This window comes from Polyodon spathula, chromosome 20 (assembly GCF_017654505.1).
Source record: "Polyodon spathula isolate WHYD16114869_AA chromosome 20, ASM1765450v1, whole genome shotgun sequence".
Lineage (NCBI taxonomy): Eukaryota > Metazoa > Chordata > Actinopteri > Acipenseriformes > Polyodontidae > Polyodon > Polyodon spathula.
The window spans coordinates 5,866,744-5,988,639 of record NC_054553.1 but is presented as its reverse complement, the minus strand read 5'-3'; the positions used below and the strand labels follow the sequence as shown (position 1 = coordinate 5,988,639).

The window sequence follows — 121,896 nt, the reverse complement described above, 5'->3', positions numbered from 1 at the left end:
CACATCAGGTTTCATTCCAACCAAGTGTGTTTATAAAAAAACAAAAAAACAGGTGCCTGTCTATGATCATTCATTAGATGCAGCTGCACAACTTCAAGAATTCGATTTCTGTGACATCTAAAGAGTGAGCAGCTTTTTCATTTATTTTTATGAAAGCGTATCGGTTCTTTCATCAGGGTTACATTTAAACCCTAAGACTATACTACATGTACAATAGTTTTTTTTTGTTTGTTTTTTTTTTTAAACAATATTTAATGTAGTTTCATAGGTTTCTTGCTTAAATGTTCAAGGAACCATTTAAAGGCTTTCTGTTACAGCTTTATCACATGAATCAGATGGTTCTGGTCCCAGTCAGGGACAAACCCACTGCTACACACCCCCTCTTGTATACAAGATGGTGGCATGAAACCTGATAACAGGGACATTTTTGGTCATGGTAAGTAAAACAAATTGCTAATGCTTATTTTTGTTCTCACAAGGTCGTTCTTTATTAGAAATAAATTAACACAAAATCACATAACTTTGGAGTGCCTGTTTATTTTTAAGAGGCGATGTCACCGACACAAGACAATAGTGGGAGGTGAAATATAACAGCAAATCCTGTAATTGTCTCACAAGCTAAACCGTGGTGGGAAGCAAGAGTTATGAGGCCATCAGGATTACATGCCTCATAAGTTGAATATTACTTAGCAAGCTATTTTGCATTGCAGAGAAACATTCATGCATTTGAAAAAAAACAGTAGATTTAAAACAAAAAAAAAGGGGAGTACTGTGTATTGTAAATGAACAGTGGCTACAAAAAGGATGCAGCTGAAAGAGCTACAAACCAAAAAATCTGCAGGCTTGTCCAAAAATCACATTTTTAAAAATTCCTGCTAAACACATACCTTACAGCAAGAACATTGGGGTTAATATGAAAAACATTTACATTTCTATGGCATTGGCATTGCATTATGAAGGAATCCTACTGAACTGTGTTGATAAAGCAAGTACTGCCGTTAAACAAGGCGGACAATGCATATTTAAAAAAATGAAATGGTCTGAAGTATCCTACATCACTGTATGATCTCCATACTAACATGTAAAACATCTAAAAGCTATTGTGGTTCAAAAGTTTTGTGTGGCATGTTCAACATTATTTGATGCTTACCTATCTCATGGTTTTCTTAACTGTTTCTTTTTCAGTTGCTAGTTCTGAACTAATGACTTGTTAGAGTGAACTCTTTTATACAGTTTAAAAATAAACCAGTGATCAAACGATACATAGAAAGTCATCATATTGAGGTTTGTTATGGGAATAGATCTGATTTGGAGATTGGGATGGGTTAAAAACAACAACAACTATTTAAAATAGTTGAGAGAAAATGTCAATGAAACTGCAGCAGAAGACAGGCAATATCAAAGGTGCCGTTAATGTGGCTGTGTGCATTTCTGTTCTCATCCTGGAAGGTCCCAAAGAGCCCGTACATGGAAGTTTACAGCAGTATTAGCTTGACAATCAGATAATGAACATCCTCTCCCATAAACAAGACGTACATTTTCTAACCATGTTAAAGAAAGTACACAACACATTCTACAAATGTATCTTAGGGCCAGACAGAATTCATATATTTAACTGAAAGAGGGAGAATCAATTGTGTTGAGTGAACCCAAGAAAACCTACAGTACATAAAATGCCACCATTGAAATATACTTTTTATTATTTATTTATTTATTTATTTATTTTTTTTTTTTAAATCTTGTAAATTAAAATAGGATAGATCCTAAAGCATCAGTTCATGGAGCTTGTTGCTCTGCCACAGAGGATAGCTTCCTCGAGTGTCTGCAGTGTGTCACGTGGGAAGGAGGTCCGGCTTGCACACATAGCGGGCTGTTTTCAGTGCAAGCCTTCATTAACCCACAGAACAAACCACCAACACTGGAAAAAACCTGCTCCAGCAGCCTGAAGAAACAAGGCAAAAAAGGGTAAGGCTACATATAAAGACTCCATCATTGTCATACATAACGTTTAAGCTACAAGACCGCATAGCAAGCCAGGTCAGCTGGTGATGCAAGACCTGCCCAGAAGTAATTTTTACTCAGTTAGAACAATTGAATCTGAAGAGTGTGTAAAAAAGAAAACATTTATAATTTACCTCAAGCTTTAATGGTACCATACTGAAGTGTGCAGTGCAAAACATTTAACATTAAATCAACCATAAGTACAACTACACTCACTGTGGCTATAAATTCAATAAAAAGTAGAGCACATGACCTACATCATCTGCGCATTTTATTTCTATATATACACACACACTAGTAAATGTGGCCAGGAGAGGAGGGCTATACTGGAAAATTTAGAGAGCGAGACAGACTCAAAATAATGGGCAAGGTTGGATAGTAAATATTACTTTATATACTGTAAAGCCATAAATGTGAGCTTTTTATGTGTTTTTTACATATAAAATAAAAAGTAGGCATAGAAGGCACAGGTGTCATTGTAATCAATCAACAGTCCAAAGCATCTTTGACCATTTTCCAATTTCTGTATTCTTGTGCATATTTTAGCCTTGTAGTCTTGTTCCCCTTTGTTAACAGAGGTATTCTTACTGCAACACATCCTAAGTCCTGATTTCAAGAGTGACCTTCGTACTGTTGATTTGTTGGACTATGACACCTGTGGCTTCTGCCAGTTCTGGTGTCAATTCAACGTTTGTCTTCTTTCTATTCCTTAAGGGTTATATCTTCAAGTATTGCTCATCCTTCTTAGACAGCTTGTTGGGTCTTCCAGTCCTGGGTTTGTCAATTATAGATGATGTTTATTTGTATTTGTTGATTATGCTTCAGATACCACACCTTAAAGTGATGCAAGCTATTTCACCCAATATGTTTCCTTCTTTATGCAAGTCAAGGTTGTTATAATAGTAGAAAATACTACTGGAGGCTTTGAGTAAATTGTTGATGCTCACAATTCAGAGTAGAAAAATGCAAGATGCCAAAGACTTTTGCAGAGCTGTGTGTGTGTGTGTATGTGTGTGTATATATGCCAGGATGCCAATTGTCTCAAATTTTTCTGATAATGAATACAGATAAACAAGACGCATCATAACTGGAGATGAGGTTCTCCAGATATACAAGAACTCTCAAGCGTGGCATGCTTTTATATGCATTGAAGTACAGAGTCCTCCACTATATCCCCTATCACAATAGAGGATAACACTGTGCATTAATCAGTAGCGATGTTTAATCAATTAAAAGCTAGTTCTATTAACATTTCAAAAGTAGATTTTTTCTCTTATGTGCAGCCATCAACCAGACTTTATGGCTGGGGGGCAGATGCTAATCCATGCACTTTAACAGTGCTTCAAATTAATTAACTGCCTATCATCATTTATGAAGTTGTCCACATCTAAGCCATGATGGGCAGCCTGACTTAATTACTTACTAATCTGTCTGCTTGATAGGTTCTGCTACGAAGTCGAAAAGGAAGTCCTGTCTATTTGATTCATCTTCAGGTGATTATCAAGGATATGGAAAATCTCTTGAATATTAGGCACATGCCCAGATTGCAACTTCGACCAGATTGGAACATCTTAAATGAAAAGAGAAGAAAACACATTACAAAACAGATATTAAAAAGGTATTAAAGCATTGTCAAGTGACAGGGAATCTGAATAAACTACCCAGCTTGTAAAATCCATATTCAGTTTAAAACAAATGAAAGCCAGAACAGATGTCACAGGGCTCTAGATTCTGCATCTCTACCACCACATAAATTCCACCCCTTGTGCCACCGTGAATTCAATTATTTTTTTATTGACCCATTCATTAACATAACTAGATGCATTAAAATATACTGTAATGTTTCTGGAACAGATCTGGTTTAGGAGTTTCTTGAGAGCTGCATTAAGAGCCACCTTTCTTTACATAATTAAGATATACATACACCAATGACTCCTCTCCTAGTTTCTGACACTTACCTCCAGTCTACAACCTGCCAGTCAAAAACACAGAACAGATTACTGAGACTCAAACGCTCCCCCGTGAACAGTTAGCACCCCAGTGCTGTGGAGCACCAAGACACCTGCTTCCTGCCTGATCCTCATTCTGACTAATTAAGGCTGCAAGACTTTTTGCTCATTGTAGCTGCTTTGCTTTGAGGGTAGTTTCTGCACAGAAAACTGACAGGCTAGGCAGATGGAAAAAATATCCTGAGGCAGAGAGCGAGAGAGTCTGGAGGGAAGCAGCTTCATCCGCAGGCAGGCTGACCTCAGGCTCCCACAGGCACCAATCACTTATCAGGCCAGGAAAGGTTGTGCAGAATGACTGGACGAAAACCCATTTGGTTTAACATTAACATACTATCGTAAAATTGTCCTTCACAGGAATACTTTAGGGGCCCACATTTGGCTCTACTAATCTGAGACCTGCATTTAAATGTAGGTTTTGGAAGTTAGGGCACTTTGGGTTTTGAAAAACTCATGTCTGCTTTCTTTTTGAAAGAATTCACCACACAAAGTCTTCCAGTATTCTGCACCAATGCATGGCTAATAGCTGCAAAGCAAGTGTAAGAACCTCTGCTGGAAGCAACCATTTTTTAAGAGAGTAGAGGGCAGCTCTGATATTTGACATGGTCTCCCTCTAGCAGACCTCATAGAGATCTTACAATTACTCTAACTGCAGACTTCCTTTAGAATAATGACCTTGAAAGCATCTAACCACCACAGCAATTTGAAACAAATGTCCAAACTAATTAAAGGAAGAGAATTGTTATTTCAGTACAATGAAGACTTTTTTAAACAGATATACATACAGCTGTCGTACAGAAATTAGTAGTATTTTCTCACTGCAGGCTCCCAAAACATGCAAGTTGAAAAGATCTTTGTTAATTATCTTACACAGTGTAAACTTACCATTTAAAGTGATTTCAAATGCACCAGATGATAGGCATTGTGTCTCAATCATGTTGCTGAGGAAAAATACCATGAGACAAGAACTAATCTGCAAACAAAAAAAAATATATATATATAAACTTTTGGAGGCACAGCATATGTAAATAATAAATGTATCAAAAACACATAGTGCTAATAATGGATGTCTTCAAGCAATGAAGAAACTGATAAAGACTTCTAGGCCACACGTTTGTCAAAGAATTTACTAAGTGTCTTTTAGTCCTACAGTAAAAACAGTCGATTTTCTAGGCATTTTAGCGTGGCCTTTAAAAGAGGGTGTGTTTAATATGAAACTACTGTACCAGTGCTTCAATGGGATTACTACAGCCACAGATATTATGGGTCACTCAAACTTAACTGTCAACAATCTGATCATTTTTTCAGGATCTATGGCATTCAGGTCATATTGCCAAGTAGAAACACAAAACCACTTTTCTAATTAAACGTTGTAATTTGTTACTTTCAATGCCCTTAGTCATTTAGAATGTTAAACGTAAGCTTTCAAACTCGACTGACCTCTTCTCGACCCAGGCACATGTATGGAGGATAAAAAGTAGTGGTTAAAGTTACCAGTCTTCGGAACATGAGTGCATCAGAGCTATACTGCTTCACTATTCGCACAATAGCTGTCAATCTCTATGACTTTCACAATTTGCACCCTCCTGAGCTATTGATTTGTCAGCATTCAGACTGAACGCGTCCCTGGGATAAGTAGCAAACAGTTATTGGTTAGAAAGCAGAGTAAACTTAGCAAGCCTTCCATTCGTTGGAATTGCAATGCTATAATAATGTATCTATCTTTGAGACTAGATAAAGTAGGACAATCACACAAAAAACAAAAATGCTACACAACAGGTTTGAAAATGTGCGTTGTTGAATTTCCTGAAATGCACGGCAATTGCTATGCTGAAAAAACAGTATGTGACACTTGTTTTAAATTTCAATGCAGGACAGTGGTACACTTGTATGTGTATGGTTATGGTTCTGATTAACAAAATGAATGTATTTGTGCAGCTGGAAATGTAATTGTACTGCACCATATGCAAAACTAAGATGTTTTGTTTACTGGTTATTAGATGGTGCATTGTTTAGTTTATTGAGTTTTTTGCTTTTCTAATTTATGCAAGCAGCACTGTTTAATACTTTTCTTTTAAATTTGAATGAGTACAACTAATTTGTAAAAGCCAATGCAGCTGGAACTATTGTCCAAGTACGGTTTTCGAAAAAATGTTCAGTAAAGCAAAGATGATATGTTCTTGAGCTTGAGTTTTTTTTAATCGTAATGGATGAAGTGCCAAGAATGCACTTGGTTTTTACAGGGTCAAAGCAATTTAACAAGCAGAGTGGATTGTATTTCACCTTATTCTCTTGGCTCCATGTCCATATCCTTGGGGGGTCCATTCCAAGCATAGGGAAAATACTGTATCCACTAGCAACCAGTGCAATTAGTAGGAATTTAAAGTATGAAATTAATGATGCAATATATCTGGTAGGAAAAAAAAGAAAATAGTTTAGCACAACAAAGAGTCCAAAAGAGAAATACACTGCCCAAATACAAAAAAATAATGAAGGGTGGTATACACTTAGGGCTTCTGTTTTTCATTTTTCAGCTTTCTTTATTTGTAGCTATTTTCAAGATACCCTAAAATTGTTTTTCTTTTTTTTTTTTCCCCCAGGGCTTTCACTTTTTATATAACTATGAAATTATTGTTTTAAGTTACTTTCCAAAATGATTGAAAGTTATTTTTTTTTCTGTCACAACATGTATAGTAACTCGACAGTACTTGCACACTTACGTTGTACCTTATTTCCCTTGCTGTCTTCCTCAACGAAATCGTTATGGTCTCGGGCACATTCTTCTAGGTTTTTTGTGTCTAGGCATTTTTTTACATTTCGCTACAATTTCCAATTTTGTTTTAAATCCTCCCTATCTAACTAATACAGCTTTAAATCCCACAAAGAAGTCTCCATTCCAAATTGTAATATTGTTTTAAATCTCGCAAGCACAGCCTCCAAGAGGAATGTAGGCCACTGAGTAGTTGGGTGGGTTTATTCAGATAGAATAAATGACAGGAAGGAGGGACACTGCCCAACTGCACTGGGAAAGGTAGTTTTTTTGTAGTATTTATTTATTTTTTTTAATGGGAAAGGAGTAAAGTCAATGTGAAATGAGTACCCATTTTCAGTGTTCCAGTGTTTATTGCTGATTACACCAATTTAATTTATTTATTTTTTGTATCAGGGGTGTTTTATCACTTAAAACTGTACATCAGAAGCCCCATATATACTGTACATAACTGGAGCACAATGTTTTACCTATAGATGGGCTTGGGAAGGTAGTTCTCTCCTTCGATACGCACGTCCGGGTACACCTGGCTGACTGCCCGAGCGTAATCCTCGAACACCCTGCTATATCCTCAGGATATACTGCAATACATTGAATATAATATTAGTACACTAAAAATAACAATTTGCTTGAAACAAATGGTTTAAGATCATCTTTCTTACCCTTAATTTGCTATTTTAACAATGCACTACTGCATAAAACAAATAAATGTGAACGTGAGTGTACTTCTAATGTGAAATGTGACGTCTGCAATTGGATTATCTGAGCCACACATCCAGCAGGGCTACACATTCTGATAGGATTACACAGATTAATCTGAGAGTACATTTTATCTCTAGTAACCATATCTTTCCAATAACACTTTTTAGGACAGACAGATTGGATGAATCTGAATTCTATAATCCTTGTGAAATGTGAGTCGCAGCCAATTTTCTTTCACTTCGGTGCTCTAATCCTCGAGCTTCCTTTCTGCTTTGCATATACATCAGGGTTTTATCAGTTCCTGCCCTGAACTATGAGAGTATTTCATCCTGCTTGCTGGGTGAGGGTGCACCAGTACCAATGCCTTTAATCCTTTCACCCTCAAAATGTATTTCCGTAACCTGTGGATTTAAACACATAATATAACACATGTCACAATTTGCAGGTCACCAGTTTATTATGCTGTGTAATGATTAATGAGTAATTATGTATACTGTTAAAAGGCAAAACATTGCTATGTAGTGCTTTTGGTCATGTAACCCAATATACAACCTTTCAAAACTATCACGATTCAATGACATACTCTAAAGTGAATCATTTCACTCATATAAGCCCCTTCTAAAGAATGCTCTAAGCTGCATCATTAAAAGTTATTCCACAGCCTCTTGACTACATTGCCTGGGTCACTCATCAGGGCTAGTTTGGCTGCAGTCCAAGGCAATATACACCTTAAGAGTTTCGTTAATTTGGCCATTTCATTTCTGAAAGATTAAAGTTGTGATTTCCAAATCTGATGGAAGATGCTCTCTGAAAAACACCTGTTCTGAAAGGTGACCTGCTGCTCCTAATTTGTGATAGCCCAGTTGAATGCATAAAGGTGAGAGAGGGAGGTGAAAAATACCTGTTAAGTGGGATGAAAGAAGGCTTTTAGAATATGATTTGTACAGTCTATGTTTTCCTTATTGAAGGATATTGATATCTGGAACCCACCAGATAGGGCCCTACTGCCCAGATAGATGTTAGGTAATTTAAGTGAGTGAATGTACAGTAACACAGTGTACACACTGTAGGCAGCACACTCACCCTAACTAAGTAATCGTTCAAGGTGTTTAAATACAGTATTTACGTATCAAGACCAGGCTTTATTTTAAGAGAAGCCAAATGAACCTAGGTTACAAAAACCAACCCATTCTGCTAAGTGTACACATAACCAAATAGCAAAACCGCATTCTGTATTACTACGACTAGACTACATTTCTGAATTTACTGAGGTTTTGCAGCCATTACCGTACTGGTTACAGCAGTTATTTACGAAATAATAATAGTGCATTACTATCATTAAATAGGTAGCTACACTACTAAGGACACGTATATGATAGGATCGACCTGGCCAATATCTGACTGCCCTCTTTCTTACCAGTACTGAAACTTGAGGACGGGGCCGGTGTAGAGCGTCTGCTTGGCCAGTTTGTGCGGCTCCGTCTCCCGCAAGTCGTCAGGCTCCATATCAAGGCTGTTCGCGTCCTGGTGTTGCTGAACACTGGTCTTTCCTAGGTAGACATCCCGCAACGTGAACGCCGTAAACAGCAACACGGCGGTCAGAATTCCAGCCTGGCTGTACTCTGCCATCCTATCCCTCTCCTAGGAGAAACTAACCAAATCTTAACACCTCTGTGTCTGCTACCGAACTCGCTAAACAATAACTCTACCGGTCCTGAGCAGAGACAGCTCAGCAGCTTCTCAAGCAACTGCCTCTGTGCGGTGTTCCCGGAATCGCCAGCGCCACCCATACGTGGGATGTTAAAATATCGTCTGAACAATAATAACGTGTCATTAAAGATTTTCTACTAAATACGAGAATACTCAGTCCCACTTTTTGTCACTTTACAACAAAAAAGCTCATTATTGCACTTGAGAAGCTACAGAGAAGGTCAACTAGGCTGGTCCCAGGAGTCAATGGCATGAGATATGAGGGCAGTTTAAAATCTCTACAGCCTAGAAAAAAAGAAGGGAACCCGGGGACTTAACTGAAGTTTATAAAACCTCAAATGGTGTAGATAAGCAGAGTCACGACGTCAGATTTAGTACAGAGAGAAGGATGAGAAGGCATACATGGAACTTGTATAAAAGTAAATTTAGAATTCTTTACACAGAGAGTTATATATCCTACCTACCAGGTAATTCAAAAATAAACAGAACATACAAAAAACTATTGAATTTTGTCCTATTAAATTAGACTCTTAATAGGGTGTGCTGAACAGCCTCTTCTTGTTCACAAACTAGTCTGATGTTCATATGTTTTTATTTACTCGGGCTTGCGTCCACCAGATAGAAACACTTTCTGCATTCCTTGAAATCCCTTTATAGTATATGGGGTGTGAGCATGGGATACCAAACCCGACCTTCGACAGATGGTGTAAGCTGCATATATTCAGGATAATAGTTTCCCCCTTGAGCAAAGGGTATGTGAGTGGTATCTATAATAGGTGACCACACCCATCAAGAGACCAATTCACGCAATACAAGCGATATTATATAAGCCTGACACAAATTACTAGCCTTCCACTGGGTGGGTGTGATTCCCAAGATCCTGCCACATGCTGCTAATGTGAAATGCAGTACAGGGATAAATACAGTATTGTGCTTCCAATATTTTGTATAAGAGGGACTTCAATGACTATACTTGCTGGTGAGGGTATTTCCATGGAAACAGATGCAAACATGTGGTCTGCTGAGAACTGTTGCCTTAGAACAAGTCACGTATGTGTGTGTTGTGGTGAGTATGTATTTCTGTACTGGATTTGACTGTGTGGGAGGGTGGGTGGTTATCATCAGGTCTATGTTATGGGTTATATGCACAGGGGGGTTACAAAGTCTGTAGGCCACCACTTTGTTTCCCTGTAAACATGGACCACACTACCTTTTTAACCGAAGTATGATAATAGCCAATGCAATCAGGAATGTATTGTTCCATTATATTCTGGCCGGGTTAACAAGCGGGGGGGGTGACGCTAGCAGAAGTAATATTAAGCTGGTTTGACAGTAATTGCATTTCCATATCTTTGATGATTAATTATAAAATATTTTTCATATGAACACTCTCAAAATTATAAAACAATGATCCAATGTAGATTTTTCTGCAGTACAGTACTGTATTACTGGGACAACAGTTAATAAAAGGTTGCTAATGATTATTCCACTTAACGAAACTGAAAAACAAACAAACAGTAAGCTTTACTTTATTCAATTTTTATTTTATTTTGGTGCTTCAGAGATTAGTAAAGAAGCATTATTAATTGATAGCAGCGGCACGCGTCCTAGTGGCAACAGTGCGTTTTGCCACATTACAAAAAGTTCATTGCACAGGAAAGACTCATTATTTACACAACTTTAAAAGTACAGTACCTCAGTAATGGATGCTGGTATTATCTGTTTCCCTATTTTAATATTATTAAGAGCTCCCGGAAGAGTCTGAAGTTGTTTCCAGTTATTCCCAACACTTTTCAGACAGTTATTTTAAATATAGCAATACATGTGTGACACAGCTGACATTTTGTTTTTCAGTCATCTGTTTTGCTGAATTCCTCAGATCCGGGAGCTCTGCCACTGAGATACAAGGGCCAGAAAACAGACCTTATTTTCTGACTGTTCAGTTTGGTAAACTGTTGTTGTTGATTTTTTTTTTTAGTCTGTATTTTTTCTTTGCTGCAAAACCACCCAAAAACACAAACCAAGACATACATAAAAAAGGCAACTTCACATTTACACAAACAAAATAACACGTGTTTTGGTAGCTCAGGTAGATAGAACACTTGTGCCTGAATCCTTTGTGGGATGTAATCTTTTAGTTGTCACTCTCATTGCATGGCGTGTGTTAAAATGCACGGTTCCTTAGCAAAAACGCTGTTGTGCATTTTTCTAATCGGTCTCACTCTGGTGACACGAAGACTGCCCAAAGAAACATGATTTCTGCTCCTGCTCACTAGGACTGGACCTGGACAAGAATGCATGCTCAAAATGTGCTACCCTGTTTAAATGTACTGAAAATCCAGAGACTATGACTGGTTTGAATATTGTAAACCAGGCCACCTATACTATATTTCTGATACCAGACAGTGTGGCTCAGAGGCTTAGTGCAAAGAGTTAAGGACCACAGGAGGCTGAAAGGCTGTGAGGTTGAGAGGTTAAAGGTCACACCCAGATTACTTCAGGACTTTTTCACCAGTAGAATTGTGTAACACACATACACACACACACACACTGAGATGTGGAACATTGTATTAATATATAAATAGAGCCTTTTTCCCCACTCCTCGGCACAGCTTGCAGGAATTGGCAGGGAAAAAATATGTGCACAGTTCTGAGGTGATTAAGGCACCTGTACTACACAAGGTCAGAAACGGCAACAACAGCAGCACAGTGTTCCTAAACCGATAAAAGAAAAAGGAAAGAGTTGTGATGCATTATTGCTGGCGTGACGAAATACCACCCTGACTGGAATAGTTCTGACTGGTTTGAATAATGCACAGACATGTGGTGTGTGGGGAATACAATCCCAAAACCTAATAAGGTACTGATGCACATCACTGTTCATTCTGTACTGTATGTCTTTAGTACTGTAGACTGTTCCTACTTTTTCATGTGATCCACAGGTTTATAACACTGCAGATCAATGACTGTTTTTGCGGCCCCTTGTGTGATGCCAAGAGTTCAAGATGATGAAGTAAATAAAAGCAGTTTTGATATACGATTTTGAATAAAGCCTGCTCCTTGGAAGAACCTCAAAACCACAATATGTCACTAATGTAAGACTCTGGGTGCAATCCCAGCTCTTTAAAATAAACATTTTGATACATTTAGTGCTGGTGAACACATAGCGGCACAGGAGAACCAGTTTATCCATAGAGCTCAAGTACCTTGGCAGCCATGGAGCAAAACTTTGCTTCAGACTTGCTTTTAATCTGTCTCACACACACACTGAACCACAAGCCCCCACCCTCCACTAAATGTAATAGAGATGAGATGGTCAAGCCCTCCAAATGTTCTTCCCCAAATGGAAACAGCATGGACCATCTCGTCCAAGCCATCCTGATAAAAAGGATTCCTTGCTTGGCATCTATGGACTGTCCTGTTTCCTGTAATATTTTACCAGCCTCCAGTAAATGTTATAAGAAAGTCATCTACATAGGAAAATTATTCACAAGTCTAGCTTAGTCATTGCCCATTTGAGAAACTATTATTCTGACAAAAAAAATAAAGTTCCCTTTAATTACAAAAGCATGAGCATAATAGTTTTGGCAAAACTATAGAACACTACATTAAAATGGGATGCTATCTGAAACGTGTTCCACTCAGTTCCCCACCCAGGTTTTTTTTTTTTTTACTAGCACTTGACAGCATGATTAACAATCCAAAATTACTGGATGCTGCCTTAGAACAAGAGCATTAAAGGGATTTAGGCAGCTAGTTCTGTTCAGGGCATGGGGGCTTCAACAGGAGGACAGAGAGGAAAAAAAAAAAGAGGCAAGATAACAAGCAAAATCGTTTCAGCAAAACTACTGCAGGCACATACTTTTTTTTTTTTTTTTTTCCTAAACCAACAGTTCATTTAACACGGGCAGGATTTCTTGGCGGCAGGTTCTTGCGAGAGATTCACTTTGCCACCCTGCCTCTCCACATCCCTGTACAACAGAGACTTCTGAGCCTTCAGGCGACAGGCCAGGCACATGAAGATGGACTCCACGTTTTGACTCTCCTTGGAGTCTTTGGCGGACGTCTCGAAAAGCAGCATGTTGTGGGAGTCGGCGAACTTGAGCGCCGTGTTGGAGGGCACCTGGATCTGACCCACCAGGTCGCACTTGTTTCCCACCAGGACCCGGGGCACCACGGGCGAGACGTGGTGACCATTGCACTCCTGGATCCATGTCTTGAGGTTCTCAAACGAGGCCATCTTGGTGACGTCGTACACGAAGACCACGGCGTGCACGTTGCGGTAATAATGCTCCACCATGCTCTTCCTGAAGCGCTCCTGACCAGCCGTGTCCCACACCTGGACCTGAGGAGAGGGCAGGAAGGATGGGGTCAGGTAGTTCCTATTCAGTTTGTATTGGACAGTAGTATGGAATAGGAAGAATTAAATTAAAGTGTAGGTTTGAACAGTTCATGAACAGTAGTGGTCTATTTAGTGTGATTGCTCAATATTTCATAAGCTAACAACTCTTGTATGTCTGGTACCTACTTCGCTATCTGATTCTTTAACAGTACTCTCTTCTCAAGGCGCATATGTAAAAGGACCAGATTTTATAAACTATTAATAGTGCAAGACAAGTAAAAATAAATATGTAGGGACAGTTTTGAATCCTTAAAATTAGCCTTACAAGATGTTTGCTAGGTAAGATTAACAGTTTTACTTTACTTAAACCAGAAATGTAGCTAATTGCATTAGCACCCCTAACTAGTTAATGCATGTACTTCATTTTATAAGGGATTGTTTTTATGGCGAGGTGTACAGCTACACACACACATATACTGATGATGGTCCATTTGGATTGAATCATGTTAGTTTGCATGCAGTGAATATAAAAAAAAGAATGCTTTGCAAAGAATTGTACTTACGAATTTCCAGCAGTCTCATTTTTGCTATAATTGGGGCTAGGCGGGAGGTAAAAGTGACATAACTGGAAACAAAAACACACTGTTTGACTTGTAAGTTCTAGGCCAATCTACCTTAAATTCTGCAAACCAAACGTGCAACAAATGGGCCAATTTACTAGTTTGACAGAGTCAAGATTAAATAATAAAGTTTTTTTATTATTATTATTATTATTATTATTATTATTATTATTATTATTATTATTTCAAGTAGTTGGTACCACGATGCATTAGTTGCTATATTTTGTAGACGTGTATAATAGGAAAAACATGAGAAGTGTATTTATAATCATGTTAATTGTACATAGGCTAAATACACACTATTCTATGTGCTTGTGTGAATGCAGAACGTAACACATGAAGAGGATCATGCATACTGCATGTTTGTGCATGAAATTAATGCCGAGATGGGTAACTTTCACTGATACATATTAAAAAAAAACACAGTAAGGTGGTAATACATAAAAAGCCAAAGAAAATGCCTGAAAAGCAAAAAGAAAATGACTAACTGCATTTTTTTAGTCACCTTACCTTGATCTTCTCTCCATCGATCTCCACCGTTTTCTCCCTGAAATCCACCCCGATGGTGGCCTCTGTTTTCTCTGGGAAGCTGCCGCCGGTGAAGCGGAAACTTAGACAGGTCTTCCCTACGTTCGAGTCCCCGATCACAATGATCTTAAATATCCTTGTCTGGACACTGTGATCCAGAGACGAGTCCAGCTCCAACGATGAAAGGCTGCTGGGTCTGGGGTTGCTTGTGCCTCCTCCATTTGCTAAAGATTCATTTGCCATAACGGTAAACAAGGGTGTCTATGTTACTGTCAGTGCAGACAGGGGGTATCTGGAGACGGTGGTGCTATCCCCTATGAATACTGTATCTGAAAGTCAATACAGAGTAGTACAACGTATTGTCCTAATCGCTGAAATTACAGAAATCCTTTGTACACAAGTGTAGTAATCAAAGCAAGTCAACCTCTCCCCTTCTTCGCTCTGTTCAATTAAAACCGCAGTGGTCACAGATCATTATACATGGTTTAGAAATAGCTTTTCACAAGATGTCAGTATTGAGACGTTATAAGGGTTTAAATAAGCTGACTGCGTTGTTTTGTTGGTCTCGGTTGTCAGTTTCCTTCTGGGGTACAAGCTGCAAAATAAATCAGGTGCCGTTGAATATTTATTACCCCCACCCACTTCCCTCTCTCCTGTCCTCGCTAAGGCCCTCCCATTTTGCAAGGTGCGGTGCTGAGACAAGGGGCGCTTGAAGCACAGCAGTCTTAGCATTTGCTCTGTATGGGTTTTTTTTTTGTTTGTTTTTTTTTTAGAAAATGACAAATAATAAAGTCACCACTTTCTGGGATTAAGTACTGGATGGCAGTAATGGTGTAATTTTGCAAGTGATACACTGTATTATTCTGGTGTGATTTAAAGGGTCAGTACAAAATATAATTATTTTTGTAGACACAAGATAAAATAATCTGGAAAACTAAAACGATTACCCGAATTAGCACTGCAGTACTCTGTAGAATGTATTAAATGTACCAGACTGTGTTTAACAGTCTGCTATTCTTAAAGGATTTGACCAGCATTTGACCAGTCTGTAATTAGAAACAAACAAACTAACAAATAAACAAACAGTAGTAGTCTGTTGGGTTCTTTGTTGTTTGGTTATAGTTTTGATATACGGGTGTTTTCTCCTTTCAGATAACAGCAACACCATTCAAACAACTATTATGAGAACTAATATGCGAAAATAATATCCTTATAATCTTAATAAACTACTGCTGAAAAAATAACAATGTGCTTCCTATATCTATTCAATTGGGGACAGCAAGGGCATCCCTCATTATAAGAGGTTGTTGGCATATTATATTGCACATACCGTTAACACAATGTTGCATCACATGCATTTACAATGACAGCTGAAGCTGTGGCTGTAATTGAGTAGGACACAAAACGGACAGTATTTTATAACTATTGAAAGGTGAAATTAATTTTCCGGAAAAGCATTTATACAACTCCTAATTTAAAAAATAAATAAAAAAATGAACTAAGTCACATTGATTCAATTTCACCCAGCTGTAAAATCTGGCACTAGCAGAATCGCCTCTGGAATGAAGATAGAGAAACTTACTATAATCACCAAGACATTCATATATTTGTCCAAGATACATGTTGGTTCAAAGGTCACCAGACCAGTTCATGTGTATGCTGTTGAATAAGTATTTACTGTAAAGTAATGAAACTTGGTAGGTACCAATACTAGAGCACTGGGGAGCATGTGACAACTTGCAGTTTCACACCATTTCTATATTGCACAATTTGACATCATATCTGGTCAAGTGGCTATTTAACAACCGTGTTACACATATCTGTATTACATAGACCACACTTTATATTAAGATTGTTTTGAAGCACACAGAACTCTTGTATTCAGTGGTGTATTATACCTCCCCCTTACTGTTCTCTGTTCAGGGTCTGGTGCTCCGCACTCAGAATCACCATCTCTCATTAGATCCTGACCAACTGGAATACATCAGGGATTTCATCCAAGCCGATCATTTAGAAAAGCATGCTCCTGTCCCCATTTTCCCTTGACTCGTTTAGTCAATCTGGTGAATTAGGATGCTTTAATCAAAAGCAGAACATTTGAATTTTCTACGAGAGGTTTAATGTAGCCAAAGGGAGTTTGTGTGACAGAATGGATTTAAATAGCAGAACAGGTGTACTTATTCGATTGAGGTCTTTCCCTAGGGTGTAAGCTGTTGCTAATTGTTTTACTCTGTGATGTTGGAATAAATAGCCATATTATACTGTATTGGACCAGGAATGAAAAAAAGAAGAAACATCAGATTATTTAAAATTGTTCTATTTAGCAAAATTCCTATTACTTTTTTTACATTTACTGTAAAAAATCGACACTATTTATTAACAGACCAAATTTTACCTGAGGAAGTAACCTGTGTGGTTTTGAATGCTTGTATATTTCCTGCTTATGTGTTGGTGCAATAAAAAGGTTATCTGCATGTTGCCTTTTCTATTTCTTTATTTTATAACTTTCCAAATTGTGTGATAGTTCTAAAATATTGTTATTATTATTGCATAAATCACAGATCCTGTAATACCAAATCATGTCCCTGCATTTGCTTGTCAATCGCATTATTCTCAAAGCATCATTTTCTGGTATACCCACTGCAAATTACGTTTTCCTAAAAACGCTAAAAAAAAAAAACAACACTACAAAAAAATAAAAAAAATTAAAATCAAAATTTAGTGCTATTGATAGTTTTATAGTTAAATGTGACCTCCTACCCAGGACTCATATTTTACTCGATAACAATTTAGAACAATTACTTTTCATGTGAATTCATTGCCACAATGTCTGCTCATGAATGCTTTTAAATTGCTATGGTAGATGTATCCAATTTTTCACCATTGACAATTGACAAACAATTGTATTTTCTTTGTAATTGTCCATTGACCCTTCTAATGAAATTGTCTAATTGGAGGGGACCAGAACTGGACATGGCAATTAACACAAGATGTAGCTAACAGTCCTCATACCTTGGAGAATTGTCACTCCCTCTGCATTGATTTCTTTGCCATTGCTGTAAAACAATATAAAAGAAATAGCTAGTGAAAGTCAATATTCGAATCTAAAAATATAGATTACAGGCAGATTCGGGTAGAAAAGTTCTTTATCACCATGGGTTATTTCTAATTCTCGGGATCCTTTAGCAGATGATTTCAGCACCAACTTGAAACAGAGTGTTGCAAAGCAGAACTAACAGCATACTTCAATAACATGTATTTATTTGCAATCCAGATGGATTAGATTCCGCGGCATTGCAAGAACATACATTTTTCATTTAGCGCTTTTATCACTGCAAGGCCGAAACCATGCAAATGAAAAGCTGCATGGCAATTGACCAGCAGAGAAGTGAAACTAAAAACATTTTAAAAACATAATTGATGCAACTTTTATCTAGGGTCACCTTGACATGGAGATGCAAGAGGAACTGCAAGGATACTGTGAAAAGAAACCAACAAGAAACATAATATTTGTATACAGTATACACTCAGTGCTAACTTTGTGCCATTGCTCAGCTTCTGTATTAAAATATTTATCTAGCTTGTGGGTTTTTGTCATATCCATGGCACTTGATATCTATAAGCATTATGCAGGGCCTTGAAGTGGGTTCTTCTCATTAGCAAAGTACCCCTTTTACAAGCCACTTCTTTCTGTTTCATGCCCCATTCATGAAGAAAGATCTGTTACATAAAGAGGAATGCTTTTTTTGTTTGTTCTGCTCGCTGCTTACAGGACAATGCTGCCTCAATGCAGCTGCACGCAACATTTTTTTTTTTTTTTTAAATCATACTTATCATCAAAGGTATCTGTGATTACTCATTGGTTGGTTTCAGGCAAACACACATCCACAGACACCAGCAGATTTAAATGTATCCATAAAATTACATTTTCAACAACTTGAAGCATTTCTCTAATTTATTTTAAAATGCATAATAAATGTGATTAACCAACGTTAAACCCTGACCCACCGCTATGCAACAGCTGATGTAATTCAGTGCTTAAGAATCCTGGGGCTAGGGACCATAATCACAGCCTACAGATAGTAAAACTAATGCTAGTAATATGAAGAGATACCTGATCATCTGGAATGACAGAGATGTCTTGAGAAAGTATCTTTACTGTTACATTAAGTGAAATCAAAACTGTGTAAATCAGACAAAGAACAGGCCTAGGGAATCTTTTCAAGGGATTAAAATGTTGCGTACGTTGTTGAGGCTTTCGCAAGTTACTCGTTTAAGCTCATAGTAAAACCTAGATAGGATTAAACAGCTATGCAATGGGGGTCTTATTTCTCACATACCTAAACTTCCAAAGTGGTTTATTTCCTTTCATTTACACACACTCAAATACATAAACAAGCACACATCATGCTCAGAGGGGCAGGCAGATGGCATTTGATGGTTGGTGTACGTCCACATACTGTAACATTCAGGCATGTCACAAAACCATGACCTTCTGGAATTGCTGAGAAGAGAACAGCACAGGAGGAACAGCAGTTAAAGCACACAGATTTCCACACTGCATGTTTATTTATAACCACTCCATTTCCCCAAAAAATATTTTAATATGGTACTGGCACATAAAAAGTGTTCATATTACAAAGGTACAATTCAAAATAAAAACATTTATGTATATAAATGGTTCATTTCACTTTCTTTGATTTCTTTGGTTTGCATTCAGCTTTCTCCGTCCTGTCTAGTCTGCTAAATAGGATGCCAGTGTCAGAACCCAAAGTCCGTCCTTCGAAAGGACAGTTCTCTCCCTGGTACCTGTTCAGGAAGTTCAGGTCCTCCCAGCCCCTTCTGCTGGGCTCCACCGAAAGCCGGGAGAGGAGCACGTCCGCCGTCATGGGCACCACCGGCTGCAAGAGGGTGCCATAAACCCGCAGGCACTCCATAGCAACGTGAAGGATGGTATCCAGCCAGCGCCGTTCCTGGGGGTTGTTCCTATCAAGCTTCCAGGGTGCGTGCCTTTGAAAGAAACCGTTGGTCTGTCGGACACAGTGGCTGACAGTTTCCAAGGCCTTGTAGATCTGGAGGTTTTCAAAGTGGCGTTCAAACTCCGCCGACAGCCGAGAGACTGACTCCACCAACCTGTAGTCCTCAGGAGCTGCTCTTCCTTCAGGGGAACCCCGCACATTTTCCTTCGGGAAGCAAAGACCACAGAAAGAGGGGTATACCTGCTCATGGTTAATGCTTGGAGCGGTGCAACGGTTCAGAAGACCCCCCAAGGAGTCTGCCAGCTCAGAGTTGAGAAGTTTGATTACCTTGTCATCATAATAGTCGCAGTCTGTGTCCAGGACTCCCTGCCTTAGAAGGAAATACCTAAGCCCATCTACTGTATACTGTTGGGACCTCTCTAAGGGATCCACCACATTCCCCAGACTTTTTGACATCTTCTGCCCACTGACTGTCCAGTGAGAATGTACATAAATAGCCTGAGGGAGAGGCACACCGGCAGCCATGAGGAAAGCTGGCCAGTATATTGCGTGGAACTTGAGGATGTCTTTGCCTACCACGTGACGGGCTGCCGGCCACCACTGACAGTGCCCATCAGGGTAGCCTGCCACAGTGAGGTAGTTGACTAAAGCATCCAGCCACACGTATATTGTCTGCCCAGGGTCACCTGGGACTGGGATACCCCACTTCAGGCGGTCTCTTTGGCGGGACACTGAAAGATCAGGCAGATCTTCCTGCAGCCACTGGAGGGCGATGTTGTAGAACTTTGTGGGGCGCACAGCTCTGGGGTTCTCTCTGAGCCACTGGAGCAGTGCAGGTCTGAATTCTGACAGGCGGAACATGTAGTTCTCCTCCTTCATCCACTCTACCTGTTCGTGAAAAACAATGATGAGTCCTATTTATGCTTTAGTACCACTGCAACATTTCTTATAAATTGAAATTTCTCTCAGGTGTTTCCCCTTTCACGTTTTACATATAACCAGCTTAATCTCAAAACTGTGTATATAAAGTCTGTTTGGATGGAACATTTCTAGACTGTTTGAGTATCCAACAGCAATATAGAACAGTTTCCAACCCTGGAGCTTCAGTCAACATACCTGAGCGAGGCAGCCTGCAGGGTTGCTCTAGTGCTTGTATCCTGTTGTAAACCTGTGTGCTTGGACAACTGCAGAACACCAGTGAAACAAGCTGTGGCATTGCACCTGGTCATTTGTTATAAGACAGTAATAAGTCAAGACTGTCAAGTTCTGCTAACTACAGAAAGTTTATCCCACACACCTGGTGACCGCTTTCCAGAGAAACCTTAATATGTTTCCCATTTTTGTCCTTAGAGTCAGCGACCTGGGATTCTGTCAGGAAACTCTCGTCTGGGGTGGAATACCAGCCCTCATACTCCCCTTTGTAAATAAAGTCTTTGTCATACAAGACCGTCCAGAAGTGCTCCACTGCCCTGCGATGCTGCTCTCCTGTGGTCCTGATGTAGTCGGTATAGGAGATCTGAGAGCTTTGGAACAGAGATTTAAACTTCTCAGATACTTCTGTACAGAAATTCAGGGGATATTTCCCAGCGGCATCTGCAGCTTGCTGGATTTTTAAACCATGCTCATCTGTTCCTACGAAAAAAAAAAAAAAAAAAAACAACTCAAAATTACAAAGTCTACAACTGGCTAATCCAATATTGAATTGAACATTAACCTCTCTTTTCACAATTTGATTTATTACATTCCATGCATTTGCTTGCTGTCAGTAAATACTAACATTTTTGGGATTGAGTTTCCTAAAGACTTGAAAACGTCAGAATGTCAGAAGCTTTTCACTATGAATGGCAAACTATAAAGCCATGTTGCACATTGCTAATTTGGTATGGACCAAGCGGAAGCCCTTTGAGACCAATTAAAAAATTGTAACCAGGAGTACTCGGTTCAAATCCCAGCTCAGCCACTGACTCATTGTGTGACCCCGAGCAAGTCACTTAACCTCCTTGTGCTCCATCTTTCGGGTGAGACGTTGTTGTAAGTGACTCTGCAGCTGATGCATAGTTCACACACCCTAGTCTCGTATCTTGTAAAGTGCTTTGTGATGGTGGTCCACTGTGAAAGGCACTATATAAAAATGAAGATTGAGATTAAAAAAAATATTTATAAAAGGCATTTTTTCTATTAGCAACCTCTGATACCATGAATGACTTGCTAATCCACGACCTCCTACTGAATATTCCATAAGAGGCCAAACTAATTGCTTACTGATACCTAATAAAAAGCAAAAAATACCGTACAGCAAAAAGTACTTTGATGTATTGATGGTATCCGTTTGGCATGTTTTTTTGTTTTTTTTCGATGGGTGTACATTAATATGTAATGCACTTAACTGTGGATTTAATTCTACTTTTTAAACCAAATGTTTACTTATTGGTTTGACATCAATCTGCAGTGTTTTGGTGTAAACTGTTCACGAATCCTGCCCAAACCATTTTAGAAAGGGTCAAAAGTTTATTTTCAGTTTAAACAAAACATTACTTAAAATAGCACTTACAAATGTGTGAATAGGGACCAGTATTAAGTTCTAAAGAACCTGGACTAGTGAACCATTCAAGAAAAACAGCATTACTCTAATAGTGGACAAACAGAAATGCTCAGAAGAACATCGTCACACAGTACTTCTGAAACAAAATGTAAGTGTGCAAGAAATGCTCAGTACCTTACCTGTGGAAAACTTTGAGGTGAAGCCACGCATCTGCTTGTACCGGTGCAGGCAATCCGCTATGACGGCAGAGTACAAGTGCCCCATGTGAGGAGCTGCGTTAACATAGAAGATTGGAGTGGTGATGTAATAATAGTCTTTATTGGGTTGACTCTCTCGCGCAGGTGAACGGCCTAAATCGAAACTGGTCCGACTGGAAACCAGCGAGGAGAAAGTTCTGCAGCGCAGTGCACTCTTCCTGTGGAGCAGTCTGGAGAAATCACTTCTTGATACCATGCAGTTCATGCTTTTTATTAAGCAGTGGCGATAAAGACTCATTTTAATTATGATCCAATGCATCAACCATATACAATTATTTTGAATAAATGTTCCTCAATAAATGGTTACTTGGTATTTGGTCGAAAGCTAATATTGTTTAAGTATTATATTACTTAACTAGAAAGCTTTGTACAGAAATACGCAGGGTTCTGTAAAATCAAATGTATTCAGCAACTGTAATAATCACATGCTACCACAACAGTCTACTAAATTTAGTATTTATCCATGCTTTAAATAAATAATGTTTGCACTAATACAAAACATATATTCAACCTACTCACTCAGCAGAACCGAAGTGCAAACATTCAACTTTGGACCACGATTAATGTCATAAATTATCCCCAGAAACAAAATTATAATTAACGCAAATTGTTCCACGACCCTACTGCTAAACTCGTGTGCTGTGACATTGAAGTGTTGTTTTTTTTTCCGGCTGTCTAAGACGAATAGTAAACAAGCCAATTGCAAACCATCCTGAATCCAATCCCCGCCTATGTTGGCTAAAGTTAGCCAATCGACGCTTGAAAACAAGGAGTTGGCTAAAACGTTTGATTGACGTGCAGATTATGCAACGAACTCTATAAACGAGACAGTGAATGACCTCTAATTTCAGGGTGGGAACATAGTGTCAGAAGAAGAGTCTTTCAACCAATCCGCTTACAGGGAACTGCTACTGTTAGATTGTTTAGGAAATTGAGCAATGGAGAAAGCCGAGGCTCGTTACCGCTTCCAATAGCCTTTCTCTGTGGGCGGGCGAGCAGAACCCGGCGTTCAGTGAGAGTATGAGGGAGTTGAGTGCTGTAGGCGCCTGAGCTCCGCGGCTGAGTGAGGCGGGCTGTGGTGGCGAGTACTGTACTGCGTTGTGGCAGGAGTTTGCAATTATGTTGAAATGCAGGACAGCCTGGCAGAAGCTGGCCCCATTGGTCAGGCCTTCTTCAACATTGTGCCGTAAAAGCGCAAAGCAGTCAGGTAAGACCGTTGAAGAACGTTTTGTGTTTGATTTTGGAGGTGGACAAATTGTTGTCTTATCTGTATTGACAGTATGAGTTGCTTTCAAAACCATTTATTAAGCCCGAATTCAATTGCATGGCGTTGTTAAAATACTTATTTAATCATTTTTTTTTTAATTAGCCCCCCCACCCCCCCACCTTGACGGTCTTATTTGGTAACGTTTTCTTTTATTTGGGGAAACACTCCCGGTTTCAGCCAGTGTCTTGTGTGACAGCCAACAGCAGGCCGCAGACCTAAGTTTAAAATACGTACGACTACTGTAACCATTTAAAACAGTGTGAGAATCTTGTGGAATGTATTATTTTGAAACCATTTTTTTGTTACCTTGATTTACATTATTTGTATTTCCGATAATGTTCATGAGCACCACGTATGCTGACTTTGACACCGACACACACTGTAAAACGTGGTAAATATAGTTTGTGTGACTGCATGCATTGGCGCAACTCAACATGTCTCTCCCGGCCTCAGCCAGACACAGCGAGTAAAGCCAAGGTCGTGGCAAACCAAGCTACCTGAACTACTTGTCATGTGTTCTAGGCCTTTGTGTCCCATACGCCAGAAATCTTTCTAAATAACTCGCTGTTAGGATTGCACAGACCTGCCCAGGTATACACATTTATGCTAAGTATTTTTATTAAGAAAATGTGTATCGTTCTGAATATACACACAGGCATAGCAGAATCATGTGAGGTGCTGTGCGTACAGTTTCAGATGACAAGTGACCTGTATATAAGTCCATCACAAACAGTAATCTTGACACTTGGCGGTCCAGGGCAATCAGCCTGTGAAAGATACACATGCACATTAGTGTTTAGTTTTTTTGTTTTGGAACCCAGTTTAAAATCAGTACCTTACATTTTAGGTGTTGATGCTATCCTAATAAATATTTGCTATTATTATTTATTTATTTATGTATGCATTTATTTATTAGTAGATTCTGGTGTACAGGACGAATTACAGTTATTACAAAATATCACAATACCAAGCATCACCTTACAAAATATCACAGTGCAGAAAATCACATTACAGCATATCACATTACATTTAGGAGCAGTTATTAAGTACAATAAAATCAGTAGAAAATAAGATCAAATTCAAATAAGAGCAAAGAATACAGTAAATTACAGTTAAGAGCAGTTAATTTATAGTAAAAACATTTGCTTATGCGAGTAAAGTCCATTAAGAGCTATAGTAAGTAATACACAATTGCACCAATAGGATGAATCTGAAAGACTCCATTTTCACATTGTTGTGCTTTTCTTGTCTCCCTAGTGCTGAAGTGTGGGAGTTCTTTTAGACCCATGCAGAGGGCCTCCATGTCGTCTGGGCCTCCAGGAGGAAGTAGCGATAATCTGCTATACTATCTACTTGTAGGAGGAACAGTTCTAGGTGGAGGTGTATATGTAAGTTTCCATTTTAATTAAAATGAACACACTGCTGCAATACACACGGGCTAAGATGCAACTGGAAATGCGTATCAAAAAAAGGAACTAAATGTATCTTTCTGTCTGCTCCAAAATCCTTTTAAAACTTGCCTGTGTTCATGTTGTACTCCTGTGTTTTTCATATGAGACACATTCAACACTTGTGCAGCACTGGTCATTTTCTATTGTTTTAGAACTTGCCAGAAGTTTTGTTGCATATACCAAACTTAATATAACTTATTGCATGGTGTAAAGCTTCTAAATTACAGTGTGCTGTAACAGTACAGGTAACTTTTTTTTATTACATTTCCCAAAGGCAGTACTTGATAAACTAAACAGCTTTTGGAACACATATTGCTGTTATGCCAATGCAATTGAGTATTACAACTAGTTGTTCAAGATAAAGATATATACTTCAGTTTTGTCGGCCTCAGTGTGCTCTTTGGAAACATTAATATTTTAAACTGTTCTGTATTACAGGCATATAATACTTTACACGGGGATAAAGTCAGGTACCAGGAAAGAATAGCTGAAATTGGTTCAAGGCAAAAAAAGGAATTGACCCCTACAGAGGTACAGCCTACAGGTGTGTATATGGTAGCGTTAAGAAAAAACATGTAATTACAATCTCTTTTGTTGTGGGGGTGGTCCGTCTATCTATACACCTACCTACCTACCTACCTACCCCCGCCATATTGTGCCTCGCTTCTTCCAATTTAATTCTTGTTTAATCTGTTTTGTTTTTTGCTTTCAGCGAAAGGTGAAGGTGGATCAGAAAAGGGTAAGTGATTGATGATGGGAATAACTACTACTTTCCCTGGTGTTTTAGTTTGTCAGTAGTAAAATTCGAAGTTGCTAGGCAGTTGAAACTTGAGTTGTCGGTGGGAATTGCTGATGTAAAGTGAATAGGTATCGCTTTTTTTTTTTTTTTTTGTGTTGCAGTCTCATCTTAAAGGCACATGTTTTTAGGTACTCTGATTTCTCTTTGCTCCTTTAGTGTAAATCTCATACCTGTTGTGCACATCATAGGATATTTATAGTTCTGTTTGAGTCCAGGCTTTTTTTCAGTCAGTTTTCTTTTAACCCTGAAGCTCTTTCCCTGTAGCATTTTAACACGCGTGATTTTGCTTGCCCCGAGCGTGTTAAATGCTGCAAAAAATGCTAAATCTTGTTATGCACTTCAAAATCAAAAAATAAGAAAGTCCCTGTGATTTCTTACCATCAAGAGTCAGATCCCCAGATTCCCAGAGAGGAGGCAGTTGTACCAGAAGAGGTACCCTGTGCTCATGTTACTGAAGAATCACTCCCTCAGCCCCCAGGAGAAAAGACAGAGACCCCAGCTGTTGAAGTGCCTGCCATGGCTATTAAAAAAACAACTGCAAAAGTTCCAGGTTCAGCTCCTTGCATCTATAGAAATGCAGCTTCATATTACTTCATGTCTTTTAAACTGGGGCAAAAAAAGCAATTAATTAAATCTACATGTTTCAGCTTCTTCCTACTTTAAAATACAGCATTAAATAACCTAGCCAAGCTCATTCCCTTTTTATGCAGTAATTTAAGCATAACAGATTTCTACTATTTTCCCCAAATTGCTTTTTTAAGTCAGTTCTCTAACTAATGTGTGGGAATGAAGAGGAATTAACCAAGAGAAGCATTCCTAAGGTGGCTGTGTGATTTCTCATTAGTTCACCAAGCATAACTAATAATCCCAGGAATGCACTTCTTACAGAACTGTGTGTGTGTGTGTCTTTATATATATATTCATTCTGGCCCTTTGAGTCTTGCACTAACACCAGCACCTTTAACCCTTTCAGTGCTGTAGCTGGATAAGGCTTCAGAAAGACGCATGCTTCATTCCGTTTTAACCGTGTTAGATTTCGTTGTTCTTTGTAAGCTTGTGCCTGATTGTCCCTGATATTTTACAATGATCTTTATGGATTCTGCTTCAAAAGAGTCCTGGAAGGGGAACCATAAGGGGACCCATATCATGCAAACGGTTGTGGATTCCACCTGTTTTTTTATCTTGGTGCAGTAGAAGTGCATTTCACGTGTTGTTTTTCCTGTTTTGTTTCAATCCACCGTGTTTCCATTTTTTTTTTTTTTTTTTTTTTTTTTTTAAACCCTTTCTCTTATGAAGACTAATTTATTTTAAGAAATGTTCTCAATATATCCTCCCAACTCCTTTAGTTTCCACATATAGTTTTATGAAGATTTTATTTTTTTTATCTGCAGTTTTTGTCAAAAGGTATACTTTCTTGCTTTTTCATCCTTTTTGTTTTTGTTTGGTCTTGCACGTCTTTGTTTTTTCATTGTGCTGGAGAAGTCCTGGTTTTAGGATTTTGCGCTGAGCTTTTTTTATCCCATGGATTTTGCTTACAGAGACTGCCCCCCCTTCAGAAGCCCCACCTGTGGAAACCGAGCATCCCCCCCTAGAAGCAGTTGGTAAGAGTTGATGAGTCAAACGTGAGAGTTTGGCCTCATAAAAACAATTCCTATCAAAAGGTTTCATTTTTGTATTTGGTTTACTGTTTACTTTTCAGAAACCAGACTCAAGAGAAGGTTGGATGTATATATTCATGCCTCCATTTCTGGATTTCATTTTACAAAACTTCAAAAACAAGAAACAAAATATTTATTCTTTTTTTCTGGCATATGGGACTGTTACAGTTTTGAAGAAAGAGAATTCATCAGCTGTATCCAAAAGGGCACTTTACACATTTATATTCCTGAAAAACTCTCCATATTGTTAACTGTGAATTATCTTTGGGTTTTGTCAGTACACCTCTGAGACTGCCATAACGTGTTTTTTTTTTTTTTTTTTTTTTCTCCTACTTTGAGAACACAGCACCTCTCTTATAGACTGTTTTCATCTAGGTTGGGTGCTGGCAGGTTTAGCTGGTTGATCTATACTGCGCTGGGTTTCTGAAACATTATGTCGAGGTTCTTCATACACCTACCTTGTCCCTTCCATGTAGACTCCTTCCTCTCTGAAATTCTCAATGAAATGTGTTCCAGCTCCAGAAACAGTTCCCCGTCCCGAGGTCCCTCCTCATGCTCCTTACCTTCTCATTGGCGGTGGCACAGCCTCCTTTGCAGCAGCCAGGTCCATTCGAGCCCGGGATCCAGGAGCCAGGGTGAGTCAGCTGTTCTTTCCACCTAAGATTTCTCTAAAACATTTGGAATTCTGAAATGTCATAGTAGATTCATTGCATTCTTTTTCCTGATTTTTTTTTTTGAGTCCAGAAACTTTTGTTTTCACAGCTTGATTTGGTATCCTTAAATATTTTATGTAAAAGAAAACAGAAACACTTCTGATATTAAATTGGTGTTGTATTTGATTGGTTACATCATTACATTATGGCTTGTGTCCCACAATGGTTAACTTAACCTGAGTCATATTCTTGTGGCTGAAAGACCGTTTGATTTGTAATGTGATCTGGAATGGGCATCTGACCAGCACAATGACTAGGCCGTTGACAAAAGCTTTACACTAGCAGCAAGCCAGAACAAAAAAAATAGTGAGTGGAAAGTGTTGCAGTAGGGGGATGTGAGTAAAAAAATAATGCATTGTCTCTATGTAATACAGTGTTTTGTCTGTCGCAGGTCCTCATTGTCTCAGAAGAAGCGGAGCTGCCATATATGCGTCCGCCTCTCTCGAAGGAGCTCTGGTTTTCTGATGATCCTAACGTGAACGAGACGTTACGGTTTAAACAGTGGAATGGCAAAGAGAGGAGGTGAGCTGTCCCCTAAAGCTTTTGGGAAATTATAGTTCCTCTAGCATAAAGCAAAAAGACCTATTTCTGACCCTATTTGATAACAACGGTTATACAGGCAATAAAAAAAATATATAGATATTTATATATATTATATATAGATTATATATAGTCTATCTCAAACTTCTGCTGTTTGTTCCTAATGGGCCCTATGTTTGTATTTGCAGTATATACTTCCAGCCACCATCCTTTTATGTCAGCCCTCGGGACCTGCCTTATGTAGAGAATGGAGGAGTGGCTGTTCTCAACAGAAAAAAGGTTAATGTTTGCAGCAGTTGATAGATAAGATTTATTTCAAATTTGAATTTATAGAAAACTTGTCAGTTTTTAGAATAACATCCAGTAAACCTGTTTTAAAATTCTAAGAAATCTGGATGTAAAGCTGTAAACCTTGTGTTTCATATACATTAGCAGCACATTTTCTTAATATTTGGATTCTCTCTCTCTGTCTGTATTTACTGATGTGTGCAAAAGACACGCAATTGTTTAAGTTATGTTTGCAGTTAGGAATTAAGTTGACCAGATCTATATCCTGTTTCTTATTGTACTGTAGGTGGTACACATGGATGTGAGGGAAAACAAAGTGAGACTTGATGATGGGTCTGAAATCTCTTACGAGAAGTGCTTGATAGCAACAGGTAAACCCACTGCTATAATGTGATCCTTTGGTAATCTACGATGGGTCTTTTCTGTTGGAAGTTTTTTAAATATTGCAGTTACCATTTGCTAACTCGTGTAATTGTTCTACCTAAGGTGGAAGTCCACGAAATCTCCAGGCTATTGAAAGGGCTGGGGAGGAAGTGATAAAGAGGACAACACTGTTCAGAAAGGTAAGTTATGCCTCACACGTGCTAGGATGCAGAATGAATTGAATGGGGATTGATTGGGCTAAAAATGTTATTCCAAGCTTCACAAAATTAGCTTGCTTCCAAATCAGTTTTGTGTTTGTCTCGTTGACTTTATTTTCTTGTAAGCATTGAATTTGTCTTCCGCTCCATACTCTAGATTGAAGATTTCAAGTCCTTGGAGAAGATTTCTAAAGACATAAAGTCAATCACAATTATTGGTGGCGGTTTCATGGGAAGTGAATTGGCTTGTGCCCTGGGAAGGAGAGGTATTGCAAGCACTTAATTTTAATTCTGCAGAACTCCATTCAAAACAGAAGCCGGTAAATTAAGTTCTTCTGTAAGGTTACTTTCCTAAATTGGCAGATGTGCAGTAAAGAGTGTATCTTCTCTGCCTATCTACACTGAACAAAAATATAAACGCAACAAATGTTGGTCCCATGTTTCATGAGCTGAAATAAAAGATCCCAGAAATTTTCCATATGCACAAAAAGCTCAAATTTTGTGCACAAATTTGTTTTCATCCCTGTTAGTGAGCATTTCTCCTTTGCCAAGATAATTCATCCACCTGACAGGTGTGGCATATCAAGAAGCTGATTAAACCGCATGATCATTACACAGGTGCACCTTGTGCTGGGGACAATAAAAGACTACTCTAAAATGTGCAGATTTGTCACACAGCACAATGCCACAGATGTCTCAAGTTTTGAGGGAGCGTGCAGTTGGCATGCTGACTGCAGGAATGTCCACCAGAGTTGTTGCCAGAATTGAATGTTCATTTCTCTACCAAAAGCTGCCTCCAGTGTAGTTTTAGAGAATTTGGCAGTACATCTAACCAGCCTCACAACCGCAGACCACGTGTAACCACGCCAGCCCAGGACCTCCACATCCAGCTTCTTTACCTGTGAGATCGTCTGAGACCAGCCACTCGGACAGCTGATGAAACACTGGGTTTGCACAACAGAAGAATTTCTGCACAAACTGTCAGAAACCATCTCAGGGAAGCTCCTCTGCATGCTTGTCGTCCTCACCAGGTTCTTGACCTGACTGCAGGTCGGCATCATAACAGACTTCAGTGGGCAAATGCTCACCTTTGATGGCCACTGGCACGCTGGAGAAGTGTGCTGTTCACGAATGAATCTCGGTTTCAACTGTACTGGGCAGATGGCAGAGACCGTGTATGGTGTCGTGTGGGCAAGCGGTTTGCTGATGACAACGTTGTGAACAGAGTGCCCCGTAGTAGCGGTGGGGTTATGGTATGGGCAGGCATAAGTTACGGACAACGAACACAATTGCATTTTATCGATGGCAATTTGAATGTACAGAGATACCGTGATGAGATCCTGAGGCCCACTGTCGTGCCATTCATCCGCCGCCATCATCTCATGTTTCAACATGATGATGCCCAGCCCCATGTCGCAAGGATCTGTACACAATTCCTGGAAGCTGAAAATGTCCCAGTTCTTCCATGGCCTGCATACTCACCAGACATGTCACCCATTGAGCATGTTTGGGATGCTCTGGATCGACGTGTACGACAGTGTGTTCCAGTTCCCGCCAATATCCAGCAACTTCGCACAGCCATTGAAGAGGAGTGGGACAACATTCCACAGGCCACAATCAACAGCCTGATCAACTCGATGCGACAGAGATGTGTCGCGCTTCATGAGGCAAATGGTGGTCACACCAGATACTGACTGGTTTTCTGATCCACGCCCCTACCTTTTTTTTTTTTTTTTTTTTTTAAGGTATATGTGACCAACAGATGCATATCTGTATTCCCAGTCATGTGAAATCCATAGATTAGGGCCTAATGAATTTATTTCAATTGACTGATTTCCTTATATGAACTGTAACTCAGTAAAATCTTTGAAATAGTTGCTTTTATATTTTTGTTCAGTGTAACTGCAGCTTCTGCCAGCTCTATGATCTGTGAATAATTCTTTATAGGCCTGCAAGGCAAGATCTAGACTACTACTTTTTTTTTTTTTTTAATTGTTACTACTATTGTATTATTAATTTATTTTTGGTTTCTCTATGCAGCACGTGAATCCGGTCTGGAGGTCAACCAGTTGTTTCCTGAGGGAGGTAATATGGGGAAGGTGCTGCCAGAGTACCTCAGCAACTGGACCACTGACAAAGTGAAGACAGGTAGGGAATGCACTTACCTTCCCTACATTGCTTTAATACTGATTGAATGCTGGCGGTGGTGACGACTTTATCTACGGTTCTGTTCCAGAGGGAGTCAATGTGTTGACAGACTCTGTTGTGAAGTCAGTGAGTTACCAAGATGACAAGCTGGAAATAAAACTCAAGGATGGTAGAGTGGTAAATACCTGATTTTGTATTTATTTATTTTGCTTAAATTAATTTTGTTTTAAATGATTTGAGGAATGAGCAAAGCTACTAAAATGTGCTCCTTTGGGCTGTCTTACAGATACAAGGTAGTAAATGAAGATGTTAATGTAGTGTTAGATCAACATATTGTATCTAATAGAGAGGGAACTATAATCATTACTATAGGGTTATTTATCCCAAGTGTAAATTATTTTAATACAGACCCTGAAGATTAAATGGCAAGATAGGTGGAAGACATTAGTCCCTTTGAAATGTTTATTTACCAAGAAAAAAGTGTGTGACCTAATATGTGAATTTTTTTTCCTGTGACAGGTAAAGACTGATCACATTGTGGCAGCTGTGGGACTGGAGCCCAATGTGGAACTTGCCAAGTCAGCCGGTCTCGAAGTGGACTCTGACTTTGGGGGATTCAGAGTTAATGCAGAACTCCAGGCTCGCTCCAATATCTGGGTGGTAGGTTAATAGAAATGTTTTTCTACTCAGTTTTGCAACTAATTGGGTTTGGCTTTCCGTTGTCTGGTAAATCTGTGTGTTGTGCTGGAGTTGGAAAAATCATTTGTTTATTAATCCTGTGCAGCTTCTTCAGTTGGAATATTTTGGTAAACTTTTTCCAGCCATCTCTCAGGACTCAAACCACTGCATCACAAAATATGTTGAACTACCCCAGTTGGGTTTAAATGTTTAAAAAGGATCCCATGTTTAGGACAAGGTGGGTATAAATTGGACCTCCTGTAAAGTCAACATGCAAGCACAATATTTGATGCACCATCTTGGTCCAAGACTTTCTGTAATCATTTCTTTACCCTAAGTTCCTTGCACAATCGGTGTTAAGTCAATGAATGTACGGTAAATCTTTTAATGTGGTTTCAGTAGCTGACACACCTCTACTCTGTACCCAGGCTGGCGATGCTGCCTGTTTTTATGACATAAGACTGGGCCGCAGGCGGGTGGAGCATCACGACCACGCTGTTGTAAGTGGCAGGCTTGCCGGGGAGAACATGAGCGGGGCAAACAAACCATACTGGCACCAGTCCATGTTCTGGTAAGAATTCTATCACCTGAGATTGTTTCAAGTTAACCAGAGAGTACCTTGTTTTTTGTTCACAGTGCTCATTTCTTTCCACTCCACACAAGACAGTGGAGTACAAGAGATTTTTTGCATGTTTGTTTTTCCAGTTGGATGGAAAAAAAATTAAATTTCTTGTATTCAATGTAAGCAGTTTTTTTTCTTTTTATGAAAACCATTAACTGAATTCTCCTTTTGAAACTGTATTACTGTTAAGCTTTGTATCGTAAAGTGCACCTAGCTAATTTTAGAAATGTTACTTCCACCAAAAACAAAATCAAGAATTATTCTTTTCTTTTAAAAGGAGTGACCTTGGACCGGATGTTGGCTATGAAGCCATTGGCATTGTAGATAGCAGTTTACCTACTGTTGGAGTCTTTGCAAAAGCAACTGCAAAGGATACGCCCCAAGCTGCTGCAGAGGAATCTGGTAAGAAATGCAATGTGTGCGTATGCTCACTGTGTATACTTAATCGCATCATTTCCTGACAGGGCAAGTGCAAAGAGCTGGTGGAAGATCTAATTCTTAGGTGCCTATGTGCACATTTTGAAAAGGGCGGTACATAGTCACTAGAATGATTTTACTCTCTAATTCTGTAAGGTACCGGCATCAGATCTGAAAGTGAAACGGAGGCAGTTGCCAGCGGAGCGAGCGAGTCTACCAGGGCTCCATCTTCACCTCAGGTACCTCAGCAAGGAGATGACTACGGGAAGGGAGTTGTCTTCTACCTGCGAGATAATGTAGTTGTTGGGATCGTACTATGGAATGTGTTCAACAGAATGCCTATTGCTAGAAAGGTGAGAATTTATTGTTGTTTATTTATGTTTTTCATTCTGCCAGTTTAGCAACAAAAATGTAATTGACTGACTGGTATCCTGCTTGTTTTCTGGGTTCACTAGAGGTTATCTGAACTCATGGAATGAAAATATAAAAAGTGCTGTCTGGGGAGCTTTAATTTTGTATTTGTTACTGACCTGACTTAAACAAACAAAGCAATTTATTTGCTCTGTTTTATTTCTTTGGGCATGAAGTTTACTGTGCTTGATTTGTTTTAAATTGTTACAGATCATCAAGGATGGAGAGGAGCATACAGACCTGAATGAAGTAGCCAAGCTATTCAACATTCACGAAGACTGAAGGGATTTGTTAATGAGTGTCTGTGACCTGTACATTAAGGACTCATGTTTTTAATGCAATGTTACCCTTTTTGTGGATTTGAAAATGATCAACATAATGCACTTAAGAGAAAAAAAAAGCTTAATGCATGAGAATCTATTTTGTGTACAATTCAATTGTCTGAATCATTCAAAAGGTTTGTAAAATTTATTAAATTGAGCTGGGTTCTTCTAAAAAATGTCCTATACAATAAATGTATGATTTGAATTGCTTGATAAGCTAGGCATCCTAGTTGTAAACTTGTGTAAAGTGTTTGCCCAGAGTAACACCTTTTAGATTTTATCCGGGGGGAGGCTATTTGTTATAGGAACAGTTAACTTGATTGAAATAAATGAATGTTATGATTTTATTAAAAAAAAAAAAAAAAAAAAAATGGTGTTATCACCTTGTTAATTGTTTTATAAGACGGTCCTAAATTGTTGGTCTAATTTGCTTGCTTAAATCATGTATGACTGTTCCGGTATTCTTCTAGGTAATCTTTCTAACATCCACAAAACAGATATTTTATAAAATAGACAGACCTACTGTTAATATTTTAACATAATATTTTTTCTGTTCTTACTGTATTATTATTATTAATAGACAAGTAAATATACTTGCCTAACATGAAAATCCCAATGAAAATAAATATAAAGTTTAAAAAGTTTTGAGGATAAACCACTTCATGTGTAGCAAATTGCACTACTTTCCAGCAGAGGGAGCTATCGGCTTGTATTGTGTGTATCAACCTTTCTGAATTAAATTGAAACAGCTGTATATTTCACACTGGAAAGTTCATACAGGACTCTATAATAAAACGGATACTGACAACTTCCATGCATATTATTAAGGCTATCACTTACACAGACCCAATTACAGGATGTCTGAAATGCAAACCTGCTGTGTAGCTATTGTTCAGTTTAACTGTGCTATGTTATGTTTAATGCAGGTTTTGTTGAATATGGAACTTACTTTTTTTTACTGAGCCATCATTTCTTACAATTGCTGTGTGAAGATAAAGTTGTCTACCTTGTGCCATCCTTTAATGACATGGAAATGCCAAATATTTTTCAGCTTTTGTCTGTTCTTTAACAATCCTTGCCAATGCCCCTTAACTTGGTCCAGACATAATTTTCCAAACCTAACTCCATCTCTGAAACTGAGTTCTCACAACCCAAAAGAGGTATTTAAAAATGATTGCTAAAGTAAATAAAAAAAAAAAAAACATTATACTTTAATGCTGCTAAATATTACAAAGATCCCAACTATTTAAAGTTGTTTCTGATTAAGTGCAATATTTCTTAATTTTATGTAATAATATAACCACTAATAATGCAAAATAATGTAAAATAATGCAATACTGTTTGATGTAGTTATTAATGTTATCAATAGATGGGGATATGCAGTGCAGTTTAATTCACTGAACAGCCCACAAATAAAATAGATCTAATGGAGTACAGTATAAGCAGTACTGCACATGGGGCTGTATACGGTATGACGCTCAAACAGTGAATTACTTTTAGACATGATTAAGGAGTAACCTTGGCTCTCATACGGCAGTGTCTGATGAATGTACACCCTGTTTTTATTCAGAACAACTTGTTTTGCACAGTTAACGTGTACAGGCTTGCACCAAAATATAAAATATTTGTGATGTGTTTTGTGAATTGCAGCATATTTCTCAATGCATTATCTATCGATTGCCATACAGAGTAATTTAATTCGCAAGTTGGGTAGAGTGCTTTTAAGTGCACAACAAGTGTATTATTGGTAAATAACAACTGCAGTATATTATTACCAATGCGCTATAATTCAGTTAGTGTATGTGTTTCCAAATTACCGTTGAATTGAAGTGTATTCCTTTTATAATTAACAGGGAGTTTGCAGGTGGCCAACAATACTTTGGAACTGGCACGCCAATATACTGGTCTTTTGTTTGTAGCCAAGTGATTGATAAAGACTAAACACAGCTTTACAAAGAGAGTCTGTAGAATTCCAGCAGGATTACTTAAACCTGTTTAACCAGCTTGGACCTGCATTGAACCAGAGCTGGTGGAATTCCTAATTACAGGTTAATGAAATTACAAATAAAGTGTGAGGTAGTTCAGGCTTTGTTATTTAAAGGTGTACGGCCCATACAGTTTTAAAAATATTACATTGTTTTACTTATTTAATAGATATTAAGCCAAGCTTAAAATCACAAGATGCATTTCCATTAATTATTTAAAAATACAATTATTAAATAATTTACTTCAATTCCCAACTCTTTGACTTTCAATTTTTTCAATTCTGACCTTGAAATTATATGAACATGTCTTCTGGTGAAAGATGGACATCCACTCCATTTACTTTTAACAAAAAAAAAAAAAAAATCAACACTGAGCCGTGTTTTATTCGGATGAAGTGTACTATATTGCTTGGAAATACCACTTGCAGGACTTGAGGGAGAATTTATTATAGAGTGAGCAGAGCATGTCCAGCAGGTCAATACCTCTCATGAATCTGTTGTATTCACCCTGACTACTGTTAGCCCAAAAACATCATCACAGGTCTATTTTCGGTTCCAACGTTGAATTTTGCTTTGGGGCTCGACAACAGCATATAAGGATACAAGATTAAGAGGCTTGTTGTCGTACCATCTTACAGCAATTATGTCATGCTTGGTTTCGATCCTGAAGTTCCAACCATGGCCTCAGTTTCCACATCTTAAACTTTTTTCTTCTTCTGATACTTCACTGTTATCATTTCAGAAAGCATGTCATCAGTGACGAATTCCTTAAAGCAGCATAATGGTGTGAAGATATCAGCATCTTCTGGTGGTGTGTCAAACGAACCAGGAAATAATGTTTCTGGTGGATCACATTTTTTCCTTCTCCAACAACACTCATTCCCTGGGGTGCAGGACCTGTCTGGACCTCATTGTCTCATGGGTCTTCAGCAGTTTCAAAGGGTGGATCATCATGATCAATGTCTTGATCTTGAAGTAGAGCAATCGTTTCATTCACATCATCATCAGAAGAGTTTTCAAAGACACTTGTGTTACCATCTACTTCTCACTTTTCCAAAAAACTGCAAATGTAAGTGTTTTAAAAAAATGAGCAATGTATGAAAACCATGGGGTGGCAGCAGAGCTATGAGTTCAGCAATGTATGAAAACCATGGGGTGACAGCAGAGAGAACATGACAAATAAAATCCATTAAAATTCAATAAAGGTAAAACATATGAAAAACTAGAGAGAGAGAGAGAGAGAGAGAGAGAGAGAGAGAGAGAGAGAGAGAGAGAGAGAGAGAGAGAGAGGAGAGAGAGAGAGAGAGGAGAGAGAGAGAGAGAGAGAGAGAGAGAGAGAGAGAGAGAGAGAGAGAGAGAGAGAGAGAGAGAGAGAGAGAGAGAGAGAGAGAGAGAGAGAGAGAGAGAGAGAGAGAGAGAGAGAGAGAGAGAGAGAGAGAGAGAGAGAGAGAATATGACGTCGTGTAGGTTCCCATATGGTCTAGCGGTTAGGATTCCTGGTTTTCACCCAGGCGGCCCGGGTTCGACTCCCGGTATGGGAATGTGATTTTATTTTCTGCTATTAGTTGTAATTGATTTACATGAGTATTCATTTTTATATAATATCTAATATGCTGTTTTTAATATCAACATTTCTGCATAACACAGACGTAATACAATACACATTAAAACGAGAAGTGATCTCCCAGGTCTACGAGTTCATTTAGTTACCCTAGTTTATGTAATTGTGTTTTTTAATTCTATTTTTTACAAAGATGATGAGTGCCGGTATGGTTATTGTTATTGTCATCTTAACACGTTTTCGCTCTCAGCCGTGTCAGTATAACCTCCTCAGACCAGAGCGCATTTAAAACTAGGGACTGTGATCAAATTCTATATTTGAAAAGGAAAAAAAACGAAAAAGAACAGACTATGTAAGACGTGATATATACCATTGTATGAACAAACCCCATAAGTTTTGCATATTCAAATAAGCAAATTGGAAAATGATTCATACTCTTGAATTGTGGAAAAAAATCTAAACGTCCCCCCCCCCCCCCCAGTGCGGTGTGTATAGATAAACTAATTTGATTAAACGTGTTTTTTTTTTGTAAAAAAAAAAAAAAAAAAAAAAAAAAAGTAGGTGATTTGGTAATGATCCCTGTGTGGTTCTTGGTCAATGTTATGGAAAAAATGTGACTCGTCCACATGAGCCAATCAAGTGAGAAATGTGCAAGGAAATCCCCAAACATTTACTGGCACTTCAAACGCTGAGACTGACCAGCTGGGAGAGAAGACGGATTCTGCATTTCTTACCAGGATCGGGTCTAAATTTACCAAGCGAAAGAAAAGAAGAAAAAGGGACACAGTCGCTGAACACGTAAGTAACATTTCATGTCTTGTATGTTTTCGCAGATCTGACGCAAAACGAATCAAAACTGAGTACAGACGGGGCGCTTTCTGTGGAAAAGTATTTCTTGAGCAGTCCGAGTCAGACAGACGGAGAATTGCCTGGTTTTTGTTGACGTCATTATGTTCTATGAATTTCCCCATTAATATGATGGGTAGAGCCTGCCCTTGGGGCTATAGGCTTTCCAATGGGACTTTGACAAATTGTGCATCGTTTAATTCCTTACATTTATTCTCGGCGGTTGAACTAAGCAATACCTTTCATAAGCTTTTTCTTCCTTTCATTCTTTTTTCTTTTAAAACATTTACAGTAATCAGTTTTGGGATTTTTGTATGATGAAATGTTTCAATGAACATAATCGAGACTTTAAAAAAAAACACGCTTGATTTGTAACAGCTGAGAAAACTGCACAATTTATGTTGGGTTAATTAAAATATATGAACGAAATATTTGAGTTCTGCTAGAATGTGTTAATATGTACTAAGTTACATGTATTGACCCAACTATAAAACTACAGTATATCTGTCGACATCCTAACTTAAATTTGTTAACACACGCTAACAGTATTAAAACATAAAAAAGGGTTACACTCATTCTTGTGCACAACATTAAAATGCCATTATATCACCTTTTTATTGATGCTTTTGATCACAATAAAATAAACATTGACACAAGCTAGTTTGTAATTCTACAAATAGTCTGTGCTATACGGCGACTATTTTTGATTTGAATGGGATCTACCTAAATTTCATGAATTGCATTAGTTTCATTTTACATGTGACCTGTACTGCTCTCCAGGAAAGTTTGAGGTTTTTAACCTTAATCTGGTTTTGCTGGTAAACTCATTTTAACAAGGCTGGGTTGAGCTTTTTGAAATCTGTTTTCTTGGACCACTTTTTTTTAATACTCCTTAGATACGAGTTTGACCTCGGTACTTACAGTAGGGTGTACCTTCAGAATGGGCTGGATCACTTCACCGATCACCCCTAACCACTACTGGTCAGTTGCCCGATGAGTCCAGACAGAGACATCACAGGTTCCTTGTCTCCATTGTTCAGCAGCTTCATAATATCTGCTGGTTAGGTTGACAGCGGGACAGCAGGAATGGAGGTAGCCTGCTTATCTGTAAGGCAGCATGGGCATATCAATTGGAAAATAAAATAAACTTATTCAGGAAACTTTAACGTGGGTTTGTTATGTGGAGCTGTGTCTGGATCTCACACCAGAAACTCAGCATGCACTTATGAGGATACCTGAAAAAGAAAGCTCCTTGCTGAACCTGCCTCAGTCTCAGGGGACTGGTAATTGGCAAAACTCAGATTTGTATGGTCTAGTAGTCTAGTAGTAGTAACATGGATGGAAATAAGACTCCCATTATATAGTAGTTGAACCTTGCTAGATTTTACTGTGTGTTATCTAAGTACACCTGTGTGTGTGTTAGCAGTATAATTAGATTACAAAAAAATCAGGATGGACAAAGCTTCAGTGGATGCTCTATTACTGTCTCCCAGGCCGATATTTCAAAGCAACTTGATGTTTTTAAAGTAGCAATCTGGACTCCCTGGAAATCAGTTGTTTGTAATAATTGTAAAGGGTAGCTATCGCTCTGCTGTTTAAAGTATAATCCCCTCCCTGTTGCCATAATCTTCTGAAACAAACTATCTTAAGTATGGGTTTGTAAATGTAGGCGTCTCTGCAGTGTGGGTCCCGGACTCTGTGAACTGGGACCATTCCTTGCTTGGCAGTCATGTGCACTGACCCTGTTCCGCGCTTCAACTGTTGCCAGAGGGATTGCTGGGCACAAAGAGACTTTGAGTTAGCCTCCCTGGCTTTCATCAAAAAGGTCAGGATTCAAGTCTTTGAGAATGGAAAAGGGGGCATTTCGTGAAGTTAATAGTTGATGTGAATTTGCTCTCTCTGTCTCTGTGGTTGTGGTAGGTACACTAGGGATGAGCAAACCCATCTCTTTGTCTTTAATTTTAGCACGGGATCTCCTGCAGGGCATTTAGCTCTTGTTCTCCCTTACTACAGAATAACTGACACTGTCGACAAATATATATAAAATTAAAAATATATAATGTTTTTTTTTTTTATTTAGCCTTTGCTTAGTTACAGTCTAAAGCTTTTTTTAATTTGTTAGTACTACTTAAATGACATTATGTTCTGACTGTGACAGACACAGATGTTATAATAAAGTACCATTCTGTCTCGGATCTTATCTGGGTCTCAACCTAAAATAACTTCAACACAAGACAAACCGATCCCAACAGAATTTTTTGAATTGTTAGGTAATACTGACAATCAATGTTTTATTTATTTATTTATTTATTTTACAAATGTTATGTCACAGCTTCACTGTAGCACCTACAGCACAATCAGATTAGCAAGCAGGCACAGCATTATACATACATTGTTAAATGTTTTGAGAGCCTGTTCTGAGAATGCTAGCCGGATTTGGCAAAGTGATACACAAGGGAGTGTAAAATGTAAACCGTCACCTTGTCATATTGTTGCCTGCCTGGGAAGGGAACCTCAAGGTCACATTATCTTTGTTTATGAGGGCTGTGCCAGTGTCAGGGTTGGGTGCAAATGAGTAGGATTTTAGTAATGGGGAATTTAAAAACGTCATTAACTCAATTCTGAAAGTCAGGAACAACAGACACAATTATAGCAACTTCCTCTATTGCAAATGTACGCTTGTTGAGAACTAAACACTCAGAGCACTCTTCTTTTTAAAAGCAAGAGGGAACTTTATCGTACTGTTCCTCTTTGTCTTGTTTGTATTTGTTAATGCAAACACAAAACACCCAGGCCAACTAGGCTAGTTCTAGAAAATTCAATTACAACCCCATCAGTTTGGGGTTAAGGCTGTGGAGCTTAGTTAGGGTATTTTAATTATTCATTATGAACCCCAAGCTGATTTAGGTTATAGTTCAGCTTGTGATTTTAACATAGATTGGTTTTCCACTATCATTCCTCTTTCAAAGTCACTCAGTCTTTGCTCTTTTTAACAAGAAAACATTGATGACCTCAGTACTGCTATTTGCTGTTTTTGCCTGATCATTCTTTAAAGAAAGGATCCTGTATGTTGCCTACTGGTTATGGCTGGGGACTGGGTCTTATTGTGTTCTGCTGGTAGACCTGATAACTGGATGGGAATGTGTCTTAGTGGTTGGGTCTCAGGGCTGGGAATCAGTCATTTTGGTAGCCTTGTAAAATGACTGTTAAAATAGGTACAATAGAAACAAAATGTGTTCAAATGTGTGCTACCATTTCAAACTCCACCCCCACTCCCAAGCACACAACAACTCCATTGACAAGAAAAATACAGAAAATCAAAGGTGGAAATTATCAGATCACCTAATGTTGTTTTGCAAAATTCATATCAAAATGAAACATCTGGAGATGGGCTTTCTGTTTTCTTTTTTTAATGCAGCTTTTAAAATAAAAATGCAAGTTGCATCTATCTATAGAAATGCTTATCCAATTGGTTTGGGATGATACTGACTTTCTGTTTGAACATGTACATATATGTCACACTTCTATTTTTACATGTATACACAGTAATGTAGGTAGGGTTATGATTAATTTTGCATGTACAGACGTAAAAACAGGTAAAGCAAGAATTTTAACACCCACTCTGTTTTAATTTTTTTCTTTGATCAAGCTTTTTTCTATATTTCTTTTTAATTACAAATAAGACGAGGTTCTTGCTTCTGAATGGCTGTATAAAGTCCTCTATGTAATTTGTATCATATCTCTCTCAATATTTCTCTGCAGTCGTTATCAGCTGCTGTGGTTCATTCAGTCTCATCAGGTAATCTAGGGGCTGCTGTATTTTTAGGTGGAATTGCAGGAACTCAATGTATCTCATGTTCTGATCTTAACCTTTTAAAACTTTTTAAAACTTGTGAACCAAGTTTAAAAAAAACAAAAAAATAAAAAAAAATAAAACAATCAACATTTCAAAATATAGCACATTATTAAACTTCATATTTATTCTTGTAGCCATGATGTATTGGCATTGAAAGCACATATTTTCTTGCAGCATTATAGAACTAAAACCAAGTTCCAGTCCTGCCTAAGAAGTGTTCTAAATTGTTGAGAGTCAATCACTTTTTTTTTTTTTTTTTTTTTTTTTTACAATTAGAATTGTAAAAAAAAAAAAATGTTATTATTAGAATCCTCAGTATTTCATAAATAGACCGTTTGGTAGTTAGAGATAGTGAGCTTTGTGAGTTATAGTAGAATGAGAACTGTAATTGACATTGACATTTAGATAGAGTCCAGAAATATTAATACAAATATGTGAGGTAAATCCTTATCTAGCCAGGGTGAAACCTTTTTAAAATCAAAATCTTTGCACTGGGATGATTGAAGCCCTGTTTTGACTGCAGAGACTGCATTTGGAAAATTAGTTACAAAGTGTAGGCGATCCGGGGGTGGCAGGGAGAGGGAAGGCTTTTTCTTGTCTAATTCCTCATGTTCCATCTCTCCAGCCTGTCGCCTGAGATTTCAGCCCCAAGTCGTCTGAGCTTCATTTAGTTCTCTATCTTGCCTGTCTGGAGTAAGTGAAAACAAGCCTTGTGTGCTGAAGGACTAAAGAACATGATTTCAGCGCATTAGGTCTCCCTGGTTCAGCCTCATTCTAAAGTATGAAGGCTAGTTATTGTGTTAGTTATACTTTCCCATGGTTTATTTGTTTTATTTTTATTTGTAGATTTATTACTTTAGCAGTCAGCTACATGATGTGTTTACAGTTGGGATAGATTTGATTAACCTATGCCAAGCTGTGATAAACCACAGCTGGACTATTTTTTTCAGAGCATAGCGTTGATAACCTCAGGATAACCACTAATGTAATTCCCCAGCGCTGTAAAATAGATATCCAGTTGATAAAATCAACCCCATAGCCAAAATGTTTTACCAGGTTCTGTTGTCATCACATACAGCATGACGTTTTCTTGCAGTGCAGCTTATGGGCGGAGCACCTGCATGAGCATTGAGAACGCACACATTTGGACAACGTACAAACCGCTGTTTACAGTAAACTGAGAAAAAAAAAAAAAAAATCCCAGTTGAAGGGAATGTGACGAATGTTATGTGATAAACACAAAAAATATCTCTGAATTTAAGATTCCAGAAATCAGAGAATTGTATGCCAGTATTAAATTCTGAGAACTCTGGTGGTCAGGGATCCTCCCATAAAACAAAGAGACAGCGAGAGCCCGATCAGCTTGGCCGACAGACTGGAACAAATTGAAGGCTAACACAGCCAGCCTACTAGCTACAGCCTTCTCTAACTGTTTTAATACCCTGCTAACATACAGAAGGGTTTAGTGGGTAGTCTGCTCCCAAGCCCTCAGCTCTAACCACAGTGCCACCCCCTGCACTGCCGATTTGTCTAATTTTGACATACATTTCATGTCAGTTTTTTGTAGCCATTTGGACCACACTGCTTAAGAGTCTCTCAGAACTAACAACAGTGGCTGCATAACCCACCAGTTTCTCTGGATTAACCGCTCGGGCCACACAGCCTCCCAGCACTTATACTCTAACTGCTTGTCTGCACTACTAGTTTCTCAGATTTTCTAATAGATACTGTCCCAGTTCTCTGTTCTAAAAACCATGCCACACTGCCTCCTTTTGGAAATTTGTGAAATGTATTAATGATGTGGCAGACTTTTTTTTTGCTTTTATTTAAATCCATAGCATAAACTATAGTTTAATTTATTCCCTGTGTATTAAAACTGTGCCCTTAAGAAGAAACAGTTTTAAAGGATTTTAAAAGTTGTTTCTTAAGTTTAGTGAAATTACTGAAGCACATGTTCCAAAAAAATTAAGAATAATATTAGTAATACTCGTCTACTCTGATTGAGCAAGTTAGTAAGATACTTTGTTAAATATTGTGACAAGAAGTCTTTTTCAATGGCTCCAGTGTTCTACAGCCTTCTCATAGCTAGTTAAATTCCTATCCATGCCCCTGCAATAGCCTCCTAACAAGCTCTAAGTGGTTGGCATTGCTGTGGAAGAAGGCAGTCCGATAAGAAGCCATGCATTGCTGGCAGGGAGCAGCTCCTTGGTGTTAATGGTTAATGGTGTGTGATGTTGTGCTGGGAGGGCGCCAGATTTCTTAGTGCTTTTTCACAGTTTGTGTTTCAGGGTGTGTCAAGTTGCATGATTTCTGCCCCCGCTTTCTCCTGTGTTCAGGTCAGGGTCTAGGAGCATATTTCCTATTCTTTTTCCATGAATCCTGGTGTGAAGTAGTAGTTTGTCTAATGAGCCAGAGACATCATGTTTTTAGAGGGAGATGATAAATAATGTAAACACACATATACTGTACATGCAATTCTCTCTCATACAACTCTAATTTCATAGCAGTCTGGGTCATTCCAGGATTTCTGTAACCCCAGAGACAGTAACAGGTGACTAATTATTAATTAGTACCAGCAATCTTGAAAAGCCTCAAACTCCTTGTGGCAGAGCACAGCTCTGCTCTTTAGAAATTGGCAGGGATGGGGTTAAATTCCCCTACCTGCCTTGGTTCATTGTGTTCAGGTGGCTGGGGTTGATTAGATGATTAGTTTAATTAACGATCAATCAACTCCAGCCATCTGAACACAATGAACCAAGGCAGGTAGGGGAATTTAACCCCATCCCTGCCAATTTCTAGAGAGCAGAGCTGTGCTCTGCCACACTCCTACACAAATGTAGTTTGGTTTTCTTTCCCTGTTACTGTCAACAAATTGAAAGTCTCTTCCAAAACAATGGTATCATCTTAGTTTTCTCATTTAACTAGACTGCATTTGACTTGTTTTCAGAAGAAACTATGAAGACACAATATGAAAGACTTCTAGTTGTTTGCCAGAGAATTTTCTTTGGGTTTCTACGTAAGGACAAACCGTGACTTGGTTCAACACATTAAACAACAATGTTGAGCAATGTTTCCAAACAAAGAAAGCTCTGGTTCACTGCGCAGTGACAGGGAGGAGACTTATTTGCAGTCATGCCAAGGAGAGTGGTGGGTCGTTTCCTAAACAAATACTCTCATCAAGCTAGGAGAGTTAAAGTCAGTTCCCTACACCAGAGCCAACAGACTTCCTACTCATTTCGGGAACAGTGCTGTTGCACTAACATGCACGGAAACTCTGACTGCATTCCTAGAATGTGATGGGCAGTGTAATGAGTGCACATGGATACATCCGCACATGCTGTGTCTTACCGAGCCAAGGTACTGGCACAGATCAAACCATAGGGAACAATCAAGATAAATTAAGGTAAATCGAGGTAAATTACATGTGAGCAGCTATAAAGTTGTGTGTTTAAGGCCACAGGACATTCACTCGTAGTTAATTAACCACGTGACAGAGGCACCATTTTTTTTTGTATTGCTTCATTTTGTTTGTCTTTGTAGTAACCAAAGAACTGTGTGTGGGTATAGCCCATGTCTCAGCAGTATGTAATGTATAGTGGTACGAAGATAATATATTGTGTTTTCAGTTAGTGTCGCTTATTGAAAACTCTACTGTAGGTTATTTCTTTGCTTGTAATAAAAACATAACTTGAAAGAATATTTGGGTAGCAGTGAAAATGATGGGTTGGGTTGATTACAACAAACCCGCATATTTGTTATTATAATACTAAAACCCACCCTCAGAGAGACCCTTTGGTATATTCTTGATGAGAAAAGTGCTTTTTGTGTTTTATTGGAATAGCTTAACAGTGTATTTTAGTATTATGGGGTGTATTGCGTGTGCCTTTGGGAAAAGTGCACAGATGGGGAAACCCGCTCGTCCTGCACTCAGTTCTCTTTTTTTTTATCACTGCCTTTTAAGATTTGTTTCTAAATTCATCAGGTGCCCGCAATCTGAGAAACCAGGCTCCTGATACACCTGCGCTAAATGGAACAGCATGCACCAGGCTTATTACAGGAGTTAACCAGCCAGTAATAACTCTTTCCTGGGCCTATAGATCTTTAATTGACTACCTACTGGTGGATTGCCAGGCAACCATGGAGAAATATATTTCCTAAAAAGGAAATGGTGCAGATGATATATTTCTATTGATGGATACAAATGAAGTTTGTAAATCGTATTCATAGATGAAGTTTAAAGTTCAGGATTATTAAATGCAAAAAAAAAAGAAAACAGCAAATATGCTATCAGATCAGTAATATTCCAGCATATAAGAAATGCCTATACTGTAAAGCATGCTTTTAATGTTTATACCAATCCAGTGTTCTAATTGATTCATTATTGTAATACATACAGTGTAGAGTAATACATGCTTTCCTTTGTGAAAATTAATTTTGCTCATAAATGTTTGCTAGTTCAGTTGTACTGTTGACACACACAGTAACAGATTGCCCATCTTGCTGGGATTCAAGCCTGACACTGCCTGCCTCGTAGTCCTGTTCTGTCAAGGAGGCACCAGCCCAAATGTTTATCTGCTTGGCTAAGTTTCTTGTACAGCAAGTATTGCCTGAGTATTGTGCTGAAGTGTTATCTCAAACCCTTGTGGCCCCACAGCCTTTCCCTTGCTGTGCTGAGCTGCCCACACAGCACAGCAGACTGTGGTTCCCCACGTCAGTGCTTGTACCAGAAAAGGGTTTCCTGTGTATCAAGAGAGTGACTCACAAACCGTTTAGTCCCTGACAAAAGAAACTGTGTTTTATGTGGGCTGAAGTACTAGTTCTGTTTTATTGTTTTTATATTGCAATATATATATATATATATTATATATATATATATATATATATATATATATATATATATATATATATATATATATATATATATATATATATAGTTGTATAGCTGTGTTTTTTTAATGAATAAATACATTAAGTGTAGGCACTGTGGATGTAAAAAATGTTCCCTGTTGATATCAAAGCAGGAGTGGAAGCAATATTTTCACAGGAAATTGCCTAATGGAATTTAGGTACAATACACAATGTGATACATTTTATTGTAATTACATATTTCATATAATATTTACATATTTTGGATGTTATGCAGTATAGCAAAAAAATATTCCAATTCCGTAGCATTATTACACCACTTCAGGCTTTCCTCTTATGATCCTTATTAATCACACCTGAGCCCAATTAGTCATATCCTTGAGGCCACTTACAACCCAGGTGTTTGATCTGTGGTAAAAGCTGCAGGGAGGGGGTTGTGCCCCATGTAGCTTAGTACTGTTCTACTGGGTGCCCCACACCCACTGGAAATAAAGTGTAATATTTTAGGCTTGCCTTTATTTTTTAAAAAAGCAGCTCTAATCGCCAGGGCAGTTGTTATAAGTTTTCTGCAAGCTGTCTTAAAAGACTTTTCTTTAGTGACACCAAGCGATTTTTATTTTTAGACCACACAAGAAAGGCGTGTCTTGGCACTTGCTCACCACAGTATGTAGACTCAAGGGGGCCAGTCCACTCTTATAGGAGCACTCGGTGTAGCCTGTGTCATACACTTCACAATACACTCAACTGCTTGGTCATTGCTTGTCGTCCCCTGTACTATAGTCTGCAGGCTGATGGAGTAACGTTTAACACAATCAGCAGTACAATACAACTTAAGATAAGCTCAGAGTGCTTTACAATTAAAACTTAGTTAAGATTCAGTTGTGAATGTGTGCTATAATTACAAATGTGAGGGGGGAGCAATAATATATGAGAGATGTGATTCTTGTTAGAGTTAAGCAAACTGGCTGCAGAATTATAGACAAGTTAAAGAATGGAAAATAACAGCACAGTAGACTCTCGCTAATGCATAATGTGATAGTTTGGACCGATCTATAATCTGAATCATGTTAGCAAAATATGTGCCGATAGCAGCTGTAGAAACCAAACATCAATATCCTAATTCTGTAATGACTGTGTAAAACATTTTTTAAAGGTATCTGTATGTGGTTATTACTGATTTTTATTTAAAAGTAAATATAAATATAGAAAACATAATGCAAACACTAGACAAGGCATTTTATGTGTGTCAGCAATTAGAATTAATTATCTGAACAAATCCATTATCTGATTAGGATCCTGTCCCAACTATTTTGGATGAGTCTAATTTATTACACTGCATTATAATACGATGTTTTGTGTTTTCAGTAACCTGATGACTCCTTTAGTTCCATTGAACATACGATAACACAACAATTGCTTTAATGTTGATTCAACATAATTTACCTACATCACCTCTCTAGAATGCATTTTGAATGCCAAAGCAATCTTTCTGGCATTCATTTGTGAGTCTAGTTTGAATACAATAATATTGTAGCGATCTCGGTCAGCGCAGGCAGGCGCATTACACAGGGCAAGGCAGAGGGCGGGTGCGAACCTGGGACCTCTCACACTGGAAATAGTGCTGATACCGCTGTACAAAGGCACCGGCTCCTTTGCAAGGAGCGTATATTGGGTTTATGTCCCTGTGTGTGATTACGTCACCTACCAGCCCTGCTGCTGCCTACCTACGTGCATGCTACAATATCTTTTTTTTCTAGTTTTGAATACATGCTTTTTAAATTTCAAAGGTTTTGAATGAAAGGCAGGTTGTTTACAAGCACTATATATATATATATATATATATATATATATATAATATTTATAATTTTTTTTTGCATGGTGTCTTGCACAGCATCACATTTTCACTCGCAAATAACCTTTTTTTTCTGGAGTGATTAAATGGTTACACAGACTTAACCTTGGCTGTGTGTAGCTGTTTTCCTGAATCCCTCTGTTTCACTGTGACTTCTACTGTTCTGAATCAGTAATCTATCGAGTCACATTTAATATTGTTCTAAACACAGTCTTGCTGTATTCAGCAGGACTTTCAGCTGGTGAGCAAGTCTGAAGTTTATGACCATGGATGATGTTTGCTGTGCTGCCTGGAAGCTGCTGTTCTCTGTTTGGCATTGATATTAATATGAGAATTGTTTTGTTTCAGTGTAAGCAATTACCTCTAGGTTCAAACAAAAGGCAGCTACTTTGATCAGTCCAGGGTTTTAAAGCACACACAAAGCAGGAAAAAATGTGAAATTATGACGCCAGTGAGAAAGCCTTGTCTCTGCATTTTAGCCAATCAAAGATAGTTAGATTTTTGTTTTTTTAATAGACAGCAGTCATACAGAGTGAGGATCTTCCTTTGTGTCAAATCAATTGAGAAAGCTGGTTTGTGCCAATAAGCAGAAGCAATAGGAGGGCTTTAGAGAGAGGTCTAGCATCTGTAATTTGCCTATGATCTCACATTACAAACAAAGAACCATTATCAGATTGATGCAGTTTTACAGATTCATTTTTAACATAGTAACAAGTAACAATTCTACTGGGAGTGGGATAGAGATGAATTTGCATACCAGTTACTGACTTTATAAATCACATTTTTCTAAATAATTACTGAGCGCTCCAAGTTTACAAATTAGTCGTTGTGGGTGTGGATTGGATTTGTATCTTTCATCTGAAACAAATTGGAGCTTCTAAAGGGAAGGAGTTTTATCAAGACATTGAGCTCCACCTTAGAACAAACAAACATTCAAAACAGAGGTCCCAAGAACATTTGCATTGGTGTACTAGGAGAGTTCTCATGCCTGGTTACCTGGACCTTTTAGCAAGGATTAGTACTTTGGTATAAGAGGCTTACACTGACTGAAATAATGGGAAATGTTTGTAAAGAGCAACAGGGAAAAAAAACAACACACTGAGTAGACTGTTCAAGTCTCATTGTTTCAGCGTCTTTTCTCTTTGAAATCCTGTAATGTTGGCCTTTACCCTAAAGCCCATGTTACACCAGCCAGGCAGCTTTTAGAGCAGCTTGTTTTACTTTTGAAGCACTTTCCACAAAGTCGCTCACGTCAGTGTTGTTTCACCGTGTAAAAATAGCTTACAAAAAAAACCTACAAGAAGTTTACTTCATAATTTGATAGAAAAAGTTGCAGGAAAGTTGCTTTGTTTTTCATGGCATGTTTTTGATATTTAATGGGAAAAGTCTTCTGTGGAAACCATCATATTGCCTTGCATGTTTTGCCTTCAGTTCTGTGGTAAATATGATCACATTCGTCTCCACTTTGTATTCTACTGTCACACATACTATAGGTACAGTAGATGTGTGCTTTACATCTCCTCATTACATTTCAGAAATGTATGTAATTGAGAAGTCCACTGGCAGCACACATTCTATGCAACTGTGCAAAGAGAAATCCACTGACTGCCTTTACTGCCATAATATAGCAACACACATTCTGTTAAATTCCCAGGTCTGCATTGGGTATGCCGCTCCTTTGCCAGACTCTGAAATCCGAAGTCCACTCTGAACCAATACAGGGTCATACAGCAGGTGTAATACTTTCAGAACACTGTCACATGGTGTGGTAGGGTGGAGGAGAAGCCATGCACATATAAAAGGGGGCAGGGCAAAGCCCCGCTGAAAATGTATTTGTTTAATTTTGAGCGGGTGTGTTATTATTTATATTTATTTTAGATCAGGGTACCCCTCCGCCCCTGTGTCTAATTTATATTATGATTTAATTACATATCTATATGACGACGAAAGCTGTGTTTGTCATTGTTTGGCAGCATGGATGGGGGGAAGCACACAAACTCGTGAAGTTAACAGTCACCCAATTTAATTAATTGAGCAATTTGTTGCTAAACGGGAGATGGTCGCCAGTATAAAAGCCTGCAGCTCTCTGCGCTCAGGGTCGAATGTGGAGTGTTTTGGCACGAGAGCAAGAGAGTGAACAGAGAACGAAACTAAACTAAAATACCAAAGTCAGGATCAGTGAGCCCAGCTGCCCAGCCTGACCTACGTGTTGTTTTTGTGTTTGAGAGTTTGTATTTTGGTTTAACTGTTTTATTTGGCTCTGTGAGCAGTGTTTTCTTTTTGTTAAAATATTTTATTTGTTTTTGTCAAAGTAAACATAACGCCGTAGTGCGCTTTTGCACTCGAGTTCCTGTCTGTGTTTCAGTTCCTGTTTTTGGCCTGACATCACCACTCAGCCATCCCTGTCACACATGGGAACAGGGCTATATGTTTATGGACTACATTCTATGGTCTTGCTACACAGACGCACAAAGACCTTTTAGAGGATGATCCTTGAGTTCCATCTCCAAGCTCATCCAATCCATCATTTTTTTTCCAGACTACGTGGAACTGAGTCCAGGCGGCTTTGGGAGGGTGAATACAAAGATTGCCAAATTTGTTTTTTTCTTGTGATCTTTCTCTGGATCTGTCAAGGTTCCTGGACTTGCATCTTCCATTCTCAATTCTAGGCCAGCAGATCATGGAGATTTTCTTAAACTACTGTTTCTGCTCCACTGAGAGGGTTGAAAGGGCTGCAAGCCCCTCTCCAGCTCCCTTTGCTAAATCCAGGTGTTTTATCTGCCTGTTTTTTTCAGCTGCCTCTCCTGACCAATTTCTGCCTGCCAATCAGTGTGGAGAGCGTCACTCACCTGAAAGACAGATTTGCATACCAGCCCCACCCCTGTTTGCCCATTGGCTAGGTGTGGGAGTGCTTGTCTGGCCTCGCCTGCAAACGGCTGACTTCTCTCTGAGTCACTGTGAGAAAGCAAGTAGCTTCAGTGCACTTCTTCTTTTTCTTTTCACTAGCAGCCATTGCTGATTCTATTCCTTTTTTTTTTTTTTTTAACAAGTGGAAACCAGGTTGGGGGGGGGACTGGTTTCGGACTGCGTGTGTCTTTCATTCGGCACACCCAAGGATTACTTTTCTCAAGTTCTTTCCTAACCAGTTTCAAGGTGGATTTTTCTCACTTGCACATTTTATTTCATTTTTTTATTTACATCAACATGAACTCCAATGCAAAAGCCGCTATACTTTGAGGTTAGTTACTTAGTCTTTGTTTTTATGCTGATAAAAGTATGTATGTGAGTATGTGTGTGTGTGCATGCATTTGGGTGGGTTGAATGACCATTTTGAATAAGAACCTGTGATGAATTTTACAGTCATTTAAAACTTAAAATATTGCAGAGTTAATTTTTAAATGAAAAAAACAAACAAACAAATATATTCAAATGATTTATAAAAGCAGCATGACAACAGTTTTGCTATTGCTTGTTGGACAGTGTAGTTATACAGGTGTATAGATATGGAATAGCCTTTGCATGTTTTTATGGTAACATTTGGGCCAGAATAAAACTGTTTGTTTGTTTGTTTATTTTTATTCTTTGTATCTGAAAAATAATTTGACCAAGACATTCACCAACACAAACTTGAGTGTTAGTCAGAACTAGCCATCATTTTGGCAAACAGATAGGACACTGTTAATACCACACTGAGCTTCCAAAAGGTTCAAGAAATGGAGATATGAAGATAGTTAGCATGAAAATGTAGTGTTTGTTTTTAAATAACATTTTACTGGACATGTTTGTTTATTTTTGTTTGCTTTTTTTTCATGGCAAGTCAATTGTGCAGTTTTCTTTAATATGTTCTGTCAGTTCCAGCCTCTTTTTAGACTGACAAAAGGAAAATAGTTCTCACACACCATATCTTTACCGAATGTGTTAATATCTAGAACTCTGTGTTAACCCAGCCAATGCAAGGTATTTCACTTAAGTGAGAATCCAGTCGCATTGCTTTGTCTTAACAAGTGAGATCTGAACTTGTATGCTCGTGCAGTACGCTTGTGTTTTTTTTTTGTCTAAGAAACCAAGATAGTTCTGTGCTTCCTGTTTCAGATAAAGTTGCTCATTTCTCAGCGAATTTTTTTTTTTCCCAGTAAAGAGAATCCTCACCAGTTGACTTGTAACTTGCTGAGCTATTTTAGAATCTCCAAATAAAATGCCTGAATAGTTACTAATCCAGTTATAAACCTTGACCACATCCTGAACAAACATGAAAAAACAAGTACAATTTTGCTGTAAAAAAACTTTTTGTTGATCGTGTCAATTACTGTCAATATATTTCCTGCACCTTTTCTTAAAAAAAAGAATCTAAAGAAAACACACTTTTTAATTTTTTTTTTTAAAAAAAGACCAAGAAGTTGAAGAAAAAAACATTTAAAGTCTTATCTCGTGTGCAGTAACTACGTTTGCGATGTTGTAGTAAATTAAAATCTCGACAAAAAGGGACACTGTCCCTTTAAGAGCCTGCTCTTGTTGTGAGCTGAAGAGACTTGTTGTGTAGCTTTGTGACCTCGAGCCAGTGGGTGGTGTTTGTACCCCCAGTTATCCAATCCAAGTCAGTCCTGTTGTGTCACTCGAGAAGGGTGTGTCTGGGAGACGGGAGTCTGGAGCCTTCTGTGCTGCAATCTAAAAGTGTATAACAAATGAGTCAGGCTTAAACTACAGTAACAGATGTATAAGATCACAGGGATGTAGGGTTTCAAATGTGTTTCAGAAACATAGTGTATCCAGGAATATATGTATATATCTGTAGCAGCATGCACATACCTGCACATATACGAGGTAACAACTTTCTTTGACAAAGGTATACGGTATGTTCGGGAAATATGCAAATCAGTCTGTAACGTGTGCATATGGAGGTATTTGTCGCCATCACACACCCACACATATGCAGTACATCAACACATTTTGAAATAGTTCTGTTTGTTTATACACACTCTGTGTGTGCGCCTAGTAGCAGAAAACAGATACAGACCCATGGACGCAGGATAAGATATGTTGGTGACATTTCTTGTAGCTTGTGTGCGTTCTAACCATATTTGTATTTGTATTTGTATTAGGGCAATAGAGCAGGCCTCTTGGGTCAGAGGTGTGCCTTCCACTTGTTGCTCATGAGAACTGCAATTAAAAAACACTGCCTACCCTGCTCACTCCAAAGTCGAATATCCTGACATCCAATAATACAGATATGAAGTCTGTGGGTTGCTGCATAGCTTCTGGCAGCAAACCAAGCGGATATACAGTGTCCCCATGTGTTGTGTTCCAGTTCAGTTAGCAGTTAACAGTTTATTACAGCTAATAAGTCAGTTAGGGCTGAAGGACATGGGAATGTGTTGGGATTGCCTCATGGTTAACCTGTTAATGGACACTTCGAACAGTGAACTGCTTGGGAGTGCACTTGCTTATTTTTGCTGCTCTGTGTGTGTGTGAGAGAGAGATAGTGTGTGGGGGTGGGGATGGGTGAGACATTGTGGCCTCGCTTGCTGTCATTTCAAATGGAAAGTTTATAGCTCTCGCTAATGTGTGTGCAAGATGAAGAAAAGCTTGCTGCTTTGAGTAATGCAGTGTGTCGCCTATCTGCATGTCAGGTCTGGCAATACAAAATTTCTATTTTGGGGGGTTTGTGTTGCACATTTATGCTGCACAGAAGCTTGGTCGTATGATGGTGGCATTTCTGATTGTGAACTTTGGAAAGGGTTCAGAAAAATGGGAATGAACGAAGTCCCAGTGGGCTTGGTCTTATTCTATTTGGAACACAAATTCCCCCACACAGTTGGTCTTCATAGGACACTATTGTTATCTGGGTGTGGTTAGGTCAGACATAGCCCCTGTGGGCTCAAAGTTTATTCATTGCCTGTTTTGTCTGGCCCTCCTTTTCATCCTCTGTATCAGATATTAAGACTGGACTGCTTCAAATCCCATCCACCTGTATGTTGCATGCTTAAAAAGAATATTTCTTCTTTTATGAATCTCTGATTCCAGTAGGTTAGCCTTGATGAAAAGGAAAGTGATCTGTGTGATCACGGGACACGTATTGAGTTTGTGAACTGTGTTTTCTGACCTGAACCCAGGATATTTGCATTGAATTTCCATGCTGAGGATTTCATTTTCATGGTTTCTTTTGTTAAAAAAATGGCAATATAAACGAGCGCTAAGAAGGCCCTTTGTTCAAGTCGAATATAAGTTGTTGTTTGCAACAACGACAAAAGGGGTAAGCAAATGGGGGTGGGGGGGTGGGGGGGGGGAATAAAACTGGTGTTTTATATGTCTAGAGTGGTTACACACAGCGCATAATTATAAAACATGCTGAGGACGTTATTCAGCAAACATTATTTAGGGAATCAGAATCCTGTTTATTTATTTATGTATTTATGTATTTTAATACCACCAGAGGACTACAAGCCTTTAACTTCTAATTATAGTTAACCGTGATCTAAGGTATGCTTTTTTAGTTCAGGGTTAATTGTTACAGTGCTCCCTGTGCTATTGTGCACCGAGGGAGTGGTATGCTTCATGCTATGTGTGGCATGTGCTTCAAGCACTTCTTATTTCTTTGAGGAGCAGGTTAATTGCAGTACACCTGTGAAGCAGGCCACGGCGTCATTGTTCAACAGAGTTCATTTGCATGCAGCTAGCCTCGTCTTCAGCTTGCAAATCGCAACACACTCTGCAGACCTGCAGTTCTGTCTGCCAGTGGGTTTATTCTTTTCTTTTGTTAACCGCTTGTCAATTGGGAGGACTTTTTCTGCAGTTGTAAATTGAAATAAGTGCACATGAAAAGTGGCTTCAGCCATTTGCCTGACAGGTACAGCTGTACTCTGTGAGAATAACTTGGACTGTTCTGATTATGGCTGAGTGGCGGATAGGGAGTTGTGACAGGGCAGTCCGAAAGACGTGTGAAAATCATCCTGAAAAAAATAAAAACCAGTGTCGGCAGTTTACACCGAATGATAGATTGAATTTTATTTTGTAAACAAATGCTGATGACAGACCCTTGAATAGTTCTAGTATTCAGCTTTAGGAACCTTGACAAGAAGTTCGTAGGAACATTCTCATTGGAGTTGGCAATGTTAGTTTCCCAAGAGCTTCCGTTTCACACTTTCTATATGAACGTGATTAAAATCAAGCCCTGCTGACAGTTTTATTTGTAGCATTAAAGGTTATACCTAAACATGTGGTTGATTTTAGGAAATGCATATCAGATAGCATATTTAACATGAAAAAATGCTTCTAAAAGGGCAGTCGTGGGAAAGCATATTAGTGTTGAGTAGGTTTTGTGCAGACTGCTTCACCTATGGGCTTGCACATCGCAACACTAATATGCTTCCTCATTTCAATCAGCCTTGAAGTCATTTTAGAAGCATTTTTTGCTAGAATAGTAAGCATAGCAAATAAAGAATATAAATAGTATGAGAGTAAACAGTGAAGACATTTATAATGTTAAATACAGCATATCTTGGTCATGGAGAATGAATTGATGATTTAAAAGAGTTTGCTTTATCCAATTTCCCCACCCAGCATTTAGACATTACTTTCACATATTAGCTTTTTTTATTTTCATCAATGGACTTCTCTTTAAACAAACAGTACCACCATTCAGAAAGAGCTAGTCAATATGGAAAATGCAGCTGAGTTTGTTAGTTTTACCTTGATCTTGCTGTTGGATCATTCCATGGAAAGATTTATTTAGGTGTGCTTGTGAATTCGGTGCTTAGTTATTGAATTCGGTAGTGCAAGTATTGATAGAGAGGTTTGATACCTTGATATATGAAACTTAATGTATATCCCTATCATTTAAACCACTTGAGATGACCTGGCTTCGGTAGTGAGTGATTGCAGACACCCTTCACGGTAACAGCCATTGCCTGTACCGCGGGTCTCCCCAGATTCAGTCCTGGGTATGAGGAACAAGGGACTGAAAGGTCCTGCTGTTGATCAGGTGTTGCTACTGAATGTGATCCTTCAGGAAGTAATGAGTTACCCAGTGTACATACAAGCTACCCGGTGCTGCCCTTGATTTCCTGTGGAAATTGTTTCGGGTGTTTCAGCTTGGTGACAGCTGTAAAAAACTAAAACAAACGGACACTTAAAAATCTCTATCTCTAAATCCAAATACACTGAAGACCACTTGTACAGAAGGACCACCTTTCTTCAATGGCCACTCTGATGAAACACTGACTGTATACTACTTGAGCTTCATTCTGTGTGTTTTAACAATCTCTGTTTGATTGTGGATTTGCAATCTGTTTGCTAAAACAGCAAATAAACCAAAAAGACTCACTTACACATGTACATGCATTGAGAGACTATGAAGGAGGCAGAAAGAAATAAGCAACAGAAATAAAACCCATATATGACAAAGTGTGACTGTGCATACATTCAGAAAGATATGTAAACACAGAATGTTGTGCTATGTACTGAAGTCATTGATATCTGTAGTGCTGAAGTGGTTTCACAGATCTGGTTCTGCCTCGTTTCCTTTTCATTTCTTGCAGTTTTATTTAGGGTGTTTTCTACATTTGAACACGGTCTTGCTACCTTCCAAATACTGTTTTAAATTCCGTCAGTGTGAGAAATGGCAGCATACTTCTGCACGTTCTTGTTTTGCTGTGGTTTGCTTTAGCCAATACGGTTTGAGAAGTAAGCAGCATTCTGTGTTCTGCTCTTAGCATGGCTGCCCTTTTAGTGCCTTTATCATTGTAAACCTAGCCTGAAAAAAAAAAGAACTCAGCTAGACATGTAGTCTGTGGTTAGATGCTGTGAGGGACAGCATAGGCAGCCAGGTTGTGTGCGCTCTCAATTTCAATTTGTTCAGCTCAGCCACTACTAAAGGATTCCAGGCAGTGGAGTATAACCGATCAGTAGAAAGTGCTATTGAGTGGCTGCTGTACAATGCATGCCGCATCTGTGTCGGAAATCTCTATATCTGGCTTTCTGCCCCTGTTCTGAATAGCTTGTGTTGTCCTAATTTGAGTTGCTCGAGTTACTTATCAGCTACCTTCAACAAGCTATTGATTAATGCTTAAACACATCTGTTGGGCACCTGTAGAAGCTAGAAAGCAGAAGTTTTATTTTACTATTACTTGTATTGATCTTTTTTATTTTAAGAACGTAGATCAATACACAGATAGGTGGATGCTGTTCTAATGTATTCTAGTGTTGATGAGGATCAGTCATTAGTTGAACTGGTAAAGTTAATTATTTTGTTTTATTTGACAGTTTAATCCCTTAGAGATACCCCTTTGCATGTAAAATAAAAACCCCATGAGAAATAAAGGCAACCAGTTACACATTAAAGGGGGGGGGGGGTGGTATTCAACTATGTGGACACCCCCAGTAGAAGTATGATCATTGCTATTTTGTTTTAAATCATTTTTTAAAAGTAAACTGCATTATATCTTCAAAGGCTACAGGACTTCCCTAGCAACAGCCCCTCCTAGGTTTTCTATTGTCTACCCAGGTATATGGGCTCTCTTTAATAAGCAAAACTCTGTTCAGTTCTACCTCAGGGCATTGTTTATATTGGCCTGCTGCTTTCTACAGAGAGCCGAACCCACCTGAACAATGCTTCCCTCCCCTCGTCCATTCAGGACCTCTGGAGAGTTCACAAACACTACAAGCAGCCGGTTTGCGTTTTTATTTAAAGAGGGACAACATTCCTTGAAGCACACAACAGATCGGAAAAAGCTTTTCATTTGCATATCATGAAGCTAATCTCCAGTACTGTTCAGTTATACCCAGTATTCACAAAACATATTCTTGTTTTTAAAATAGTTATTAACAAAAAAAAAAAAAATTCCTTACTGACTGTGTAGAGTTTCCAAATTCGTATGTGCAATTAATTTTGAAACCAAACTGCAGTTAATATGTAAGACTATTAGAATGCAATACAGCTTGTGGATGGAAAAGAGCGGTTTTTCCACTATTTGTGATTTTTTTTTTTTTTTTTTTTTTAATCTAAACCGTTTTTGATTTGAGCTGAAGTAATATGTTCAAATACAAGAGATGACTGAAGTATTTGTCACATAGCACTAATCAGACTTCTTGTTCAAAGTAGTACCTGGCTGAGTAATATCTTGAGAACCACTTGTACCATTTTTACGCTTTGACATTAAGGCCTGCATTATATCTCATACCATGGAACAGTACAGTGACGTTTCTCAGGATACTGTCTCTGTATGTCTGTTATGACAGGCGAGTATGGCTAGATTTACATGTAAATATTTTTAATTATTGTACAGTACAGTTTTATATATGAAATTAAACTGGAATGAAGATTAAAAAAAAACTAAAAAGAATCAAGGTCAGTTGATAATACAGCGTATGTATGTATGTACCTTGCAGGGTTAAATCATTTTAGCCACTGACCTTCAGACTTCAAACCAGGTGAGCTAAAGGAGCATGTCCCTTAGGTGGTCCTAACACTTCTTTCCCATTCTTACAACCTGCTGCACAGCCAGGTGCCTGTGCAAGCCCATTAACCAAAAACATGCCTCTGTTTACACGGCAGCTGTAAAACTGGAGAGACTAAAAACAAGATGCTGCATCTCAGATGGGCTTCCCTGCTAGGGAATCTGCAGAGCAACAGTCAATCATGGGCTAATGGACCACGCAGAGAGAGAACAGACGTGCATTAAAGAGCTGTTGAACATTAATGGCAGTACAGAGCTAGTTAAGCCCACTCAAGTTTTGTATTATTGGCCCTTGTTCACTTTTTGCTGCTTTATTTTAAATTGAGGAAAGGTAATAATGCAGAACCACTGAGTGGCCTGGTTACAGTGCACAGTGGATAAGCCTTTAAGCCCTTAAGAAGAAGCATTTGAAGGGCTATGTGTTTAGGCACGGGGACATATGGCTAACTTACAGTGTATTCTTCCTACAGCATGTAATCTGTCCAAACAGATCGATTTACATTTTAATTGTGGGCTATTCAGTGGAATATCTGTGTAGCTTGGATGCAGCTCGTAACTCATTGCCTGTATTTTACTATGCATCATGTAGAAATCAGGAAACATGATCCTTTCTTATCAAAAGCCAGTGCATTTTTTGTGATCATCCACCCACATTCTTCTGGATTAAATGTTGTATCAAGCTACACTATGACAAATGTGAAAGGTAAAACACTAAGTTTCATTGCTCTAGTCTACAGTGAATGTACTTCCCTCACGTTATCACCCAGTACAGTATCTAAATAAATACCTTCAGAAATCAGTGGTGACTGTCACCATTCTTGAGATAAGCCAGCCCTGTTACCCATGAGCATTCAAGAAACAGGTTTATTTTATAATGTAGTCGTTGACTGCGTAATCATAATGTTTGTTTTTCTTTTAACGGTGTAGTATTGTGTGTGTGTGTGTGTGTGTGTGTGTTTGTGTGTGTGTGTGTTGAAACCAGCATTTCCAGATTTTCTAGACTGCCCCACAATGAACTAGAATTGAACAGTTAAAGATGAAAACAACAGCATCTTACCAACCCATACAACAGACCCTGGTGCCTGAAACATGTTTATTAGCAGCAAACAATGCAACATATGAACCTTCATGGTTTAATAGAACCTAGCATTGAGACCCATTAAGAGAAGTAATATGCAGAGGGTGTAACTGAAGAATAGGCCAGGTTATTGCAAAGTCACAAAATGGTCAGTGAACGTTCTAATTAAAATGACAAAACACCCAGCGTCGTCGTCATCATCATCATCATCATCATCATCATCATCATCATCATCATCATCATAATAATCATATTAATCACAATAATGTTGGTGTGTTAAGGGTAAAAGGTGGGTTTCAGTGTGTGTGCTTGGAGTTGGAGGGTGACTACAGGCTAACATGATGACGTCTTTATCATGCTGGGTCAAGAACTCTGCTTTTGCTATCTTCATTTATGCCTCCCCACACACACACACACACACACACACACACACACACACACACACACGCACACACACACACACACACACACACACACACACACACACACAGTCAGGGCGGGGCTGCTTCTTGGCAGCAGTGCAACAGTCACACCCCTATGTAGTGTGTTACTAGTGTAAGCAGATGAAGAATGAGGTAAAAATGTCTTCTATGAAGTGCAGAGGTGTGTAAAAGAGAATTGGGTAATGCCCGTGATGAGCTCATTGCCATCTTGTGACACTTTTTAAATGTCAACCTATAGACCTTTTTTTTCCACAGAATAAAAATCGAGAACTATTCTCTAATAAAATGTGAGAGTTTCATGCCTAATTTCTTCCTTTAGTCTTCAGGAAAGGCAGCAAATTGTCATAGCCATGGAGATTTGAATGCAGACGCTTTTGAAATAAATAAAAGATTGTATTGCTCTTAGTTAATCACACGTGAGTTAAATGAGACTTAGGTACCTCGCAGGAGATGCATGTCCTTGTACACTTTTACATGTATCTAGAGAACTGCTCATTGAATTGCGATAAAATTTGGTAACAACATTCTTTACCGTGAATTACAGACAGTGTCTGACTCTGGGGAAAATTTAAATGTGATCTACTTAAATGGCAATTACTGAACATTTGTACATGTAAATACTGTGTAGGATACTGTGTCAGGATTTACATAGTGCTACTGTAGCTTCCATGACACTGATAGTCCTAATTCTGTAGATCCTGCCATGGCAGAGCATGTATGTCGACATACAGTGATGGTAAGTGCAAAGTGAGTCTTACCTGTCAAAGATAGAAATAGACGAACCACACAACTTGCAAGGCTTTTTTCCCAACTCGGTTGAAACTTCTGTGTCTGCTCATAGTGTCTGTTTGGGCTAGTGGCTTTTAAATAGTTTTAAAGAACACTAAAAAAATTGTTACAGGCAATTGATGCTTACTTCATTTTTTTATGGTAAGGATTTTCTGACTGTTTTCAAAACCTTGCCTATTCATGTACAGCATGTTAAAACAGCTGGTAATCTCTGACCCAATCTGACGCCCCCTTGCATATTTGCTCCTCACTTCGTTGTGGCTGTGACCGCCCATGCAGATTTTGCATCGTAATTCCCATTTCTCCACAATAGCCAGCTTTCCCAGTGTTCTGTGCCAACAGTTGCCCAGCACAATATCACCTAGTAATATTACTATAGTTCACAATAATATCACACTGTAGTCATATATTTAAGAAGTACATTTTACGAGTGCTTATGGGGCCCTGTTTTGAAAGCCTCACAACCTTTTAACATGTGTTTTAACCATTGGCCATTCACCACCTGTCCAGGTTTTACCCTTTTGAAAAGGAGGCAGCCCTGAAGGTCCTCTGGCCCCAGCCAGCCACTTCAGAGGAGCAATGTGGATCCTCCCTGCCACCAGTGGAACAACACAAGCTGGGAGCAGGAGTGAGTCATGATTGTTTTTGCTGGTGTGTTTTCAACATTTTTCCAATCTTTCCATGCTGTGACATGTTACCAATTGGTATGAGAGCTGCAAGTAAACACTGCTCGGGATTGTGAAAGCTTGCGGGGGCAGCCGATCTTTGGGGCTGAACCTCGTCTCACCGTCTGACAGATTGAGCGTGTTGTAACTAGTACTCTTCTCGCAGTCTCAGTTGTACCTCACTGGTATTGCACGCTATGTACACGTGTGCTTGTCCTAAACAAACATTCAAGGCCTCATGGCTACGTAAAGCTGTGATCTCTACTTTTTTCAGTATGCACTGTTTTTGCCAAAATCTTTTATTAGTTTGTTTGAAAATAGTGTTTTGCAATGCGTACCATAGCAGTCCCCGTGCAGTAAGGAATTGAATGCATTTAAGATTTCCTGAGCATCCAGTCCCAAAGCTGCAAAACATAAAAAGGGGCTGAGAGAAAATAGAGGTGCAGGTTTGTGAAGCACTTTTGTAAATTGAAGGAAGATTGTTGGTTGGGTTGTCGTTTTTGCAGAGTACTCTCGCATTGTTTTTTATCGCTTGTTTGGAAACCCTAACTGTCACATCACCATATACAGTAACATACCCAGAAGTACAGTCTATATAGACAATCAATGGGGTCTGTTTTTATAATCTATAACCATTCTACTGCAGGATCCTTTTTAGTTGAATCATAGTGCCCTGTAGATTTTATTTATTGCGTTTATATAGCACTTTATATACAAAAGTACTGCAACGCACTCTATAGTACATAGCAGAAAAAAAAGAACAAGCCACATAATATTTGTATAGCATGTAAAACACATATGACTGCCTCACTCAGCACATTTAAACACAAAGGCAGCAATTTTAAAGTTACATTAACCCACTAAGATAAGAAAGCCATTTTATAAAAGTGCTTTTTTAGTCTTGACTTGAAAACTGTAACGGTCCCAGCTTCCCTGATAAACGAAGGCAGATCATTCCATAACTTAGGAGCTCTACAAGAAAAAGCCCTAACTCCTGTTGACCCTAGGAATAACCAGCAGCCCCGCATCCTGTGATCTCAGAGTGTGGTTTGAAAGATAAGGGGTCAGTAACTCCTGCAAATAACTAGGTGCTAATCCATTCAGTGCCTTGTAAGTTAACAGCAAAATCTTAAAATCAATTCTATCCTGCACTGGGAGCCAGTGTAAAGAGGCCAAAACAGGGGTAATATGTTCACTTTTCCTGGTTTTAGTCAGAATTATAGCGGTGATACTTTGAGCAAGCTGCAAGCAGGATACCACATGTTTTGGGACACCAGAAAAAAGTGCATGCAATAATCAATTCTAGATGAAACAAAGGCATGCATTAGTCTCTTGGCATCAGATATGGAAGTAATTGGTCTAAGTTTGGTTATATTTCTCAAATGGTAAAAATATACTTTAGTAACTTCCCTGATATGAGTCTCAAATGATAGATCAGGATCAAAGATGACTCCCCACACTCCTAATTTGCAGTTTAAGTTTTGATGACAGACTGCAAGGATCGAGATCATGTAATCCCACATTTCCTTTTAGTTGGTTTTGTGAGGCCACTAGCATAACCTCTGTTTTATCAGAATTCACTGTGTTTTCAAGATGATTCAGCAGGGTGGAAGAATTAAAACTGATGGATGGAATCTGATATTTATTAAGGTCTAAATAAAATCTTTTTACAGTAACATTGGTTTTTATATTATGCAGAGACATTTTTTTAAATCTCTTTTGTTGAACATAAACCTGGAAGGAGAGATACTGTATTTAAAAATAATATTTACATGCCCGTTCACATCCTTCAGTAAAAGCAAAATAAATAAATAAATAAATAAAACGAAATGTTCCCGTCAAGGGAATGTAACTTTCTAAAAATAGCACAAAAGAAACAACAACAACAACAAAAAAAAAAAAAAACCTGAAAGAGTCCAGCAAGTTGTGCGCTGGACCAGATGTTTGATATATCTGTCCCTAAATGCTGTCTACCGTTAGCATTTTATTTACTGTATTTTTAGCTAGTAGAAAGTTAACTAAAAATAATGAAAATTATGTACTTTGTGTGTGTGTGTGTACCGATAGCGCAGAAGTTAGGGCAAAGGAACATTTCTCTCTCTCTCTCTCTCTCTCTCTCTCTCTCTCTCTCTCTCTCTCTCTCTCTCTCTCTCTCTCTCTCTCTCTCTCTCTCTCTCTCTCTCTCTTGCTTTCCTGTCCTGTTTTCACAAACACTGAACAGGGTTCCTAAATGGGTTGCCTGTCCTCTTGCCACACGCACATGGTGTTGGGGTGGGAGGAGTTGTAACAATGTGTTAAAGTGCATTATCACTGGAAGGACAGACGGCATGATGTCCAGTACTGGTACTGATGCATGGGGTTCAGCAGGGGTGGAGCACTGCAGTAAGTAATATATATCGCTTGTTATTATATAACAATGGATTATAAACTGCAAGTTGTTTAGCTCCCTGTTGAGGGTTCCTGCCAGCATTAGAAGTGCTTTTCCTGCTAAACAGTAAACAAGTATATTTATGTTTTCATTCAGGAATGTGTGCTTTCTGCTGAACCGTGGAATAGCTCTGCAAGAAATAACATGGGGGCCCAACCTGGCAAAAGTCTCGCAGTAGAATTTGTCACTGAGAAAGTGGACAAGTTATTTTGAAGTGCGGGTTGACACTTTGGAATCTCATGAGGTGCATCCATCTGTCTGTATTTCTGTTCATGGAGGTATATGTGTGTCCAAATTAGAAAACGGCTGGTCCTTATCTGGGATGTAAAACCTCTAGTAACCCACAGGGGCAGGGCATATTGGATGCTGAAACCCCTGCATTCGATTTCCAGTGTGTATTTGTAGGGCTAGAGGGGCATTTTACAATGTGACCTCACCTGGTCTAACAGGGGAACTAGAACTCACAAGGGTTGCATCGGCAGTCAACCTCAGGTGTGTCAGAGAGTCGATAAGGGTTAGAAGGTGAACACTTGTTCCACTTGGTATCTAGTACTATATAGTAAAGTGGTAGATGGAATGCTTGTTGTCAGAATCTAGCCGTTGGTTAAACACAGCAAAGGGGAAGAACAAAACTGCTTATTTTTAAGGAATTACAGTACGCTATCCTGGCCAAAAAAAACAAACAAACAAAAAAAAACCCCTGAAATACATAAAGAAGAAGTATTTCTTTTTTTTTTTACGTAAAAAAACACAACAGAAAAAATAACTGTACATGTGATTTGTATGTTTAACGTTATAACTATACAGAAAGTCCTTATTTTACAAAAAGTTAACAAACTTCGACAAGGAGCACCAACAAGTGAGACAACAACCCTTGTAAACAACATTTGATATATATATATATATATTATGAATATATATATATATATATATATATATAAATATATATATATATATATATATATTTCTCAATGTCGAAACACTTGTCCCGGAATTACAGTATTATTATCGGAGGTGAATCCCCTCCTTCATTCTTAACGTTTGACCAAACCGTTTATCGACGGTCAAATAACATGTCATTAAGGAAGACTCTACCGATAATACGAAAATATATCTAATTATATATATATATATATATATATATATATATATATATATATATATATATATATATATATATATATATATAGATAGATAGATAGATAGATAGATATAAATAATCTGCATGTAACCTGTTAGAAAGTTGTTGTTTTACTGCAGCATTGGCCCTTTCAGACAGCATGCCTTCTTGCTAGCTAATAGTTGCTGACTGCAGAGCTCCCCAGTCACGACTTCAGTGTGGTAATGCCTAGATTCGTATGACTGGTTTTACGGTGCCAGCAGGCCAGTGAGCTTACAAAAAAACAAACCTTATATGACTTGTACATTTTGTTTATGAAAGCAGTTCAGAAAATACAGGAACTCTTTTTTGTGTTTCTCAGTAGAGAAATGCAGAAATGGCGTGGTGAAGAGATTGTGCTCTGTGTAACCACTGAGTGTTACAGGGGAGGAGGGCTGGGCTTCTCTGTGGGGTTTGCAGGCTGAGCTGACGACAGAAGGGCTTGGGCTCTGCACTGTTTTATGTTCCCCTTGCCCTTACAGGGTTATCTGGATCATTTAAGCTTCTACAATCCCAAACGTCACCTTTTTAACCCACACAAGTTTACTATCTTTCAAGAGTCACGTGGATTGAATGTAGATCGGGAAACAACAGTTTTTGATTATTATTCTTAAAAAAAAAAAAAAAAAAAAAAAAAAAAATATATATATATATATATATATATATATATATATATATATATATATATTATACAGCATGTTAAATGCATAGTGTGGTTTCTGTAAATGCTGGATTACAGTTCTGCAGTTCTGGAGTGTTTTGTGGATTACAGTTCTAGAGTGTTTTGTGGCAGCTGTTGAAAGTGCTTGTACTGTAGTTTCAGGTATTTACAGAGGCAGTGTTTTTTTGTCCCATCTTGCAGTACACCTGTATGCTGATATTCTATTGGCAGTATAGTGTGCCCAATAGAATGACAGTTCATCATTGGACTTATTTCCCTGTACTAGGTTTACTGGTATCATTAGCCACGTTGCTGCCAATGCTTTTTATTGTGAGGGTATGGAGAGAGTTAGCAAGCCGGGTTATTGATGCGAATCACTTGGATCCTGACAGTTTTAGGATAGTTTTAGGATCGGCTACAAGGAACTGGATGAGATTTCTTTTCTTATGTTCTTATGTCTCCGTAATGTAATTAAGTTGACTTTTTTTTTTTTTTTTTTTTTTTTAATAAAAGCAAATGCATAAAAAATTAGCATTTCTGACCATGTCGGAACTACACAGATAGCGACAGGAAGGTCTTGCTTCGATCTTCAGACCCATTAACAACTAAGTACACAGAAGGACAGCGAGTACCGAGTACAGTGAGGCAGCCCTTTGCGTACGCTAGCTGCTTGAAGATGAGTCCTCAGCATTGACTCTGGTAGCTCTGCAGTGGATGAACTGGAGTTCAAAGCAGAACCAGTGAAAAGGTTTTCAGAATCTGACAGTACATGGAGAGGTCTGTACTAATTGTAAAGTTGCACATGTCTGCTCCCAGAACTGTTAGCAGAGCAGTTCCTCAGTCTGACCCCCTGTGGGTAGGTAACATGTCACATTCATATTTTTTACATGCTCTTGTCTGTGGTTGTAGGTCATGGATAGCTATTTTTTCATGATACTGATAGATCTCAAATTTATTTCCAGCTTTGGTGGAGGGGATATGTATGTCACTGGCATACTTATTTAATGAGCAGGGCAGGTATGTATATATATATATATATATATATATATATATATATATATATATATATATATATATATATATATATATATATATATATACAGTACTGTGCAAAAGTTTTAGGCAGGTGTTTAAAAATGCTGTAAAGTAAGAATGCTTTCAAAAATAGACATGTTAATAGATTATATTTATCAATTAACTAAATGCAAAGTGAGTGAACAGAAGAAAAATCTACATCAAATCAATATTTGGTGTGACCACCCTTTGCCTTCAAAACAGCATCAATTCTTCTAGGTACACTTGCACAAAGTCAGGGATTTTGTAGGCATATAGTCAGGTGTATGATTAAACAATTATACCAAACAGGTGCTAATGATCATCAATTCAATATATAGGTTGAAACACAATCATTAACTGAAACAGAAACAGCTGTGTAGGAGGAATAAAACTGGGTGAGGAACAGCCAAACTCAGCTAACAAGGTGAGGTTGCTGAAGACAGTTTACTGTCAAAAGTCATACACCATGGCAAAACTGAGCACAGCAACAAGACACAAGGTAGTTATACTGCATCAGCAAGGTCTCTCCCAGGCAGAAATTTCAAGGCAGACAGGGGTTTCCAGATGTGCTGTCCAAGCTCTTTTGAAGAAGCACAAAGAAACGGGCAATGTTGAGGACCGTAGATGCAGTGGTCGGCCAAGGAAACTTACTGCAGCAGATGAAAGACACATCATGCTTACCTCCCTTCGCAATCGGAAGATGTTCAGCAGTGCCATCAGCTCAGAATTGGCAGAAAACAGTGGGACCCTGGTACACCCATCTACTGTCTGGAGAAGTCTGGTCAGAAGTGGCCTTCATGGAAGACTTGCGGCCAAAAAGCCATACCTCCGACGTGGAAACAAGGCCAAGTGACTCAACTATGCACGAAAACACAGGAACTGGGGTGCAGAAAAATGGCAGCAGGTGCTCTGGACTGATGAGTCAAAATTTGAATGGCTGTAGCAGAAGGCAGTTTGTTCGCCGAAGGGCTGGAGAGCGGTACACGAATGATTGTCTGCAGGCAACTGTGAAGCATGGTGGAGGTTCCTTGCAAGTTTGGGGCTGCATTTTTGCAAATGGACTTGGGGATTTGGTCAGAATTAATGGTCTCCTCAATGCTGAGAAGTACAGGCAGATACTTATCCATCATGCAATACCATCAGGGAGGCATCTGATTGGCCCCAAATTTATTCTGCAGCATGACAACGACCCCAAACATACAGCGAAAGTCATTAAGAACTATCTTCTGCGTAAAGAAGAACAAGGAGTCCTGGAAGTGATGGTATGGCCCCCACAGAGCCCTGATCTCAACATCATCGAGTCTGTCTGGGACTACATGAAGAGAGAGAAGCAACTGAGGGTGCCTAAATCCACAGAAGAACTGTGGTTAGTTCTCCAAGATGTTTGGGCCAACCTACCTGCCAAGTTCCTTCAAAAACTGTGTGCAAGTTTACCTAGAAGAATTGATGCTGTTTTGAAGGCAAAGGGTGGTCACACCAAATATTGATTTGATGTAGATTTTTCTTCTGTTCACTCACTTTGCATTTTGTTAATTGATAAATATAATCTATTAACATGTCTATTTTTGAAAGCATTCTTACTTTACAGCATTTTTTCACACCTGCCTAAAACTTTTGCACAGTACTGATATTAGTGTGTACAAAATGTACCAGGTGATGTGTTTGCAGAGTCCCTAATGACTGCCTTGAATCCAAAGTCTTTAAACTTTAAAGAACTTGTGTGAGCCACATTTCTTTCATAGAAGCATGGCTTGTATTCTTGGAGGAATAAGGTTGAATGGTTTTCACTGAGAGGCTTGTTCCAACAATGTGATAGAGGTTTGCAGTAGGTAGCTTGCCTGGGTTATTTTGGCCCACATTCCCAGTGCTTCATTTTGGGGTCAGTTGCTTTGCTTGCCCCCTTGAATGAGACATTCTGCTGTAACCTGTTTTCAAAGCCCCTTTATCAGTTTAAATTTTTTAACGAAGCAGCGTAAAACCAGCAGAACAACATTTTTATTGCATTCTCGTGATCAGCCCAGATGCTTACCTGCGTGGTGTGACTTGCATGCAAAACGGTTGCTCTCCCTTTCTGTTCAGTTTGATTTTTTTTATTGACACCTTTGTGTTATATTTGAACTGATTACACATACAGTACATGCCTTGCTGTTAAACTCTCTGTGATGCAGAGGGTATTGTGCAACGTGCTATTGTGCATGCTAAGATTTTCATGTTTTTTTTTTCATCACACAGGGATGAAAATAGGACTCCTATTGCATAGCAGTTTCACCCATTCCAGGTTTTAATACAAGCTTGATGAGCCCCAGTGTGTAGGCAACAAGCTCAGGTGAGTCTTATTAAACTCATATCAAAACCAGAAATGAATCAAACTGTTATGCACTGGGAGTCTTATTTCCACCACTGCTCACATTATATAATACAGTATATAATATTTTACAATTGCTCTTTTTTGACATGTCTTGAAATAATGTTTTCTTTTACTTGCCCAGCCCTTTTAAGACGCTGTTTATTCAGCTGTTAGTCAAAACACTAAGTTGTTGCATCTGCTGTTTGCTATTATAATTCTTTACACACAAAGTATGTTTCAAAGTGCATTATCATAACAGTAATTCCAAAACACACAGAAACACAGATTTCTGTTCCCCAGACAAATAGCAGTAAAATGAACGGTTAAAGACATTTTCAGTGTCAGATACAGAGGTGTGTGTCGTGATGCATTAGATTAATTTTGGTTAATTACTACTACAGTTTTAACTTGAAAGACAGGCGCCATGAGAGAGAAGCGATTAAGAATATAGGAATGGCCTGAAAGAAAGGCAGGGAGAGAGCGGTTAGGCTCTTACAAAGCCTGTGTATTGTAGCCTTGGTGGTCTTGCGACCTGCAGCTTCAACAGTAACAGCACCCTGACACTTAGGTGGTTTTGCATTTCTCGTAACGCAACAGCTTTGGGTTCCTTCTACTGAACAAATATACAATTGGACGTGCACGCCCCGACTTCTCTTCTTGAACATTCTGTGAGGTAAGGCCCTGGGAGGCGTTCATTTTAAAAAGTGCTTTTTGCAACATGATTTTTTTTTTTTGTTTAACATTGGTCCTCTGTGGGACCTGCATTGCCTTGTAGATCACTGCATCTAGGCAGCTGTACGGCTCGATATTTATGCAAAGATTCTTATTCAAAGTAGGCATTTTACATGTACTGTAAGCCTTAGTAGAAGGGAGCAAAGGGCTTTCTCTTTTATAAACGGTGCACAAAAACATGTTACAAATATGCCAGGCTGCCTGGGAGGACTTCTGCTTGTTTCATTTTAAATTGTATGGGGTCTTGTAGCAATATGTGCAGGGGTGGAAACTGTTTTAAAGCAGCAGCTAAAACACAGAAAGAGAGAAGTGTTAGTCTGACTGTGGTCTAACAGACAGGAAGTGACAAAAAGCCATTGGTTAGTGATACATTTCCTGTGAGTTTAGGATTCTCAGGTCAGTTTGCGGGTGTTTCTTTATTTCTCTCTCTTTTTGTGTTCCTGTTTTCTGTATTTGCTAACATGGCCTGCTTCTCAAAGATAAGGTGAATTTGAAAGAAAATGAAAATAAACAAACTCTAAGAGGCTGTGTCATAGCTGCCAAGCTTTCAAAAATACAAGTGCATGTTTTATAGGGCGCAGGCTGTTTTATATATATATATATATATATATATATATATATATATATATATATATATATATATATATATATATATATATATATATATATATAATATACATACACACACAGTGTCTTGCAAAAGTATTCAGACCCCTGACCAATTCTCTCATATTACTGAATTGCAAATGGCACATTGAAATTTCGTTCTGTTCGATATTTTTTTTTTAAAACACTTAAACTCAGAATCAATTATTGTAAGGTGACATTGGTTTTATGTTGGGAAATATTTTTAAGAAAAATAAAAAACGGAAATATCTTGCTTGCATAAGTATTCAACCCTCACACATTAATATTTGGTAGAGCCACCTTTCGCTGCAATAACAGCTTTAAGTCTTTTGGGGTAAGTATGTATCAGCTTTGCACACAGTGTCGGAGTGATTTTGGCCCATTCTTCTTGGCAGATTTGCTCCAGGTTGTTCAGGTTGGTTGGACGATGCTTGTGGACCGAAATTTTCAAATAGTGCCACAGATTCTCAATGGGATTGAGATCAGGACTTTGACTGGGCCACTGTAGGACGTTCACCTTTTTGTTCTTGAGCCACTCCAATGTTGCTTTGGCCTTGTGCTTGGGATCATTGTCCTGCTGAAAGGTGAATTTCCTCCCAAGCTTCAGTTTTTTAGCAGACTGAAGTATTGTCCTGTGTTTTGCTCCATCCATTCTTCCTTCAGTTGTAACAAGATACCCAGTCCCTGCTAATGAGAAGCACCCCACAGCATGATGCTGCCACCACCATACTTCACTGTAGGGATGGTGTGTCTTGAGGCATGAGCAGTGTTAGGTTTGTGCCACACATAGCACTTTGAGTTTTGGCCAAAAAACCCTATCTTGGTCTCATCAGACCACAAAACCTTTTTCCACATTGCAGCTGGGTCACTCTCATGCTTTCTGGCAAACTCCAGACGTGCTTTCAGATGGTACTTTTTGAGTAACGGCTTCTTTCTTGCCACCCTCCCATACAGGCCAGTGTTATGCAGAGCTCTTGATATGGTTGACTGGTGCACCATTACTCCACTCCCAGCCACTGAACTCTGTAGCTCCTTCAAAGTGATTGTTGGCCTCTCTGTGGCTTCTCTCACAAGTCTCCTTCTTGTTTGAGCACTGAGTTTAGAGGGATGGCCTTTTCTTGGCACTGCCTGGGTGGTGTGATGCATCTTCCACTTCTTGATTATTGATCCAACTGTGCTCACTGGGATATCCAAGCACTTGGATATTATTTTGTACCCTTTCCCTAATCTATGCATTTGTATTACTTTATCTCTAACTTCTGTAGAATGCTCTTTGGTCTTCATTTTCCTTCAGATTCATAGCCTTCACAGTGATTGTTCAACAGTGGGGTTTTTATCCAGAAAATGTGACAGCAACTTTAATGGTTCACAGGTGGAGGCCAATGGTAAGGTAATTGTGTCCGTTAGGGCAATTTCTTTCATTGGTGCAAACTGGGAGCTTCCACAGCACAGGGGTTGAATACTTATGCAAGCAAGATATTTCAGTTTTTTATTTTTCTTAAAAATATTTCCCAACATAAAACCAATGTCACCTTACAATAATTGATTCTGAGTTTCAGTGTTTAAAAATAAAATATCAAACAGAACGAAATTTCAATGTACCATTTGTAATTCAGTAATATGAGAGAATTGGTCAGGGGTCTGAATACTTTTGCAAGGCACTGTATGTGTATGTGTACAGATATATATATAACATATTATATATATTATATATATATATAATATATATAATATATATATTAGAGTCTCAATGTGTACTTAAATCTGCAGAATTCAATGATTTAATAATAAAATAGAATAATACTGTTTGTGCTTTTGCCTTCTGTGCAATTTTGCCTTATGTTTTGGGGCACGAAGTTGAAATCTCCTTTTCACCTTTTAGAACCCAAAGAGGTACACTCCAAAAATGTCAGCAATGCATCACTTTATGGTGAAAATATAGAAGACTGTATTTTCTCTTAGGTGTTCAGCTATGAGTCCCACGTGTTGTAAATCCAATCTCTGTGATCTCCATTCGGATTTATTTATCAGGTTTCATAAACAGATTTTTGTAAGCTTCAATTTAACTGGAAAAACACACAACTTGCAGCTTCTTTTAAACAAGATACTTGATTGAATTCCAGGCATTGTTAGGAGAGTCTCCATCAGTGAATCACTGCTTTGAAGCGGATGACTGCAGCAATCCTGGAGCTGGATTTCACATCATCTTGGATTGCAGATTGCAGTTTGGGATTGTGGGGAGCTTGTGCTGGGGCGGGACAGCTGGCAGGGGTTTAAGGATAGGCACTGGCATTTTGGGAGAGCTGGCATACTTATCCCATCTGTCTCTAAAGAAACTTTTAGTCTTAGCGTTTTAGTCTCTCCTTTTTCTTTTAACTGCTTAGTGGAGCATGCTAATGATCGATTCATCGCATACAGAATTTTACTAGCAAAAGAAACTTATAAAATTCTATATCAGAAGTGTGCTTGTCCTGTACATTAAGCCTAAACTTCAATCAATCAATCTTTATTTTATATAGCACCTGTCATAGTGGAACACCATCACAATGTGTTTTACAAGATGCAATAAATACAAGAAAATCCATAATACTTCAAATAGAGAAATGCATAAAACATGATATACAGTGGAAAGTACATAATACATGAAAATACTACACGAAGTACATTGGAAAGTGCATAATACATGAACTAGTACACTAAATACTGTGGAAAGTGCTTAATGCTTGAAATAGTACACTAAATACAGTGGAAAGTGCAGAATACATGATAGTAACAGTATGTGAAATAGTAGCAGCAGCTAATGACAAATATCAGGCTTAAGGAGCATGGAAAGCAAGAGAGAACAGGTGGGTTTTGAGAGTTGATTTAAAGCGAGGTACGGTCGGAGCATCATGAACCAAAGCTGGGAGAGAGTTCCAGAGAGTCGGAGCCATGAAGCTAAATGAGCGTTCTCTAAGTGTGGTGCACTTTTGCTTGGGGACAACAAGCAGGCCAGAGTTGGACCTCAGCTTGAGGGCAGGGACATAGCGGGTCAGCAGGTTGAGGAGGTACTCGAGACCTGTTGTGATGAAGGGCATTGTAGGTGAGCAGGAGAGTTTTGAAAATCCTGAACTTTACAGGTAGCCAGTGCAGCTGGGCAAGACTGGGGAGTTGTGTCCTAATACTGTAGTTTGTGTTTTTATATTTAACAGTTTTATTTTCCCTTTTCAGGAACAAAAATGGTGCAAATGGTGCAGTGCAGCAAAAGCTTAGTAATTCTGACTAATGCTCTAACTGTTCTGGATATGATAGAGGCCTTCTGTCTCTAGTGCTTCTAGTCTAGCAGCTGTACTGAGCACTTGATTCATTACATCTTTCATTAAAAACTAATACTGGCTCTCCCATGATATCACTTCCTTAAACGGTGAGATCACCGAAATGACCTAGCCTGTGACTAAATTCCTTGTAAACTGTTAAAAAAAAACCCCAAAAAAAACAGAAACTGTGCCAGCACTAACTGCTGCTCCAGGTGTTTTAAAGGGAAGTGCTTTGTAGTTCTTAAATTATTTAGAACTGTCTGAGGTGGTCTAGGAAGGACGCCTGTGGTCACATGTGCCTGCTGAAATCACTATTTTTGCTAATTTACGCCAGCAGAGGGTTTTTCTTTTGAGAGTTTGTTTTTCTCTCATTTTTGTAGACATAAGGCTGGGGGCAATGTGATTCAGCATTCAGCCATTTGTTTGTGCTTAAATGTCCTCATTTCATGGTCAAACAGGACAGCACAGACATAATTAATTATTATTTATATAACTTTTTATAAAAGTTTCACCAGTAAAATTGCAGTCATTTAGGAATTTTTCTATGCTTTCACCATAGTACTAATTTACTATAATTGAACATGGCTTGCTGTTCTTTTAAAAATGCGTTGCCATACCCTCTCTATGCTATGCTTTACAGTGCTTTCACTGTGGTTTATTACACTTTGCTGTGCTATTACTAAGGTTAACTTTTATAAGGGTCGTATTACACTGGCAGTATGATCGATAAGACTCTCTAATGGCTTAGTTGGTAGGGCTAATCTCAGCAGGAGTGTTGAACAGAGTCCCTTCAACGACACGTTGAAGTCGTGGGCCCCAAATTCAGAATTGGTAGTGGGTGAAAGCGTCATCGTTTAACCCACCTAAAATAAAGATTAAGGGATGTGTTTAAATTGCCTTAGCAGAAATAATTTATTCTGACTGTCCTACAGTACGTGTGTGATTGTGCTTTTTGCAGTCTGCTGGTATGCTGCTACTGTGCTTAGATAATTGCAGAATGCTGTAGTTCTGATGTGAAAGGAACCCAGACCAGCATGTTTAGGCTTGATCTGCTCGCTCCCAGGGCTGGGTGGATGCGCTCAGTTCATTTTTTGTTTTAATTGAAATTATCAGATGTGGGTTGTTAACCAGGAAAGTACAGTCAACTCCTTACATCACATATGTTTTAATTAAGGGTTTTTATTAATTTGATATTTGTGATATGCTGCATTACTGAGAAAAAAATTGCATCTCCTGTGTTTTATTTACGAATAAATGAGTCAACTGAAATCAGTGAAATAAATAAAAAAAACAAACAATGATTTGAAAGTCAGTTCTGTGTCAAATGGCAGGCTAGAGGTGGTTTCTATGGTCTCACTACACTTGGAAGTGACAACGTGGCCAAACAGTCACACCTAAATCCCTTAAGACCGCCTCATAGCAGTTACTGTATCTATGTATAGCTTTCCTGACAGAGGACAGACCCACTAAAGTAAAGGGAGGAGCAGGTGGTGCAGTGTACCAGCATTAGCCTTTGATTGGATACAAATAAAATATATCATGGTGCACTTGGAACAGTACAAGGAAGCAAGTGTGTGTCACCTGCCCCACACTGTGCTGGGTGTAGCCAGTACACATTCCCCGCCTTCCACAAACACGAACTACAAAAATAACACAGTTCTCTATTCTGAACAACTAGAGCCCCCTTAAAGTAGTGACTTTCCCTATAAAGTAATGACTCTTCCTAGCTTTTAGTCACATCTGATCACTGGTAAAGCAGAGGCAGGTAGCAGGCTTCAGTACCGATCAGCTGTAACATGAGCTCAGGCCTCCTTTTTGGTGCAGGCCTGGGGAGAGGAGAAACCAGAGAGAGGGAGAACCGGAATGTGTGGTTTAGGCTGCGTAGGCCGGTGCTTGGTACTTCTAGTGGGAGTAGGTAGGGAAGTTAATCCTGCCCTGCCTCCTTTCATTTTCTACACAGGCTCAGGTAAACATGGTTGTTTCATTTACTTAATGCACTGTATTTAGCAGACAGTGCAGTCAGATTGTTAGGACTGAGTGACAGGGAGCCAGCATGGCCTAAAGGAACTGGGAAGTAGGCTATCTTAGTAGTATTATTAGAGACCTGTCAATAAAGACTGGGCTAGAGATGAGCTGAGACAGTGGGAATCTGCTTGGCCTAGATGTCCTGGCTGAAGCCTTTAGTTAGTAGCTGGGATTAGGATTGTATCATCTTGGATATCAATTCTCAGTCCTTATCATTAGATTTGGCTATACCTCTCTAAACAGATTACTGTTCTTGTGCCTGTGCAGTTTTAGAAAGAATTTGAAATAAGCAGCAAACCCTCACTGGGAACAACATGGGTGGAGGGTGGAGGGTGGAGGGGGCAGCTGCATTGTTAGATAGCCGAGAATGGTGTGTATTATTTTCAGTTGTAGTTCTCTTGTCTTGTGGCGTTGCTGCCTAATGAAACAATAAGCCCTTTCTCATGGGGGATCCACAGCAAACACACATGTTTTGAATTCCAGCTGTGTAAAGGGTTTGTTAATACATTTGCTTGACCCGTGCACTATTGGTCCCCCATCGGAAATAATCGAACTGGGAAGGTGCAGACCGACTGTAATTTCAGAGCAAATAAACCACACCCTGCCGTATTCTGAAAGGTGGAGAGTGGAGCGTGGAGCATGGGGAGGGGAATTCTGTCTGTGATCCTGAAATATTTTAACAACACCAGAGGGCTCATTGTTACCATTGGCGTATCCGTGTACTTTTATTTAAAAAAAGAATCTGTTTATATTGGCTGCATGTGCTTTTTTGAGCGATGCAACACATTGCAGCTTTTTGGTCACTTTTCATCCTGTTTGAAAATAAAATCATATTGTGTTTTTTTTTTTATTTTTTTATTTTTTTTTTTTACAATGGACGGTAAAAATTCAAAAAAATAAAAACAGACACTCGGTAGTTATATCGCATCGTATATATGCATATATATATATATCCTATATAGATATAATATATATAATATATATATATAATAAGTTGAATATATATATGTATACATGTAGCGTTAGCTATTTGGAGTGATTCTAGGCTAATCTAGTTTAAATAGTTTCAGGTTCTTATACTGAAAAAAAATAAAATAAGGAGATGCACATATTTGTATCTTACATAACTTTACAGGTCTGCAGTTTTGAGTGGAGTTTTCTTCCCAAGGTAAAAAAAAAAACAAGCAATAAAAATCAAGATTTACACTACTGCTACCACTTCCCATTTTTACTGGTGTTGTTGTTGGCTTACTGTTTCATTTTGAGTGCTGCTGGCAAGATTATTTGAAAGTTGTGTTGTATGTTTAATTTTTCACAGCTCACTGTATAATTGTAGTCTCTATGGAACTGTTTGTTTTTTAATTGAGCTGCCAATTCTATAGGGGCTGTAATTTGAATATTTAGTCATTGTCAGAACAACCACTGGATAAGCATCACTCCTCAGTGGCTTATTTAGTATTTTAAATAAAGTATGATGTTCACCAAAAAGGAGTGGCGAGCAGTACGTGTGTATGATTATTGTAAGATATGAAATGTTTTCTGTCAGTTTACTTATTGTCTTTTTTGCTTTATTTCTAGGTTTTTGGTTTAATGCTGAGAGGGCAGGACAATAACGACACTCGAGGGTCACAGGACAGCCATCGAAAATTGGACCTAAATAAATAAAGTGAAATAAAATTATAAAAAAGGAGGACATTTCAGAAACTCTTTGCTTTATCTGGTAGCCAGCTGTCTTGTGAAACGCAGAGCCACGTCCGCTTCCTGTTACTCTGTGACAACTTCCTGTTTTGTGGCTGACTGAAGGGAGGAAGCCCTCTCTTTCAGCCTGGTCGTCATGGCGACCGCAGTTCAACCGAGCGAATTGATGTTTGAATTTGCCAGCAATGGGATGGATGAAATCAACCAGGTACAGTAGCTGGCTATTGTTTTGTTCTAGGACTGTATCTATGGAAAGCTCTTTTACATAAAAGGCAAAAACCCATAGGATGGCCAGGTAGCTGCTAGGACTGAACAACAACACGCTAACACTGCAACTGGTGTTTATTGAAGGTGCTGGAAACCAGCCACCGTATCACCAGACGTTTAATATGTTATTCAAATATATACACAGCATAAACCTACTGGTTCTGCAGGGCCTGCTTTTAGTTGTTTATGGCATTGGAATACAGAAAATAGAACTGCATATCATGGACAGACAAAATAGTACACATTGGGCCTTAGTTTTTAAAAGTCACCAGGATGTAATCACTGATACATTGAAACTAATCAACAAGAATAGTTAAGATAACGGTGATATTTCATACCATTACCAAGTTGCCCTTTAAATAATAGTGTGGAGGCAGTGACTAATCAAGTACATAGAATGGGTCAAATAGCTATGCAACAGGAGTTTTATTCTCATCCCTGACAAAGGAAAGCAGAATCGATTCTACCATCCCTGAAGTTCCAAGGCAATCAGGTTTCAAACATTCCCTCCTCACTTTCTAATGATTTACGACATTAAGGGACTGTGCTTGCCAAGTCCTAGCATTCATTTCCCTATGTTATCTGAAAGGGCTCTTTTGTAATATTTAATTGGAACCACCGACCAGCATGGGAGACTGTTAGCTCTGTTTGTTGGACAAGCAGAAGGGGGAAGAACGTAGAGGAACTGAATTTTCCGTGACAGGGAACTCAGAAATGCAAATGCTGTGAGAGATGTTAATCTGTGGTATTGCTCAACGTCAAGTATCATCTCCCAGCGGCAGTGAGCTAGCTCTCCCATGCCACTGCGCAGCTCTGTTTTCTCAGCCATACTTGAGCTGAGTCTTGCATTCACTGCAGTGACAGATTCCGTTTTTGTTTAATTAATAAAAAAACATGGCCTTTGACAAAAAATACACTAAAGAGACTCGCACTCACTGCTATAGATGCTGCTTTTCAGTCCCCTTCTATTATTGTTTAAAACAATGTTGATATTTTTAGATCAATTGCATCAACTCATGGATCTTGCTTATATTACACTGCTGTCTTCTTTCTCTTATAAAAGAGGTGGAGTTTGATGCATTGTATTATTGGTGGCTTCTTGGCTTATGAATAATGATTTGTATTGGCTGGGCTGGGTTTATAAGGTAATTCAGCCTGACCCCTTTGAATAGACCTTAGTAATGAGCTTTCCTCTCAGCCAATCCTCAAGAGGGAAGTGTTCAGCTCCACCCCTCTTCATGCTAATTAGAGATCCGCAGTGTATACTGTGTATAGGACTGATGAGAATAGTTTCATCAGCCTATCACCTGTACAATAATTCATCAAGACCTGGAGAACTTTGTTTGAGGGGGTCTGCTGCCCCCTGCTGGTCACATTGATTAACCTGCTTGAAAACGTGCATTATTTATTACCATTTTGTTTAACTCATTAACAGTCAAAGTTCTAATTTTCTGAATTCTGGTGTCCACAGTGTGAAACCATTAATCTAATTTGCATTAAGTATATTGTCACGGTTCTACTTTGTTTATTCGAAGATGTGACCTTTTGTCTGCAGGTGGTTTAAGGCAGGAATTCAATCTCTGCAGGGTTTTATGAGCTAGCTGGCCCTTGTACACTGGTAATCTTTTAGCTTTGAATGTAAATAAGTAATAAAACCCTATATTGTGTACTAACGTGTTTAAGTGCCGCCTTTGTTTTCCTGCAGCTTGATGACCCGTCTGTGTTCCCGGCAGTGATTGTGGAGCAGATCCCTGCTGCTGACCTCATGCAGGTGTACTCAGGGCTGGAGTCAGACGAGGTCCCCAATGGAATCATGGCAGACACCTCGCTGGATGTCGCTGAAGAACAGATCATTGGTGTGAACATTGGACTCTCAGGTAGGGTCGGCTCAGGGTAGGTTACCAGAGGCTCAGTTCTATTCCTCAGGCCTACAGCCTTCCTGTCCACTAACTAAAGCAGACTCTCCCTCGATTCCCAAATATAACCCCTAAGTCACCTCAGGGGTTGCCTCTTGTAGAGCGAGTAGAGGGGTTCCGAAAAATAGAGGGTTACACGTTTCCACTGTTTTAAATAACTTTTCATTGTTAACATCCTGACAAGTTTTTACACTTATAAATGTAAAGTCTGTTTCAAAGCTCTTTTCAAAATGTCCGCTCTAGTGCACTGTTAGTGTAAGGATTATTGCCCACATTGTCAGACAGGTAACACAGCAATAACGATCCATGATGTGGTACGGAACAGAAAAGCCAGAGCACTTTTTTTTTTTTTTTAAATCTCTCTTCCTGCAGTGATTTAGAGGACAGATCTCAAATCCCAGTGCACTAGAGTGGACATTTTGAAAAGAGCTTTGAAACAGACTTTAAAGTCTAATCGTCAATCCCATAGTATTTTAACTCGGGATTTAATGGTCCAATTCTGTTGCATCTGCCAGAAAGACATGCAATGACCTTAGGGGCATGTAAAATCTATGCATGTCTATCTGGGTTATTCACAGATAGATGGTGTAGACAGCTTTATAAATAGCTATACACATCCATTAGCAATATGATAGAATTAGGGTAATCTCTTGCCGAGTTGTTGCCCTCAGTCCTTTAGCAAGGTGAATTTCATACTGAATTGAGATCTTTGTGTCTGTTTGTGATGAAGTAACCGGCCTTGCACAGAAACACGTCCTTTCTTCACAGCCAAGTCTCAGAGACCCTGCTAGCTTTGCGTCACGTAGCATTGAATCACAACAAACATAGTTCTCCTTTTTTTTTATCTCCCGCTCCAATTCAGAGATCTGAAATCTCTTTCTGACTGTGTTTTTGTAAAGTTTAACAGAGTAAACAGCAATTTGCTGCAGTGCTAGGAGATAATAGATAAGGGATACAATGCAAGGGGAATTGATAGGCCTCCTTGCTGATGTGAATGGGTTTGTGTTTACTTACTATAACTGTGTGGGTGTTGTCATAAAACAGGCATTTGAAAGAGATTAAAAATAATCAGCTCTAAAGCCGCAGGAGTTTAATTCTGTGAACACTAAGGCTTGATGAATGTAATGAGAGACAGCACAGGGGAGGGTAAATACCCCACTTAATAGAAGAACCAAATGCAAAAGGTATCGAGACTTCACTGCCTTGAACTAATGGGAATAGTTTGACTTTGAATTGAGGACTGAATGCTGCAGTAGGGTACTCTCTCTCTTCTCGTGCCTCTCATCTTTGATGGCTTGAGTTCAAGTCTGTCTCGTGTCACACCGCTGAGGCTCTCTTGTCTGTTTTTAATCTTCAGTGGAGTCCTCCTGCCCCGATAACGAGGAGACGATGGAAACCATAGAGGCTGCAGAAGCACTATTGAACATGGAGTCGCCCAACAACATCCTGGATGAGAAGCGCATGCGTGAGTTGCTTTCTTCCCGTAACCCCCCTCCCCCCCCTCCAATTGTTGGCTAGTCTGATTTAAAAGGGAAAGTGCAACGGTTCCCATCACATTTTCACAGTTCTGGTGTGTATGTGAAGCATTGCACTTCAGTCTGCTTTCTAAATCCCTTTGTTAATCAAGATGTTTCGGAAATGAAACTCCGCTCTCTTATTGGTCTGCTTGTGTTTTCCAGTTCACGGCTATAGCACTCTGCTGGGCAGTGAACTCACCTATGTGTCACTGCGACCCGAGCAGCTCCAGAACAGCTTCAATGGAATGGATGTGTCCTTTGACGAGGAGGAGTCCATGGATGAAATCCCACAGAAGAGCCCCAGTAAACCTCACAGGAAAAAGAAAGGTAAGGCACCCTGCCTTTGGATGGAATAAGCCTACATTGTCAGAGATTTAATTGAAATGATTCAAACAGCACATTTAAATTGTTTGTTTTGAAGCTGGTGACATTCTTCAGGCAAAATGATGGAGTGTAAGCCAGTCACACTGGTCAAGTAAGGGTTGGTATGGCGACATGAATAATGATATATTCTGTGCATGGGAACCATTTGTCCTGTACTGTATTCGGCATGTTAATGTGTTTACAAATATTGACTGAAATTGAGGCTTAAAAAGTGGACTTCCTCCGTTCTTCATTGATTTCTTTCCCTCCCAGTTCAGAGACCGAGACCAGTCCGTCCCTCTTCCCCTGTGAGTGCTCCCAGCCTTCCTCTGAAGAAGAAAAGCAAGGATGGAAAAGGTGCATAGAGCAATCCAGGGGGGCTTGTTCAGAGAATGCACAGGCGTAAACACGTATGCAGGGCTTTTTAAAATGAGCACTTTAGCTGCAGCTCATTCAGTAGGTTTCAACTCTGGCTATTTTAATTGATGAGGTGCTATCAAAGTTCAGTGGTTTTTTGTTGTTGTTTTTTTTTTAAATAATTGATTGCTGGCTGGAGGGCATACAGTACAATCACGTGCTCTCCAGTATATGTATTGCCATGCATGGCAGGCTATGTGTATTATATCGAGTTGGTTGCTTCAGTTGAAAAACTGTTTTTTTGTTCTAATAACCAGTCCGTAGGGCAGTTTCTCAGGCAACAACATTTTTTTTTTAAATGTTATTTATTTATTTATTTTTAAACTGTGTTCGACAACAGGGCTGCAAGATAAAATAAACTGCACCTGAAACTGGAGTTTTGTATAAAAAAGGAGAAGTTTTTATTTTTTTAAATGCTGACTTCATTTTCTTGGTTCCCCTCTTTTCTGTAGGGAACACAATCTACCTGTGGGAGTTTCTCCTTGCGCTTCTTCAGGATAAGAACACGTGTCCCAAGTACATCAAGTGGACTCAGAGGGAAAAGGGCATTTTCAAGCTAGTGGATTCCAAAGCTGTATCCAAACTCTGGGGCAAGCACAAAAATAAACCCGATATGAACTATGAAACGATGGGCCGGGCTCTCAGGTCAGTTCCTCTACATTTAACAGTTAACTGATACCAGTAACACATGTGAGTGCTGGACTGACTGCCCCTTTTAAAGGAGACATTGTTCCCTTGTCCCAGTTTCTGTAATGCAGTAATGTTCAGCATGCGTTAAGTGTAATTCCAAATGGAAAGTCGCTCTCTATCCAACAAATACATATTGATGTACTGTAATTCATCCATATAAAACCTTTCCTCCTCAAGGTATTATTACCAGCGTGGCATCCTAGCGAAAGTGGAGGGCCAGAGACTGGTGTACCAATTCAAAGAAATGCCCAAGGACCTAATAGTAATTGATGATGAGGACAACCAAGGCTGTGATTCCATTCCCAGTCACGTGGTGAACCACTCCGTCTCCCCGGGGGGTAGGGGAGGGCAGCGCGGGACGTCTCGCTCTAGCCAGGGAAGGACCCCCCCGCAGCCGGTCCTGATGCGCTCGGTGAAACAGGAGCAGACCTCCGGGGTGGTGTTTCAGGAGGTGAACGGGAGGCTGCCGGGGGAACAGCTCCTGCAAACTGTACACGTCCTGCAGCCAAACCAGGGAGCAGCCGTCCCTGCACCAGCTCAAACACATACAATCAGGTAAGAATCCCTCGCGGCCAACCTTCCCTTCCATGTGTGCCAGTTTAAAGCTAGTTAAAGTAATTTAAAGTTTTAAAGTAGTGCGCGCGCACACACACACACGTGCACACACACATACAGCTTATATAGTTTTAGTCATATGATACTTCACAAGACCACATACATTTGCATACATTAGGATATACATTTTCAATTTTTTTGCAGTCAGTTTTATTTGTAGCATGCTTTACCATGGATTTTACCACATAACTAATTCCTTCCCCTCTCACCTCTCTCATTCCCTCTACAGGGCCATCAATGTGCCAGTGTCTGCCCAGGCTAGCTACCCTATGATGCTCACCTCTGGAGCTCAAGGTGGGGGGACTGTGACTCTGCAGACTGTGCCTCTGACCACTATGTTGGCCAACGGGGACACTGCAACCTCTCCTACACAGAGGGTGATCCTTCACACAGTGCCCTCATCTACCCCAGGGCTCAAAGACATGGTGTTCCAGACAGCACTAACCTCCACAGCCAGTGGTGCTCCTGAGAACTTCCAGCAAGAGCAGCAGCTCATGGTCACTAGCCTTGCCTCCTCATCTGGTGGTCTGATCAACACCATGGCCCAGTCCAGCTCCTTGAACGGCATCACCCGTCTGGTCACGCTTAACGCCAGTGGGCAGCCTGTAGTGGCAGAACATCCAGGCACAGTCATCGCTACCGTCATCAAACCCAGCGAGATGAATGGCATCCACATCAAAGAGGAGATCCTGGACCCACAGTACCTGCAGTCCCTGGTCAATGGCGATCTCACCGCTGACTCCAATAATGGGGCAACTAAGAAAGGATCTGCAGATGGAGCAGGGATGGAGTTCAGTTACCGAACCGTCATTATCACAGGAACTCAGGACACCAGCCAAGTACTGGCAGCCGAGCTAAATGGACATTCGGAAGGTGAAGAACAGAGCAGAAGCCCTACAGTTGGCCTTACACCTGTGGAAGAACTGGAAGTCAATGGGGAAATGGCGTTGGAGCCTGACCATAGACCAAAGCAACACAATTCAGCCCCACAGGGCCTCTCCCAAGGGATGGAAGAGGTCCAGCAAATACAACTGACCAGGTGCCCGCCTCTGGCTGTTCAACTCAGTTCTGCCTCCTTTGCCACTGTACAGATAAAGCAGGAACCTTTGGACACATAAAGAGGGACCTTTCTTTACTAAAATAACAAGGAAAGCCTGGTCAGTCTCCTATAAAAATAACTCTTAATTTATTTCTCTTAAGAATAGGTCAGCTATTGGCCTATTGGACTTATGTTTACTTTCAGTAAAAATACTGTGCCTAAAGTGCTTAGCATAAGATATTGGCATAGGCATCCATAAATATACAGCTTAGCTGTGTGGCCCCCTCCTCCCCAGTGTTAAAAACCACAAGGAGAACAGCCATCTCAGGACCAGAACAGATTCACCAGTTGTGCCAGTTGACAAATTAGTTGGTATTATCTTCAGTTCTCTACCAGCGTTACTTAAAGTGGACATTGTGAGTTTACACTGTGAAAGAAAATAAAAGTTTCCCATATGCATGGGGTGGATACTGCATTATGTGAAAGAAACCAAAAAAAGCTTCTTAGATTTGAGGGCCAAAATGTTATCGGATGTATTTTTTAAATTTTTTTTTGTATCTGGACAAAAAACATGCCGCATTTCACTTACAACCCTGCAATGTTCTTTTAAAACTCATCAGGACTAGGAGTTGTGTGTTTTTATTAAGACAACTCACTCTCAATCAGACCTATTAAAATGCAAGCCATTTTAAATAATTTCCATCGCGAACGATTGCAGAAGAATTGCAGAATCAATTTTCGAAATCTTTTTATATATATATATATATATATATATATATATATATATATATATATATATATATATATATATATAATATATATATTTTCCTTTTATGCAGCTGAAGCAGGGCTTCCAGTCAAGTGTTCAATCTGGGGACGCTAAGCCAAATGGGATTGGATTTACTCCTTCTTACTCTCACACCGGATTTTCTAAAAAAGGGGTTTAATGTGAACCCCAATTTGGTCAGGACTCCCCCTTACTCCACAGTGGCTTTACAGATGTCCCCCTGTGCTTTTCAGATGCCCCTCTGTGCCTTACCTTCTTCACAAGGCTCCAGAGTTGGAGAACTGGCCTTGTCGATGTGGTTGCCATGGGTACAGGCATTTTATGTTCTCTGAGACATTGGTGTGTGTGTGTACATAGCCATAGACATTGACTTCAGTGCAGCTGAAAGGGTTAAGAAAAGATTGCTTCCTCTGCTTCTTAACTCGAGTCAATGTCACATTTCACAGCTTTAAGAAATGTTAATAAAAAAGGCAAATATATATAAAGAAATATAGAAGAGTGACAAAAACTTAAGCCATGGGTTTATTTATTTTAGCAAATTCTAGAAGTCTATATTAAAATAAATAAATACATATCAGGGGGCACGTTTTGTCAGGATTGTAAATAACCAGTAACAGAGAGAAGTCTGTGGATATTATTATTATTATTATTATTATTATTATTATTATTATTATTATTATTATTATTATTATTATAATAATAATAATATAATAATAATAATAATAATAATAATAATAATAATAATAATATAATAATATAATAATTCCGTCATTTTAAAATTCGACATGAGGCAGTTCTTTAAAATGCCACTGCTTTTTCATTTTAAAATACAAAAAGAATAAAGAAAGCTGGCAGATTTTTATAAGCATTCCAATCCAGATACTGTACTCAGCAGGTTTTTTTTTTTTTAATATATATTTTCTTACTAAATGTGAAGCTGGGACCCTTTTCTATGCACAGTTATCTTGCAGTTGTTGTGTCTGTAAATATTTTATGTGTCGTGTCACGATTCTGTTCTGTTTACCTGCTGTGTCTTCATTGGGTTAGCAGTACAGTTGACCTAGCCCTATCACCATATCAGCAGTGTGCCCAAGTACAGCAAGCTTCTTCATTGGACACTTATGCTCTAACCCCCCTCCCCACCCCCCTCGTTCATTCTGATTTGCTCAGGCATTACACTGACTCTGACATAACACACCTTAGTCAAGGGCAAAACGCAGATAAGCACAACAACTACATAAGTTGTATATATCTGCTGTACACAAATCGTACATCCCTGAAATATAAATTTGCCGTTTGTAAACCCAGGTTTCTTTTTGTCTAACTTTTTATTGTGCCAAGTTGTGTTACCAAATTTTCACAAGCTTGCTGAGCTCATTATTGAATAGAGATACCTATCTGTTCACCAGGGGGCAGTGGAGGACAGACGCAGACTGAAAAGCTATTAGAATTCAATTGAGGTGGCCCCTCCCCCTATAGGGAGAGCTTCTCCTGTGGCAGTCTGCACTGGATCTGTATTTGGTATCTAGAGCACTTTGTGACTTGGCTCACCTGTTGAGTGGGGGTGAAACACAAAAAAAACCCCACACACTCAAACAGATTTTTGGATAGTTCCATATACAATAGATGACGAAAAAGTGAATAGAAATACAGACATTTGCCATACATAATACTGTAGCGTACAGTACTATATATATATATATATATATATATATATATATATATATATATATATATATATATATATATATATATAATATAAAAACAGACTTTTTCAGTAGTGCCTTCATCAGTTAACTGTTTGTTTTTCGTATTTCAGAGATGTGTGTCTTCATTGTACTATTGTAGTATATGAAAACCCACACTCCTCCACACCTGACACTGAGAGGGGCTCAGGTCTTGGGGATTCCTGTAATACCCCCAAACCTCTCCACTCAACAAGCCGGTCTGAGCTGCAGGCAGACCTGCCCTCAATGGGGGACCTGTGCCGCTGTTGGTCTTGCAGTAGGTGATATGACAGCTGTGTCTTTCTTTTTCTGCTCTAGTTTGAGCTCTGATTGCTTTGCTTTTAAGAATAGAAAGTATTGTAGTGAATTTTTTGATTATAAAAATAAAACTTCTTTTGCTTTAAGAAAAAAAAAAATTTAAACAGAGGCTGCATTCTCTTTGTTTTTTATTTGAGACTGTTGCTGATGGTTAAGGTGACCTTGCTGTACAGAAGATGATAATGTAGGTTTCTGAGGCTCAAGCAAGACCCTTGCTGACACAAAAGCCTCAGTTTGTCAAATTGATTGAGCAACTTCTATCTTTTTTGGGGAAATAAAAATAAAGCAGTTTCATGATCTACAATTTTATGTATATTAATGTATGTATGTGTGTATATATGTATATGTGTGTGTGTATGTCTAATATGTATGTATGTATGTATGTATGTATGTATGTTACACTCCATCTAGTAGTTCAACTCCATTAGTAGGTTTGCAGATACCTCACAGTGCTAGGGCCTCCCCCAGGAAATAGAAGCATATACAGTGTATAAGGTGCAATTGTCCTCTTTATGTATGGAAGCTGGATTGAATAGCACTATAAAACAAAGCTTTGTAAGAATCACAAGGTAATACTTCCAAGAAACAAACACAGTCAAGTCATCGGCTAGTGCCTTTATAAGCAAAGGCTCGTTTACCAGGGCGTCCTGGTAACGGCACAGAGCGCAGCAGACTCAAGCAAACAAGCCTTTGATATTTCCGTAACAATGTTCTACACCAAAGTTACGTGCACACACACACACAGACACACACATTACCAGTATTGCTTTGTAAACCTCCACACTTCAAAACTGGCTAAGCCCTATTTATCTCGTTATGGATTTGTGTTCTTGTGAGTCAGAGGTCCTCTCAGCTATTTAAAAGCATCTTTCTAAAAACATATGTTTTGCCAAATACAATTTTCCCTTTAAGCCACCTGCTGTCCCTCCTTTTGAGAGTACAAAGATTAATGCTGCAGAGGCTGATGAATAGAATACTAAACCTCCACAAGTATATGTGTTATTTGTCATAAATCCGAGCTTGCTTTGAAAGAAAATGTAGTTCATATTGAAAACAGAACGTACATCTGTTTTCGCCTGTAATATAACATTAAAATCCATCAAATATGTGTCTGCCCAGTTTTATTTTTTCGAAGTAATGGATTTTTTTGTAGTGTAAGTATGTGTTATTATATGTTTGAGTTGGACAGATTGTGGGAGAAAATCAGTATAATTGAATCATGACTTTGGTACAATAGGTTTAGAATGATGACTTGTATAAAAGATTGTGGACACTGACAGTATGAATAGGATGCAGCTATCAGAAATGTCCTAGTCTTGGATGGCATGTGTTACACAGCTGTTACCTGGCTATTGAGATTCTCAAAAATCAATACAGTTTATTAGACTAACTACAGGTGTTTAGAATACTTCATCAGATTACTAATCTAAATCCAGTGAGGTCATTTTGTTTATCCAAATAAAGTGTTATTAAAATGTGTGATTGAGAAAGAAAGAAATTAAGAGGAAGAAACACTTGGAAAAGAGGTATTGTATTTCATTCACTTTTATTGGGATTCCAAGTAGCATTGTCCTGCAATAAACTGATCTCACAGAGAGTCATTTGATACATAGCAACAGCAGCCTAGCACCCAACCCAATCACTGATTCAATTGAAGTGACTTTTAAAACCAAGATCAAGGAAAGACCAAACCTTATGTTATAAAACAGCAATAGCTACACATAGCGTATAGTGTTTGGAGGCAACAGTCTTGCTCGCTTTATGCGCCCTGTTGTCTAAATAAATATGTTTAAAAAAAAAAAAAAAGACTTGATATTCACTTCCCCCACAACAGTATCTTTCAGTCATCTTATATGTACTTACTTTATATTATCTTATCACACGAAAACGCTATATCTCTCTACTGTACATGGAATTACGGCCTACCTAAAACTATGTATCATTTTGCCTTTGCCTTATGTACATATTTATATAGCGCTGAGAGAAAGGGATCATGAACCTCTGTACAGATTTACAGCACTGCCCCTCTAGATGTGCACAAATTCCCCAATTTACTTCACATTTTTCAACACTGGTTCCCCAGAGCAGCAGCAGCAGAGCGTTCTGAAGCTGGCAGTTTATGTGGGTCAGGACAGAACCAGTGGCCAGGGGCCTGATGATGAAGGCTCTTGGGGGGAGGGGGGAGTTTTTAACTTGGCAACATCTCATGTGCAGCTATGAAGAAAACAAAGTTTTTATTTTAGTTAAATTTTTTTTTTAGTTTAAAAATGCTCCCTTAAAGCTGAACTAAGATCATTAAAACTAATTTCACATGGTCCCTCTGGTAGATTCAAACCAGATGAAGCTTCATGGTAACATATCTACTGTGACACCTGAGCTGTCATGTAACTGCAAAAAGCCATTGTGTTCCAAATGTTTTTTGCAGCAGTCTGTAGTTGGCAACATGGCTAATTTAACCTTGAAGTGCATGCCATTTTTGTGCTACAGAGTATTTTTGACCACTTTTTTAAACTTTTAAATTGCATTCCCTGCCTCAAGATGGCTTCCCATGTACCCACATGGACCTCTCAGAACAACATTTCCCATCCTCCTCCTGCTCACTGGTAAATCCATCTCAGTCCTTATGTACCCTTTAAGACTGAATATGATCTTAAAGACGACATGGACCTTAAGACTCCACTGGTCATCAGCATGTTCTTTTCAGCCAAAGAGATTTGATAAACCTCTTCTTTTTTCTTTTTACCACTCTCAGAAAAAAAAAAAAAGAATCTAGTCAGCTATGCTTCTACTATCGATAGAGTATCAACTCAATACAAGGGTTTAAAGAACACCAGTTTCCTTTTTTTTTTTTTTTTTTTTGGACAATGACTAAAAAGAGCCACAAGATGGCAGATTTTACAAAGACATGCAGACAGCAGCATCTGGCAAAGCTCCTCGGGAACTGAGCAACCCATGAGGGGAACAAAATGCAACAGCAAAACCTTAATGAGGTTGAGCTACCAGTTACCAAAAAAACAAAAAAAAAATCACATAATTCACATAAAAACAATGGCAACCCTGCCAAATACATTCGTCCAAACACCTAAAGTAAAATACATTAAAAAAAAAAATCAGGCAATATTATAGTTTTTTTTTTCCATGGATGGGTTTAACGGAAGGCGTCTTTGAAGGGTCTGTGATAGCTTACAGTGCCCTATAAAACAGTTTACTGACAGGGAAATGCTCAGAGGTATACATGATAGTATACATTTTATTACAAAAAATCATTAAAGTCTGAGAGAAAAATAGCAACATCCCTCTTTAATGCTTTTGTTACACTTGCTGAACTATAACAGCACATGATGAGGTAATTTATAACCTTCGACTGCTGCAGTTTACCACGAGTGTAACTGCTTCGCTTCCAGTGGCGAGCACCTTTCACTGGACTCAGAAGCTTATGACCTTGTGGCTAAAATCGGAATTGAAACAGTCTGTGGATTCATGCAGTGGATCAGGGTGCTGTCTGAATCAACATCACAGCACACATATCTTATACAAAAAGTTGAAAATCTAAAGTGAAGCAAGGGGCACTACAGTAGAGTAAGTTTGAGAGAAAAAAGTGCAAAATTACATTTGAATAACCATTCAAGGGCAAGTAACTTCTGTGTGTTTTTAAAAGCTGATTGGAAGAATATTTTCGTCTCATCTGGGGTGCTGACATTTTTACTGCCTTACTGTCGTGCTGATGATGTAGACTGACAGTGAAAAGTCAGTTTACTGCTTTGATACACCAGAAGGACAGCACAATTCTGCCATTAATGTTGCAGCATTTCAGTTTTAAGAACTCTGGCATTTTCTAGACTAAAACTTCAGTTGTTTTTTTTTTTTTCACCTGCATGTAGAAAAACAGATTTAAATTGAGAAAAACATTGGTTTGACACAAAAACAACATTTATTTATAGCACAATCTACCTTAATCAAAGGTGCTTCGCCTTCTCTTTCACACACAATTGGAGCTTGTGAAACCATTGCATTAATGCATAAACTACTAACCATTCTAATTCAATTTTGCTAATAAGATTCCAACTGCCGGGTCCACACCTACGCAATTTGGAAGTAAAACTTGTTAGGCATAGTCAGGTATATTAGTATGCATTATAAATGTGTTGACTCCTAAACATAATATGAAAATATATATTCTTGATTATTGTTTTTTTTTTTCACCCTTAGTTGAGTCAATAGATTTGCTGCAGAAATATCAATACGTGCTAACAAAAAAAAAAACAGTTTATATTAAACAATTGATTTAAAAATTCTGCATTGTTTAAATACGTGTCATAACATCCTGGGATATATTCTACTGAAAAGTAGTGCCACTAGTTATACTGCGTAATTAGTACAAGCTCCTTTGTGTGCAATCAAACATCTAAGAATGCATGCGAGTCTTATAAAGTATGTAAAAAAAAAAAAAAAAAAAAGGTCCTGTTTTAAATTTTTAAACCGCAGCAGTATTTACATCTATCATTGATTAAAACAATTGAATAGATTGCCCCATGTCTTATGAATAAAATATTTAAGGCAAGCTAATTTATCAGGAAAATGATATGTGCTCCATTGTATACATAATTAGTAGCACATGTCTAATGAATACCAAATAAAGTTGTTTATCACTGTCTTAGTTTGTCAAGACTGATGGTTGTTATTATATACATCTCAATGCAGACCAAAAAATAAATACATCCTGATGGTTCTCAAATACAAACTTCCCAGCTATTGTTACTTGAACCACTGACTATACTGTTTAAATATTCTTATTTAATTATATTTCATAAAGAATTATATAGTATAAGGTATTTTAAGATATAAGCTGTTTTTTTAAAGAACAGTGCAGGGAATTGAAGAATTCTTTTATTTATGAGATTGGTCAGCAAGTACTTTGAAAATGGTATTTGGATAGTGGAATCCACAGTTTTAAAAAAGTTTGATTTATTTTTTAACCCTTAGTGTTATGTATTAACATGCATTGGTAACAGTCTATGTTAATAATGCTAATATGCCACACAGTGGGCAGTATTAGCTAATTACTTTTGGGACGTACTAGGTTTAAGTTCCTGGATGTTATGAGAAACTGTAAGATTGTAAGCAGCCACACGAATAATAAACACACTTTGAGGCTGTTACACAGACACAGTTATTCCAGTAAAAGAGAAAATATTTCAAAATACTGCTCTCTCTCTCTCTCTCTCTCTCTCTCTCTGTAAAAGCAGCTAAGGCTTTCATTTGCGTTGTCTGCTGTGTATGTGTGTTCTGTTGTTGGAGTGTTTATTGGGTTTGGAACTGCCACATACCCCTGTCTGGAACTTGTTGCTAGAATGTTCTAGCTTCACATTTGTGAAAGAGATAGCTAGAGTTTCTGTAGCGAGATTAAAAAATAAAGATTAGAAACACTTCATTCAAGGTTGTATCTTTGCAGGCATCTGCTGTTTCAATACCGCAGTGAGGTCTCATCTGAACATGCTTTGTTCTCTCTAAAAGAAAATCTTCAATAACTTTGAATAGCATTCAAGTTTTCTATCATCTCACTAACTGTACAGCAATTTGAGCTTCATGATCAGCATCAGATTGGGTGTAACAACAAGCTATCAGATTTGTATTAAGAGATTCAATGTGCTGTTTGAACGCTCTATTGGCAATGAACTCAGGCAGCTAATTTAAAGCGTCTATTTATCAACACGTCCTTGCTAAATTGACAAGGTATGATAGATTTATACTGGCTATCACTTGAACACTTTTTGTTTACAATAGCCTGATGCACAACATCATAAATCGAATCCCCTGAACCAGCAAACAGTAGCACAAATACAACTTCTTACCCATACAGATATAATTCCACTTCCTATTAGATATAATTCCAATTCCTATTAAACAGACCCATCTTAAACAACCACATACAGCCTACAGCACAGCCATACCCTTGAGTTACATTTACAGTCAAGAAACAATAATATCAGGATGTTTTAACCAGCTAAAAGTCATTCATATCAAATACAGGCCAAATATAGTCCTTCAAAATATTTGACATCAGATATCAATCACCCAGCTCCTGTACAGTTCCAAACTTAAATCACATCCTTAAATGTTTCTAATATATGATTTTATAATCAAACTGTGTTCAAGATTATTCAGAATTCCAGTGCTGGCACTAGGAATTACTGGGCCCTGGTGCGAGACTGTGAAGTAAGGTTGGCCACGCTCCGGTTCCAGAACCCTGGAGACAGCTCTGAGGCCTGGAGCTGGAGCAGAGCTTGCCAGTTTTCTGAGCTGAGTTCCGGAGCCGGAGCGGTGCTGGAGCTGGGGATGCTGGAGCTCGGTGTTATGGTGAGCTGAGGTTCTGGTTCAAGTTTCACATTTTAAAAAATCCTTCCTGAATTATTCAGTTCAAATATCTGAATGAATAAAATAAATAAGTATGTAAATACCTAAATGTTAATTCAGAAGTACTTTAATGTACATAATATTTCTGCTGACATACAGGATATCTACAGCCAATACCTTTTATGAAACCCAGTCCAGGCATATATATGTCCTCATAATCATATAATAAGAGTGATTGAAAGATTATACGTGATTATATTTTGGTAAACCCTCCCCCAACATCTACCAAATAAAAATACTAAGTGTCTGAACAATGAATTCCTGTCCAATATAAGGAAATCCTTCACAGGTCACTGTTGGATCAGTGGTTTTGGTTCTTGGTCAGTGGCACTCTGAGAGGCTAAAAGAGAGGCTATTTTGACCTATTTGTGATTAACAGATTTACCAAACCAGACCATTGGTTCTACTCTCAAAAAGAGAGAAAAATCAAAGAACCCTGACAGTATGCGCTCCCTGCTTTGTGGGCTGCAGATCATTGCAGGAAGTGTGTATAAAAATGCTGACACCAGAAGCAGGCCCTAGGTTTTCAAAATGTAATTACAATAGTAATTTTAAGGTAAATTATATTTCCTGACAGTGTATGTACTACTTAAATGGAAAAATACATATCTGTGTCAAACGGGATTGTATTCGTGTAGGCCTAGTTAGTTCAATAGGTTATATTTTAGCAAACTACAAATAAATTGTGTTTTCTACACTGATTTTGCGATAAAACTGTATTTTTGGGAGGTTTCTTTGGTTGAAAAAAAAAAAACTGTCATCCCCTATATAGTACATACAACACATTTCCAAGGTAAAAAAAAAAAAAACTATATAAAAAAACAACCTTTTAGTTTATGTTTAATAGTAGTTTCTGAGTGCAAGATCCTTTTCTGTCACTTATAATAAGTTTGTAGTGTGGCAGGTGTTTTCTTATTGCAAAAGACAAAACTACGCACAGTAAAAAGCTTGATTTAACAGTCCTCTTGCCCAAACTGCATGAAATGACATCTCTTATACAATAAAAGACCCTGGCCTATACTGTCTAAAATTCACATGTTAACTACATTGCTTTCAGAGTCCCCTGGAAGTGACAGTATCACAGTTGTATAGATGTGTAACCCTGGTAGTTTGCAGATGTAAAATGGCATAGAGCTTTTTTAGCCAGTGTCCATGAACAGTGGAGACTCATATGGAGTTTCACCAGCACTCAGCTTCGAACTCCATTTAGGTAATGCATTACAAACCTGAAAGCCATAATACAGCACTGTGAAAAGAGGGCAACGACAAATCCATTTGCATTGTTGACCTCTGGAGGAATTTCTTGAACAGGTAGATGAACTAAAGTAGTTTTTAATTGAACACTCACTCAAACTGGCATTCATGTGCCCGGCTGCCACTAAAAGTTTACCTTGTGCATGCCTCAGTGACCAGCAGCTGCACTTACAAAGAGATCCTTGCTGCTGGTTTATTTTTCTTTCTTTCTTGCTTGTTTTGCACAGACAACTCTGATTATCTTTCCCCATTCCTTATATTCCCTAGTGTCTGCATACGCTATCCTTGCAAATGTGAATTCTGATCTGGAATGATTTTTTCCTGCCTTCTAAATGAAAACTTTATTTATTTTTTAACTTCCTTAACCTCACAAATCCCTTGCCTGTACATAGTCTGTCAAATGCATTTCTGCTGCTAATGTACCTTTGCTGAAGTTGGAATCGAAGACAGAAAAAGAGTCTGTGCATCTCAGACGGGGAAAGTAAGCAGTTACATTTTGGGTGTTAGCAACAGGTAATCCTTAAGCTTGCAGAAGGTCAAACGATTTATATTTCTTAAGACGGATGAACACATTTCCCAAATCAAAATACCAAGGATTATTTCAGCAGACACTGCGGTCATTCAATAAGCAATGAGAATGGTGCCAATTGGGTTACTAACAAGGGAAAAGACTTCTTCTGGTATTAGACCAAGTAATCCTTAACATTTGGAATTCCAATGAAATGGACTCTAGCTCTAGATATAAAAAAGGTAGAAACAATAAGTACTAAACATATGGAAAACTTTTGCAAGGGAAGCCATTTAAAGAAAGAAGCACTGTGGGTTCAAAAGAGAAGAGCCTAAAGTATGGGCTGCAGATAAAACAATAATTGCCAGAACAGATGAGCTTCAAGCTGTCAGTCACCTGTGGATTTCCTTCCTGTCAGTCATTCCAGTATCAGTAATCAGTCTGGGTACTCAAGTAACCTCCAGTTTTTATGACTTTAGGGGGGGGGGGGGCACTTCTACTATTACACTGAGCCATTATCAGAAACTCCTTCAGTCCCACCTGAAATCAATTGCTGTTTTTTTGTGCATTGGATCTTTCAGCCCTGGTATAAGTGGGGTTAAACTTGAAACATTAGTCTATCAATACTGAGAAAAAATAATGTTAACACTGCACCTAAAACCTTTTCTTTTGTGTGTTGTTTTTCAACTTTTGAAATTATGTAAAGTAGTGTGTGCAGTGGTAGCCCTGCTGTGAGGTTCTTCCCTTCAGCTGTGTCAGGGCTAAGGTCAGGTAGCACCAGGCTGATTCTTCTTTTCTCTCGCACAATATCGATTTTTTTTCTTTCTTTGCTTTATTTTGGTTTTTTAAAACACGGGGATGCTGTGATACTGTCCAGTGTATTTGTGTGCCAGCCAGCCAGCCAGTCAGAGAGTGAAACAAAACCTTTAAAATGTGAAACAAACAAACCCACAGTCTACCATGTGCAATGTCACATCAAGCCAATCCTGGAGCTCTGCTAAGACATGTTTTGGATGTGTAATGCGTTTGTAACGTCACTGTTTTTTTTTTGTTTTTGTTTTTTTTAAAGAAAGCTGACCTGTCCTTCCTAAACAGTCTAAACAGCTTTTCTCAGACAGCATGCTTTATCTCTGGCAGGATAGTATTTAAAAAAAATGTGAATTTCTGGGAGATTGGCTATCACTGAAGTACACAGACTGCATATGTTTTGAGCCATTATCATTCCTACTGGGTATTCTGCTATTATGAGTCCAACTTGTGAATTCAATTTTGGTCAGCTTACTTTTCTTTACAGAGAAGCCTCCAGGGTACTGTGAAACTTGTACCAAAAGTATCCTTCAGCAAGGAGAGGAGAAGGATGAATATTGCCAGAATGACTGGCTGGGGTGGGGGAATTAAAATGGGTGCTGCATTTGTGACTGACAATAAGGGTAACACACTCCATTGCAGGACTGTTTTGGGGGGAGTAAAATAAGAGCCCCTGCCACGAATTCTGGGTACTACAGCATTTTTCCATTCAAGGATGCCACGATATTTAAGAAATGGCTTGAGTGTGTTAAACTTGGCTGCAAATGTCCATTACCCACCTCTCTGAGCTTACAATCTACAGTTGTACCAGTAATAATAAAAAAGACTAATAATGCCTCAATTTTAAACCCTGTTTAACGTAATAATGGGTGAAGCAGTAGCAGTAATGCTGTCAGAATATTAATGTCTTGCTCTTGCCACAGTAAACTAAACTGCCGTTGCAGTGAAATATCTAGCAGCAATGCCTGCTGGCTCTGGTATTTTTGCATACATATAGTCTCTTCTAAGTTATATAACACAAGTGCCACAATCCATTAACAGCGCTTGCAGAAACAGCTGTAGAGTTTGACCAAGGGAACTGCTGCGAAAATGGTGTTTGTTGACATTTAATATGGAAAAGAAAATTCAACATGCTGCTTTTAAACCTTTACTTTATTGAAGCATGCATATGTTTTCACATCACATATTTAGAAAATAAATATTATAACTCAGGCTTATATAACAGTATTGTTTTATACTAGACATCTCACCTTGTGTTTAATAGACTGGGGTTCACTGAGTCGTGCTTCAGCAACAATTTCAAAAGCTTTGTCACAGGTAGTTTACTAGAGATAATTCTAATCTTACAATGAAATGAGATTTTGGTTTACATATTCTTGGTGCATGATGATCCACAGCATTACTGGTAGAGCAGGAGACAGGGGTACAACAACCTACTTGATAGAATAAGTCTAAATGCAATCAAGCAGTGGTAATTCCCCAGTCTACACAAGATTAAGCACATTGTATTGTAACAACAGAACAGTAATTTAAGGCTAATATAAAAAACAATTCTCATTTATTGTAAAAAAATAAAAGCTGCAATTTCAAGTACCAGTGGGTAAATTGAAAAGCAGTGTTGTGGACTTTAGTTAAGGTTCACAGTTCTCTAGGGAGAAGACAGCTCAACATATACGAATCCTAAACTACTGGTCCTGCAGCTGTACTGAAGCTGTTCCAGTCCCACCTCTCAATGATAAGTGTGGTATTTGAGGAGGGCTTCCATCCTCACAGTTACAGAACTGTACTGCATGAAGTCAATATTAGTTAATGGTAAGCACTGTGTAAATAAATGTACCTGTGTTATGAAGTTATGTATACTAAAATGTTATTTACAAGCTATTTCAATAGCCCACACTAAAGTTCTCCATGCTTATTCTATGGGAGTGAAATTTATTTCATTAAGGTTCATTAAGGTTATTAGGTTGTGTTAAAATATGTAATGTTACAAAACAGAGTTCTAATTCTAATAAATTAGAAAAGGCATTAAAATAGCATAGAATAAGTGAAACACTATCGTGAATTTAATAAAACCTAGATGGCATTTCAAAAACTGAAAAAATTACCCACTAAAAGATTAAAAAGAAATTAAAAGAAAATCGGTAAAACAATGCCACAGGTCCTTACAGGTGCAGTACAGTATGGCACTTAAGCCAGTAAACACTGGTTAGCTTCTACACTCTCCCGAGCATCCGGGCTATCCACCAGTTGCACGGCATGACGATTCGGCAGATCACTCTGCCCCCCTGGTAGTAGTAAGGGTACGGCATGTAACCATGAAGAGGTTCGAAGTAGCGCTGGCAGAAGCGGTAACCACGGCGACAGTACTGGCAGCAGATCCCCCTTTCGTCCAGTCTGCTGTCCAGCTCCACTTCATTCTCACTCTGTTAGAAACAAGGAATCATTAAGCCTGAATACTGCCAAAGCCGTTTTCCACTCTCCCACATTGCATCCACTGGCAACTGCAAAGAAATAAAAGCTCTGGGCAAATTATAATTACCTTGAATGTGGAGCCTTGATATGATAGTCTTCCAAATTTAGAATGTCCAAGTACAGTAATTGTTGTGTTTTTTATTTTAAGGCAATGTTATTTGCATTACTGTGCAGTGTTCTGTGTTTGTTGGTGCATGTTTCTTATTGGTTGCCGTATGATTTTCCCATGCACGGAAAGGCTATATAAAAGGGCACTGAATAGTTCTGGTGCCAGATTGGAGCTAGGTTTGGTGTCTGCATTCAATAAAGCTTCTGTGAGAACTAAAACTTGGTCTTGTCAACTTTTTTTGTCAATATACAACAGTAATCACCACAACAGCTCAGTAAAACTGGAGCTGAGGGGGCGTATCCCATGACAAAACCAGTATTGGGGAGAGCGGCAGAGCAGCCTTGCAGGAATTCGACTGCCTAACCAGGGAGCACCAGAGTCACTTCAATGCTACCTGTGGACCCCCTGGCTAATATCGGCACAGCCAGAAAACACCACACATCTAGGACGATCCTCTGAGCTCCACTGACTGTACACTTCGTGCCTTCACCAGGCTAATCAGCCGAGAACCCCTTGAGGGTGCAGATGTTATTAAAATATGAAGAATGTTTTTGTTTGTTTGTTTGTTTAGATACATATAAAAAATCAGCTTATGAAGTGGCACTAGGCACACATTCAAATGTTGCTACATTTTCATTTTATGAGATGGGAACAAAAATATAGTTTTACAAACATAATTAAATATCCATTTGTTCTGTTATATTTTGAGCAGCCCCAAGAAGGAATACAAAAGCAAAGCCTGAGAAGGCTACGTGTCAGGAACAGGAAGTTGCAAGCAAACACTCATTTAACACACAACCCATCTCCTAGTCACACTGCCTTCCTGGCACCCATGTTGTAATCAGGTGTGTCGTTAGGCTAACACAATGTGGAGTAGGGCTTTACAAATGCGCTAATCTCTATTCGGCTAATAAGCACATATGCAAATGGACGTCTAATTAGATGTAAAACAAATTAACTTAAACCATATATTCATCATGTAATTAGGTATGGCACCAGATTTATACATTATATGCTTGCTGGACCTAATATAAACGCTAAGCTTTAACTTTTACTGTGCTGCAGGTAATGTTTGTTGATTTCAGTCACTTCAAATAACCTTGCTACTTAAATGTTCCACTTGTATATACAAACACAATAATGAACCTAAGAAGAATATATAGCATTGAAGAGGTGACGGTATTTCTATAAGAACCTCCAATATAGACGGTTCAGCAAAATATTTGATTCTGCAGCTTCTATATTGTGTATTTTAGCCATAAGGTTTACAAGACAGGGACCTCCTCTCCTCTGTGCTGTTTCACAACTCCTGTGCAATACAATCAATTAATACTGCAGATATGAGGAGTGATATGGGATGGAAGCTGTAGGTACAATAACAGTGATTTAACCTTTAACACTCGTACCAGTGTGAAACACAGCAAGAGTGTATTGGCAACTCCCTTGATGTGATTTACCAGGGCATAACACATAATAACACAATGCCCTTGACCTTGCCCTTGGTCTGTGCCAGTGACATAAACCATTCTTCACTTTCAGCTTTCTCTCTGACCATTGGCAGCTCAACACTATTTTCTTTGGCGCCCCTTCAATTAAAAGGAGTTTGACACAGCTGGATAAAAGGATAATTACACACTTGCTTTCATCACCCCCCCCCCAATCCCTTTAATTTCAGCATACTAATGAAGGCTTTCTTTTTCCACTGTACCATCTATCTTCCTGACCTTGACTTTAAGTGAAGGGGACAATCCTAAAGTAATTAGCAGAATAATTATGGGCTAACAAGAATACTTAAATAAGCCAGAATTTAAATAAGGGGTAAATGAAACCCAAATGAAAGTAAATTGAGTAGAATTAATAGATTGTGTCCGGGGCTGATAAAGCTATTCCTGGATTAAGCATGGCAGCCTGTGATAAGAAAGACCTTGATTTGAGCACAGCCGGATCTTCCACCCTACTCCAGTTGGAGGTGCTCATGGAGTCATACAGTGCACATTTCAAGAGTAGAGCATGTGTAAGATGAACATCCAAGAACACAGCTTCCTTTTTAATGGTACAACCAATAGGGTTAACAAGCCACCGAATGCAAGTTGCCTGAACTTCAGCTGGACTGTTACAGCACTTTGGCTCTACTATCACTATAGAGTAACTGTATTAACTAAAATATAGAAATGAGTGGGGACATCTTTTTCTCACCTTTCACAAGTCATACAGAATATGCACTTCAACATTTGTATTACTATGTTAAAGTTAAAAAAAAAAAAAGCCAGTGCCATTGTATTGAGAAATGGTTCTAATGTTGTTTTGTATTCAATATGAATAGTTTGAGGTTTTACAAAGTTGTGCTAGCTTCACCAAATGTTACATACATTAGGTCACTACATTTGCTCCCACTACATTTAACAAATAAATGTTACAAAGAGCCCAGCCTGGGAAGTCTAGACTTGTTGGTGCCTGAGAACAAATTGGCTTAAGAGTGCAAAGGACATTGCAGCTCTCCCTGTAGGTCCCTAGACAAAATCTCAAGCCGGATTTAAACCACCCTTGCATAACTCATGCTGCATTCCAAACCACAGTGCTTTTACCAGGTAAGCCACTGGGGAACCATGCAGCACTGCATTTATTATGCAAATTTTGACATAGTAAATAATAATGGAATGCTCATATTTCACCATGAAAATACAAAATAAATAAATAAATGAGCAAATTCACACAATTGGGACAACTCACTAATTATTTTACAGTTTCAGAGCTGTTAATCTCAGCGGTAAAGCAGTAATTGAATAATGCATGTTCATTGCAGTTTATATTCATATGGATTTATACAGGTACTGTAGGTATTCTCAGTGGTCCTGTATAACTGTACACCACTTACCTAATTGAATCCCTTGCTCCCTACTAAGACTATAAAAAATAATTATTTAAAATAACCAAATCCAACATTAATGTATGTAAAGGCCTGAGTTTTTCATTTAGCATCTGCTTATGATAAGAACTAACAAAGAGCCAAGGAAATTTAAGAAAGCTCAACATTGTTCTTAGGACTTGAATCTCCCATCTCCATCCCCATGCAACTGTACTTGTAACTAACTAACTTAAATCTCTATGTCAAGTATCTGGTGTTAGCTTTTCATGTAAAGTTGATTAAAAATGATATGGCTAGATTGTGGTTTAACGTAGTGTTTCCATTTTTTAAGTTGCTTTCTAGATGAAGAAAAGAGAAAAAATCAATAAATCAACTTACACATTCTGCATAAACAAACAATAGAAATAAATTGGTAACTTTGCATGGCATAATAAATATTTTTACATATAGAATATTTCAACATAATTTAGTATGAAGAAAAAAATTCTGGGACATGTTTTCAGAACCTTTACTACAGTCTTTAATTAATTAATTGTTAATCAAAAATGACAAACTTGAAAATGTTTAAGAGATTTTGGCCCTTATTCATACATAATTAGCATGTCAGTAAATGCATGGAAACCATTTATGAACATAGTCCCTTGAATGATATCCTTTGCTTGTTTGCATGTTTTTTTTTAAATTAAGATATGTATTCATACACACTTTTCTATGTCTGGGTGAGGTACAGCTTTGTGAATAGGCTTCACAATAAGGTTTTTATTTTGAATTTCCATACAGAAACTCTTTGCCTGCAGGTTCTAATTGAACCGCATCACTACCTTTTTCCCATTTCCAAATTGGATTCGGAGCGCGCGGTAGAAATCGAGTACTTGGACCCGCTTCTTGCTGTTAAAAATACGAAGGTTTGAACTGAAGCACTGGGGTTACATTGATGATGCTCGACCTCCTCTGAAATTCCTGTTGGCAGGGATTTACAAGCCAGGGAGCTCGACTGGAAAAGGACCCAATCATCTCCAAGGCTTATCTAAGGAATCTAGGTCAGGGACCATGTTGCAATTTCTCTAATGTGCCTGGATGACAGTTATTCAGTTTGAAAGGTGTCCAGGAATGCTCTGGAGCACCACACTTCACATGGCAGCTGTGGAGAAAGGTCAGCTGTGTATTTCCTGCAACCTCTGTCAGCAGAGCTTTAATGATTATTTATGAAAAGTGCACAGCAGGGAAGATTAGTTTGAAGTATTAATACCCTGTGGCAGGTTCTGAAGACATCGTCTGTTAAAAGCCTGAGTTAGTTCTTTCGGTAACGATCAGGAATACACCTGAACTGTATACCCATACCTTTAACATCTGCTGCAGGTTCAGAACAGCCGCTTTGCGATTCCACAGATAACAGATTGTGTTCTTTGAGAAAATAATGAGTAAAATTGAGGCTGCTGTGTGTTGTATAAATGTTAATAAGACACCATGTATATTTAAGCTGCACAGGATTCTTGAGACTGGTCAATGGACCACAGCCAATCTTAAATCAATCAATTAACCAATAAGCCTAATTAGCTTCTCTATATTTAGAGCCTGGAGAGTAATTCTACTCCAGGTTCAATCGATATATGAAATCATGAACTACTTTAGGACCTGGATGGATGTTTAGTTAGTTTAATTTAACAATTTAAAACAACGGTTCTCAAAAGGGGGTAGTGAACCAACCAAAGGGGGTAGTGAAATGACCACATCACAAGCCATAAAACTTAATGATACAGAGGTCTTTTTTTTTTATAAACTAAACTTTTCAATCAAACGCTATAAGATTAAACATACTACAGAATAACACTTTGATTTATTATTTAGTATTGTTATTTACCATAATAGTATACAATAAAATATGAATTTGTATATTTCTATCATTAGAAATGTACTTTCTTCAATAGCAAAGTCCCTAGAATAGGTTTGAGAACCACAAATTTTATAACATTGTTGGAATAAAGACTTGGATTGTCCAGGCCAACTGATATGTAGTAGAGGGTCCTCTGTATTTTTTCCTGCATTTCGATTAAATGCAAGCAACAGCATCACAGGGCATGCAGCAGCATCACAGGGCACGCTGCAGCATCACAGGGCATGCAGCAACATCACAGGGCACGCAGCAACATCACAGGGCATGCAGCAACATCACAGGGCACGGTGCAGCATCACAGGGCATGCAGCAACATCACAGGGCACGCAGCAACATCACAGGGCACGCAGCAACATCACAGGGCATGCAGCAGCATCACAGGGCACGCAGCAGCATCACAGGGCACGCAGCAGCATCACAGGGCATGCAGCAACATCACAGGGCACGCAGCAGCATCACAGGGCATGCAGCAGCATCACAGGGCACGCAGCAGCATCACAGGGCATGCAGCAACATCACAGGGCACGCAGCAGCATCACAGGGCACGCAGCAACATCACAGGGCACGCAGCAACATCACAGGGCATGCAGCAGCATCACAGGGCATGCAGCAACATCACAGGGCACGCAGCAACATCACAGGGCATGCAGCAACATCACAGGACATGCAGCAGCATCACAGAGCATGCAGCAACATCACAGGGCACGCAGCAGCATCATAGAGTACTCTCATTTTTGGAAAAAGGTCTAGTTATTTCTAATGACCTGCACTTGAGCTGCTGCCATAAGCAGCACAGTCTGGTTCTGAAAAAAGATCATAACTTTAAAAAACAATATAAATTAACTTGTATTTGAGCCAGCAGAGGCATCAGATAACATGGATCAGATCTACTCTGTTTTCAAAAGCTGCAGTGTCTGTTTACTAATGCGGCTGTATGCTGGAGTGAGATTAGACTGCAGATGTGTTCCTCTCTAACAATGATGTGCATGTGTGTTCAAGTGTGTGTTTGTGTGTAGATCTGAAGCAATCACCTGGTACTTGATTGTGTGCTTTGATCAGTTGAGTCACCTCGTCTCATGTAACACCCCACTGAGATACTTCCCTTGATAATAATGATTTATTCATAAAAGGCATTATTTAATTGGATTAGAAACGTTGTTAAATGCACTCATTAATATGGTAAATGTGGTTTTATTGTGTTAGTTAACCAATTTTATAATTGAGCATTTTTAAACTGTGAAACGGATGTTGTTGTGCAGTTGCTGTACAGCCATCAGAGCCTGCCTGCTACAGCACTGAAGCTCTTTTGCCTACATAGTTTTCTCCTCATTAATTAACAGATAATTAATAAATAAATGGATTCATCCATTAGTTAATAACCTCAGGAGGATCTTACATTAAAGGCTATTCAAAGCTGCCAGCACCCGAGAAAAAATATTTGAAGACACTGCACAATTTTGTTTGCAATAAATTATTTCATCATCGTTAAAGAGCCAAGTCAGTTTTTTTGGAATGGTAAAGGATCTTTGTTGATCTAAATAATGTATTCTTCTCCTTGTTTAGACATGTCTCTTAGTTTTGCTAACCTGTCCCATGCAACACCGAGTGTTAGAAATACCACATTTGTTCTGTGTGGTATATCCTTCTGTAGTATGTTTTGCATCCACTACGGCCCAAGTGTTGCAGGGGGACAGGTTATTGGTGGCATTCTCGTGTACCAGGTGACATAAATCAAGTCTAAGAACACCAGCATGTGATGTCTGATACAGAAACTGATATGCAAAGTGAACCTTAAACCACAAGCAGAACAAGTAGTTAGGAAAACGGAGATATTACATATCTAAAATACTCTTTAAGGTGAACATCATCCCATTTTAAATTAAAATCGTGCTTTCGCAATGGTTAGAATTCACTATAGATTTCTCAGTTATTGTGGAAACCGAGAAAACAGCACTCTGGTGCAGAGCAGCGTACAAGGAATCTGACCACTTACATAGTCGTTGACAGGGAGGTGGTCTGCAATGTCTCTGGCCTTGCGGTTTCCATTCGGTTTAGCGAGTAGGGCAGAGTACTCACGAGCCTCATCATCATTGGATAACTCTACATCTTCAATGTCGTGGAACTCTGCATCTGAAATGTAAAGCTTTATTGAATTGTCAAATTAAAACAGAAGATGAATGGAGGATACCCACGCAATCAAATGTTTCCATTACCATCGTCTCCTGTGACATGTCTTCTCCATCAAAATGTTTGTCATTTTTTAATAAGTTTAACCTGTGTGTTGGAGGAAAGCAGGCAACAATACTACTTGAAATTGAAAATACACCAATTCCTCGTTATATCTCCCAAAGCTATACTGCAGATTCAGAAGTATCGCCGTCCTAGAGTTGGCGCCCCATTTTTACAGTCTAACCGCGCATGCCTCTGAATATTATTCACTGCATTAGATCATCGATCATTTTGAATTTGCTGTATGGACCCCAAACATCGTTAAAAGATGGATACAGAAAATGACAGCGACGAAGAAAACACATAGACTGTGGAGACCGTGCCAAGTGCCAGTGAAGCTTCACAGGGTTTACAGACAGCCTTGCAATTCCTTGTGCGTTGCTTCAGAAGTCGACACAATTCAACTGATGGAGATCTGTAACATGATCCGCATTTTTCAGAACAGCCACGTGAATTTACTGTTCCACATTTTATTTGATCTTAATGCTCCTACAAGGCAGTTAACATGGGAGTCATGCATTAAAGGAATAATTTACAATGATGACAAATATGCCTAATAGAGACCTAAGAAACCATCATCTGTGGCCAGTTGAACGATGACTAAAGACTTGCGTTATTACCTTCAGAACTATTTGTGCATTATAGAAAAAATTAATTAATAACTGATTTTATTTCTGAAACACTGGAGAATGACTCCATCCATGTCTTTATTCAATAAGCTGATGCCTTGAAGAAGTAAGTGAACTATATCCACAAAGTTGCTGCAATTCCTTTACTTTCTGTAATAAGAGCAAACTTTTCTCTTCTAGAATATCTGTCTGTCAAATTATCATGCAGAATATTCCATGCTTTAAATCTTCTGTCCAAAACTAACACTCATGTAACAGGGTCAATAATGCCCCTGTAATCTTTCACATATTTATTTATCATTTGTATGTTTCATTTTGATAATTTCATTATTGTTATTGATTTGTGAATGTTTTATATGTTATTGACTAACACTCTGTAACTGATTTATCACTTTCTGGTAGCTTCGCCACTCAGTTCACTTGTTATGCCTTATTGGTAGCTTTGATCGCTTTACGCACCTGAATATATATAGCCCACATGTCTTGCAAACTGGATGGATGGGTTTGTGTCTGTCTGTCCTTTCTTTGTTGTTTTTTCTTTGTGCATGAGTGGGAATGCAATTTTAGTTTGGAACGGAGAGTAACAGAGGGAAGCGAAACGATCCTTTACATGGACTTTCCTGATGACGAGTGTTCGGCTAGTTGCAGTATGCCGGTCTGAACAATGCGTGCGAGTGAATTAAGAGTTTTTAGCCTGTCAGTATCTAATCCTGACCTATAGTATGGAAAGTAAAGTAAGAGATTGTTATACAGAGTTCTCGCTCGCTCTGATGTTGCCTCCCCTGTACAGACAGCGTGTTATATGTTTTGTTTTACAATGGTCAGTGTTTGTGTTGTCCTCTATTTTATGCCTGGTTAATGAACCGTACTCTTACTATATGCACTAAGCACTTTCCAAAGTGAAATATTGTTGTTTACACTTTGGTGATTAAAATGACTTTCGACAGAGCTTAATAATGATGATCTGTTAATGGAAAATCTATAATTAATCACTTACCAGTGAGCTGAATAGTTGTGGTCCTATATAAAGATATTGAACAATGTGTTAATGTGTTGTCAGATAAAAACATTCTCATTGATTTTATATGTATCTATTGTCTGTGTTTTTCTTGGTGACACTGTTCCCCGTATTTCAGCTCTGTTCTGTTCTCTGAATAAAAAGAACCTGATCAATTATTATTGAATATTGTTCTGTGCTTCCCGAACTGAACCGGCGTAATCGGACTACATATTAAAAATAGCCCCTCATTTTACAAGCTGTGTTCCCTAAAACTGCTACCTGATCAATATGGTTCTCAGTAATTACCAATTAGAATCAAGGCAGCCATCGGAGTTTAACTAAGCCAATTAACTAAGCAGGCACAGCATACCTTTGAGGGGTGATGGGTGGATCCAGTGAATAGGCAGGGTTTCACAGACTTCAAAGATTTTCGAGTCCAGCAGGAAGGCACGGTTCTCAATAGGTTCCTCAGCTGGCACCCACACTTGAGAGTCCTCAAACTCGGTTGCTGTGATATCCTCCTCCTGCCAAAAAAAATAAATAAAAAAAAATGCTTGGCAACCTTTTGTGCTCCCTTCAAAGGTCTTAGAGAGGTGCATCAGTCAGGTATAGTTTGATCTTTGTTTTTTATCCAGGGGAATAATAACAAAGACTCTCTAGTCCTGCAGTTGACAACAGACTCAGATTTTTTGCAGTATACCATGGTGTAAGGTTTGTTTTCTTCTTAACAGTAAGAAGTCAATCATCTTCAGGTCATTTCAATCAAAAGAGTTTTATCACATGGAACAAAACGAATCCAAAGACAGAACAGGACGCAATCACACGAATATTGTTAACAAAGTTACAGGTCTCAGCAGGTGACATCTGGAGCAACAAAGCTGCAGGTAAACCTACAGGTCTCAACAGGTGCTCTTCGAGCCCCAAAACAATCATTACAGACATTAATATACTGGGCAGGTTACTGCCCACTATGAGTGGAGCTCAACCTTCACCAATGGAAAGGAGTTTACTGGAGGTGTGCCAGCAAACACCCCATGACATGGCACAAAAAGCAATGTGTCACCCATAGCAGAAGTTTGTGGATTCAAATCAGTTTTAGCTCGGACCCGTTGATTAAAATGAACTTTTTAAGTAGAAACAACTCATGTATAAACAAGGGTCACAACTGCCATGAGAAACCAGTTTCTTATCACGACTCTCAGACACAGAGCCACCGCATGCTGCAACAGAGCCACAAGGACAGGACAGGGCTAAGCCATTCACTTTCATTGGGATTCTAAATGCTTTTATTCCATGATAAAACTATATGGTTCAGTATGGATAGACACCCATCATGAAGAATCTATTGACAGCATAGCAACAGCATAGCGACAGCATAGTGACATCAGCCTGGGAGTCGAGCTGAATGACAGAATCAGTTGAAGCAGCACTTACCTGATCTTTCTATTAAAAAACAGTAACAGCTATAATTGAAGGAAGCATCAAGTGCACATGGAGATAACAGTATTTTATCCACTCAGAAGACCCTTGTCCTCTTTTACTGTGATGCTCTTTATGGTGTTTTCTCCCTGTATTTCTCGCTTAATTGAAAGCATGGTGAAGCACAGTGTATTAAAATTTAGCACACAAACCTGATCAACCATGGTAAGGAACCGCAAATGCACAGTATAAGCATTTTTATCTTAATTCAAGTTGCATATCCATTTTGAATGGAACTGCAAGAGGGTGAAAAATCCCAGTTGTTAGCACTGGCTTTCTTATATTGACACGTATGACAAAAAAACCTGATAAATGGTAATGCATAATTGCAAAAATCATGGTATGCAGAATTTAGGATTATAAAAAGGAACTATATTTTTATAAAATGGAATACTTGAGCTTCTTTCAATACTTCCTCCCAAACAGCTTATAAATCTACTTCTGAAACCAATCAACTCCTATTCAATTTTAGTTTTATTCCAGAGAGAAATGGCCTTCTAATTCACAAAAATAGAAGCCTTCTTTAAGAGTGGAATACAATGTGTTTTCCACAGCAGCCCTGGTAAAGTATAAATAATTATAATTTGATAGTCTGTAATCAATTATCTGTAACTGGGTGTGCCTCCAAGGACCCTCAAAGAATAGGGACGATCTCATCTTCTTCTTTGAGAAATCATTTAAAATTAATATAAGGGATAAGCAGTCATCTGTGGCAGATTTTTTAATTGGCTAATAAATAGAAAGCAGATTGTGTGAAATAGCTTTTATTTTGTATTAATCAAATTAGTCCAGCTTGTTCACCATTCAACAAAATAATAATAATAATAATAATAATAATAATAATAATAATAATAATAACTAATAATAATAATAATTAATATAAATAATAATAAGAAATAATAATAATTTTCAAAAATTTTGAAATCACCACAGAGATCTCTCCTCGTATAGTAATTGCTTGTACATTAATTTATGGTACATATGTATACTGAGACTGTAACAGCTCTCTCTCTTTCTCTCTCTCTCTCTCTCTCTCTCTCTCTCTCTCTCTCTCTCTCTCTCGCTCTCTTTATATATATATATATATATATATATATATATATATATAGATTAATATATATATATGTATGGACGGGTACATTGTTACATAACATTACCTGCCATGTAACAAGGGATAGAGGGAGAATAATGTTTGATCTAATATTTAAGGTTATTCTTTATTGTCAAGCCTTCTGGTATATAAAGTGTATATTTTATAGTTTCACATCTGCTGTGCACAAAAGGTAATTTTGAAGTAAACTTTAAAAGGAATATACTATAATGAGTTTTGGTAAATAATAAAATAATATCTATGGGCAACTATGAATTAAAATGAGGATGAATTAAAGTTAATTTAATTCAGTTTTTCTCTGGCTAGTAACAGAAAGACTGATGCATCCTTGCAATTTATTGTCAGGCCTCCAACAAGATAGATATCCATATGTTTCATCAAACCCATTCACAAACATTAAGGAATAGCCCCCTTATGAAAAAGGTTTAAAATTCCCAGTTGATTAAACTAAGTGATGGTGAAACTGGCTCTCTGAGTGAATCTCAGGAAAACCTGCCCTCTTCAATATGCACATGCAGCTTTACACTAAAACAGAAAAATCTAATTAAGTTATAAAACAGCAATACAAAAGATAGTAGGGACCTACGGTGCTAGGCAATTAGTATTTTCAAACACAGATTAAACATTAAAACTGGATGGAGAATTAAAAAGGAAAAGACCAGCATCTTCGTTGTGTCAGTGTTGCTTCAAGAAAAAAAAAAAAAAAAAACATGAATAATCAAGACAATACTTATATTACAGCAGACTGGAATTTAAAAGACAATTGAAGTTGTTTTACGAATAGAGATGCAGCGAGACAAGACCCCCAGCCTGGAAAACTTCCCAAAGGCCTGAGGCCCTGCCTGGGACTGAGCTTGGAGGGGGTTCCAAATCAGGGAACAAACTGCCAGTTGATCTACAGATCAAGCCCACCTTATGGAGAAAATTAAATTTAAACACAGCTGTCGCGGCTTTGAATATTTAACAGGAACATTGCAGAATTTGCACAAAATAGTGGAGAATGTACATGACCAGAAGAAAAGTTTTAAATTCAAAGAAAGGAGCCTTGCACAGCTGTAGCTGTCATGTATGGCATTTAAGAGCTGTGTGTTTGTTATCTCCCACAGACAGCCCACTTAAGCCTTACAGAATAGCCTAACCAAGATCCTAAGCTCACTTCCAGAAGGTGTATGCACAAAGCAACGCCTGGTTACTGAGGGAAAATTTAAGACACACAGTCAGCATTAAGGTTACCAGGTGATGCTGCTTGATTAAGGTATTTCTCTTGGGAAATTGGGAAAAAATTTCTGTGTGGTTTTAGAAAGGACAGATGCTTTGAGCTGATGGAGGTGGCACCACAGCGTTAAACCAAAAACCATGGCAACATATATTACGTCTAATTTAGCTTTTAATCAGGGCTACAGTACAACTGCATGGCTATGATTACACATTTAACAGTATAACTGCATGGTTGAAGGTATATTATGGTATGGTTTAGATTTGTGCTGTTGCTGCGTAATAAATAAACGACAGTCTGTGCTCTGATTAGCTCAATCAACATTGAGGGTTGTATAACATCAAATAATTGCTTTGGGACTTTGTTTGAGACTTAATTGGCTCAATTATCAGTTAAGAACATGGCTGAATCAAATACCTGCTATGCAGAGGTCAGATTTGCCCATCACCGATATAGATGGAATTCAGTAACTTCCATCTGAAGGGATTTTATGTCAAATTTCAGAGCAGGCAAATACTATATATGAAATTTTTGCTGAAAGAAACAACTGCTGCTAGTGATAGTTTTTTTTTTTTTCTTAACAGTTATTTTTATTCATTTTCCAATTTTCTCCCAATTCAGAATGTCTAATTCTTATTCAACCTGGCTCACCACTGCAACCCCTGAACTGACTTGGGAGAGATGAAGACAAGCACTTGCGTCCTCTGAAATGAGTCCCATCAGTCGTCCGCTTTTGTCACTCTGCAAGCCTGCCGTGCAGCCATATCCAAAACTTACAGCGTTGGAGGACCACACAGTTCTGAATCCTGGCCAACCACAGGGGTTGCTGCAGCGCTTGGCCAATTGTGCACTGCCCCCTGGGAACTTCCATCCATGGTGGCATAGCTTGGATTGAACCGGTGATCTCCAAGCTATAGGGTGCATCCTGTGTGCGCCACTCAGGAGCCCCAACTCTTACTGATGTTAATAAAACTCACCAGCCCCACAGCATCTCCACTCTCCTGTTCTGTGATGTTGGGAAGTTCTTTGGTTTGGGTCCTGATGTAACATTTATGATGTTTGGCAAAGCGGATTCCAGTTATTCCCTTTACACAGAGAAAAATAAAATAACTTTATTTTTTATAGAGAGATGGGATACACTTAAAAAGAGAGGTACAGAAAACAACTGCTTTGTATGGGTCTGAAATACATGTATATTGAAATATATCAATAGAAAATATCACTAAAGAATAGAAAAGGTTAACATTTTCACTGCTACCCAACATACTTTAATACTTTGGGGCTTCAAGTATTTCATTTGAAAGCAGATTTTTAACCCACAGACAGCTGGATACTCTTTCCATTGCAATTGTAGAAAAAAATGTTGGACATTCAAATATGTAATTGGATTATTTTCCGTCTGCTTTCCTAGACCATTGCTGCTTTTAGAGTAAGAAACTAGTTAACCAAGAATAAATCATATCTGACTGTAACACAAAGTGAGATCAAAGTTTTAGTCAAACAAATGTTCTATGATGCAATACTAATGCAAAACGAATAAGTGGAATTGATGCATATGTCCATAGGTGGTTCTACCAGGACAGTATGTAGCCCTAGCTGTGGAACACATCTCCACAAACAGAAGCAATGCATATAGCATAGTATGCTTATACATGTCATGGCAGCACATGTGTTGTACATTCATATGAAGGGCTTAATAACATTATACTCACCTACTGTGAAAAATACTATAGTGCCATCCTAAAAAAAATACACTATAGTGAGTTTCTGATTGTTAACTACAGTACATAGTTTAATATTTTACAGGATACTATAGTATTTGTTTTTACTGCATGGGGGACAAGGGGTACTTACCATGTATACGTACTGTAAATACAAAAACCCTTTTGAAAACGTCTAGTTTAACTTGAAAATAAAAACCCAGTGTGTGTCTTCCTTTTTCTTGTGATCAGTCCCTATTTAATTTGTTGTTTTGGAAAAAAATCGTCTACATAAAGAAAGGCTGTTTTTCCCTGTGAAATACAGAATCTGCAGATAAGACACAGTGATTGCTAGAGTCACTCAAGCAGAAAATAAAGAGACTGTTCATTACATGTAAACGAAACTGCAAAGGGATGTGATTACAAAATGCAGAAAGTGTCAAAATAATTCCTTGTCATTTGGCTGATTAAACTTACAAACAGAAACTCTGCATCTCATTGTGCAATTATCTGATTGTAATCACCTATTGCTTACTCCTCAGTGTAATGGTTAAAGACCTTTCTTTTAATCTGGGTTGTATCTTTCTGTTTTCATTTTCCATGCTGTCAGCTCAAACCATCGATGATCTATGTTATAAAGGAAATGGTATGCATGATGTTTTTTCTGTTATCAGATTGAGATATAAGCATGTCTCCTTTAAAGAACATTTTTTAAAGGAGACAACTGATCATCTTTCCTTTTTATATGGTAATAAACATTTCCTGGCTGGTCCAGTACATAACCATTTTAATCTATTTTCTATACACACAGTAATGAACTATATCTTTTTTCTGGCGACAGAAATTATTTCCAAATCCCCTTATTACAAAGGCTGTGGAGACAGCAGTAATTCCCGCTGTTGTCTTAAAAACCAACCAATCCCATACCAAGAACTTCAAGGAATTCAAGAAATGAAACCACAGCGAAATTATTATAGTGAATTTAACAATATGGATCTAAAAGCAAGTCATTTGATACATTGAATCTAAAAGCTTGTAGATACAGGGATATGGTAGAATTTAGAGAACCAGAACATTCAATACAGAGTCATTTATGGGTATCTAAGAGCAAGTTTTCAAAAGGGAGAGGAAAACATAATTCTGGTACATGTCAACTTTGTTTGAATTCTTGTTTTACTGAAAGGGGAAACATAAGTTTTTACTATACATACTATTTTTGTTATTATTACAGTATAATATTCTGAAATAGTTTTTGTCTTTAATATTACTCCAGGAGCTGAGTTTTGCTAAATGAACCCGTTTTAATAGACACACCACAGAAAGACGCTAAGGTCTTCTTTTATACTACAATCCTATATCCCATACTATACACCCCTGTTGCATTCACATCTGCCTCTGCTGCAGACTTTTATTTTAACTGATTCTTATGTATTTTGTTCAGTCCTCCAGTTTTTTCTTTCTTTCTGAGGTATCTCTCATGTTCTCAAGCAGCTTTTCAGTTGTCCTCAGGACATCCACATTAGCCTAAGAAAATTGAAATGGAACAGTGCTTTGGGTCCTGATGGCAGTTTTCTCCATATTTTTCTTCAGACTTTCTAGCCTTGGGTCTCAGAGAAGATTGTTTTTAAGGTGACTTTAGAGTATCTAATGACCTGCAACATCCGTTCTCTATAAAAAATCAATTTCACTCTCTGCCTTCAGCTAACACTTAGGAAGTTCCTGTTTTTTTCAATTTTCTAAAAAAATATTTTTTCTTTGTTTAGCCGTTTTTTTTTTTTAATCTCACTCTCTCAGCACACCCCTCAACAAACAAATATAATGACGTAATGTTTTTGTTTGTTTGTTTTTTTTAATCAAAAATCTTTGGAACTCTACTTGCTTCCTCTCTCTTTTTTTCTTCCAGTTGTCTCTCGAACCAATAAATCTTCATGCACTAATAGAGACTGGAAATAACCAAGAACCGCCAAGGTAGAATTGAAATAAATGGATATAGCTGGGAGTTATTTTTAGAGTAGGGGTAAAATAAAAAGTTTGTGACTCATTACAAAGGGCCAGTAAGACTTTAAGTGTTTTAACTACACTGCAATGGCATTGTAGTTACACCGTTATTACACAAGCAAGTGTGTAGTTACAATGTAACAACTTGTTTAATTACACAGTGAAAAATGATACTCTCCTCTTTTGTAATTACAGTGTGTTTCAATGCGATTTATCATTTACAATATAAATACTATGTAACAGCACATGCAATTACAGTAAAATCACAATGTAGATAGAGACACTCCATGTAAAGTCTTACTACAGAACCAAACTAGATATTAAATCAAGGACCTATAACTCAGATGATTAGAATGGCATCATTCTTATGTTTTTATATACCTGCCTTCCAAAAAAGCATTTTAATATCTGTGATAGATCGTAGGCAGGCAACAAGTATGCTGTTCTTTGTTTCAATCTCATTTTTCTTGTTAGAAAAGTAATCAGTTTTTACAAAAGTGATTCACCGATGTTTTGTTGAATTGAAGGCATAAAAGAGAAACAAGGAAAGGAGAAGTCGCGAGCTTCTTCTTTTGGCTTTCAGATAAGTATAGATTATTGAAGATAAAAGTTCTCAGTTGTAAAGTTACAACCAGACATCTTAAAGGTTACATGGTGACAACAGTTTGCAGGTCTCCTCTTTTCAAGCACAGATCAGAGCAATACAAAGAACATTTCAGTATTCTCAGTTTAAATGCACTCTCAGTGACATTATGATTTTTCCTTAACCCAATCAGAAAAACACAAATCTCTTATCACTCTGTTAATTGCCCATTTGTCCTAACCCTAGCTTTAAAGCATCTGGTTCAATCCAGTTTATCTTTGAGTTAACCAGTTTTTATAACCCTCATAAAATTAACTGTAATTTTCTAAGAAAACCTGTTTTATTTCTAGTTTGCACTGTCTAAGTAGGAATTTAACTAGAATCTGGCTTAATCTTTAACCCATTCTGTGAGCTGTACTCTAAGACCAAAAATGTATTTATATCTAAAAAAAATGTTCCAACATATATATTTTTTTAAATATATGTGAGATTATATATTTGGGAGTAATGCACTGCAATAAGAAATATAATACAGCACATTAAAATATTTTCCAAGGTTCTTATATTTAACCAGTTTGCTTTGAATGTTAGCTAACTGGAGTCTAAACAATTTAGGAGCTGTTTCTTTCTTTTTTTTTATTATTACAAGAAAAAAAGTACTTTAATATTTAATAAATAATGAAAACGTTAAGCAATTTGTTTCTAAACAACAGAGATGAAGGAGGTGTCTGTGTGTGTCGTAGATTCATTGATATTGTTGTCAAATAGAATAGAGAATGATGTCTTTCAAGTAGCATGTATGTATTTCAAGTCACTGCTGTGATGCATATTTTTTGTACCATCAGTACAGTTATGGAGCACAATACACAGAACTACAGGACAGATTCAATCACCAAATCTGTTTGAACCATTACAAAGTTTGCCTTCACTATTTCTCAAGGGGGAAAACAATGTAAAAAAAAAAAAAAAAAAAAAAAGAAAGAAAATTCCCAGAATGCTAATGTAACTGCTGCTCCCTAAACCCAAGCTAGTTTTATAATATAAAAGAGAAAGTAGCTCAAAATGTCATTTGCATTTCTTTATTTGTACTGATGTATGCTGTTTGCTACAATTCTGAGTGGTTCTAGGGTATCTTTCTCTAAACTTGCCATTGATATAGGCAGATAGTTGGTGGGACTGTCAGAGTTGAGAGGTCACATGATGTAAAAGGAATGTGGCATCCTGGATTTCAGGATTCTCTAGACAAGCTCTGCGTAGCTCAAAAGCAAGTGTCTGAAGCTACAGCACTTCTTTAAGATCAAGGCAAACTTAGCACTGATGCAGTACAAGCAGAAAAAAAACAAGCCTACAATTACACCTTTTATTGAACATTGCAGGTTATAACTGTGCTGGATTGTTTGACAAAAAGAAGATCTCATGGTACGGATTATGCTCACATTCTTGAAGTCGTGGATCTCCAGAACCTCTTCGCTGCCATTCCCAGTGCGGAACACTTCGATCCTGTTCTCAGAGTCGATCTCCATTAAACTGTCTCTCTCTTCTCCATCGATCATCACCTTATACTGCAGGTCATACACCTGGATGAAGAGAATCAGGAGCTCAGACAGTGGTAATGGAAAGCAACAGTTGTTCATACCAATCCAAAAAGAATGCAGTGAATAAATCAACCTTTACCTAGCTGGGATGAGCAACAGCTCAATTTTTTTTTTTTTGACAGCATTTTACAGCACTGAGAAATCACCTTGGAGTTTAACATTGTCTAAATAAATCCAGCTGTGGCTTATGCCAGAGGAAGAGCAGATTAAACAAATCAACCACCCTAAACAATAAACATACTGTATATTGCAGCTCATGGCTCAGTTGCTTCCTCTTGCAAAAGACATACACTTTAACATATTGTAGCATTGCATGGAAATGGAGCAGGCTCACATAGGTTTTGCAGGCTCTAGAATGCAGCGGTTTATTAAGCTGGGACTCTACACCTAACAGGTAAAGTGTACTGCTTTACCAGCCAGCGGTACAGCTACAGCTGAGCATCATAATGCTACTCAGACTGCGACAAAATAATACAATCAAATAAAAGAAAGCCCAAAGTGTGCTGTTTTGGCTATGTGCTACAGTCATCTGGTTTTCCTTAGTTGTTTTTTAGTCCCTCTCTCACTGTTCTTCTTCTCCAGCAGCAGCTTGTTAGTCTCAGCAGCATGTTCCTCTCAGCAGCCCACTACTTATCCCCCTTGTCCAGGCCACCCCCCCCCCCCCCCCCCCCCCCCCCCCCCCCCCTCCTGTTGCACCACGTGCACCAGTCACTAATCCCAAGCATGCACGGTTTCTCATTCTCGAGCCCCTGATTTGTAGCAGCAATGTTGCAGTCGTGTCCCGCTCGCAGGGTAAGCCAAGCCTCCAACTGGTGGCAGTGTTCCTGTCTCTGACGTCCCTGAACACCTGCTGCCATTGAACCTTTGACCCTGGGTCACAGAATCTTCCCAGACCCAGAATCGTTACAATATATTCCATTTTCCTTTGTAACAAATGATGTTGTTCACATGTATAAGGCAGGCATTACTCGCCCACACCATGGAATTGTGAGAACTGTTCATTCATGCTGAATGCCTGGCTTATACATGTGATCAATATAATTAATTACAAAGGAACATGGAATGAATCCGGGTAATTAAATCCACATGAATTAACAGGACACTATTCAAAATTAATTCCTTCAGAACTCACAGGAAGTGTATAAGATATTTGGATGTTATTCCTGTGGTATTGTTGGAATTCATTATGAATTTGCCCTTACGGAAATGACCTATAGAAAGTCCTATAGTAAATTGGTCAAGTCCTATAAAATATCCTTTAGGATTTCTTTAAAACCTTTTTAGTCCCATAATGTCCTATGGTACCACTATAGGATCCTATAGGGCATTTCTGTAAGGGTGGAGCCATTATTTTAAAGTGTTATCAGTAAATGACTTTCACTAGAGGTGTTTTTTTGTACATTTGTATTGAAGCATGTATGCTTTTTATGATCCTCATATAAATCTGATAGCTTACAAATGCATTACATATTAATAAATTTTTTTCAATTTCAAATTCAACTAGTAAATATTTAAATGTCTTTCCTTAACAATCACTTTCATGACTTTTAAATATTCTGCACCATGCTGTACTTGGTCTTCTTGGCCCAATAGCAGTTCATTTTCAAATGCCAACACAAATAAATTGATTTATCTGTTCCATCCCAGAAGCTAATGTCATTTGTTTGTATAAGTGAATTTGTTGAAAGTATATTTGATGCAAATAGGGACTTGGCACAATTAATTTAAATGTCTGGTTTTAGAAACGGCTTAGCAATGTAAAATAATCCAGTGGAACATTTAAAAACATGTGCATTGAGTGTATAATGCTTAATTTGTCTCAATGTTTTGCCAATTATTTTGCAGGCTTTTAACTACTGTAACGAGTTCAAACATGGTCACAGTCAAAATGGATTAAATCAGAAACTAAATTTGAAACTGAAATACTAATATGTAATCAGACAATTGATAAATCCATAACAACTAAATTCCAACATGCATAAGGAGTGAGGGAGCTGAAATTAATTTTGATGTCAGAGTAAATTAATATGACATCAAGCAAATATTTTGCTCATTGTTGAAATATCCAGGTCCATTGTTGGCAAATAGCATGTTCCATACTAGCAGGCCCCGTACAGTTATAGAAAAATATTGAATATTAGCTGTGATATTTATTAAGCTGTTGTAGAATATCATTAAAGCAGGAAACAACTGCCTGGATGAGTTAATATAAAAGTGTATTTGACTAACACAAACTGGAGATTACATTTTCGCTGGTGAGTAAATTTCATGCAATATTTATTAAGTGTTCCAATTGATGTTTTAGGATATTAGAAGAAGCAGGCGCAGAAATCAAGAGATTCAATCATTATTCAGTGGGTCACAGACATGACAACAACCTTCTTCACTCTTCCATCCTCCTATCTATCTACAGCTTATTACCCTTTTCATCAGCCTTCCCTAAAACCTCTATGACTTTAATTGTATAGCTATACCTTTCTTTTTGTATTCAGTCAATTTAGTCTGTTAGAGTAAGAAAAAACCTTGACTTTGCTAACATCAAAACGCAGAGTTAATTGGCAGCTTGTTCTTTCCATTTTCTAACGCATGTCAGTGAAAGGAAGCATCTTGCAAAAGGGAATGGTCTAAAATGGTTTAAAAAAAAAAAAGCTAATACCCAGATGATAGTACTTACAATGCCATATCAACCCACTTGCAAATCTTGCATTTGTCGTTTTTTAAAACAGAACAGGAGCGTTACATAATTTGTTATAAATGAGATTCTATAACGCGTGTGGCAGATATTCACGAGTAAAAAAAGACTATTGTTTGATATTCATTGCAAGAGCTGTGCATACTGTAGCTAATGAAATTCGCTGGTGTGTTTGTCTTGTAGAGATTTCTTCTATCAGCCGATTTGCATTTAATCTCAGTAACATTGAGAAAACAAACAAAACAAAACACATTACATTTAGTCAGCGTTTTTAATATACCAATATAATTGTAGCTTTTTAGCATGACAAAAAAATATATACAGCTGAATACATTAGATTTATTTTCCTCAAATATTACAATTACAAATCATCTTCAGGTACTGTACTTGTGAAAACTGTATATATATATATATATATATATATATATATATATATATATATATATATATATATATATTGGTATAATAATTTCTCCTGAACTGATGAATGCAATCAATAGGTATTCAGAAGAGGTGGGATATTGTTTTGGTTCCACATGTAGAAGGCATGCTTCTATCTGTCCTTAAGATATAGCCAAAGGAAAAGCAGACACGTGGATCAAAGCAGAATAATAAAAGAGTGGAGAGAGGGGGGCGAGTAGGCCTCCTGTAACCCCCCCCCCCCCCCCCCCCATGCCCTCTCATTAGATCATTTCTACCAGAGATTCTGACACATTTCTTGGAATTGAAAAAAAGCAGGAAATAACAAGCAGCAAATATATGATATCCAATCACATCAGCAAAAGCACACACAGTCCAAATCCACAAAATAGTACTAACAAGCAGTGTGCAATTTCAAATAAACTGCTATCATTATGAACTACACACACAAGATCCAATTGCCAGCCCCCAATTTCTAACAGCTGCGTAC

The 121,896-nt window shown here is 38.4% G+C and overlaps 5 protein-coding genes, 1 non-coding gene and 1 pseudogene across 17 annotated transcripts in view; 3 read left to right on the top strand and 4 right to left on the bottom strand.

The window, feature by feature from the left end:
• Positions 1-463: 463 nt before the first annotated feature.
• On the bottom strand, positions 464-9,233 carry LOC121295679 (annotated as a pseudogene).
• Positions 9,234-10,749: 1,516 nt separating this feature from the next.
• LOC121295311 (ras-related protein Rab-33A-like) lies at positions 10,750-15,254 on the bottom strand. The gene is made up of 2 exons (XM_041219787.1): positions 14,662-15,254; positions 10,750-13,534 (listed from the first exon to the last, which is right to left on the bottom strand). The coding sequence occupies exons 1-2, from the start codon at positions 14,920-14,922 to the stop codon at positions 13,088-13,090; spliced, it is 708 nt and encodes a 235-aa protein (XP_041075721.1). The 5' UTR covers positions 14,923-15,254; the 3' UTR covers positions 10,750-13,087.
• A 3,560-nt stretch (positions 15,255-18,814) lies between these two features.
• LOC121295315 (methionine--tRNA ligase, mitochondrial-like) lies at positions 18,815-23,109 on the bottom strand. The gene is made up of 3 exons (XM_041219792.1): positions 22,380-23,109; positions 20,956-21,290; positions 18,815-20,546 (listed from the first exon to the last, which is right to left on the bottom strand). Exons 1-3 carry the CDS (start codon positions 22,714-22,716, stop codon positions 19,362-19,364), a joined length of 1,857 nt encoding a protein of 618 aa, XP_041075726.1. The 5' UTR covers positions 22,717-23,109; the 3' UTR covers positions 18,815-19,361.
• A 354-nt stretch (positions 23,110-23,463) lies between these two features.
• LOC121295587 (apoptosis-inducing factor 1, mitochondrial-like) lies at positions 23,464-35,161 on the top strand. 3 transcript variants are annotated; one of them, XM_041220417.1, is made up of 19 exons: positions 23,464-23,664; positions 24,982-25,112; positions 25,614-25,719; positions 25,888-25,914; positions 26,360-26,524; positions 27,513-27,575; positions 28,149-28,267; positions 28,737-28,867; positions 29,074-29,164; positions 29,460-29,544; positions 29,660-29,736; positions 29,912-30,020; positions 31,795-31,902; positions 31,991-32,079; positions 32,422-32,562; positions 33,009-33,151; positions 33,480-33,604; positions 33,776-33,972; positions 34,241-35,161. In XM_041220417.1, the coding sequence occupies exons 1-19, from the start codon at positions 23,577-23,579 to the stop codon at positions 34,310-34,312; spliced, it is 2,067 nt and encodes a 688-aa protein (XP_041076351.1). In that variant the 5' UTR covers positions 23,464-23,576; the 3' UTR covers positions 34,313-35,161. The 3 variants fall into 3 exon arrangements, with proteins under 3 accessions (XP_041076351.1, XP_041076352.1, XP_041076353.1); XM_041220418.1 differs by lacking the exon at positions 26,360-26,524 and having other exon boundaries at positions 23,466-23,664; XM_041220419.1 differs by lacking the exons at positions 26,360-26,524; positions 27,513-27,575 and having other exon boundaries at positions 23,467-23,664.
• A 2,646-nt stretch (positions 35,162-37,807) lies between these two features.
• On the top strand, positions 37,808-37,879 carry trnae-uuc. The gene has a single exon. It is a non-coding gene; the product is annotated as a tRNA-Glu (tRNA).
• Positions 37,880-38,556: 677 nt separating this feature from the next.
• Positions 38,557-86,325, top strand: LOC121295519 (ETS-related transcription factor Elf-1-like). 10 transcript variants are annotated; one of them, XM_041220235.1, is made up of 10 exons: positions 38,557-38,697; positions 62,591-62,708; positions 78,655-78,982; positions 80,747-80,918; positions 82,315-82,422; positions 82,637-82,801; positions 83,111-83,194; positions 83,707-83,899; positions 84,122-84,499; positions 84,789-86,325. In XM_041220235.1, the coding sequence occupies exons 3-10, from the start codon at positions 78,911-78,913 to the stop codon at positions 85,675-85,677; spliced, it is 2,061 nt and encodes a 686-aa protein (XP_041076169.1). In that variant the 5' UTR covers positions 38,557-38,697; positions 62,591-62,708; positions 78,655-78,910; the 3' UTR covers positions 85,678-86,325. The 10 variants fall into 10 exon arrangements, with proteins under 10 accessions (XP_041076169.1, XP_041076167.1, XP_041076170.1 ...); XM_041220236.1 differs by lacking the exon at positions 38,557-38,697 and adding an exon at positions 45,851-46,004; XM_041220230.1 differs by lacking the exon at positions 38,557-38,697 and adding an exon at positions 52,263-52,557.
• A 10,810-nt stretch (positions 86,326-97,135) lies between these two features.
• Positions 97,136-121,896, bottom strand: part of LOC121295265 (tenomodulin-like) — a 41,165-nt gene continuing 16,404 nt past the window's right edge. The window contains exons 3-7 of the mRNA XM_041219711.1: positions 118,136-118,276; positions 113,396-113,503; positions 108,983-109,136; positions 106,748-106,884; positions 97,136-99,836 (exon numbers count right to left, since the gene is read on the bottom strand). Of these exons, the coding sequence (XP_041075645.1) occupies positions 99,627-99,836; positions 106,748-106,884; positions 108,983-109,136; positions 113,396-113,503; positions 118,136-118,276 (750 nt within the window). The 3' untranslated portion in view covers positions 97,136-99,626. The remainder of the gene's footprint in view (positions 99,837-106,747; positions 106,885-108,982; positions 109,137-113,395; positions 113,504-118,135; positions 118,277-121,896) is intronic.

Bases quoted from the DNA above. Each gene is read 5' to 3' on its own strand.
- LOC121295311 (XM_041219787.1), bottom strand. From the start codon at position 14,922: ATGGCAAATGAATCTTTAGCAAATGGAGGAGGCACAAGCAACCCCAGA. The intron at 13,535-14,661 runs GTAAGGTGACTA...CCCTCTCCTCAG, and splicing joins TCGATGGAGAGAAGATCAAG to GTCCAGGTGTGGGACACGGC.
- LOC121295315 (XM_041219792.1), bottom strand. From the start codon at position 22,716: ATGCATTGGATCATAATTAAAATGAGTCTTTATCGCCACTGCTTAATA. The intron at 21,291-22,379 runs GTAAGGTACTGA...TTTTTTTCGTAG, and splicing joins CACCTCAAAGTTTTCCACAG to GAACAGATGAGCATGGTTTA. The intron at 20,547-20,955 runs GTGTGTGGGATA...TTTCACGAACAG, and splicing joins CTCTGGAAAGCGGTCACCAG to GTAGAGTGGATGAAGGAGGA.
- LOC121295587 (XM_041220417.1), top strand. From the start codon at position 23,577: ATGTTGAAATGCAGGACAGCCTGGCAGAAGCTGGCCCCATTGGTCAGG. The intron at 31,903-31,990 runs GTAGGGAATGCA...GTTCTGTTCCAG, and splicing joins CACTGACAAAGTGAAGACAG to AGGGAGTCAATGTGTTGACA. The intron at 32,563-33,008 runs GTAGGTTAATAG...CTCTGTACCCAG, and splicing joins CTCGCTCCAATATCTGGGTG to GCTGGCGATGCTGCCTGTTT.
- LOC121295519 (XM_041220233.1), top strand. From the start codon at position 78,911: ATGGCGACCGCAGTTCAACCGAGCGAATTGATGTTTGAATTTGCCAGC. The intron at 78,983-80,746 runs GTACAGTAGCTG...GTTTTCCTGCAG, and splicing joins GGATGGATGAAATCAACCAG to CTTGATGACCCGTCTGTGTT. The intron at 82,423-82,636 runs GTGAGTTGCTTT...TGTGTTTTCCAG, and splicing joins CCTGGATGAGAAGCGCATGC to TTCACGGCTATAGCACTCTG.